This window comes from Centropristis striata, chromosome 3, assembly GCF_030273125.1.
Source record: "Centropristis striata isolate RG_2023a ecotype Rhode Island chromosome 3, C.striata_1.0, whole genome shotgun sequence".
Classification (NCBI taxonomy): domain Eukaryota; kingdom Metazoa; phylum Chordata; class Actinopteri; order Perciformes; family Serranidae; genus Centropristis; species Centropristis striata.
In genome coordinates, this window is record NC_081519.1 from 39,905,320 (window position 1) to 40,049,498 (window position 144,179).

A 144,179-nucleotide genomic window follows, 5' to 3' on the forward strand; every position below is an offset into this window, starting at 1 on the left:
GTTAATTTTTTTTTTCTGACGCTTGCTTTGGCAATATGTACAGTGTTACGTCATGCCAATAAAGCCAATTTAATTGAATTGAAGAGAGAGAGAGAGAGAGAGAGAGAGAGAGAGAGAGAGAGAGAGAGAGAGAGAGAGAGAGAGAGAGAGGTAACCATAACTGTACAAAACATACAAAAAGAAGAAATGAAAATGATTCAGGAGCACTCAGCTAGCATGTGTTTCTATCTGAGGGTGTAAAGACAGATGGTATCATATATTGTACAGATTGTAAATCTAATCTGGGAAAAATGTGTCCTTCTGGGCCATAAAAATTAAGCTGTTTTAGTCTTGCTTTGTATGTAATTTGCACTCAAGTTTCACCTTCTATTCTGAAAATGAAATAACCAAAGTTGGGGCGAAACAGAAAATATATACTTTATTGAACACTACAGAAGGAGTGGCGGGTTCTTATCAAAATAAAAGTAATGTACATATATATTCTCAAAGTAGCATTAAAGACAATTATTCTTGGACAAGAAGCACAAATGGAACAAGAATAAATCTCTGCTGGTATGTCTTCCACAAAGAACACGAATGGCTATAATACACACACGAATAAAACACTCCAACTAAAGTCATCTTGAAGAAACAACACTGACCAGAGGACTGAAATGAAAAGGCAGAGCACATTCATAAAGCCAGACAGTAGACAGAAAGGCAGGCTTACAACAGAGGAAGCACACAGCTCACAAATCAGCTGGTCGATGTAAAAAAGCACATGCACATTCCCCACAAATTAACTGCTTTGCAAATTACAAAGATATTTGAGGACATTCAGCAGCTTTCATTAGCTGAAATAAGCCACTGCATAGATTTGACTGAAGGTCTTTCTAGAACCGCTGAAATGGAATAGATTATGTACTAGGGCTGTCATAATATCTGTCTATCTATCTATCTATCTATCTATCTATCTATGATATCAGAATTTCACAACATGTTTATTGTGGCCAACAGAACAATAATATCACAATATGGCGTGTCTTTTCCCGGTTTAAAAGGCTGCAATACAGTATATTAATGTATTTTTATATACCAGACGGCTGCAATATTAACCTTTACCTGCTTAGTCATTACATTCACATGACTGGTTATTTATCAGAAACCTGTGTTAATGATTTGTAAAAACACCTGTAGTTACCCTAAAATCATTGCAATATTGATATTGAGGTATTTGGTCAAAAAATATTGTGACATTTGATTTTCTCCATATCGCCCAGTCCTATCCATAGGAGAAGTTGAAGGGGAAAAAATCTATCAGTCAAATTCCTCTTTATATTTAGCATTTGGGCAAATTAATTACACTCAAAGTCTGAAAGTAGGGAGGTGGAGAGTGTCTGTTAATAATAATTATTGATTTATGGATACTAAAAAAGAAACCAGATGAAAGTATTTAAGTGGATTATTTACACTATACTATGTGTGGACACAATCACGTGTTTTATTAAATTAATACCAGTATTTCCCTATATATGGCAACACCTCCCATCCTGACCACAACCACAGTCCAAGTCCACTTCCTCAATATCAGCTGAATCAGGTCACTTGCTTAACGGTTTTTCAAGTTATTTCAGTCAGCAGAAAGCAGAAGTAACAAGGCAGAATAAGGAAGGCTTATAAGTTTCGTTTTTGGATAAAAGAAACAAGAGACTACCAGTGGTGGAAAATGTACTCAGGTACAAGTACATTTACTGTACTTTTGTACAATTTTGGGGAACTTTTACATTTAGAGGCAAATATTTTTACTCCACTACATTTATCTGCCAGCTTTAGTTACTTTTTAGGTCAATATTTAACATAAAAAACAAGATCAATTTAAAGTGATTTTTTGAATGAAACCTCATGGCAGACCAATACAAATAATCTGATTATGTATTTGGAATACATAAAACAATCTGAGTGGGACCATTCTGCATAATCAGTATGTTTACTTTTTATACACAGTACATTTTGATGCTTTTACTTTTGTAGTTTTACTTCAGTAAGGTTTTGAATTCAGGACTTACTTGTAGTGGAGTATTTTCAGTTTGGTATTATTACGTGCGTTCTTTGTTACGCAAGGGATCTGAATACTTCTTCCACAACTGCAGACTACTTATTTAAATTCAACAGCAATGCTGGTTCTGTCTAATAACCTCATAAAAGGCAACGGTGACAACAATCTCCAGGGGAAAAAAAGGATTTGACAAGGCAAACATCACAGGAAGGAATAAAAAAACAATGACCTTTAAAGATTCATAACATGCACAGTTTGAGTTGTAACTAAAGGAGCTAAAGTTGAAAGGCAGTATATTACAGAATAAAGAGGCCAGTTAAGGTAATTTTAAGTGTGAAACAGACAAAAGGTGTATAAATAAGTAGAAAAGGGAATTTTAAACAGCTGTGAATGACATGTACACTTGAGTTTGATAAAAGTAACGTGGCTAAGAAGGCACAATTGTTTCTTGCATTTTGTAAGTATAACATTTGTTGATGTTTGGTTGATATTTTTTTTTTTTAAATCTCCTTTGGTTATTTCATTCAAAGCTGCTGATGCGTTTCAGCTTAGTTACACGTGTTGTAAGATTAAAACAAAGAATGACAACAACCTGAGCAACAAAAAGGAGACAAAAAAATGCACGTAAAATCTCCCTTGTAGTTGTCCTCGAACACTTAAAAATTTCCCTGTGAGCGAGGCTTATTTTGTTGACTTGATATGATGAATTTTCCCTTTCTCGAGGGTTAAAAACCCTTTCTCCTAAACATCTTTTGACATAAACTGACAATCACATGTATCCTTTTCATAAAACATCCTGCACTGAGATTACACATTTTTGAGTTGACTTGTTCCCAAGTAAAACAAATAAAAGTAAAATAAACTGGCAGAGAGCAATGTAATTACGGCCGTGAGTACTAAAACTCCTCCACAATCGGACCGCTGAGTCTGACTGCAATTGCTGTAGATGATGAATGAGATCAGGCAGATTCGGCCGGTGCACAGTATCGACGGGAACCAGGAGAGGTTTTGAGGCAAGGCTGGAAATTTTCAAAGCACTTCATCTACTCTTTTAAATCAGACTCAGTGGTTTTATGTGTAATTTACCAAGATGACTAAGATGGAGCCTCTAAAAAATATTTAAAAACAAAAAACAAACAAACAATCTCACCACTTGTATATTGTACGTCCATGCAATACGAGCTGAGAGGCATCAACATTTTCACTTGGCTACTCTTCAACAGAACAGATTCACTACAACAGCTACAAGTGTGTCAAAATATTTCCATATTTAACCACCAAAACGCATGAATCGAGACGCTCAAGAGTCTTTGATCCATTCGTACACATTTCCAGTTCTGTCAAGTTCCAAAATGTTGCAGCACGTTTAAAGTGGCTGAGAGTGTGGCACTGTGGTCCCTTATCCTGTCTTGGGAGGTGGAGCAACAAAAGCCGGGTTGTACGCTGGCTGAGCGAGGAAGTCTGTGTTCGGGTATGGAGCGTTAGGCTGCGGCTGGAAAGGAGGCTGAGGCTGGAAAGGAGCCTGCGGCTGGGCAGGAGCCTGTGGATGGGCAGCAGGCTGTGGATGGGCCGGAGGCTGCAGAGGATACGCTGGCTGGCCGGGGCTGAACGCAGCCTGGCTGTAAGGCATTGGGTTGGGAGGGTAGACAGGACCGGCTGCACACACAAAGAAAACATGTCATGAGGTTGAAAGCGCTGAAAACGCTACAATTCTAGCCACAACTTCAGTTCTGTCAAACAAACCATAAATGTCACATATCCCATTTTAAAAACACCCAGACATGACCCAACTCTATTTACAGCAGCGGATATTCCACCTCCACTTCCGACTGCAGCAATTCTAAAGCCCTGTAATTGCACAATGTGTTTTCTTAAGGCTACAGTGTCATTACCCCATGTTCAAAGATGCTTTTCTATAGTATGCTGGATGTTTCTAAATAAAAAAAAAAAACACATTGATCATCTACTTCATTTCCGAGAAACACACTCTTAAAGGTGACGTAATATGCTAATTTTCTTACTTGTATTTGTGTTTCTGACGAGGACATGTTTACATGCTTCAGTTCAAAAAAGAATATTTTTCTCATGCTGCACCCCTATTTACCCTCTGTCTGAGACGGTCTGTTGTGGCCATAGACCATATAAAATATGGATGTGGTATCCGTGACGTCGTCCGTAGATTTCTGAAGAGCTCAAATTAACCCATTGAAGCCTGGAAAGCGTTTACGTTGTTTTGTAGTATTTGTATAAGCTCTCAAATACTTTTTGAATTTAATTTCTATCTGCTACAGAGGCTGAAAAATCTATTATTTAGTAGAAGAGTTCACACTTTTTTTTCCAGAATTTTTCCAGAATTTCCAGAAAATTAGAGGTTTATTTTAAAATCGCCCAGCGGTTTTTCAGGCCTCAATGGGTTAAGCTTAAAGTGGGTGGCTCTGGCCAGCACCATCTTGACAGGGCCTGACTCCTCCCAACTCCCGACTAATGCAGAAAAGGGGCAAAGAGGTTGAGAGGGGGTGTGCTTAGGCAGGCAGAATGCAGCAGCTGGCCACCTGTGAGGTCACCCAGCTGTCACTCAATGCAGCAATGCCCCTAAGTATGTACAACTTTAAGCATTAACATAATGAGTTATAAAAAAAAAAAGTCACCCCACCATTCATTGTCATGAAGTTGGAAATTAGCTTTAGAGACTGAAACCATTTTTTGTACCAGGCTGTAAACATGTTTATTTCTGCTGTAAAGTTAGGCAGTTTTTGGCACTTTCACATTGGCTACACTTCTCATTTCCAAAGGTTGGCGCTTGGTTGTAGCACCTGTCCACTCCTTTGGGGAAAACAAATGCAAACTCTGCTCTGTCAACCGTTATCAGGAAGTTGTTCTTTTAGGTGTGGTTACAATTAAAGATGAGCTGGTGTTCAAAAAGGTTCAGTAGTAAAGTTTTAGAAATTAAAACTTTGCCAGTCCCAATGTATGTATGTTTGAAACAGAAAAATCTACTGCATTTTCTTATAGCTCTCATTTTCAAAGGAAATTAAAAATGATAAAAGGGAAGTTTGAGAACAGGCTTTCATCAGGAATCAAACTTGTAACTTTGTCTAGGGTTGAAAAAAATCCCCACTCACTGGCTTCCTGATATGTTGGTGGGGGTCCTGCTGTGAATGGTTGTCCATAGCCAGATGTTGGCATGGGCTGAGCTCCATAACCCGGCTGCACCGGGACAGGCTGGTAGGCTGGATACTGGCCCCCCTGGTAATGCTGCGGCATCCCTGGTGTGGCGGTCGGCTGCTGGGGGTACTGCTGCGGGGTGCTGGTGACAACTGTGGTGTGGGTGGTGGTAGCTATCACAGCTGTAATTAAGCAGGACACAGAAACAGATGAGAAATACAAATAATATAAAGGCTTGGTAGGCTTGGTAGGGGTTCAATCACAGTTAACCCATTGAAGCCTGGAAAGCGTTTACGTCGTTTTGTAGTATTTTGTATAAGCTCTCAAATACTTTTTGAATTTCATTTCTATTTGCTACAGAGGCTGAAAAATCTATTATTTAGTAGAAGAGTTCACCCTTTTTTTTCTCCAGAATTTTTCCAGAATTTCCAGAAAATTAGAGGCTTATTTTAAAATCTCCCAGCGGTTTTTCAGGCCTCAATGGGTTAACAGTTGAAGTAAGAACTAGCTTTGACCAAGAAAAGCTAATCTGATCTGAGCTGAATCTTTGGTCAACTGGGGGAAACATGATAATGTGCTGGTTAACAAGGTAAATGAGATCATTGTGGCTGAACGAAAAGCAACAAAAAACTATGCAGAAGTCACAAGGTTAACTAGCGTTCTTTTCCAGAGAACAACCACCTCCACCAACACAGTGACCAAGAATAGCACAAAGTTAAGAACAAAGCATTACAACATTACAACAAAAAGAGAAGTTAAGATTTCATTCAGATGAGCTTCTGCAAAATGTCCTGTCCGATGAATGTTGTTTAATTTGGCACCACAAAACAAATGCATATTTAATATCTAATTCAAACCAATGTTTATAAACCAGTGTTTAAGTATAGTTTCACTTGCGCACTAAACAGTTTCCTCTGACTGTCCAGCAACCAGAATCCAAAAAAAGAGTAAATACAAATGTTTATCTGAGTCAACATCAGCCATTTCCTTGTTATACAAATTAAGCTTCATGAGCAGCAGTGTGTGCATTTTTGCTCTCACTTTGCATGTCTGTGGCAATGAGATAAGACAGATTGTTGTGGCCTATGCGGCTGGAAAGCAGACTTGCAGACAGTACCAAGGACTGAAAAAGCACACATCCTGTGCACGTTTTTCAGGTTGCACAGATGTAATCTATGATTTTATTAATAAGAAGAGACTAGAATTAAACATAAGGCGCTGAAGGACTGTGACCGACATTGTTCATGGTTTGGTTGTTGCAGTGAGTGCACAGTTTTTGAAAAATGATTTGTTACTTGCTAGATTGATATAAACATATACAAATACAGAAGCAATCTTCAACCCTTGCAGGGACTCTAAATGTCAAGTGTGTTAAGTGTATGCCCATTAACCCATTGACGCCTGAAATGCCTGTAAAACCTCTGGGCAATTTTAAAATCAGCCCCTAAAACCTGAAGTTTTTCTTGAAATTCAACAGAAGTGTCAACGCTTCTACTAAATCATAGATTTTTCAGCCTCTGTAGCAGATAGAAATGAAATTCAAAAAGTATTTCAGAGCTTATACAAATACTACAAAACGACATATCCGCTTTCCAGGCTTCAGTGGGTTAAGTGAAATTGAAAGACAGCATTGTTTTTAAATAAATCCCCGAGGGGGGAAAGATGTGTGTGTCGGTCGCTACCCCGCTGTGTTTTTCCCCCAAACAGGGTGGGAGTCATCATGACCACTTCCTGTAAATGACGTGGGATGGTCTTGAGTTTTCCTGACTGTGGTCGTCGTGGAAACAATGAGTCACAAGAGGTGGAGCTCTGACATTCCTGGATGTGATCCCGACATGCAAAAGCCCTAGTTGGGGAATCCACATTCCTGCTTGTGTTTTAGCCTACTGCTCTCTTTCTTTCTCTCTCTCTCTCTCTGACAGAACCTCATCGCTGCCTGGCAGGAACTGGTACAGCTGGCTGAAAAGACCACACTGACATTAAAGTGCAAGAGTGTGTTGTATTTACAGTCGTGCTCAAGGGCCAGCACAAATGCACACACTACTCAGGTGCTTTTTTTTTTCCACTGTGAGGACTTTTTAAGGAATTCAGTTAGAGAATCAGGTTAAAGGTCAGACAAGAATAGATAAGTGATATCAAGTCCAGGCTTGGGAGGAGAACAGCAGAAGAAATTTAGCAGAAGAATAATGAGAGAAAGAGAAACTGGAGCCAAATCCACCCTTCAGTAATGAAAAAAAACAGCGTGCAAGCGGTCCGTCTCTGATGGCACAAAGCTCATAAAAAGTAAGGCGTGGAAATTTTCATGCCAATGTTTTTTCCTGTAAGCAGTTTGTAAAGGTGTCTGAGTTTTTACTTTCAATATGGCCTACTGGGGCTCAAGAACCACTCATACAGATTACTAAGCGGCACATATGAGTGATCTAAAAGAATTTGTGGTATTAACTATCAACTATCCCATTATCCCATATGTTTTCCAACAGGGGGAAAACACACACTTTTTTTTTTTACATGAAATCATGAATATGATACCGAAATTCACTGACGTAAAATATATGAAATAAACATAATGCAAAATTAATCTTCTGTTTACCATATCATCATCATGGCTTGCCAATTGGATTTTGGTCTATATTTTTCTGATTTTTGTTGGCAAATTTTGGCACTACAATAATAATCTTCTTGGTACAGGTCACTGTCCAGTGGCTTAGCCTGTTGCACACGTCACTTATTATAGACATCATATTCTCTCATTACATCTCCATGACAGTCACATCCCCCTCTCATATTGATCATGGAGCAATTTGCTTAAAAAGGCAATTCTTTTAGCACTTAACTGCACATTGAACCACTCTTTTTTCTGCCCTAGTACTTCACTGCTCCAATGACATGGTATGTTAAACAGCTGCACCAATAATATTTTCTAATTGTTTTGTGTCATCCAACAAATGCCGATTAATGTATCTTTTTGTCTGCCAACTTTAAAAAAGCGGGACATAAATTCCACTCTTGTCATGCCATACTCTTTGGTAATATTTTTGTAACTTCCCTAACAAGTTTGTCCAGTCAAGAACTCTTACTAACGAATGACATTTAGATAACAGAGGTGAAGAATTCATTATATTTTGGCATGACCTGAATCTGGGATGTAGATAAAACTATGAAAGACAAAAGCTTGGCTTCATACACAATTGGAAGTTTTTCCAAGGTCATACAAATACTGTGAGTTCTCCCCCTGAAGACTTTTGAGTAGACACACTAAATGAGGCAATGTTCTGCATTTATTTTATCGTCAACTAATCCCATCTGATCTGTCTGTGGTGCTCAGCCGGAAGCCCATTGGTTCCTACTAAAATATAAACCTTCAAAAACAAGTAGCAATCAAATGTTTGTTCGTAATGATTTTCCTTAAACAGCATGAGACTGTAGTTTTGAGCAAAGTCAAACAGAAACAACTAGTGTATTTACTGAAGAGTATTTTTAGTCACTGGTCTGTTGCACTACTGAGTATTTATGGCAGCAGACTGTAGGTGTATGTGGGTTTGACTCAAAAATAAACTTCAATCCCAATGGTTTTGGTAAATAAGGAAAATGCCACTGTGCTGCATATTTATCACACAGGAATAGGCTCTATCAGGCTCTGAATGCACAAACAATATTTGTTAACATAAGCTATTCATTGTTGGTGTTAGTCTTTTCATGGGCTTTGTTAAAAAATAAGTAAAATAAAGAACATCACCAGACAGATCCTTAAATAAAGACTCCAATAAAGCTGTTTTTAAGCATCTTAAAACTGGTGTTAATCACATCTCTGACCTAATTCAAAGCAATTGAAATTAACAGCGCCTGAAGAAGATAAAAGTAATTATACAGACGTATTTGAGTTAGGGCGTGATCTTTCCGGTGATTAAACTACAGTGGTGCTCACGTTAGACACAAACCCTAAACAGCAATTATCACTGATGACTACACTGGGTCATCAGCCTGCGGGACACACTGCTCACCACAGAAGATTACCACCTGCACAGCATGCAGAACCACGGCTAACACAAATATCAGGAACTTCACAGCTCTGTACAGAGTGTATTTCACTGAGGGGAAAGTACCTCTGTGTTGACAGTGTCAGATATTTTAGTGATCTGGGGAATGTTCTGTTTTTCAGTGTCTGTAAGAAGTCACTCCAGTAATGAAAGTCATGTGGTGGGTGGGCCGAAAAACCTAAAACCAGCCCCCTGACGGTTAGATTTAGAAACTAGACAGACAAATACTCCAACACACTGGAAACCAAGAGTCTGACTTCTCCATTAAAACAACCTAAAAACCCTAAAAAAAAAAATCTGATGCTGCATTTTACATAGCTTGACTGATTAATTATTTATTGGTGTGTTGGATTTAGGTGTACAATTGTTTTCAGGGTTTAGGTTCACCTGAGTCTGCAGAAAAGAATACAGCAAATGGTGTTATGACATTGTCATACACACTGATATTTCTTTTTACGTAAATTGTGGTACAAGTTACTGGTAGTGGCTTCAATTAAAAGACAATGAGGCACTGTAGATTATACTGATACTTCCACAATAAAGAGAACAACTAAAGTCAAGCATCAGAAATATACACTAAAAATGTATGAAATCTGGAATGCTACAGTTTTATTTCCTATAGTACTTTCTATCAGTCTAGATTGTTTTGCTGGGAGGATGTGAAAAAACACATATGATAAACTCAACAACAATGTCTCTTTCCGGAAAGCATGACCCAGATACTCAAAATAATCCACTGACCTTGTTGTGATGACTAGTAATGAGGACTTTTTCAATTATAGTTCCCACATAAAAACCGCTCACAACAAGCTCGTTCTCAACATTCTGCAACTCACACCAAAACAATCTAGATAAACAGCACCAGAGGTGAGACATCAACTGAGAAATTGTTTATGGTTAAAATAACCACATGAATATTGGCTAATTGGGTGATCAAGGTACTTCACAGCTTTGAAGCAGTGACTTTCACTTTCCTTTTGCACCTATTTAAATTTCTGTTTCTCCAAAACACCGGTTCAACTCCTTTTGTGTTAACCCAATACCTGTTCAGGTATTTTGGGGATTTTAACTTATCAGGATGTGGCTGGTGAACTATCAAACACACTGGGGGCTCAACTCACTTTAAAAATAAAACACATCACTGCTAGTTTTATGAGTTCATAATATATTGGTCTAGGCTTATGACAATAAAAAAAACGAAATAATAAGTTAGTTAATCAATTAATTAATGGGCACAAAACTTTCTTTTCTTTTGTCAATTTTTTAAGCAAAAATGTCAAACATTCTCTACTTTTCTGTGAGGATTTGAGTTTGTTTCCATGTCATAGTGATTGAACTTAACTTCCTTTTGGTTTGGGCCTGCTGGTCAAAATCACAAAAAAAGGAACTTAAATATGACACAATGGGCCCTGGAAAATTGCAATGGGTGTTTTTATTATTACTATATTTCTAACATTCTATAGGAAACAATCCAAACGTATATCATCATATCAGTTACTCCTGCAGTGGGTAGCTCATGCCACCTTGCCATTAAAAAAACTGAACTACCCTTTTGAAAAAATATTTTTTGTAACCTGGCAGTTACTTTAGTAGCAACACTGGACTGTCCACATACTGTAAAGTGGGAGAAAAATTATATCTTGTTTCCATCCTTCTACAGAAGAGGGAGATGAAGTTTGCAGATTGAAGAAAAAACCACTACAAATATTCCCTCCCAAGTGGTCATTTTATGAGGTTTTCTGTAGCTTAACATGTAAAAAATTCAGGAAAAAATTAGGTATCAAGCCTGATTTCCACCGGGCGCGTTACTGCAGCGTCACGTCAGCGCCGCGTATGACGTTGCAAATAGGTAACACTCTAATCAATGAGAGCATTTCCACCGGGCGCGTAGCGTAACGTTACTGCAGCGTCGCGTCAGTGTCTCTACGCGAGCATTAGGTAGGACTTCTATTTCTCCGCGAGACGCTGCCAAATCGCGTGAATCTCAACAGAGCAGATCGCACCAGACAGGAAGTCCGACTCAGAATCAGCGTAAAACACTTCCGCCCCTTTCAAAATAAAACACAATACGCAGTTCATGCAGCCTAAAACTACTTCACATCAACATTATGTTATCATATCAGTTATCAGATCGGGGCATCAGATCAGCAATCAATCAATCAATCAATCAATCAATCAATCAATCAATCAATCAAAGGGTCTCAGAGGATCGGCGACACGGACGACAAGAGACTGATTGTTGAAGTGGAACATCATACAATCATTTATGACATAACATATTGTTTTTATAAGGATAGATGGTCAGATCAACATATCTTTCAACTCAGAGAAGCAAAGTAAGTTGTTTTTTGTTGTTATTGTTTACTTTATACACACAGTTTATCCATAGACTGTATAAATAGAGTTTATCACGGGATATTGCGGTCTCCCGTATGGTCAGGATTATCACGTGATCTCGTTATCTCGCGTGTATGCGGCCGGCTCGCTAAGCTGACGTGCTGCTGCTGTAACGCGTCCGGTGGAAATCCCCAGTCAGTGCCAAACAGATACATAAACATCTGCATCCATGTCATGGTCCCTACTCTTCAGTATACCAAATCAATAAAATCACACCACAACCAAGTTTCAAGCCCCTGAAATATTGATCGTTGTAAATATCAAGGTAGCCACACTATCGTCAATGCAACTAGCCACCAGTTGTGCATAGAGAAAGCATCGCCAGCAACAACAGACAGATTGAACTGCTATCAAAGGGTTACTTACGTTGTGGCTTGCGGCACACCTTGTACAGGCAGCAGCATGGACAGACACAGCAGCAGATGAAGATTATCAAAATGGTGACGAAGCTTCCAACACCGAAGACCATGGGCAATGGGGAGTGATTCAAATAAGGGCTAAAGGAGTCATTGAAGAAAAGAAACAAAGAAAAAAATACTGTAAAACAATACTTATGCTGCTATTAACTTACTGGTACTGAGTAATAGACAAAAAGATGAATGATGTCGATCCTTTAGTACTTTTAGTGCAAAAACAGTGAATGCTATTCATACATTCTACATTCTTACATAATAAAACACAAATATTCCTGTTTGTCAAATCTCCTCCCTATTTCCTTGCTGATGAAATTAAAGCTAATTTCTGCTGCTGCAAGATGCAATGGATTCATCCATTGGCTGCACACTGGTGGTCGTGCACAGGAAGTGTGCAAAATTGTTGCATAACAGGCTGCAAGAACACAACTGTACTGAGGATACAGAAAGAGAAACTATAGTTAGAGTCAATTTATAATTTATAACAGGATAAAATTGAATACCAATCATCTTGTTTATCCTCAGGAAAGCGCCAGAAACTATCCTGACAGCAGTATCTGTGGAGGCAGGAACCACAACAAAATCCTCTGTTGCATTTTATATATTCGTCATCTCCGTAGGCCTGACAGTCCCGGTCCCCCGCTAGAACAAAGAAGAGACAGAAAGAAGAGTGGGGCAGGAAAGGTTAGCTTTGCTACAAGGTGATGAAGTGATGATAAACTACCAGAGATGGGTAAAATAGGAGTAAAGTATTAAATGAGATTTATCAAACAAACTAGGGGCTCAACTCACTTTAAAAATAAAACACATCACTGCTAGTTTTATGAGTTCATAATATATTGGTCTAGGCTTATGACAATTAAAAAAAAGAAATAATAAGTTAGTTAGTTGATCAATTAATTAATGGGCACAAAACTTTCTTTTCTTTTGTCAATTTTTTAAGCAAAAATGTCAAACATTCTCTACTTTTCTGTGAGGATTTGAGTTTGTTTCCATGTGACATAGTGATTGAACTTAACTTCCTTTTGGTTTGGGCCTGCTGGTCAAAATCACAAAAAAAAGGAACTTAAATATGACACATTGGGGCCTGGAAAATTGCAATGGGTGTTTTTATTATTACTATATTTCTAACATTCTATAGACCAAATTATGAAATGGTTGGGAGAAACATTTTAAGTCGCTGCTTAATAGATTTGTAAAAGAAAAAAAAAAGTGAAAGTGATAGCAGTGTGATATACCAGCAATATAATACTAATCCCACATTCGTGAAAGTTATAATGTTCAGTTTTAGTTTAAACTCTATAGAGAAGTTTTGATTTGACTTTATAGTATTTTTTAATATTCCACCTTTAATTATGTTAATGAGGGTAATCTAGATAGATCATCATCACAAACTCTGCAATTGATTAGGTATTAGAAATTTAAAAAAAAACGTATTTCTTTTTAAAAAATTATCAAAGCACAAGTCGAGTCAGTTGAGCTTTAAAGTTATTGATATATCGGTTGGTGTGTTGATCTTCAAATCATTAAATAAAACACTATGTTCCATTGAGTAAGTTTACCAAATAATTGAGATTTAAGTTACTTCTGGGCTAATTTTCGGTTGATAATCACTAAATTTGTTGTTTTCTTTGTATTTTTCATAAAGCAAATTTAACATAGTTCAAGCCCAGTTACTGTGGGAAACTGTTGAAATGTCCTGATGTAATGTACCGAAACAGAGTTAACTGAAACTGAGTCAACTCCAGTCTTGGGCCATTTCGTCCATTTCGTAATCCTTTTCATCCTGCCTGTACACCACTTAAAAAAATGTTTAAATGCAATGTTTGTATTTTTTTTTCCAGCACAACCTCACCTATATGACCTTATAATAATTTAGTCTTTATTCTGACTTACTGGATCAACATTTTGAACCAAAAAGAAACAAAGAAAAACCAACATAAATGTGATCTTGTGATTGTGTGTGATCCTGTCATCCAACTCTGGTTTTTATTCAAGTGTGACTGTATTTTATTTGTCTTGTGTGTTTAGCCTAACACATTTTTTGTTATTTTGAGTACTTTTTGGTTATTTTGTGTCTTTTTTAGTTATTTTGTGTCTTTCTTTAAGTTATTTTGTGTCTTTTTTTTTTAGTTATTTTGTGTCTTTTTTGGTCATTTTGTGTCTTTTTTTTGGTCATTTTGTGTCTTTTTTTGTCTTTTTTGGTCATTTTGTGTCTTTTTTTGGTCATTTTGTGTCTTTTCTTTGGTCATTTTGTGTCTTTTTTGGTCATTTTGCATCTTCTTTAGTCCTTTAGTCCAACATAAAATGTTATTTTGAATCTTTTTTTTACTTTCAAAACACTATCATGCTCAGTAAAGAATTTTAAATGTTGCAAATGTGAACAGAGGTGGCAAATATAATATATAAGAGGGTTACATCCTGTTATATAATTGTATACAAAATATATTTGACCTTGTCTCCAGTTTTACTTGGTCTATCATCATCAAACTGAAACTGGCCTCATGGAGTTTACAGCTAGAGCTTTAGAGGTACATTTTTAGTAGGGCTCCACGCTGCTTTGTTTTCTAGTCTGGATGTCATGAAGAAGTCATGCTTTGGTGCTTTTGGTGACTCCAGAGGGTTAACTTAACGTGCACTAACCGAAATAACCCTGGAATATTTGTTTAACGTGAAGTCACTGTAAGGAAGACGCCCTGGATCCGGATGACTCTCCATTAACAAGTTGACAAAAGCTAGTCACAATATTAAAAACAATGTAAGAAAACTAAAACTAAAATAAAAAAAAGGTCAGTTTAAAAGGAAACCCAGAGCTCTCGACTGGGAGGCGAGCTGACGTCACTGGCATCGCCCAGGTCCTACAGCTAACAGAGCTAACGTTAAATTACCGTTAAAATACGCAGCTGAATGAAACGACACTAAGGAGACAAAGAGGACAAACAATAAGTAAGAATGAAATACGTCAAACTCACCAGATACATAAGGGGCCAGGACCGCACATAGAACCAGCACAGCAACAACACTGGACAGGCCTGACGCCATGGCTACTTCACGACTCCCAGAATCAGACAGGAAACTAGGACCTTTCTCCGCCTGATAAACAGCTCTGACTGACTCTAACCCAGCGAGCTGCCGCCGCAGAGATCGTCTATACCGCTCGGCTGCATCACTCCGCTGAAGTCCCGCCCACGTTCCAGGCGGTTTTTTTATTCTTTACCCCTTTGATGCACAACATGGGTCTAAAGTGACCCGACATAGTTGTTATGTTCTATATCTTAACAATAAATTGTTTTTATCATTTGGTATTCCAGGTTTTCCTCAATTACATACCGTCGTATACCGCACTTTATGTGTTTTTTATGCACACTGTTCATTGCACCTTATTTGTTTCATAGCACCAACGTTTTTATACTGCATATTCATATTTATTCTGCACTGGAATTCTACTCCTTAATACATACTCCTTCTTTAGACACTTTATTTGTATTTTTACATTACATTTTATTGTATTTTATTGTATTTTTATATTTTATTGCTTGAAGTATGCCTAGGTTGTTCTTTTTATTTAATTATTTAATTGTGTTGTTATTGTCTCTGTGTGTAATGCTGCTGCTACACTGTAATTTCCCAGCTTGGGATAAATAAAGTATATCTATCTATCTATCTATCTATCTATCTATCTATCTATCTATCTATCTAATTAGTTTGTTTTTGATCATCATAGATAGATAGATAGATAGATAGATAGATAGATAGATAGATAGATAGATAGATAGATTGTATTATTATTTATTCATCTCCGAAGGGAAATTCGGTTGTCACAGCAGTCCGGTATTCAAGAACAATAAAATACAAAAGAATAAAATACTGAGGTAGCATAAATAAAAACAACAATAGAAAAAAACACAGAATAGAACAAGAACACTTAAGAAGTTAAAAAAAGAAGATCAGTTGGTAGGATGGTTGACATCCTATTTTTTTTATGTTTTCCTTTATCAATTTTTGAATAAAATCCCTTTTTGTGTCACTACCCTTCTAATGCACAACATGGGTGAAAAATGACCCATATACATTTTTTTAGCAAAGTAGCTTGTTAAGCTAACTACTTAGCTAACTTCTTTAGCTAAGTAGCTTGCTAAGTTAAATACTTAGCTAACTTCTTGGCTAAGTAGTTATCTTAGCAAGCTACTTAGCCAAGTAGTTAGCTATGTAATAATACAAAAAAATTTCTTCTTCATAAAGTATGAGAAGCAAAATGGAAAGAATAATCTGTTGTTATCAAAAACAAGATATTTAAAGAATTCTTGGAATATTCAATCATAAGATAAGTTGATCAAAAGATAAAGCACAGAAACACACAGCTAACATTAAATAACATGGGAAATGAATGCGGGTCATTTTTGACCCATGTTGTGCATCAAAGGGTTAAGTATTTTTAGCTTTTAATAGGCTGTACTATTAAATTACATATTCTATAAGTAATTAAGTCATATAAGTCTAGCATGCTTTTTTAAATCTTTTTTTATTTACAGACTTACTTTTTTTTTTACTCCGATATACTGCAATATTATTATTATTATTTTTAATTTTGAAGTAACCCAAAAGGAATCAGATCATTGTTTTGTAAGAAAACGGGCTAAGTTACTGTATATGGAAATAATTCAATACATTTCATATGAAATGTATCTGGTCCAACCCTGCTGACATACAATGGCTTTTTTGCACAAAATTACATTCCAATGATGCATTAAATACCTGCAGACATTTTAGCAATACATTTTTCACCTTTAAGCAACTGGGATAGTGGGGAAAATATTTTTGAGTGGAAAAAAGAGGTACTTGTACTTTACCTGAGTATTTCCATTTTATAGGCTTTATACTTTCAACTGTATATGACTACTTCACTATATCTCAGAGATAATGTTAGACATTTTACTCCACTACATTTATCTGGCAGCTTTTCACATCAGATTTTTGTATATACCATCTCCAAATTTGGTGTTTTAATATGATCTGTGTTTCTGACACCATGAAAAGTTGTCTTTTTAGAGATAGTTGATCTCACAGAACATCAACAGCACAAACATATGATGATCTATAGAATTATGATGCATTGCTGTAGATTAAACTTCCCAACAGTGTATAAAGGAGCAAAAATCAGTTCACTTTTGTACATCTACAGCAGTAAAATAGTATAGTATAGTATAGTATGGTAAAATAGAAATAGTAAATAGTCAAACACAGATCACTTTTCTGTAATATGAGTACCTGTTATACCCCAGGTCCTCCCATTCTTTAGAGAAACCTGAAGTAAAAGCATAATTTTAAGTACTTATAAGTCTTATTTGGTCTGTACTTTTACTTATTTAGTAAATGTACTCTTTTTTTATCAGGACTTTTACTTGTAATGGAGTATTCTTAGGGTATGGTATTTCTTTTTTCACTTAAGTAAAGGATCTGATTACTTCTTCCACCTTTGATCATTGCTCGGACAATTAGTATGATTAGAGGGTGAAAGAAGTCTTTGGGCCTCTATCAACCTTGTTTTTCTCATTTTCTGTGCGCTTTGTCTTTCATGTGCTATTAGTTTGTGATTTGGTGATTAAGAATGTATTTATTTAGGATTATGCAGCAATCAAAATAACAAACAGAAATAATAAAAACATTATTTTGACTCAGTACTGAGATGAGGCTTTAAGGTTACATGATAATCTATCAGTTGCTGGTTGTTAATCCAGCCTTCGCCCAAGGTGGTGTCACTTTAAACTCAAAGATATCATATTCAATCAATTGTAACCAGTTATGTTCGACTCAAACAATAAATTGATTATGAAAAATATTTCTCTGTTGACCAGCTCATCAGTTTAATACAATAAAGTGAGAACAATATTGTGATTTAGTTCTATTTATGCTACCCAGGAAAGCGTACACTACACTGCACAATGACAGCAGCATAAAGAGGAAATAGTGAGAGTAAGATGTCTTAGTTTTTCACTGTCTCAATCAGGACTCGCCTCTTTTTGCCTTAAGTGGCTGCTGAGAGCAGTCCCTACTGATCAGTGTGCTTTTCAAGAGGCTGCAAACCATAGATAGAGCGGATGCATCTGGCTGCTGGAAGCAAACACAGTGGGGCGGTCTGCTGTATCTGTGGTTGAGAGATCAAAAGCACCTCCCTTATTTGAATACAGCCAAACATTTCATCTTCAAACATAGAAGAAGTCTAACTGGAATTTATGAGAATGATGATCACTATGGTTGATCTCTCATGCCCAACTTTCCATTTCAGCTACTCATTTAACTTTATAAAAGCAGTTTAGAAGAAACTTGTGGGTACTGTACTCTAATGGTCTCAAGAGGAAATGAGAAACCCCAGTGTGGGTTTTAAATGCTTTATAGTGCATATGAAACTCACAGTGATGCACAAAGTCTCATTCTCTACGATCATTAGTCTATACTCTTGGGGCAGTGGTGAAAGAAGTATTCAGATAGGAAAAATCCTGCATCCAATGTGTTACTTCAGTAAAAGCATTAACAATAGAGAATCAAAAGTATCCATTGTGGAACCAAATAGCCCCTACCATTGTTATGGTCATATTTATTATATAATTTGATTGTTATTACTGATGCTTTGAGGTTTTTATTTTTTTTAGTGTAGCTGGTTGAGTTGAGATCATGTTTTACTATTTTATATACTGTTGATAGTTTAACCTACAACAGTGCATCGTATTCTATAAGATAATCAGCACTTTTGGATGTAAAATATGTAAAGTATAGAGCAGCACAAAATTTTAAAAACTCAAGGGAAGCACACGTAACACAAAATTATAATAATTAACAATAGTACAAGTAAAAACTCATATAGATTGTCCTTGTCGGCCAATTAAAACACATACTGACACTGAATTAAAATATTTTCTGTTAATTTTTGTTGTCTGTTGGCCTTGTTTGTTGCCTTTTGCCAGCCTCAGTTATATAACAAATACATTCAGTATCAGTACATTTAAATGGCATATACTGTATGAATAGACATATATTGTATATATATTGTGCCCTGCATTTCATCCAGTGTGATTTAAAACATTTTTTAATGAGGGTCTTGGCTAAAAGGCTAAAATAATACAATAATTAATCCTGGATGCCTAGGTTTTCTCAATTTATGTTCACTAAAATATACACGGAATGCTTAATGTATCTGTATCTACATTATATATTTTTTTAATCTACAATTGCAACCTATTAGCAAGCCTTGAGACTCCATCTGGATGTCACACATGAAACTTCAGCAGACAAAACTTTATAGCAATTAGTGCAAGAGCCTAAAGAGGCCTAAAGGTGGCAGCAAAACACCTTTTCTATCTATGCTTAGGAGGTAACATCATGACTGAATATCTAATGTAGTAATAGTATTCAGATAGTAAGTAATAAGATAGAAAGAGTATTTATTTAAACTTTAAAATATAAAAAAATAACAATCTTACAGTTGCTAAGCAAATATATATAAAAAATGAATCCACTATTTATTTATGTTTTGCATGCTTTTTTTTTTCAAGCACTGGTAAACATCACAATAACGACACTATACCAAAAACACTGGCGATTAGATTTATCAAACAAATGTGCGTTTTTAACATTTACAATCAAAGACGATTGTTTTATGTGGTTCCCATCATTCACCGAGGGGAGGATCATGGCTGGTGTAAAAAAATGAATAAATAAATAAATAAAACTGAGCATTATTCATAAAGCTAGGACTTATTGCAGGGTTGTTGACTGATACCTACTAAACCTCCAACTGCGTGCATATGCTTTATGTATAGTACATTGAGTTTAAATACAGTGTTTTATCCCATTGTTGAATTTTCTGAGATGCACTTTAAGTGTAAAATTAATTACATCTAGTTCCTCCATTGTCGGCCAAACCACACAGGCAAACACAAGTGCACAGATTAAGTTCTCTCATCAACCCAACCTCAATAACATACACTTTATGAACAGTTAATGTTCATCAATCAGCTCAGGTTCAATGTCACTTTCTCACCACCAGAGGTCACATGTGCACAGAAAATCTCTACTCCACCAAATCAAAAATCTACTGAGTCTTCAACTGGACTTAACACTTCTGTAACGTTTGTTAATTAAAAAACAGTTAAAACTGAGGCATACAACACTCGGGAGTGATATATTTAGATATCACTTGTACACACATTTCTTCAGTGTCTGGTTCATTCGAGACACTTACCTCTTCAGTGTCTCTCATATTATTGTTTTATGTAATACAATACCACATGACACAACATTTAATATTATTAGCTTTGTAATGTTGCATATTACCTTATACTTACACCATGTAGTATTGCTAAATATTAACCTATGTTACTACTACTACTAATATTGCTGCGCTGGAACACCTCATACTGTCTCTTCAGTTTTACTCTTGAAAAATGTTCTGAAGTAGCTGAAAAATGCTTTTGTCTATGTCATCAAGACCAATGGAGAGTCTGTGTCCGTTGGGATAAATAGGTTAATTTGTGTTCATTTATAACCTCAGAGACCTAGGCACCATTTGACACAGAGCACACTTACGGTTAACTAGCCTACTTTCTGTTTTGTTTTTTTGTAACTCCATTTTCATTACTAGTGTTTGTTATGTCATTTTACATAAATTATGGCATTCTATTCCATTCTTAATGTCATTTTTACGACATTACATTTGCATGTAATCTGTGCATTTCTTATTTCTATTCGTATGAAAATTGGTATACAAATAAAGTTTGTTATTATTGTTATTGTTATAATACCCCATACTTAATCATAATGTGCCATATTATACTACAGGGTCGCCCATACAGTTTTCTTTCTATGAAATAATTGTGACAATGTGATTTATTCTTGACAGATAAGGTGTATATCTTCTCAAAACTTTATTAATCAATCTCTTCCAAACATGTCACAAGGAAAATGAAACCACAATTAACAGAGGATTTTGTCTGACCGTGTATATTATGTGAATGTTACATTGAGTCTTGCACTACATTCTATCATATTAATGCAGACAAACACTGAGTACCATTACCATATCACTGCCTGGTGTTCACCTGTGTACACATAACTGTTGACTCAGGTATAATAAATCACATCAATTTTTCGTTATCAGCACCACTTGCTTCATCATGCCATCTGTCTCGAAATTATCTTGTATAGTTTCTTCTTCTTGATGTAACTATTTTTTATATATTTCTGCTATGCTCTATACTTCTATATATTTCTTTATGTCCTTGTACTGCTGCAACAACCAAATTTCCTGCAAATAATTATAAGTCAAGGCCTTTCTTATCTTAACATAAAGTTGATGATGTCCTTGTAAATTATCAGTCCTTGGATAATGTCAATAAGTAATGTCAATAAAGTCACGTTGGTATCATGTATATGCAATACAAACAACAAAAAAAGTAGAAAGACATCAAGTGTATTTAACCCTATAAAGCCAAGTGTATCATATTAGATACAGTAATTTTTGAGCAAAAATGATATGCAGGTTCCACGAGTGGATCAGTCATTGCTGCATTAAAAAACTTCATATCTGCAGATGTATGATGCTGTGTTATATGGAAAAAATATGTATTTTGCATGTTTGAGGAAAAAGGAAAAGTTAAAAATGTTGTTGTTTGATGTTTTTGTTAGTTCAAGAAAAACAAACTGTGAGCAACAAATTGCACAAAAAGACCTGATGTATCAAATATGACACAAATTAGAATTCATATATGCAATTTATTTATTTTTTTAAATTCGTCAGCAGGTTAATAAGCACTCGGTTTTAAAAAAAATTGAATTTTCTGGCAATTATTTCATGGTTCAGGCTTTATAGGGTTAAGCGATACGTGCCAGTTGTTTTTGGTCACATGCATGACTCTCAAGTGGCCGGCTAACTGGAATGACCGCTGACGTAGTTGAATAAAATCTCGCGAGATTTCCATCCGTTACTGTAAGCTCTTATAACCACTCGCACGTCCTCGTCCTCTTCGTTCGTCCTCAGTGCAGGATAACGAAGCAGTCTCCTCTACATCTTCTGAAACGAGTCATTTTAGCAAGAGTTTAACATCGGACTCACCCCTCTGCTATTATCCTGTCCACTCCACGACTGTTGAAGAGGATTTACACCGCCACGCGCAGTTTTTGAGCGGTAAGTTTTTTCTTATTTTGCTTAAAATTGCTCTCCACTTCTGGTTTTAGCTTCTTAGCTAATGCTAGCAGCCTAGCTAACATCCAGCTCGGTCAACCGGCAAGGACTTCCACCGCTTGGTTTAACATCTTGACTTTGACTGCTTCACATCAGCTAGGGTTTCTAGAAAAAATGGTGTAACCGTGACGGATTATTTTAATATTGACGTTAGGTGACGTTAGAAGCAGACAAGTCGTGACTTGCTCTGTAAATGTGTTATAGCCTTGAAATGCATGCGAGTCGACACGGAGCGCCTCTTTAAATGGCTTATGAACACTTACAATGTGTCTAAAATGGCCAAATGTAAAGGCAAAAGGCTAGCAAGAGGTTTGTGTCAATGCTAATGTTTTTATCCTGCCGGTAAATTTAAATCGGTGCAAGTAAGGACACCGGAATCATGTTGCAATAACGTCCGGTAAAGTTGATCGACTGGAGAAACAAAACACCAAATCTGATCAAAATGATCGGAATTCATAGATGAAATAAATGTATGTAGACAGTGGTGGAATGTAACTAAGTACATTTACTCAAGTACTGTACTTAAGTACAATTTTGAGGTATTTGTACTTTACTTGAGTATTTTTATTTTATGTAACTTTATACTTCTACTCCACTACATTTTGAGGTAAATATTGTACTTTTTACTCCACTACATTTAGTTGACAGCTTTAGTTACTTTACAGGTTGAGATATAACATAAAATATAAGATCAATTTAAAGTGATTAGACATATTTTTAATTAAACCTCATAACAGTATTTTAAGTAGATACAATGAGTCCTGTCTTTACTAAATTAAAACACTGGTTACATAAAAGGCACATTACAAATAATGTAATAATATATTTAGAATATATAAAACAATCTGATTGGGTCCATTCTGCATAACGAGTACTTTTACTTTTGATACTTTAAGTACATTTTGATGCTGATACTTTTGTACTTTTACTTGAGTAAGTTTTGAATGCAGGACTTTTACTTGTAGTGGAGTCATTTCACAGTGTGGTATTAGTACTTTTACTTAAGTAAGGGATCTGAATACTTCCCCCAACACTGTATGTAGCTCATTGACGCTTATTTTCTTAGTTAAAGGGGTTGCATTTCAGTGTATACATTATTACTGGCTCGTATCCAGTTTCCTAGAACTTCCGAGGGGAAAAAACTATGGGAGTGATTACACTGTCGAGGAATGTGTAAACCTAAGTGGGGGAAGGTTATGACACATGGATATACGTAAGAAACGTAGTAGAAATTTCCCTTTTTACGCAATGAGGCATTTAGCATGTTTATTTAAGTGTCTTGAAGAGAAAAACCTGTTGCAATGACGCCAACAGTCCATCCAGTCACACAAATAAGCTTGTAAAGTGATGGTTTCATTTGTACAGGTCATGTGACAGAAACTTAAAAGCATGCATTTATTTAAGATGATTTTTTTGACATCAGTCGAAGAAACATTTTTAGTGCCAATGGTAGGGAGAATTGTGATAAAACAGAAACTTTTAAGCTTCAAGGTCCATTATTCACCTTGAACATTTCAGTAACAAAACTCTTAACATAAGATCCATTTACATAAACTCTTGTGACCTTCATCAGTAAATTGAAGTGAGAAAGCTTTATCCACCTATGAAAATCGCCATTAAATTGAGTTTATTGGCTCTAATGTGTTTGGATCAAAACTATTTAAGAGGGACAGATTATAGGAAAGGGGGAAAAATAACTTTGGTTTGTGGTGAAATTCTTAGGACAGACATTTTCTCTACGATCCAAAAAATGTTTCAAAACTCGAGGGAAACAACCCTCTCTCTCTCTCTCTGAAATGACCTTGTTGTGAATACTTTCAATAGAGAACAGCTTTGGACCAAAGTACTTCTAACTGCTTTCTTACCTGTACAGCAAGAAAATGCTGTTTCCTTAAGTGTGTGCCTTATTAGTCAGTTAATCTAAAATATTTAAGGAAGAATTCTATTATGTTTTCTGATGTCCTGTGCCTTTAAGCACTGTAACGACCCTGCAGAACAGGTTTTCGCAGCAGACAAAAGTATCTGAACTGTCCAGAGCATACGTTTCATTTAAATGTCAACTGTCTCCTTTAGACTTCTTGACAATCATCGTCACCACTGCCAACTATGGATGTGATCGTGCGTCGCTGTCCGTTCCTGGCTCGAGTGCCTCAGGCTTTCTTCCAGCAGCCCAAAAAGTCTATGGTGTCGTATGCCCAGCGATGCCCCATCATGATGGAGCTGGCTGCTAAACCTATGGCTCCATCAATGGCAAGGGCCCTCTGCTCTTCCTCCTCCTCTTCCTCCTCCCACCAGAGGACCGAGGACATCATGTCTGCCACTGAAGGTGAGAGAGTTGCAAAGAAGGAGTAGACACAATTTTTTAAAAGTTTTTAGTTATGATATATCTAAAGTAGAACTTCAGCTAACAATCATTTCCACTCATGACTGATCTGCTGATTATTTTTCTAGATTACTCCATTACTCATTTAGTCTGTAAAATGATGAAAATGTCCATCCCAAGTTATCAAAGTCCAAAACAAAATGATATTCAGTATATATATATATATATATATATATATATATATATATATATATATATATATATATATATATATTTAGATGGAAAAGAAGGAAAGCATTTTGTGCCATTTTTGCATGAAAAGTGACTTCAACGATTTTTAAATTAGTTTTAGATTATTTTTCTCTTGATTGACTAATTGTTTAGTTGAGTAATCCCTGCAGCTCTAATCTAAAGTTTTCAATTTCCTTTGTCCACCTGCAGCTCCTAAAGTGGAAGAGAAGCCCAAGCTGCCAACTGGCCACCCTATGCCACCCGCAGGTCAGGCAGTGGCCTCCAAATGCCCGTTCCTGGCTGCTGAGATGGGCCAGAAGAACAGCAGTGTGGTCCGCCAGGTCGGCATAGAGTTCCAAGAGGATGTACAGGAAGTCCGCACTGTACAGAAAGGTAAGACCTGTTCAGAAATTGATTAGACTTTACTGTTTAGACCCATTTTTGTACATAATATGACTTTCTCCTCGTCTTCTCTTGACCTTTTTGCAGAAGTGTCTCCTGCCCAGTTGAAGAAGCCGTCCCTGGTCAGTACCATTAAGGGAAGTGGAGGGGAGCAAACTAACCTGATGACGACCCTCCTGAAACAGCGACCTAAAAGTGTCACCCACTTGCTGCAGGACAACCTGACAGGCAGTAGTAAGTATTATGCTCAGACAACTTGTGCACATGGAAAAGTATTGAGACAAAACTGGCTTTAAGGCCAATAGGTTGTTTTAAAGTCGGTCTGTTTTGAGTAAGGAGAGACTTTCATCATGTCGGGCATTGCTTCATGCTTCACAATGCAAGCCACGTTAAGCAAGCATTACCTTCCCCTTCTGTTACAGTGTCCCGCTACCAATACGATGACTTTTTTGAGAAGAAGATAGAAGAGAAGAAGAGTGACCACACGTACCGTGTGTTTAAGACTGTGAATCGTCTGGCCAGTGAGTTCCCGATGGCCGAGGACTTCACTGGCTCTTTGGAGGACAAGAGGGAGGTGTCTGTTTGGTGCAGCAACGACTACCTGGGCATGAGTCGACACCCACGGGTTGTGCAATCCATTACGTGAGTACTGGAGGAGTTTCTTGTGTGGAGTGTAGGGAAAAGCACACTTGATTTGGTCCCTTCAGTTCAGATGGCTGTCCACGTCTCCTATTGATGTTTTAGTGAGCTTGAAGAAAGAAAAAAACAACTTGAGAAAAGACACAGCACATAATAGAGTACACCCCGATACCCAAGGGTGACGCGGTGCATTGTTTGTGTGGATGTATGGTGTCGTATGGCCCTTATTAACACCTGAGCCTCTGAGGTTGGGTGTTTTTCAGTTTTACTTTACAGCTTGTTTGAGCTTGTCCAGCTCTGTTATCCCTTGAGCTAAAGTAACACCTTTTCAGAAAGGTGTCTATTACAACTAAGCAACTATCCTGATTAATTATTCACATTTTTCCATCAGCTTGAAAAACAGACAAGATAAAACAATTTTCTTTGTTTGTCCTTCTTTGTTTCCAGGGATACTTTACGAAAGCATGGTTCAGGGGCAGGAGGCACCAGGAACATCTCTGGAACCAGTAAATTCCACGTGGAACTGGAACATGAACTGGCTGACCTTCACAAGAAGGACGCTGCTCTGCTCTTCACCTCTTGTTTTGTTGCCAACGACTCCACTCTCTTCACCCTCGCCAAAATGCTACCTGGTATACAAAAAATCTTTATGTTAACAAGAAATCTGTATCATTGTCATTAATTAATGTGTTATATTCACACAATAAATGGAGTCACTTTAATGCGAAGGTTGTCAAAAGTATCAATACTTTGATGCCTTTTTTTAATTCCATGTGTTTAGATTGATACAAATTCCACAATTGATCGAAACGAAAGTCCTGCAGCTATATTTATTTTTAAAAAACACAGCTGCAATCAGATGAGACAGCGAGGCAAAAAATAAACTGTATGTGTTAGCTGACTGTCTATTAAAAAATGTATTAACCCATAACAAGGCAGGATTATCCTATTTTGTCTGGATAATCATTTTTTTTGCCCTGGTTAGAAAGAGGTATCAAGGAGTTTTTTATACTAGTATTTTATCATAATTTAACATTCTGGTATTGTGACAACTCCCATTCTCACTTCTCTCTTTCTTCTGAACTATTTTAGGTTGTGAGATCTACTCTGATGCAGGCAACCACGCCTCAATGATCCAGGGTATCAGAAACAGCGGTGCTAAAAAATTCATTTTCCGCCACAATGATGTCGCTCATCTCCGAGAGCTTCTACAGAAGGGAGACCCCTCTAAACCGAAGATTGTGGCTTTTGAGACCGTCCATTCCATGGATGGTTAGTTTGGTTTTATATAAAAGCATTTTTTTATTGCCTAGTTGCTCAGAATCTTTCATTAACTTGTCAGGAAACGCTGACCTAGCAGGGATGTAAATTACAGCTAGATGTTTGCTTGCATAAGAACCATCTTTTAATAGCTGTGTAACAAAGGAAATTAGTTCATAAACATCAGGCTCAATTGACCTGTTTTGAGCCTGGACTTTGGCTAATAGCTAAACTTAACATCTACCCATCTTTCTGTAACACAGGTGCTGTGTGTCCACTGGAGGAGATGTGTGACTTGTCCCACGAGTTTGGTGCCATCACCTTCGTAGACGAGGTGCACGCTGTGGGCCTGTACGGCGCCAGAGGAGGAGGAATCGGAGACAGAGACGGCGTCATGGACAAGATGGATATCATCTCAGGGACACTGGGTCAGCACATAATCCATACTAAAACGAACACTGATAACATCTACTAAGCATTTTGTTTTAAATCCACTGTTACAGCATAAGGCAACTTAGCTAATGGTTACGACTACAAATGTCCCACTGAGATAGTTTACATAATTCACTTGATGTCAGTTGTAGAGTTAAAAAAATCAACAACATTCCTCATGTGTCACAAGCAGAAATCCACAGAATCCTCTTGCTCGATATTATAAACCAAACAGGACTGCCTTCTAAGTTCTGAAGTTTTTTACAATGCTTGGTGCACGGTGTGCTCTCTTAAAGTGACAGTACACAATTTGTAAACAAAAAGCAAAACCACCTGTTCCAAACATAAAAAAATATTCTTAACATTCTTAAAGTTAAATCTAATCAGTAAATCTAAATATGTACTTATTCAGTGTAATTTGTTTACTTAATAATTAATATAGTATATAATAATATATTTTTTCATTTTTTATACGTTTGAATCAAAACAACTACTCCCAGCTAGTAGGAATCTCTTGTTTTTGTACTGAGGATCAGATCTCATCTGTGTCAAACAATATGCTAGAGGGCTTAAAGAAGCTGGAGCAGCTCTGTTGTTGCTAGGAGACGGTGGGCTCTTGTTGCGCTCTTATTGAATTACTCTCTGTGTGTCTGTGTCGCTGTCGAGCTGAGGGGACAATTATTTCTGACTGAGAGCTCCTCAGCTCCTGCAGCTGCCATTTCAGGATGATCTAGTTTATGAGATTACAGTGGGAGGATTTCACGTCGACCGCTGAGCATAATATAGTGACTTTTCAAAAGCAACAGCTCAGATTAAAGAATAACCATTTATGTGTCATGTTCTCCTCCAGGCAAGGCCTTCGGCTGCGTGGGCGGCTACATCGCGAGCACTTCTGCTCTGGTGGACACGGTGCGTTCCTACGCCGCAGGATTCATCTTCACCACCTCTCTGCCGCCGATGCTGTTAAACGGAGCCAGGAACTCCATCCAGGTTCTTAAAGGCGAAGAGGGCCGCGCCCTGAGACGCAAACACCAGCGCAACGTCAAGCTGCTCAGACAGATGTTGATGGACTCGGGGCTGCCAGTGGTGCACTGCCCTAGCCACATCATCCCAATCAGGGTAATTTGTTATTTACTATGGCCCCCTATTCACATGAAAACACAAGAAGTAGTCAATTCAATTCAATTGGCTTTATTGGCATGACGTAACAATGTATATATTGCCAAAGCAACCATCAGAAAAAAAGATAACAAGATAAGGAAAGCAATATTTACAATAAATTATTATAATTCTGTTATTCATTTTAACAGAAAAGAAAAACTAATAACAATTAAAGAAAGCAATATTTACAATCGTTGAATTACAATCAACATGTAATTTATACAATCTAACTGTCCTTCAGTGTGTCTCCCCCATGGCTCCATTCTAATAAACGTGTGTGCCCCTTTATTATTTTCAGGTATCAAACGCAGAGAAGAACACAGAGGTATGTGACCTCATGATGAGTCGCCACAATATCTACGTGCAGGCAATCAACTACCCCACTGTTGCCAGGGGAGAGGAGCTTCTGCGTATCGCGCCAACGCCTCACCACACCCCCGAGATGATGAAATACTTTGTTGGTAAGGACATGTCGTGCTTTTGTTAATGTGTACAGTCAAGCAGTGTTCTTGCAAAGCTTGGAAAATTATTTATTTCTACCATTATTATGTTTTTGAGGGAAGGAATGGGCTTGAATTCAGATACACTACTTGACAAATTCTTGATTTTCAGCAAGTACTACACAGCAGTGGTTCTCAACCTGGGGGTCAGGAGAAAACATTTAATTATCACTATCAAAAACGTACAATCAAAGCCGATATGGGATTTTTTTGAGACGGATGGGGGTACGTTAGTCGATAGATTAAATAAAATTAACCTTTTTTTTAATGGGAATTGTTCACTGATTTTTCACCACTCTGCAAAGGTACCCAGTGGGCTACTTTCTCAAACATAAAACTTTATTGAATTATATTTAACATTCTAAATGATTACTGTGAAAATAGAGAATAAATAGGAATAAAATAAATAGCTAAATACACCTAACTACTGCTCAGTTTCAGTCAATTGCTAAATATTTAAAAAAGAGAAATGCTTTTTTTGTTTTGCAACAAACAAACTGCATTACATATTGTGTCAAAAAAAGTTTTCATAACGACACAAAATGTTTTGGTTTCAGTATCTTGAAAGTGCTTGAGTTTTAATCTTTAACTGTATGTAAAATGTAAATTCCCCCTGTTTGACATGAATCCCCCATTTGCATTGGAGATTTGAGTTTTCCCAGGTCATCTTAAATATATAATTTATTTTAGTTTAATAGCTTAACTTGACTAGCACTTATTGATGCACTAATAGCTCTTATTACACTAGACCTTGATTGTTGTCTTTACTCTTCCTGTAAGTCGCTTTGGATAAAAGCGTCTGCTAAATTACTGAATGTAAACTTGGTTTTTGTATCATATCACTGTGTGTGTGGTAACTAATAAAGGTTTTCCTGTCTTCTCTCCACAGAGCGGCTGGTGCACACCTGGAAGGAGGCGGGGCTGGAGCTGAAGCCCCACACCTCGGCAGAGTGCACGTTCTGCCAGCAGCCGCTGCACTTTGAAGTGATGAGCGATCGTGAAAAGTCTTACTTCAGCGGCCTGAGCCACCCTATCTCAGCCTGCGCATAACACTACTCACTACTGCTGGCTCGAGACGGCACATATACACTCGACACCCATTCCTCTATCACTGTCATAGAATGTATTCTCTTTGATAAGTCCCCTTACACATATTATTTAAAATATTCTATGTCCAGATGTTCTATATGCTCAGAAATAAAGTATGAGAAAGAAAGAAAATCTGTTCATGTGGCATTTCTTTATTATATTAATTCAGCTGCTGAATCATGAAGAGGATTCACTTTCATACTTATTCAATACTTGTGATTCTTTGTGTGAGCAACAGTTGTTCTTTAGTTATCCATCCGATTAAACATAAATAGAACTATTTGTAATATGTGTTCATATTGTACTGCTGACAATAACATGTTCAGAAGTGGGTTATTGGTCTTATAATGGAGCAGTTGTATTCAGTGAATGAACTGGGTGAACTGACACCTCAAATGACATTTAATCACATGCTTCTGACGCGAGGAGGAACGACACTTTAGGAATCACTCGTAAGGCTAAGAATAACTGGGTCACAACGATTTGTCTGGCTCCACAGATGAAAAGTCCAAGTCTTTGTGTTGTGGCCTATTCATGGTCGTGTTTGTAGCCTAATTATTTTGATCCACTGGCCTACTTGTGCTTGTCAAAAAAAAAAAAGTAGGACATAGATTGTTTTCCCGCTCTGAGCTGATAAACATATTTACTTATGGATGACAGGCTGTGACATAACAAGGTTACCTAACCTGTGCAAAAAAACAACACTAAAATGACAACACTTTATCATTTACCTGTAAATAAAATTTAATTATTAAACAGAATCAAACCAACTATCTAGCAGAAATGGAAACAAATAAGGTGTCTCTAAGGCAAAAATAAACAAAAACCCTGCAAAAACTGAATTTTTATACAGAATCAAACACATCTGTATCAAGGTTTGATTAAAAATACAGAGGGCTCTTCTCTTTTCTTACTTCTGTACCTACTCCATCTCCTGCCTCTGACCCATTAATCGATCTCAGCGCACCATCATAAATTAGTTTATGAACAAAGCATCACAAAGTGTTTCACAATGGAATTAAAAGAAAACAAGTAGTAAAATGATGCATACACAGCAATGCAACAGAAAAAGACAAAAACAAATGGGTCTTTAGCTGTTTCTTAAAGGTGTCCACCTCAAAAGCACAATCTACCTTTGAATTAAACTGAGAATAAGGAAGCTAGGTCTTGAGGAAGTAAATCAATAATGCATGGATAACCATCTCTTACTCAGGTCGTTGTACAATAGGTCTGACTTTGGCAGATAAAAGATATCTCAACTGGGAAACAATGCATCTCAAAGAGAGAGGAGGCTTGCAGGAAGAGCTTTAAGCGAGGATGGACAGGTGTATCCTTATGTAATGCTTGTGTAATCATACATGCATTACATGCTTTACTTTCAGAAAGACATGTTTGGAATATAACTAATTTATCGAGGATGGAGGAGGATATTTACAGTAAATAAAATGCAACAGATTGTATTAATTATAACATTTTATGAGGTGAAAACGTAATACATCATTTCAAGGTTTTTTTCAAATGTGCCCTATTTTATTCCCCTTAAAATAACAACAAGGTTCCTTGTTTGCTGTATGTGAATGACATCAGCTGACAGAAGTAACCATGCAGCCAACCTGTTGCCTAGCAGTGCAGCTTCACTGAAATGTTTTATTGTGTGTGCTAACCCACTGTCCCTGCAAATTACAGCTGGAGATGACATGCTATGTGTCGCTGTAAAACTCAAGGTGACCCAGATGCACGAAACAAAAGAGGTCACAGGGGGTTCACAACCAAACATGCACACATCCTCAAGAGCCACATAAGCCTCAGAGCCAGTGGATGTCCGCTGTGTTTGGAGAGCTGAGATGAAAACAAGCCTCGCTGTTATGCACGTAGACATGTCTTATCACTATCTAATTATTGAAGCTAAACCGGATGGATAAACATCAGCGCACAAGGCTCCAATCACAGTCTTCCTCCGACATTTTATTCATTTAACTGTTTCCCGAATGTTCAGATTGCAAAAGCAACTGTTGCTTCACAAGAGACAGAACTACAGAGAAAATGGAAGTGTGAAATATATTTAGCTGTTGCAAAGTAGTGATGTTGCCACTTCTCTGTGTAAGAGCACAGACACTTCCACTTTTATATGAGACATTACATCAATACATGCCTAAAATGCTTAAAATAATTATCTCATGATGTCAAAATGTTGTGTATATATAAACTATATATTTATTGCTTAGTATATAGGGTATAAAAAGCTTTACAAGGGGTTAAAGAGGATAGGAGTTAAAGATGCCTTAACACATATTTTTAGTATTTTAGTGAAGTAGTAGGTTTTGTACATGTTGTGCAGTTTAGTTAATGGTTAACATTGGTGCATTATGTTGTGTTGAAGTCTATTTTTTACCATTGTCTTTGATTACTTCTACCTAAATCGTCAGAATGGATAATAAATGGATGCAGAAATGGGGCATAAGAGCTCTTTCTGCTGTCTAAATCTACATTTTAATCAGAATCAGAATCAGAATCAGAATCACTTTATTCGTCCCTTGAAGGGAGATTTGTTTTGCAGCAGGACACACAAGACAAGGTACACAACGATAACATAATAAGACCCAATAAATATCTAATAAAACACAGTTCAAAGAAACGCCATATGCATATATAAAATCACTGACACATGTTTGTTGCAGAGCTAATACCCCTGAATGGAGATATAAATACTGTGGTGCAAGAACTAGTTTTGGTCAAATGTGGAGGAGAAACAATCTGGGGTCAGAAGAAGGTTAACTGTATTAAAAATGGGAAAATCTAACTTTCCACACAAGAGCATGATTTTAATTTAGAGGCAGTTAGGATATTTTGGAATAGTATGTGGGAGTTTGCTTAACTTTATATTGTACAATTATATAATGTGAATATTTTGGAATAAAAGTATTTGTACCAACAAAACCTCGAATAGCACACTGGGCAGAGAAAATGCAGAACTGCAAACTTCCCCAAACATCTCTAAGATAGTGTAAGAGTGTGTTAAAACAACATGCACCATATTATTCTTATGCTTCTCAAAGACCAGTTTTTGTTATATAACCTTGGATGGAAATGAACACTACTGTGGAAAGTGGGTGTGGGCTGTCATGTTGGAAGTGACTTACAGTCCAATAGTCTTTCAAGTCAAGGCTAAAAACTCACTTTTATTCATTAGCGCCCCCTGTTAGGACTTGATATGTGCCTGTTGACACTGTGTTGTTTTAATAATGTTTGTTGACTTATATCACTACTGTCACTATGGATTTCTTGTGTTTTTACTGTCTTTACGGCTATTTTATACACTTTCGTACAGCACTTTGGTCAACGTGAGTTGTTTTTAAATGTGCTTTAGAAAAATAAATTTGGTAACGCTTTATAATAAGGTCCTTAATAACCATTAATTAACAAGTAATAAGGCATTGTTCTCGCTTTAGATCCGGTAGTTGCAAAAAGCATAGTTAACTTATAGTTAACTTATAATCGATGAGCAATAAAGTATATTTTAATATCAATAAGCAAACAAAATAAGATTAATAAAGGCATGGCAAAGACATAATGGGTGGGTCATGGGTGTTTGTAATGCCATTATTAACACTTATATAAGCTTATAAACACACAATAATGTTAATAAGCATCTTGTAAGGTCTCACAAGGGCCTTATTACTTGTTAATTAATGGTTATTACAAGGACCTTAATATAAAGCGTTACCTGGAATTATGTAAAAACTGCAGAGGCATGTAACAACCAGGCCATCAAAACTGAACAAATCCTCCTTAAAAACACTACAATGCCTCCACATAAAAAAGTGATTTACGTTTTTTGATCATTTTGAAGCTTCAAGCTTTTCTTAAGATTGACAAAGAGGACCTCACAACCGGTCTGCACTGAAATCTAAGACAGACTATCGCCATAAACACAAGGTCAAAGCAAACCTCTGTGCAATCAGTGGCTAAATAGACCACTCAACTATTAGTAGTGTGTAGTTCAGTCACATCTAACACAGTATCTTCTAACTAATTGACTCTTCAGCTATTTTTATACTCTCGAGTATGTGACTCACTCCCCCTGCACTCGCACATATACACGTACACATTCATTTACAAAAATAAACTCACGTGTGCAAATGGCAGTAGTTCAAGATTTGTGCTTGTGCATAACTTTATTTATACTGCACATTTTATTCCAAGTGGAAGTGCAGGTTGTCGTCTTTTTTGTAATTTTAATTTTGCACTATTCAGAATATATTGTAGGATTGACAAATGTCAGTATTTAAGTGTATACAGTACATTCAGAAAGTATTCAGACCCCTTCACTTTTTTCACATTTTGTTATGTCGCAGCCTTATGCTAAAATCATTAAAATTATTTTTCCCTCTCATTAATCTACACTCACCATAATGACAAAGTGGAAACAAATTTTAGACACGATTTATAAAAAAAAAAGAAAAACTGATATATCACACTATAAAAAGTGTAACATTTACAAATGCCATAATATAAAAATTAAAAATGTGCATATGCTAATTTATAAAAAAAAGTCTAAATGTACATATGTCAGTATATAAAAACAGAAATATTCACAAATGTCACAATATAACAATTGAAAATTCATTGATGTGATTATGAAAATGTTAGATGCACATTTTTCTGTATATTAACTGTATCATGTACAAATGTCAGTGTATAAAAAAATAAAGACAGTTGTATTCAATGTACGTGTCACTTTGACACGTACATTTCCCAAATGGGTGATTAATGACAGAAAACAACAACAAAGTCTAATGTCACCGTGACCCACTGGATCAGCTTCAGCGCTCTTTGGAGTCTAAACTCTCCTGCCGGGATGAAAACCATTCGTCCAAAAGAGAATAATGTTGATGGTGGCGGAGGGCGTGTTGGTCTCAAATCTCCTGTAAATGGTGATTTGGGTGAGAAGTGTATAATAAGCAACAATCAAGCCATTCAGTGACCTCTCCTGACCTGTATGAAGCACCTGGTCAAGTTTGTCCAGCTTCTCTTTTACCTTTAATTCTTCACTCTTCTCTTACTGTGGGGCGGCTGTGGCTCAGTTGGTAGAGCGATCGCCCCCTGATCGGAAGGTTGGTGGTTTGATCCCTAAGCACGACAGCTGTAAGAGTAATTTCTATCTCAGCCACTTTGAGATGCCAGACTCCCTCCCCCTTTCCTGCCACTTTCTTCATTTTGGCCGCTCGCGTGTTAATTGACCTTTCTTTGCAAAGAAATAAACCTTGTCGCAGAAGAAATAGAGACTGGCAGAAGTCTCTATTTGGTAAATGGAATGGATGGTAAATGGACCTGCACTTATATAGCGCTTTTCTAGTCGCTTTCCACATTCATACTGGTGGCAGAGGCTACCCTAGACGGTCCCACCTGCCACCATTGGGAATTCATTCACACACAACACAATTTGGAGCAATTTGGGGGTTCAGTATCTTGCTTCGATACTTCTAGGCTGCGACGGTCAGGGATCGAACCACCAACCCTTCGGTTGGGGGCCACTTGTATTTGAGCATAGTGTTTCCAAGATCCCTTTCTGTTATAAGGGACTGCTTCTTTATCTGAGGCACTGCTGGGAGTTGAACCCAGGATCTCCTGTTTACGAGACAGGCGCTTTGACCACTAAGCTACAGCGCCTCTTTTCATTGCTCTTACCACCTCCTCTACAGCAACACCTTACTGTTGGAGCTCCTGTTTACAAGACAGGTGCTTTGACCAACTAAGCTACAGAGTGGCCAACAGTTACAGTCCCCTGATACAAGAAGATGTTTTTCTAACTTCTTCTCTCCGGCACCTTTGTCTTTATGTGCCTTTTGTTAACTTTTTTTGCAGTGATATAAATGTATGCATTCACGCAGTTAAGCAATAAGGCACTGCTGGGATTTGAACCCAGGATCTCCTGTTTACTAGACAGGCACTTTGACCAACTAAGCCACAGCGCCTCCTCATCCTGTTCTATCCTTGTTCTCTAGCAAAACATCAGAGTCAACATATTACTATGATTCCTCCCTAAAATAACACCAACTCTTACTTACTTGCTGTGGTTAATAGTTTTGGCAGGGATAACCCACCACCTAAGCAATATCTTTGACGTCAAATGGTTAAAGTTAAAACTTGTTTTTGAGCTCTCCTCTTGTCATGGGATCACAAAGGACACATGTTAACTGGGCCTAAACCACAAATTAAGTCAAGGATTTCCAGATCCTTTTCTGCTCTAAGAGACTACTTCTTTATCTGAGGCACTGCTGGGAGTTGAACCCAGGATCTCCTGTTTACAAGACAGGCGCTTTGACCACTAAGCTACAGCGCCTCTATTTCATTCTTCACCAGCAGCAGAGAAAATTTCCACTACACAGCCTACATGTCGAAGTATTCTTGGGTAGGATACTGAACCCCAAATGGCTCCCGATGCTGCGTTCATCAGTGTATGAATTAATTCACCACCAGTGTGCCCTGGTAGCCTCGGCCAGCAGCATGAATGTGTGTGTGAGCGGTTGAATGAGCGCAGTCTGTAGTGTAAAGCGCTTTGAATAAAAGCTCTATATAAGTGCAGTCCATTTACCATCTTACTATGAGTTGGCGCTCAGTTTTTCTCAGTCAAAGTGCACAACAGACGTTTGCATGCACTTTGTACAGCCTTACTGAACTGGTTTGTATTTGTTTAATTGATCATTCAACAGTAGCTTTGTCACTGTTATGTGAGTGTTTTGATGGAATACTTTATTATCAACATGCTTCTGTGACACAGTGTGTGAGAAAGAGAGGTGGTTGCTTCGTGTGTGATCTCCGTGACCCCACTGGCTGCAGGTGCTTCACCCTTATCCACGCATTTCCATGACAACTGGTTCCTTCAAGGCAGCCAAACTCTCATGGTGCTGACAAAAGACGGACCAGTGAAACCAGTGAAACCTGCAGCAGGCTCACAGCTGAGGTTGAAAGAGCAAATACTTCTCACATTGAATGATTCAGCTTATTTGCTTGGTAACAAACGCTTATTCGCACTCTGGAAACCCCACAATGGGAAACCACACACACACACACACACACACACACACACACACACACACACACACACACTCACGTAAAAGACACTCAACATGGTTATGGGTGATATAAAAGGTCTGTTAGTGAGAAAAATCTATTTAGTGAACATTTTTTGGGAAAGGATAAGAGTTACCAGAGGTTTCAGGGAGTGCTGCTTTATTGTTCAACCTCAGGTTCCAAAAAGATTGGGACATTGTGTAAAATGTAGATTTATTAATGTAGATCTATTAAACATAAAAAGAAAAGACCTTCTGATATCACAAGAAAGACAAAAATAATGTAAATTTAGTTTAAATTAGTTTCCTTAATAAAGCTTAAGGACGTTAGTATTTGGATAACCAACTTCATGTATAATTGGCTTCCCAATCCCTAAATAATACACACTGAAAACAGTAAAACAGTAAAATACATCATTAAAATGCAGCTCAAACAGGACAAAGATCACTCAAAGAGCCACAGTATTCTTACATCAAGTCCCAATATGTGGCTTGAGTAAGTCATCTGAAGTTTCCTTTGTATGTTAAAAGGCATGAGTTTAAACCATGAGGAAAAAAATGATCAAATTAAAGGGTCGTCCATGAGGTCGTCTAAAAAAAAAAAGTTAAAAAAAAAAATTCAGCCTAGATATCTTGTCTGAACTGTAATAAATTGGGTGTAGGTTGCAAAGGATTTGCAAATAATCCTATTCTGTTTTTCACAGCATCCCATTTTTTTTGGAATCAGGGTTATATCATTGGCAGAAAAGGCTTCAGCTTAGCTTCAAAAAGTCTAGTTATAATCTAAATATTTACCAAATTGAGATTAAGGCATCATTAAATTACACTATTCAAACTGGATATTATACAGAGATTAATCATTACTAAGTATTCAGGCATACATCTGGTCTCTCTGCCATAGGGTGCTGCAGGAATGAGTCCTAAAACCCAGAAGTGAGTAAACTCATATAGCCAAAATAAGCTCTGTGGTTAACAAAACTTTAAGAGTTTTTCACGTTTTGTGCTACGACATAAAAACTCAGCTATTTGATCTGGGTAACAAAGGTGCCTGAACCAGCCATTGTCAGACTAATCAATCTGGAACTTCTCAGTTCATTTTTGATTTCCAAGGAATGTTAACCATCAGTTTCCACTAAATAGACCTTGAACCAATCAGAACTAAATATTGTGACCCCCAACCAATGGGAGCAACAGAGCATGTGACTTAGCACTGAATGTCATGATGTAACTTGAGACGGTGTGACAAACAGCCAGGTCATGAACGTTTGAACTTTCACATTTCTCACTAAAATGTGTTTCCGAAAACATTTCGAGAGAGAAATAAGCATCGCAGAAACAGAATCTTAATTCATGTCTGATCAGCACTGCATAATTTAACCCATAAGAACTTTATCCTTAAAGGATGTGTTCTATAAGTGGACCACATAGAACACAATTCTGATGTTTTTTAAAAAAAAATACTACCCCTAAATGTCAAAGATCTGTGATGTGACATAAATGTTACATTGAGCGTTTATGGTATTTATGTTTATGATAGTTCTTATTTTAAAATAGAAAAAAACTAGACACATTTTCTGCTTACAGAGACACAAATGTACCTTTTTCTTTTGCATCTCCACAACATATATCACATTTGTGACTTTAATTTGTTCAGGAAATATGGTCAGAACAACTTAAATGCAATACAGGACATTAACGGATTAGAATTGTTAAATGGATCGAAACATAGCCTAGTAAGAAAAAATACGCTTTTTAAAATTTTTCATATTTCTGTTTCCAGTCACAGCCACATTTTGGAAAAGTCACTTCTTGTCAAAGTCACATGACCACCACACCAGGGTGTTGAGTATTCATCGCTTAGGGATTTAATGAGTTAAGGTGAAGCATAAAGCTGAATATGGGAGATTATAGAAGATTTAAAGTGTTTGTTACAATATGGTCTCACAGAAATCCGTGAAATTGCCACGGATTTCGCTTAACTCAAAATCCGTGGAATAGCCACGGAATCACTCAAATTTCCGTGAAACTGACACGGATTTCGCTACAATGCAAGTTAATGACAGTCATATTTTTCTGGCGAGATCTTCACCACAAAGTGATTATGAACATTCACTGGGTGAATATTTAGAAAATAAAACATATATTTCTCGCTAGAAATGTGATCAAAATCCATTTTTATGCAGAAACAAAGTCAAAATATTAATTTTTTCACTAAAAATGAGAGAACTGTCCGCCATGTTTTTTGTTCTGACCGCCGGAACCTTGAAAGTCACGTGACTTGGAACAAACCAATAGCCACGGGATATGACTGTCTTTAACTTGCATTGTAGCGAAATCCGTGTCAGTTTCGCGGAAATTTGAGCGATTCCGTGGCTATTCCACGGATTTTGAGTTAAGCGAAATCCGTGGCTATTTCACGTATTTCTGTGAGACCAGGTTGGTTTGTTACACGGGTGTCACCATGGGTTCTTATGGGTTAACAATGATCTTGAGTTTCATGAGTTGCACTGGACGTTTATCAAACTACAGCAGCAGAAATCAGTCTGAATGGGAGAGTGACCAGAATCACCTGCCAGAGCAAATAAAACAGCAGATTAGTGTGGAAGCCAGGCTCCATCAGCCCCCTGGCGACTGAGAAATCAACCAGACAGCCCAACTGATTGAAGGCATACGTGGTTAGGGCTTTAACTCTCTTTCCAAAAGGTCACTTCCTCATTACATGGAGAGCGCAGAGGTGTATGGACGACAAACAGACAACAGATAACTGGTTCAGCAGCCGGAGACTACATGCACGTACACACAATACACTGCTTATGAAACCTCTGTAACCTTGCCATCATGTGTCTCTGTGGCGTTCTGGTATGAAGCTGATTAAAACAGCATTACATTTCAAAGTTTTAAACATTCCTTAGTGTTTTCAGGGAGCGCCCCTTGTTGCAGCTGGGTTTTGAAAACAATACACCCCTTATTAGGATTGCAGTGTCATCATTCAACATTTATTTAATTTGAGGTGTGACAGGATCAGTTCATCCCTCTGTGTTCTGCTGGCTTTCGAAGAATTAGGATAGAAAGAGTAGCTTCTTTATTAGGGTCTGTGTCCTATGATCTGCAGGTACATCTGAAAAAAATGTAATATTGTGAAAAAGTTCAGTATTTTTTGTCTCAATTATTTCAGAAAGTGAAAGTCGTTTATTATATAGATTCATTAAATATAGAGTGAAATATTTCAAGTCTTTATTTCTTGTGATATTGATGATTTTGGCTTAGAGATAACGAAAACCCAAACTCAGTGTCTCAGATAATTACAATGTATGAGTTTCACTTTCTGAAATGACTGACAAACAATATTATACTTTTTCATGATATTCTAATTTTTTGAGGTGTACCTGTGCGTAGTTTAAAGATTTTTATTTTGTTCAAAAAGTGAAAGTCCCATTAAAATAGATCAAAAAAGACAAACTTATGCACAAGCTGGTTTCATTTCTGCTTTCGGTGATTTACAGAAAAACCTCTGTGATATTATAAAAATGGCTGTGGCTGCTGTCTTAATTTAACACTAGGTAAATGCTTAATGTAAATAGTTATTTAAATGGGAATGGCCTTATTAAAAATGTTTTATCCAGGCTTGTGCTTTGGCTGTCTTTGACAATGACCTCATTATCTTGCAGCTTCCATCAGGGCAGAGAACTGCAGGTCCTTGGGGCCTCCAGGAATGTAATCATGTGACTGTTTTACTGTTTCAGCTCATCTCAAAGGTGGAGGCCATGTGCCTGCATGCATCGCGTGCAATCATTTGCATGTAGAAAGGGCTCCAAGGATTCATGACCTGAGTCATTCCTGGAAGAAACTGTAGAATTGCTGTTACAGCCGTTACTATACTGTGTATTGCATTAAAGTCTATGGAGACCCAGTCTGTCACACAAACAATACAGACTCCATTTATACTTCAATATACACACTCATAGTTTGTACGTTTTGATGACACACACTCTATTAGTGATAACATAATAAGCATTAAAAGATATGGAGGTCCAGTCAGCCTATTGTATTCATAATTCACCACCTGTATACTGTACAGTTATCATTAAAAACTCAAAATGCTCACTGCTGCACATGGATCAACTGTGAATATGCTCATTAAACTCACCGGTCCTGTTTATGAGTTATAAAATACATTAAAGTCTAGGGCTGCAACTAACGATTATTTTCATTATCGATTAATCTGTCGATTATTTAAACGCTTAATCGAGTAGTTGTTTGGTCAATAAAATGTTGAAAAATATCAATCAGTGTTTCCCAAACCACAAGAAAATCCAAAACTCCAAATCTCTTGTTTTGTCCACAAACCAAAGAGATCAGTTTATTGCCATAAAGGAACAAAGAAACCTGAAATATTCACATTAAAGAAGCTGAAATTGGGGAATTTGGACTTATTGTCTTTAAAAAAACGGCTCAAACCAATTATTCGATTATCAAAATAGTTGATAATTAATTTAAAAATCGATTATTGTTCGATTAATCGAATAATTGTTGCAGCTCTATTAAAGTCTATGGAGGCCCATTCAGTCTCATTGTATTTATAACACAGTTTCTGTATACAGATTTACACTTTGGTTTTCTTCACACTGTTTGAGTGTATAGAAGCTCATAATGATGATCATAATCCTACTTTTGACTGTTGACTTTTTTAATTTGCATTGGATCCTTTGAAGTATGTCATGTGATGCCTTGCTCATGTGTTAAACTGTACTTTAAAGAGGTTTTAGGGTGTTTTGTATATGGTTGTATATTGTTATTTTTCCCAGACATTGTGTGAGATTTTTGGTGTGAGGTTTCCTCAGCTGAACAAGGTCTGTCATGTGATGTCACCTGTTTACACTGATCATATATAACAACAACCCAAAGCAAACCATTTTGCCCTGAAGACTGCCTTAAAGGTTGAAATGCGAAGTCATGTTTTTAATTTTTCAATTAAATAACCATGAATTATTAAAGGCAGTTCAACCATTCATTTCTTGAATGCCCCAAATTTTTGTCCACTGTTTTTACTGATTAGATCCTCAAACTGAAGAGCACTACAGGTTACCTTTTTTCCCAGTAGCACTGCATGCACACTACTTATGTGACACTTCTGCACACTGATCAATTATGAATCAGCTTATTGTGATGGTCTGTACAGCAAATGAGTCATATACCCTGATGCAATAAAGGATAAGGCTTTAAAGCTCCATTCACTCCTACTGCAGCTGTAACACAGCCAATACATTAACTACGAGTTGTTACAAAATCACAAAATGGATCTCTCATTTTGATGTGTTATTCTTGTTTTGTTGCATGTGAAATTAAAACCACTAAGGTTTCCAAACTATTTAATACAATAAATATATCTGTAACTTTATCAGATTAATACAATGGGTCCTTTAAGTTATGAAGTTTAACAGGAAACTCTCTGTATTGACACTCACCGTCAAGGACAGGCGGTTATTGCACTGACTATTGCACAACTACTTGTGTTGTGTTAGTAAAGATCATAAGAGTCTGTTCTTACACCATAGCGGAAAAACAAAAAATCCCAGGGAACCACGATAAAGACTTCCTGTCTACATTAAAGTAAGCAAATAGACACGTGTAGTGAGTTTCCAAGAAAGTCCCGTCAGTGTTTGGCTCAGTGTGTCGGGTTGGGCGCACTGCAGTGTGAATTCCTTTTGACTTACATGTCTACATAATGGTTTTACGACAGTGTGGCAGCAACATGTCTTCAAAAGATTCTGTACTTGCTATGGAGTGAGCAAAATATGCTTTTTGTGGTTGTATGGTTAATTGCTTGAAAGCAAAGTTTTCAGGTTTTGAAAACTAATTCAGCAATGCTCAACTTATGTTCTTTGTTTAATTGTTGTTTGCAGAGTCCCCTTTATAAGGAAATACTAACCTGCAGTCTTCATTGCAACATGCAGGGAACTACATTCACACTGTTTTTCTTTGTTTCTTTACTGTGAGGCCTTTTATGACTGTAGAAGTTTCCCCTTTGGCTTTTTGGAGCATGAAATCAGACAGGAATGACTCTGGGTGCTGATAGGCTGCAAAACTTTTCCACCCTGACCGGATTGTTGCAGGAATGAGGAACAATGAGGAACAAATATCTGTCACGCACACACGCACACACACACACACACACCCTCTTCCAAGTTTGCTGCGCTATGTTATAGCTGCCATGCAGCTTTTAAAGAGCGCTGCAGGCAACACAGAAGTTTTGCTCAGTTTTGAGAACTGCAGATTAAAGCAGAAATAATGAAATACTGTTGTCTTTTGGGTCATTAATGGAGATTTTGTAATATGTTGCTAATTGCAGGAAGATTACAATTTTATTTATTTTGTTCTACAGGAAATGTTTAATTTAAACCAAAGTATATTTTCACTCATTGTGCATGTATTGTTTTAACACTTAAATATTTGTATGTTGAATTATATGTTTTCATGTTGACAAATTCCACAACTCGTCATGTTCAGTTGATCTAGTGCTGAGCAATTACAGTTATTTATAATTTAATGAGAGTTGATATCATCTTGGACCTTGGATATCGGAAGAGTTATCTTTGCCAGAAAAAGCTGCGTCATATTTATTATATCATATCATATTTTCTCAACCTTCCAGACTGTTCTGTTGTCTTTCCACACTACTGATGATTATTTATCAAAAATCCCATAGTGTAAATATCATTGCAAAAATATCATTGCAATATAAATATAGATTTATTTGGTCAAAAATAATCTGACATTTGATTTTCTTGATATAGTCCAGCCCTAATCTATATATATATATATATATATATATATATATATATATATATATATATATATATATATATATAGTATATGTATACATAGTTTTTAAACAAATCGTTAAAAAACTGCCAGCAATGGTTGATGAGCACTTAATGTCATATTAAAGTTAAAAAAAAAAGTTTTTTAAAAAACAGAGATATTTACTGTCTATTATAGTATTTTTAAATAAATTATTTGTAAAATAACTTACAGCCGTTTAGTGTTATTTGACGGTAAGTGTGACTTTTTACCAATTTTTTATTGATTTAATTTCTTTTACAGTGTAATTAACTAACTGAAAGCAAACCAGCTAAACCATGTATATATCTTCTCTACAATTAGTAATACATTTTTGGGGAAATTATTAAGAAATCCCAGAATAATGAAATAAATAAATCCTTACAAATGATTTTTGACAGTTCCATGTTTGTAACAAAGTGGATCTGAATATTTCCTGGAGTGAATGGAGAGTTTTGGGTCACATTGGCATTGCTGCACGTTGCCGGACTGGCCGATCTCCAGGCTCCCCAGCTGGACATTCCTCTCTCTTTATGGCCTTTCATGTCCCCCTGTCTCTGGCTAGAGACACCTGCAAGGTCATGTTACAGATCAGGGCCGAACAGTGACCCACTGAAAGGGAAAGCTAATTTAAAGTTCAGGACTGTTTCTCAATATAACCTACTATCTCATTATTATTATTAAAAGTATAATAGTGATCATCATGCACTGTAAAAAATGTTTGTTGAAATTACAGTAAAAAACTGTCAAATTGCATCAGAAATAGGTCGTAAAATTAAATATTGTAAATCACCGTAGTAGATACTTTTAATTACTGTAAATCAAAGAATAGTATAAAACTTTAAATTCTACCACCATAAACTGTAGAACACAGTTTTGCTGTAAAAATATAAAATTTTCATGTAAAGTTAATGGAGAAATACCACGATGAAACAATTATCCTAAAAGTAATGGGATTATTCTGTATAAATTACAGTTTTTGCTGATATTTACATTTACATACGCTCACTGTATTTTTTACGGTGATGTTCTGGCAACCACAGCTGCCGGTATTTTACCGTAAATTAAACAGATTTTTTTTTTACAGTGTGGGCTGAGGAATACCTGTTGAGTTTCTGTAAAAATGGCCATGGATATTTATGAAGGCTAAGTCCTTGAGTTGTAAAATTCTCACTATCTTCTATATTTGTTTAAACGTGCTGTAAGTTGCAACCTTTCCTCCGGTAAAGCCAGAGTCAGACTTTGACCACGCCCGTCTGAAGCCACACCAGGAACAAGGATGTGTAAAGGTAACATGACATCAGTAAATGCTAATCTCTGGTTCTCAAGGGTTCTTGTAACTGGTAACTCTACAATCTTTAGTCTTTGTCAAACATCCCTGTCCATTTCTCTTTTATTTTTCATAACCTAAAAACCGTAAAAGGTCAATGGAATTTCGAGTTCAAGGAAACACACTCAACTTTTCAGTGCAATCTTAAACCTTACTTTTCAAAAAGTAGGACATTTTAATCCAACAATTCAAAACACCAGCAAACCACAAGCATAAATAATAAAGTAAAAACATATTGTGTGTTTGATTACATGTTATCAGTGAGGGAGAGAGAGAGTATTGTTGTATCTGCAGGGACAGACATGTCACCTCTCCTACACAACACCAAGATACAGACTTTTCACTTTTTTAACTTGTTTTTGATGCTGTTTTGTGTCTCTTTGTAGTTGTTCTGTGTGCGTTTGTGGTCGTATTGTGTCTCTTTGTAGTTGTGTGTGTCTTTTGGGTGGTTTTGTATCTTTTTGTGTTTGTGGTTGTTTCATGTTGTGTGTTTGTGGTCATTTTTGTGTCTCTTTGTAGTTGTTCTGTGTGTATGTTTGGTCGTTTTGTGTCTCTTTGTAGTTGTTTTGTGTGTATTTGTGTCACTTTGAAATAGTTTTCGTCTCTTTGTCATGTTTTATTAAAGTTTATGGTTCTTTGGCAGTTTGTCGTTGCTCTGTGTGTCTTTGAGGTAATTTTGTGTCTGTTTGTATTTGCTTTTATGTCCTTTGTGGTCCTTTTATGCCTCTTTGTGGTTGTTTTGCCCTCTTTCATTGTCATTGTGAGTGTCCTTGTGGTCTCTTTGTAGCTGTTTTGCATCTCTTTGCAGTCTTTTTGTGTGTCTTTGTAGTCGTTTTATATTTCTTCCTGGTCAATATGTGTCTCCTCAAGTGACATTTTGCCTGTGTAGGCCACTCCTTGTGGGCCTGAGCCCAGTAGGCCCATTCAGTAATCCATGCATGTGCGTGAGACCAAAATCTGATAAAAGGATAATATCCACAGGGTCTGGGATGAGGTCAGCGCCTCCCTTTCCTCTCTGCAGGCCAAGCAACACATCATTCTTCTTTTTTTTTGTGAGCCAGATGATAAAAAAAAGTTTCAATAAACAAATCAGTCACGCAACACTAACACCATAATAAGCCGGGAGTCATGCATGCATTAAATCAATAAAAATGAAACCTCTTTTCTTGTTATAGTGCACTGTGTAGTAAACCTGTGTGGTATGATAACACTCTGTGATAATTTTCTGGGTGAGAAGTAATTGCAAGTTGCAGCCATGACTTTGTCCTTTTAGCTCTTCTCAATGCTGCCAACTTGTTTCCACACCATGCAGGTAAAAGGGTATCAGGGATCAAAGACACTGACTGAACCTTTACCCACATAAACCAATGGCATTAAAACAGTTGGATGCATGTTTTTCGTTTCATGACTCACTTCACAATTGTGACTTTGCATTTATCTAAATGTTAATCACTTAGCTGAGTTTCCTATCAGTTTCCTTGGTAACACTTTACAATGACCATCATTTATAAATGGTAAACAGATAGTTTATTAATGTTTAATCATAATTTATAAACAGTATATAGACCATTTAGAATGGTAAATAGATAATTTATTAATGTTCAACTATCTAAATCATTTAAAAAATGGCAAATATAAGATGGTATATTAATGTAAGTTTATAGTGACTTTACCATTAACAAACAATTCAATTATAATTAATAGTTTATTAATAGTTTTAGTTGCACTCATTATAACATTTTAACACCATATTAAGTATGTTAATGATTTTTGAAATGATTCATATACCTTTAAGAAATTGGTTGAAAACATTTAACGATTAAATATGTATAGCACTTTGTAAATGGTCAATCACTGGTTTACAAACCATCTATAAACATTACTTAGTTGGTTATTGTAAAGTGTTACCGTTTTCTTGATTATTGTTGTTTATTTCAGAGCACGCACACACATTTGTTGAGGTGCAGAAACAGTTTGCTGTCAATATTTAATGAATTAATCAGCGCCAGTTGTGGGAATTGGGTACAGCTGGAGCCATAACTCCTATTTTGCAAATTTGATTTTGTAAAGATTTAATTATTCACTAAATTAAGCATTTGAATTATTTGCTGTTGACCTCAAAAAACTTTAATACACAGACCAACAACAACCATGAAAGCTTAAAAAGGACTTCTACATTTAAATACAGTTTACAGAATTACAGCTGCAGTACATTATTATACTTGAAGCTGAAGACAGATTAGTCCTGATTTGATTTAATGACATAAATCTTTGCAGCCAATATGTTTAGAAGAAAAATAATATTGATTAAATGGTTTGAATACAACAGACACAGCTGCTGTTTAAAGTCCTAAATCATGATGAGTCATATACATATATGTATAGAACATACAGTATAAACAGCTTACTGCTTACTTCACCTCTTCATCAGATAAAATAAGATGTGATTCCACTACAAACAACCACATTTTACAGAACGGTGATAAATTAAAACACAATATGTGTCACCTTTTTAAAACTAATCTTGGAATCATACAAAACCAGTGAAACTTTGAAAACAACACATTTAAATTCAGGTGTTTTCAAGGATTATGAATCAAACAAGCATTTGACCGACCATCCAGACGCGTTTTTTTTTTTTTTTTTTTACATTTGGCATATTATAAAAGAGTGACACTCATAATTTTGTTGTATAGTAGTATAGTAGTATAATGACAATAAAGGCTATTTGATTATTTTGATATTTAGACACCAAACAGTAGAAGTCAAGGCAGGTATCAATTAGGGGTGTGCCATATCGTATCGTTCACGATAATATCGGTATATTTTTTTTATGGTTAAAAAAAAATGCATATCATGATATTGGCAACGTTCCTACTTCTTGATGTAGTGGTTAAAGTTGTTTTAATCACAAAAAGCTACTTACTCCCTGTTGCTAAACACATGCAACTTTCAAAATAAGAGCACAGTGTGTTGACAGAATCCACCACAGAACTTACAAGAAGACTGTCAAAATAAGATGCCTTAAATAAAACATACAAGAACCTTTATTCTTCTTTACAAAATGTCATTAAAATATGCCCCCGAAACCCCTAAATGGTTGTTTTTATTATTTGCTCATACTCTAGAGTCAAGAGTACATTTTTTTAATTTGGCAACTGTTGAGATTTGCACTTCACACTACATTTCAGATTTTTATTTATTTATACAGACTAAAAAAATGATATTTTCTGTATCTTTTTAAGTATTTGGTAATATCGTCAAGAATATCATTATCGCAAAAATAGCCTGAAATATCGTGATATTCTTTTAGGGCCATATCGCCCAGCCCTAGTATCAATCAGCTGACTGAATGCACATGACACAGGGTGATTTCCACAATTTACCTTTGACACTTTTGGTTGTAACTACAAAGCAACATGAGGGTTAAATCATGTCAACCTTATTGACTTTCTTGCCTTTAGGAATGCTCTTCAATACATTTTAAATACAACATACGCCTTAATTTAATTATTCTGTAAACATGCCCTTCAAACAGAATGCGCCGTCTTAACTGCAGCGGCATTAAGCAACACTAAACTTTGTGTGTTTTTGACCTTACAAAGATAAGAGATCAACAAATGCCATCCACTGAGCAAACCTTACATAATTCTTTGTCTCTTCTGTTTGCGAACTGGAAAAAAAGTTGGTGTAGGTTTTCAAAAAGTTCCTTGTCTTTTGTGTTTGACAACTCTGAGGAAACCCATTTATGTGCAATGATGCAGATGCATGCACGCGATCACAAACAGTTCAGTGGATCAACAGGTCTTCACATTTCCTCATTCACGAGCTTAATGGCTGTTTTTGTTTTGTCTCTAAAAATAAATCACAACTTGATAGCATTGTGCTTAGAGCAGCAGTGGAACAATGGAGTGAAATTCCCGCTTTGAGGCTCCAAATGAGTTGACAGAGTGAAAGGTGTGTCCTTAAATATTGCAGACAGAGACACATGCTGTTGAATGTTGTGAAGCTACTTCATTATGTGAAAATCTATTGCATAATACATAGTTTACATAGTACATAGTATTGTATAATAAGAGTTTGCAAACACGATGGGTCTGTTTCTTTAGAGAAAAATTAGCTGTTAACAATAAAAACCACTCAGCTCTTGTGACTCAGATTTTGTTAGACATTTGGTCACATACTTCATCACTAATACGCTGTCATCAGTAGACATTCTCATGACTAACATGGTTTCACACAAATTACCGGTACCTCAAAGTGAGACAAGTTGTTGTTGTGACGTAAGTTTCTATTACCAGTCAGAAACATTACCTCAGCCCCGCAGATCTATAATAATGGCTGGTTTTGGGTTTCGTGTTACTCTTTTTTAAAGTCTGAAGCACAAAACACCAACAACAAACAGGACAGAAAAGAAGTATGGCTCATAATAGCAAGTTCCTTGAAAGACACAAGGATTTGCCTAAAAAAAACAAACAATGTATTGCCTCATACAAAAGTAATCCCTCTCAATCATCACTCATGACACGCTAGAAGAGTGTGATGGTGTTTGTATCTGCAGTGACTCTTCCCTTCTTCATGTATTTCTTCTAACTGGATGACCAAGTGCCACATCATGAGCATCAAGAGGAAACTACGATCGTGGCAGACACAGTGCAAAAACAATGAAAATATAGCTTTAATTAATGCAGAGTGAACAAGGTTTGTTTCAAAATAAGAGTCAATCTGGGGTTCACTTTCAGTGTGTTTACTGCTGTTTTCAACTTGGTCTCACAGAAATCCGTGAAATAGCCACGGATTTCGCTTAACTCAAAATCCGTGGAATAGCCACGGAATCGCTCAAATTTCCGTGAAACTGACACGGATTTTGCTACAATGCAAGTTAAAGACAGTCATATCCCGTGGCCATCCCATTGATATTTTTTCCTATTGGTTTGTTCCAAGTCACGTGACTTTCAAGGTCCCAGCGGTCAGAACAAAAAACATGGCGGACAGTTCTCTCATTTTTAGTGAAAAATGAATATTTTGACTTAGTTTCTGCATAAAAATGGATTTTGATCACATTTCTAGCGAGAAATATATGTTTTATTTTCTAAATCTTCACTCAGTGAATGTACATAATCACTTTGTATGTTGGAATAGCCACGGGATATTAACGGGTCATTAACTTGCATTGTAGCGAAATCCGTGTCAGTTTCACGGAAATTTGAGCGATTCCGTGGCTATTCCACGGATTTTGAGTTAAGCGAAATCCGTGGCTATTTCACGGATTTCTGTGAGACCATGTTGGCTGTTTTTCAGTGCTGTGTGTCCATTTTCATTGAGACTGCTCCCTCCCCCCCAAAAATGACCCCATAGCCCCCTTTCCATTTCAAGCATTACGTGTTTAAAACAGAAACCACTTACAATTCGGTGTACAGCACGTTGATCTCCTGCCATCGTGTGCTAATGTTAGAAATGCTTCTGTGGTTTTGAGCTGTGAGTTGACACCTGTTTTCATCAGGGTGAGAGCACTTCAGGTGTCATTGAGTCAGGGAGGACATTTAAGGTTATTATATGTAGGCTAGTAAGTTTTAAACTACATACCCACTGTGCTATTTTAAAATGATAACAGCATACTGTAACTGTATCTGAGATCATTTTAAAACGTGGTTCCCCTTGCAGGTCAGGTAGACACTATTGTCACCATTACATACAGTCATGGAAAAAATGATTGATCTATTGTTCATGTTAATGCCTGGTACAACTTAATGATTTTGGTTATTATCAAGAAAACAATGGAAAAATGGCTAGATAGCAGATCTTAATTTAAACTCTAAACACTATTTTTGTTGGTATTATTATATTTGTCCAAACAAATGTACCTTTAGTTGTACCAGATGAACAAGAAATTGAAGAAAAAGGGTGGTCTAATATTTTTTCCATGACTGTATAGTTCACTAAATATATCTACATTTATTTTTCTTTGATTTGGAACAGTTTTATAGTTAGGTACGTCATCAATCTGGAGTTTTCTTTATGAACTTTGACAAACAAAGGACTACACAGTACACACTGACATAAAACCACATTACTCCTGGTGAAAGTTGACCGTCAGGAAGATAAGATAAGAGCTCCCTGCAGGTTTAAATAGCAGTTATAAATGACTCGAAAACTCAGATAAAAGCAATAACTTAAAAAACTTCCGCTGTTACTGAAAAGGAAACTATGTCTGTGGACCTAGCCCACATTTATTTGCAGATTAAGTATATCCTACTTCCCTTCTACAATAAGCACAGCTGCTCTGAGCAGAGAAACTCTGAAAACAATGACACAGTTTCAGATAAATAGGAAGGCGTGAGTGTTTGGTTTAAAGCCTGGTAACTTTGGATAAAGTGCTGCGGAAGTGCTTTAACTTCTACCAAGAATAGAGGCGATTCCCGTATGCGCGTAAAACACAGAGGTCTGTTAATTAATCACAAACCGATTATGCCACTGAATATGAATCAGAAGGATTCCGGTTCATTCATGTGTTTCTCTTCCTCATTCCTTCTTCTCCCTTTTACAGGAAGCACTTATCAACAAGTGTTCCTGTTAAAAGGTCAGTCTTGATTGGTTGCATTGCATTGTCTTGTTTATTTATACTGCAGTGCATACTAAATAACCACAGAGTTAAGGAGGCTCCTTAACTGTAATTAGAATCAAGGTGAGGCTGGCAGAAGACTCAAAACTACGCCCTGTTGTGATTATATTACAATAAGTTGGTGGAATTCTCGACACTACTATTGGGTTTAACAGGAAATACCACCTTTTTGCAACAAACCGGGAACGTGACCTTTAATTCACACGCAATGTTGTGTGTTAAGGAAATAAATGTGTTTAGAAAGGCGAGGTTTTTACTACAGCTTCACAGAAATCCTTATCTAAGTTCAGCAGGGTTTGTTATTCCCTTTGAATAACAAAGAATATTTGTCCAATGCTATAAAACTTCTGTGAGTATTTTATTAACTTTATAGATAAGTGGCTCTGGGGTCAACAGGTGAAGTAAAGCCTGTTTCTGTTCATATATTTTTAACTCCATGGTGTGTAAATAATATGAAAACAGCATAATTATTGCCTGTCATGTGCTGATAAGGAAGAGAACCAGTAATATGATTTTTAATATAACATGTTGATTCTGTAAAAAAAAGTAACCAATCACTGAAGCGGCCCACAGGGGATTTGTTTTAAGTCGACATGTATTAAATCAACATAGTGGTTTTGATTGAGTGATTTACTCTTGAAAGACTGCACGTGAATGCTTCATATTTGTCTATTGTGTTTACTCTTTCCAGCTGTATCACGTTTTCAAAGTCCTGTGTCCCATGTGCTTATTGTATTCTGAGTTATGAGATATTTAGTTTTCTCTTGTTGCCAGATTTACCACTTCAGGTAACAATGGTGTGATTTACTCTTTGTTCAGTGAGGTTAACTGTGACAACATGTTAAATTTTTACATTGGCGATACACAAGGCTTTATAAGCACACAGGGGAAAGGGACACGTGCCTTGAATCTCAAGAACTTCAGCTCATTTTAAAGAAAGGGAATATGCACCACTTAAACACAATAAGAACTGATCCAATAAGAGGTTGGTCAAGCTTTACAACCATGACCTTAAGAACAGAGAACTGTTTTAGAGTATAAACTGTAATGTGCAGTGGTGGAAGGAATCAGATTATGAACTTCATTGTTAAAATAGTCCATTACAAGAAAAAGTCCTTCATTCACAATTATAACTAATAGCCTTAGTCACAAGACACACAGATCCACTAACAAAGTAACTGAAAATGGTAAAAACTGTAGTCATTGTTGTGAGGAGTGGATGAGAGAAAGAGTGCTGCATGGATGTGGTGCTGCAAAAACAAAACTGCTTCATAGGCACATATAAAAGCGTAAAAGAACAATATTTCTTTAAAGACATTATGTGATGTAGAATATAAGTTGGAATAAAATGTAAATACTCAAGCAAAGTGCTTCCAATGTGTTGACCTACTTAACAGTCCTTGGCTTTTTTTGACCATGAAAAGAAAAACAAAAACCCCTCAATATATTTGCTTTTTGCAAATGTACGCACACTACTACCACATATATATCGTCACACTGTCTTTTTGTCAATTATTATTATTATTTTTTGCCTAAATCATTTCCTCATGACGCCAGCCACCTATGGTAAAATCGCCTCCATCCTCAGTTTATCAGATCATGTGATTTTACCCTTTTAAGATAATGGCCTATGTCAAGTGTGTGGCTTAAGCGGATTTATTATGCCTAAGTCAAAATAAAATGTGACTTTGGCCATTTTTTGAACATGCCTTTGTGACTTAAACAAGATATGGTAACACTTTATTTTAAAGGTGTCTACATAAGAGTGACATGAGCATGCATGTTCAAAAAATTGCCTAAATCATTTATTTCTCTTAAGTTACATAATTTACACACAGTGTTATTAATATGCCAATAGCCATCCTTTGTTACATCCTTTTTGAGTGAAATGATCAATAAATGTCATATGTTACACTTTTGGTGAAGTTTTTTTGTGTTTCCTGCAAAACTTGAAAAAAAAAATGAGTGAGGCGAATATTTTAACAGGGTGACGATACACTACTACCTTTTTTTTTTTTTTTAATTATAACTTTGTTTCACAAACATCAAAAGCATACAATTCATTACAAATTCATTTCACATGTATATTCTACGCCGGGGGGGAGGGCTTACAATAATATATTTAATAGTTCACAAATATCAACTGTTTTGATAGCTTTTTGGTTGTTGGACAATTTAATAAATACATCTACACACATCTATATTGGGGAAGATTTCTGACGACACGCTGCTGACACCTGGTGGTAACACTGCGTCACTACACTTTAAAATAAAAGTTTCCCCGTAGATATTTACATGGATTAAGCTCATATCAAGAATTTCCTCCTGATATCTTGAACTTTAAACTATTCTAATTCATCATACTTGTGCAATATTATCACTCTGACGTCGAAGTTTTAACCGTAAAGGTCATTTTCGGTGCCACTTTCCCTTTAAGAAATCAGCGCCCAATCGCGGCGCGTAAACTGAACTTTGTTGTTGTCAGCAACTACCAGCTAACAAGTTGCCAAGCTAACATTAGCCGACCGGTGAGCGAACAGTACAACTAACCGGTTTGTCTCATTCAGCGAATTAAAGAAGCGGAGTTCACTTATATTAGGGTTGAAGCGGGCAGAAGAGTCGCGGTCTAACCGGCTGTTTGTCTCCGCTGAGAGGAAAGATGACTTATGCGCCGGTGAGTGTACGTTAACGTTAGCTCTGTCACACTGAAGTTAGTTTCAGGTTTGTTGCTTCACTGTAGCTGCTTACTAGTAAAAGTGGATAGTCGCAATATAGTCACCCTGTTTAAATAATCACCTAACTCATTTTTTCAAGTTTTGCAGGAAACACAAAAAACTTCACCAAAAGTGTAACATATGACATTTATTGATAATTTCTCTCAAAAAGGATGTAACAAAGGATGTCTATTGGCATAGTAATAACACTGTGTGTAAATTATGTATCTTAAGAGAAATAAATGACTTAGGCAATTTTTTGAACATGCACGCTCATGTCCCTCTTATGTAGACACCTTTAAAATAAAGTGTTACCATATCTTTCTTAAGTCACAAAGGCATGTTCAAAAAATTGCCTAAGTCACATTTTATTTTGACTTGAGGCATAATAAATCCGCCTAAGTCACACACTTTACATAGGCCATTATCCTAAAGGGGTAAAATCACATGATCTGATCAACTGAGGATGGAGGCGATTTTACCATAGGTGGCTGGCGTCATGAGGAGATGATTTAGGCAAAAAAAAAAAAATTGACAAAAAGACTTAGATTATTTTAACAGTGTGACGATATAGATGTGGTAGTAGTGTGCGTACATTTGCAAAAAGCAAATTTTCATTTCACTCAAAAAGGTTGTAACAAAGGATGGCTATTGGCATAGTAATAACACTGTGTGTAAATTATGTATCTTAAGAGAAATAAATGACTTAGGCAATTTTTTGAACATGCCTTTGTGACTTAAGCAAGATATGGTAACACTTTATTTTGAAGGGGTCTACATAAGAGTGACACAAGCCTGTCAGAAACATGACATGACAAGTATCATGGGCATTAATGTTACTTCAAAGTGTCATTAATGTTGATGACACATCCCATGTCATGTTTATGACACGCATTTTACCCATGGTTTTTGTAGCCTGGGTAAAATGTCTCGTAAAGTTATTTCAGACAATGTTATGAGTTTGAGGAGGCCCCTGTTATTGATGTGTCTATTGTCGAAATAATAAATCACAAACTAATTAAAGTAAATAATGTCTGCAGTGTATCTCAGGAAATATATTTTACAGTATGTTTTACATGGTCAGATCAGGTCTAAGATATGATAAGACAGATCAACGATATATTTGTTGTACTTGCTTTATGTTATGTACAGACAGCGCAAGGTAAAAATACTATATAACAACACTATATAAAACTATTAGGAAAATAGTATAATACACACAAGAATGGAATATAAATAGCACAGAAAGTGACAGTGCTGCCATATATTCCCGAATAAGAAGTATCAAAGTAAGCAGTGACTGACAGTATGTAATGTGAGTATCATTGTGATATTAGATAATGATGGCAGTAGGTAAAAGATAATTAAAATGTATTATTACACATTATTAAACATTATTTTTCATGTGCAAAACACAACAGTCTGCAACACAACTCTAGCAACTAAAACATTAGGTATAGGAAGCAAACCAAAATGACATTAAAAAAATGTCAGTGTTGTTTTACACTTTGTTGTTGTGTGACACAATGTAAAAGTGAATTGCTTTTATGACTGCCAAGCTTTCACTGCAACTATACCTTTCTCATGTGTAATAAACATATAATTATAAAAATCCACACAGGATGTATGTTAAAGAATGTTTTTATTACTTATCATTAACATTAGCAGCCATTATATAGCCTGCTTTTGCAACAGAAATACAGCCATATTAAGGGTGTTTGTGAATGTCAGTCTAATTTGGGACGAAGGTTGGGGTGAAATTCATGAAAGCACATGGTGCTGAGAAGAGTGGTGAAGTGGGAGATATTATACGTTTAAAACGTGGGTTTATAAAATATATGTCTGTTTTTTTTTTTATATACAGTGTTTCCAATTGCCGGATGCACATGCAACTATTCTGCTGAGCTAACAGCACAAACGTTGAAGAAATAATTTAGAAAAACAGCTGACTTCTAGTGGGAAATCAACTTTAAGTTCCAGCAAAAAAAATTCATTAAGAACCATTACTATAGCTTAAAATTATGATGCCCATGTAGATGATCTTTGTAGAACGTATTAAATACATTTAGCAAGTGTTTTGATCAATTAAACAACTATAGTTAACAGCACTCTGATTCATCTCTGGCTTGTATTGAAGCTGGCGACAACTTAACACAACTATTCATGTGTTCAGGGGAGTCAATTAAATAAATAAAATGAGTTCTCGATGTAAATCAAGCACCAGTTTTATTTAAGCAAACACACATTGAGAAAAAACCAAGTGTAATATTGGTTACAGGCAGTGTATGGTGTTGTGGATCAAAGTCTTGTTTTTTAAAGTTTAAAACAATATGAAAAGTATATTTTAGACATTACTCGTACAGGAGAATGAAGATAAGGGAGAACGGTCTTGTTACTCTCCATCCATAATTAATCCGTCCCTCTAATCCGTCACACTGTTAAAATAATTGCCCAAGTCATTTCTTTGTCAAAATTGTTTTTTTTTTGCCTAAATCATATCCTCATGACACCTACGGTAAAATCACCTCCATTCTCAGTTGATCAGATCATGTGATTTTACCCCTTTAGGATAATGGCGGATTTATTATGCCTTAGTCAAAATAAAATGTGACTTAGGCAATTTTTTGAACATGCCTTTGTGATTTTGAAGGTGTCTACATAAGGGAGATTGTTTAGTTATCAGTTTTATTGTTGACAATAATATTGGTAACACTTAACTCCAAGTTGTCTACATAAGAGTGACATGAGTGTGTCATAAACATGACATGGGATGTGTCATCAACATTAATGACACTTTGAAGTCACATTAATGCTCATGATACTTGTCATGTCATGTTTCTGACAGGCTTATGTCACTCTTATGTAGATACCTTCAAAATAAAGTGTTACCATATCTTGCTTAAGTCACAAAGGCTTGTTCAAAAAATTGCCCAAGTCGTTTATTTCTCTTAAGTTACATAATTTACACACAGTGTTATTACTATGTCAATAGCCATCCTTTGTTACATCCTTTTTGAGCGAAATGATCAATAAATGTCATATGTTACACTTTTGGTGAAGTTTTTTGTGTTTCCTGCAAAACTTCAAAAAATTACTTAGGTGATTATTTTAACAGGGTGACGAATCTCAGCTTGACATTGGGCGAGAGTTCTCTGATAGGATATACCAACAAGAAACCAACTTCGTTACCACGACCGTTTCTTTATTTACATACTGTATAAAACACAAACGAAACTTTTTTTTTAAAAAAAAGTACAAAACTTTACTAAAATGTGTCTGGCATCCGACTGCAGTGTATAAAATCCATCACAAGTTCATATCGCCCTTTTTCTCCACCGTGTTGACGTTAACTCTCGACGCCATATTTGTCAAAGTGTCTCATGATGACGCCCAGCTCCAGCTCCACGGTCCCCATGGCTTCGGTGTGCAGCCTGTACCTGTCCGCCCCGCTGTATATGAGCTCCGGGCTGCGGAGCTGCGGTCCTCCGCCGACAAACATCTCCGCCAGCTGCTCCTGCCACGAGCCGAGCGGCCTCCAGGTCGCACAGCTGATCCGGTGGTGTCCGGGGCTGGATGGGACATGGCAGTAACCGTAACCGTACAACTGGCAGCGGCCGAAGGAGTCCTGGTGCCAGACTTGGAGGTGGAGCTTCGGCCAGCCTTGGAGCCCCTTGGTCGCGTAGTGCAGATCGACCGGGTGGCTCCAGTACGCCATGTCTCCTGTCTGGGGCACGTCCACCTGGGTCTGACCCTCCTTCAGCCCAGACAGGAGACGCCATGCCCCTCCCGTGTGCACTCCCCATTTGCAAAATAGGCTGTTTTCTGGGAAACCACTGGCCCCGACGATCTGGCCGATAATGTGCAGCTCCGCCATGCTAAAGATGTCCCCCTAAACAAAAACATGCGGCACCGAGAGTCTTGTCTGGTCTCCCTCTGGGTGTAACGGCTAACGGCTAGTCCGTCTAACGGTTAGCAGAGAGGCTATCCCAGAAGCTTCCGTCTCCTTGGTAACTCAGCCTTCCTGTATGTGGGGAGATTAAGCCCTGAGTGTGGTTTTTCAGGATGCACTTCATGTCATGAGGCAATCAGACAGAGACCGAAAACCCAATATTGTTCAAATCAGAGTTAGTTTTTCCAACATGATACCAGAAAAAAAATGCTGATTTTCCTTCTCCTTTTTTGGCTGGTGGAGATTTTTTTTGTGGCGGTACACGTTTGGTAACTGCTGCCTGACAGGCAAAGGAAAGGGCACAATGTATTTCCACTTCATGACGTGTTTCCTTGTTTGGAATAGTTTATAAAAAAATAACATTGTGTACTTAATATTTCTCTGGAAAATGTTGGATTTGGAAAAAGTTTGGATTCACAGAAATCTTTCTTCACAATTCTATTTCATATACGTATTATTTTGACTAAATTCTATTTCCATGAATCCAAATGTTTAAGCCAACTGTCCATATCAAACAGTACAAAATCTGTTTGTGAATGTTATAACATAAGACCTGTTAAAACGTATAACCTCTGTTTTTTGTATTTTCCTTGTTTCACACCCTTTAGTCCCCATTGTAATTATAGACTTATTTTATATACACAAGGTTTGTTGTATAATTGTTGATACAATTTAAAAAACGAATAAAATAGCTTGCATTGTTAATAAAAAAGTAACATGTTTTAATTGAAAACAAAAAAGAAGTCATTGCATGTTCATTTATGGTCGTCAAACAGTGATGCCAACTGAATACAGATTCACTACTCATTTTATTTTTTTGGAATTGAACACATTGCTTACATTGCCACGCCAATGGCTATCATATCATACACCCACACAGTCTTAATGAAGCAGCATAGCCATTTCTAAAAGTGAAAATAAATAATACTCAATATTTAAAAAAATGTTCAACTTTAATTGTTGCTTATTTATTCATGATTGCTATTTAATGTTATTGAGAAATACTTTTAAACAACAAGCTTTAATCTGGGCTGCTGCAATCTGTCTCTCTGTTCTTTACATAGCCTGATCCAACTCTGGAGAGACATTTCAAGGGTCACAGGGACAATGTTACGAGTGTGGACTTCAGCTGCAACATGAAACAGATCGGTAACTGCTACTTAAATTTACTCTATGGCTTTGTGTTTGCGTGTCTGTAGCCAGATAATTTGCTGTTCCTGTTGCTGTTCTTCTTATATTTCCTGTGGTGTATGTTTTCTGCAGTCATACACAATGTGCTCAGTTCCCACACCTGTGCTCCCTTCTCTTCTAGCTACAGGCTCCAAGGACTCCTCTGTGATGATCTGGAACATGAAACCTCAGATGCGGGCGTATCGTTTTGATGGACACAAAGATGCTGTCACTTCTGTTCAATTTTCGCCTTCTGGCCACCTGGTGGCTTCTGCCTCCAGAGACAAGACCGTGCGTCTCTGGGTGCCCAGCATGTGAGTTCTGAAGCATTCCACCTTTTGTTTAGAAGTACATATCTATCATCTCTCATTGTTATTGTGTTGCACTACAAAGCAATCACAAAGGACAATGATGCTGACTCATAAAAGCAACAAAACCAGACAGCTGTACAGAATTTTCTGCTTCTGCCAACACTGAAGAAGGCACACATTTTTGGACACCCACTAGGTTTTTGATAGTTTGTTTTAAACTTAATATTGGTGTTTCTTTGTGTGTGTTTACAGGAAGGCTGAGTCAACCGCTTTCCGTGCTCACACTGCCACCGTGCGCAGTGTTTCCTTTTCTGGGGACGGACAGAATCTGGTCACAGCTTCTGACGACAAGACCATCAAAGTGTGGACGGTCCACAGGCAGAAGTTTCTCTTCTCTCTCAACCAGCACATCAACTGGGTCCGCTGTGCCAAGTACGATACACACACACACACAGTTTGCACCATTAAATACTACTGGCTGTTGCAGTAGGGGTGGGCGATATGGCCCTAAAAGAATATCACGATATTGCAGGCTATTTTTGCGATAACGATATTCTTGACGATATTAGGAAATACTTAAAAAGATAGAAAATATGATTTTTTTTTGAATCTGTATAAATAAATAAATATCTAAAATGTAGTTTGAAGTGCAAATCTCAACAGTTGCCAAATACAAAAAAATTTACTCTCGACTCTTGAGTATGAGCAAATAATAAAAAATAACCAGTTAGGGGTTCCGGGGGCATATTTTAAGGACATTTTGTAAAGGAGAATAAAGGTTATTGTATGTTTTATTTAAGGGATCTTATTTTGACAGTCTTCTTGTAAATTCTGTGGTGGATTCTCTTAACACACTGTGCTCTTATTTTGAAAGCTGCATGTGTTTAGCGACAGGGAGTAAGTAGCTTTTTGTGTAAAACAACTTTAACCACTACATCAAGAAGTAGGAACGTTGCCAATATCATGATATGCATTTTTTTTAACCATAAAAAAAATATACCGATATTATCGTGAACGATACGATATGGCACACTCCTATGTTGCAGATATTTCCACTTATTCTATTGTTTTTCTACTATTAGATACTATACATATTCTAGATATTTCTGAACTGTTTTACCACTTTATTGATTACATGTAATTAGTAAAAATTTAAGCTGAATACATAAACAGTCAAGAGTTTTCGATCATGAATTTCAATACATTTTTTGCAGGTTTTCTCCTGACGATCGTTTGATTGTGTCATCGAGTGATGATAAGACCATAAAGCTGTGGGACAAGAATAGCAGAGAGTGTATTCATTCTTTCCATGAACATGCTGGGTGAGCATCTGAAATGACAAAAGTGATGCAGGGGAAAATGTGGATTAAAAAAAAGGGGTGTCACAATTCTCCAAATCCTTCTTTCGAATACACAAGGTGACAATGAAATGATATTTGTGGTAATACAATACATGATATGATTTAGATTTAAATTTAGGGGCCTGTAACTGATGTGAAAAGCAACTAAAATGTGACTTCATGATTTTATCACTGAGCTTTTCCACACATTTAAGTAAAAACAATCCCTTCTGTTATTTAAAAATAAAATTCAGGAATTTCAAAATAAATGTGTGTCTTAAAGATGATGATATATTTTGATATTTTCACTTTGGTCCAGATTGAAATATTGTTACACCCCTTATAATCGTGTTTTATGTCAAAATCACTGTAACAAAAGAACTAAACACCTAGTCATTGGATTAACATCAGCTAAAAGCCTCAAATTAGTGTTTTTGAATTGTTTAAAAATACATTTCAAGAGCAGAAAATATTCTCTAGTGGGAGTTTAGTTAAAATTAGAGACCAAAGCTTTTGTGTTAGTTTAATTAACCTGCTGGAATATTGAATTTTAAGTACTGTAAAAGCTTGGAAAAATACCTAATTTGAATAAATGTCATGTTTCTTTCTCCAAAGTTATGCAAACCATGTGGACTTCCATCCCAGTGGAACATGCATCGCTGCAGCCAGTACTGACAACTCTGTGAAGGTGTGGGACATTAGATCCCACAAGATGCTGCAGCACTACCAAGGTAAACACCTAAAAACATATTTAGTTTGTAATTATGTCTATGGTCAATTCAGAATCAGCTTTATTGGCCAAGTATGTGTACAACATACTGTTCAAGGAATGTGACTCTGGTTGTACAGAGGTACATAAATAGAAAAAGACACAGTTAACAGTTAAACACCGAATAAACTGAATGAATGAAAAAATGAATAAACAAAAATGTACGTTTATAATAATTACTACAGCCAAACCAGAATTTCTATTAAATCACTGCATATTCGTAGCTTTAATGAAAAGCCATTCTTTGCATTAATAAATGACACATCAACCCTAAAGACAAACATTTATGAAAGCTTTTACTACTTTTATTTTTGCTTTTAAGACACTAATGTCTGCCACTCTTGATGGCTTATTGTCAGGAGGATGAGGTTTGGGACACATTTGCAGACTTGGGGTATCTCCCGGCAAGCGATTGGACGGGAGAAGGGGAAATGTCTCAATAAGAAAGGAAATAACAAGCTCTTTCAAATAAAAAGACTTGGGGAACGAGAACTAAATCACCACTGCCGAGCAGCTGACTTAAAAAACTAACTCGGGGAGCATAAGATAGCCCCAATAAACAAAAACTGAAGAAGCTAAGTTTAATAATGACCCAGGGCAAGAAACCAACACACTAGAAGACACAAGAAGTCAGTAGTAATAATACTATGTTCAGGAAATGGGAGAGGAGATGCTCTCACTGCCTCTGAAGGTGAGTCAGCATAGAGCACAAGAACACACACACACACACACACACACACCTGACACTACACTGAGCTGATCACTGATCCACACTCAATGAGTGGCAGCTGTGAGTACCCCTCACACTTAAAGCTATATAGTAAAATGTAAATTGCTCATGCAAAACCAGAGCCCAGTGTTTGTGAGAAAGATGTCTTGAACTTAAATGGTGAACTATCAGTGTTATCATCCACTCCCATCCTCACTGTGCAGCACAGCTAAACGTCTTAAAGTCTCACCTTTAAACACAGTGGAAAACACAGCAAATTACTGAAATAACCCCAAGATAAAATTAAGCTTTAAAGCTCACAGTTAAAGTGGTAATGAGGATTCCTTGCATATTCAATAAGCCAAATGTTGATGCCTTTTGTCAGTCTGCCTCTCAGTCTGATTGTTCTAATCAGCTCTCTTAAATGGATTTGAGTTGTGAGATCTAATAATGGATAATCACATCTGTCTGAGGAGATGGGGCATGAAGATAAAAGCTTTTCCTCTCCTCTCCTTTAGTCTCCTTTCCACACTGCTTCACTTTGCAGTCTAGTTAATCGCCAATTGTGCCGGCCTTAAAGTGTAAAATTGTGGTTAAAATGAGGTGTGGTTACTGTTAAATACCCATGAGAATTATTTGTAAATGGTGTTTAGTTGTCTTTTCTCTTTTAGTAATTTGTGCTTGTTGCTATGTGGTTTAATCAACTGGCTTTGTGTTTATTAGGGTGTTAACATTGCTCAGTATCCTCATGTGAACCTGAGCTATATCCAACAATACATTTCTCTTGTTCCCAGTATGTTAGCATGTAGCTTTTCATCATGTTTTTGCAGCCGAGCACATCTTATATGTGTCATAGCATGTTGCAGCCAGCAGAGGGACCATGTCGCTTGTCTAATATCTTGCTGTCCTTCTTCATTTGTCTCAGTCAAGTTTTCCAGATGCTAGATTGATTTCAGCTGTGGGGAAGTTTTGATTAGTTATGGGCTACTATACTTGACGTAACGACACAAGCTAATGTAAACCTGATGTTAAGCCATTCTCAAGTTACACAGCAACTGAGGTGTTGTGATGTAGAGCAGCAGACCACTTCAGGGGCATCCAGGCAACCATGTTAGCAAGCAGCTGGCCTGCTGAAGTGTCCTTGAGCAAGACTCTGAACTCTAAAATGCCCCTCAGCTGCTGGTAGACAATTAAAATTGTCCTCTGACATCAACTTTTATAGAGAAAGGGAAAATAATTCTGAGTCAATAATGTATGGATTGTTTTTAAGATTAACTTTGACTACGAAAATGTAATATCTTTATATTGTGTCAAATTCATTCTTATTATCATCATCATAATAATGTTTAATAATTCAATGTTATATGACGGGCATATTGGCTGATATTACTGTCTATAAGATACTGTAGCGGACTCAGTTTTTTGCAATTTTTCTCACACAGTATAAGTTTATTGTGTTCACCTGTTCTAAAATGGTGTATTTGAATATTTTTGCATACTGGGGCCAAACATTTTAGAATTCCATAAATTGAGTAAAGCTGGAATTCTAAGACTCTTTTTGATTTAATGAGGCATTGTATTTGTGTCTGATTATGTTAATCCCTATAGTAGCATTTCATTTAAGTGGTGCCTCTTTTTGTAACTGGATTTCACTGTATAAAATTACCTGTTCATGTAATGTATGTAATCACAGCCTCATGAAACTTTACAGCCATAAACTAGAGACCTGTATCATATAATGATGAGAGGGTTACTCAGCAGTTTCCAAAACAGAAGTGCTTGCTGTCCAATTGCCAAAAATATAATTATTCAAGAAATCTCCAAATGTCAAAAGTCTCAGAAATAATTAATTTTCAATAGTGTTGTTCAAGGTCTTGGTCTTGGTGTCTTGCCTTTTTTAAATACATTTTTGAGTGGTCAAAATGGTTGCTTAGCGCCAAATCTTTGTAATAATTGGTATCAACCCAGAAATTGCTGCAACAACTTATGATACATAACTGAGCATAGGAATAGCCATCATATACTTCCATGATAAAGCAATAACACAGTATTTATTACTGATCCGTGACTAGAAAAACTGGATACACAGTGATGAGCCTCACCTGAAATGATGTTCCCAGCTTTCAGGTGGTCTATACCAGCTATTCTCAACCTTGGGTTGCGAGATGATTTCTGGGGGTCGCCAAATCATTTTGGAAGTCAGCTCTGTCACCACTGTGTTAACGTGTTAATGTGTTAATGCGTTAATGTGTTTTAGTCTTTTTGGTCATCTAATGTGTTTTTTTTGTCATTTTGTGTCTTTTTTGATTATTTTGTGGTCAATTTGTGTCTTTTTTGGTCATTTTGTTTCCTGTTTTTTGTAATTTTGTGTCTTTTTTTAGTCATTTTGTGTCTTTTTTGGTCATTTTGTGTCTTTTTTGGTCATTTTGGGTCTTTTCTGGTCATTTTGGGTCTCTTTTGGTCATTTTGTAGCTTTTTTGATAATTTTGTGGTCAATGTGTGTCTTTTTTGGTCATTTTGTTTCCTTTTTTTGGTCATTTTGTTTCTTTTTTGGGTGATCTGAACTGTGCGTGTGAGATTGTGTTCAGTGAGCGGGGGTCACGGACAACATGCATGTTAAATTGGGGATCGCGACTCAAAAAGGTTGAGAACTACTGGTCTATACCACCTCTACCAGCCTTCTACTGTCGACCTGCTATTTCTCCCTAAAGACCCCTGTCCCCCCTAGAAAAACACAATTAAAATGAGTCTATGTTGGACTCTAAGGGTTAACAGGCAGAAAAGTTAAACGTGTAATGCTACAAATCACAATACATATATCGCCCAATGAACAACAATGTGAGTAGAAAAAATGTGTCTTAAATTTCACAGGAATACATGTGTCTGTGTAAATACAGTATAGTTGTGTGTGTTTTCCAGTGCACAGTGGTGTGGTGAACAGCTTGTCTTTCCACCCGACTGGTAATTTCTTCATCACTGCGTCCAACGATTCCACAATGAAGATCCTGGACCTTGTTGAGGGCAAGCTACTGTATACACTGCACGGACACCAGGTACACACACACACACACACACACACACAAACAAATGGATACCATTTATATGCTACCGGCCTTACTGTGTAGTGAACCCAGTCATGATCATGATAGGTCGTGTGTGTGTGTGTGTGTGTGTGTGTGTGTAAGGTTTGGTGTGAACAGTTATGTATGAGTGTGTTTGACATCTCCTTTGTGCATGTTTGATTCTGTGAAGTGTGTGCGTATGATGCTTTTTTTTTTGTATATGGTGTATTTTAGTACTTGCCAGGCGAGCGGGCGGCCCACTCATCATGACTCATCTCAGGGTTGTTGGAAGGAAACAGAACTGTGTTTCTGCCTCCGTTTCTCTGGATCCTCTCCTCCTCTCCTCCTCTTCTCCTCTTCCTCCTCCTCTCTGTTTCCGTCCCGTCCTTTTTCTCAGACTTGAACACTCCTCTCTGTGTGTTCTCGGGATGTTTTAGCATAGCCTCCATCATTATCATCCTCATTTTCCTTCTTGTGCTTTTCTCTCTTAGCTCCCACCTCTCATGCACACACACATTTTGGCTGGCTGGACGAGTCGGCCGGACGGCTCACTGACTGTATCTGTTTGTTTGAACAGCTGATGGACTGGCTTGCTGGCTAGTTGTGGAAATCAGTGGCTTGCCAGTACCACATGTGGTCCATCTGTTTATCTTTCCCTGTGTACACGTTGCCTGTCTCTCATTTCTGTCTCTTTTTGTCTGTGTCACCTGTGCTTCTCTTCAACCACTTGCCAAGACTCTTCTCTTTGTCGAGATAAAAAAAGCACTTTCCCCCCTCCTCGCTTCACACCTCCAAATTTGTCATCTTCTGCACTCTGTCTCCGTTTTCTGTTGTTGTTCTTTTTGGCTCGGTGGTGACTTCGCCAATCTGTTGGTGCTGAGAGCGCTCGGGGTGTTAATTGTCTCTCCAGTCGCATAGCTTGAAAATGGGAGAGACCCCCATCTGTTCTGTGTAGGCGTGTAGGTTTATGTGTGTTTATGTGTCTGCTTGTGTAGACCTATGTGCATGTACTGTATATGAGAACACATGAGGGCTCTGAGGGAGTGTTTTTTCTGTTGGATCTGACAAATGTGTTGTTTACCTCGCTTCAGGGGCTCCTTACCTGCCTGGGTTGAATCAGACTAATTTAGGTTAATTTGTCTCTCTGCTCCGCTGTTCGACATCTGACTTTCACAGTTTGATCCAAAACTTTTCAACAATGAAAGTCTTCGGCTCTGTACGTGAGTGCACTTTAGCTTTTAAAGGCCGCACAAAAGAGACAACATTTATGTATTTTTACATAGTTAAATATATATGGGATATGATTTTAGAAGATAAAAGTAAGTTGGCAAAGAAAAGATGCACTTATTTTCCAACCTTTGATATTTTCCCCCCTCAATGGCTCTCCTCTTCCCGGACTCTGTACCAATCAGATACTAATGCTTTTTGTACTTTTTCCAACTAATTTCCTGTTTATCTCCTTTGCTTAATGTAACTGGAGACAGTCATCCTCAAGACATTAGTTGTGTTTCCATCAAATCATTTTTATGTGCATTTTGAAGATTCGCATGAGAGATGATGGAAACACCAAAACTCAATAAAACTTTTGAAAATGCACAGAGCGACATAGCGAACATTTAACTCACATGACTGATCAGCTGTTTCTGCTCTGCCGCTCTAGATGATCTGACATGAAAGAACAATTATAAGTTGCCCATTTAAATCCAATTCCTGAAGATTTATCTGCATTTTCTCTCGTGGGTGGCCAAAGTTGTCCATTAGCAAACTTCTTTTTTATTGTAGTTTTTTCTCTCTTGCCCATCTCTACTTTTTCTACTACTTACTGACGGCTTAGCCTACAGCAACACATTACACTGCTATCTTCTGACCAAAGTACATTTATGCAGCTTTGTTTATTTGCACAAAAGCAGTTGATGGAAATGTCTCTAATTCCCATTTTCTTCAATGCGACATTTCAAAATTTGCTTCATATTTCGCTAAGACTTTAATAGAAACACAGCTATTGTTCTTTTTTACACTAGCTGAATTTTTTATCAATATTTTGGAAGCATTGCAAGACATTACAGTTTTATAGCAACATGAACTATGAAGCACATCTGCTCTTAAAATGTACATTTTAAAGAATTAACGGTGTACGGAGCATAATCAGTGCAAGCATGTAATCGTTTTTTGTTAGTCATAACTTTATGGAGAGCACCATGTGGGGCCTGTCTGGTTTCTGCTACTCCTGTTCATTTATCATTACATAAAATGTGCCAGTGAGGTTCATTGCCCTGTCAGACTCTGTGTGTGTGTGTGTGTGTGTGTCTGTCCGTGGCAAGTGCCAGCCTGGCAGCAGGCATTAGTCAGAGGAGAGACAGAACATGCTGTCTGTCAGGCCGTCGCGTTACCATAGTGACACTGTCTGCTTCTCTCAGGTGCTTCTGGGAAACCATTCCTCACCCAAACCAGCCTGTCTGGGTGCCAGCCGCAGGACACACAGCTCCTTTTCTTCCTCCCAGCAGCCTCCCGGTCCGTTTTCTTTTCCCTCCTTTTGTTTGTTCCCTCCTTCATCCTGTCTTTGAACACAGTCAGAGGGCTCAGGATGTAATCGTTGACCCCATTCTGCATTGTGAGGTAGAGAAAAGCACAAAAAAAACCCTCCCTGCCCCCAAAAACGAGCGCATGATTTCTGAGTTTTTCACGCTGGATTGTGTCTGCGCTCCAGGTTCGTACACGCACACACAAACACACACGCAGGGCATGCCAAAGTCCTGACATCCGCAGGTGATCCTTTTTGGCTCTCACCATGTGTGACCTCACCTCACCTGAGTCTCCGCTTTCTGTTATTGATTGCTCTGCCACGGCCCCACACGCCCACCCCCTCCTCCACACATAGAAACACACACAGACATGCAGCAGCTTCTGTTCTTAATGTACTATTGTTTCCTCAGAGAAGAAGAGATTCTTAAATGTGGATTTATAGACACAAGAAGCACTTAATGCTCTCTAGCACTCATATTCATTGTATATAAGTTATATATAACTTAAGAAAAAAGTGTGTGAAAACACTTTTTATTTTTGTATTTTGCTAGATAGTTTGTTTACTCACATTAAATATTAACACCTACACATTTTGCAGCTATATGTCTTGTAAGAAAACAAACATTGTATTTACCAGTATACACATGATTTAAAAGTACTATGTTGGGTTTTAAAAATGAATGAATGAATGAATGAATGAATGAATGAATGAATGAATAGGCTGAATGCAACATATAGACTGCTCAATTTCATTTTCACAGGGATCGCTTATTTTTTAATGCTGCGACTAACAATTATTTTTGTTATTGATTTGTTTGACAATTTCTGCTTTGTATGTCTCAATTCCTTTTCATTTCAATCATTTTGTCTCTGGATCGTTAGAAAATATATTTAGAAAAACAGCCTAAAAACACAATTATCTAAGCTCAAGGTTACATCTTTAAATTGCTTGTTTTTTTTTTCAGACATTCAGTTTATTTATTTATTAAATTAGTGTCACAAAGAAAATATATATATAACAAGACAGGGAGTAGGTATACAAAGTTGAATGATAGTCTTAGATCAACAATGGTGGAGATTATTTTACAGCACAATTTATCACAAACTTCATAAGGTTTTAATGTCGTAATGTTTATTGTCTGGGCTTGAAAAATTACTTTAAAGATTGAGCAGTTATCAAATTACCTTCTGATTAATTCGTTTGTTTATAAACTAAGTGACTAATCAGTTTAGCTGTGTAATTACTGTTTAATTATCACTTATGTCCTTCATCTCTCTCTGTTTCTCTTACAATTCACTCCAGGGTCCAGTGACCTGTGTGGCCTTCTCCAGGACAGGAGACTACTTTGCCTCTGGAGGTTCTGATGAACAGGTGAAGATTTATTCTTCTAACCCATCCTTAAACATTGACCTAGATATAATCTATTTTCTGAACGGGAGGGAGGGTATAAGCTAAGGGGACAGCTAAACTTCAAGGTCCACCACACACGCACAACCAAAAAGAGCTTTTGTATCAGCATCTACGGAGTTAAATTGTGGAATATGTTAAGTGTGGAAGTACAGAAAAGCCAAAACATAAGACAGTTTAAAAACAATTATAAAGACATCATCTTTACAAAGTACAGAAATTTAGAAAAGCCTCTGTAACATGGACATATGTAGAATGTAATTTTGTAATATACATGGTAATTGTATTCATGTTCATAATGTTTATATATATATATATATAGTAATTTACAATATACATGTATAGGTATTCACAATGTAATTATAAATTGTTTATAGTATATGTATATATATAATTATTTATAATTATTGTATGTGACTATATTGATTATTCATATATGTATTTATATACTGACCCGTTAAGGGGTAGGACTAGATACGTTTTTTTACTTCCTCCTACCCCCTTTCGAGCTTGCAGAAAGTGTCTGTTTTTTTCAATTTTTTTGCTTTTTTGTTTTGTTTTTTATTTATTCATCTATTAATATTTAAACTTGTTTTTTTTTTTTATTGCTTGCATGTTCGAAATAAAGACAATCAATCAATCAATCAATCAATCAATCAATCAATCAATCAATCAATCAATCAATCAATCAATCAATATTGACTGATGTTATATGCCCCCCTCATACCACTGATAGTGACTCCAAAATATTTATATCTACACAATTTATAAAACAACACTAGAAAAGCTGTGTCTCCCTCTCTCCTTCCGATCTAAGGATGAGTTGAATCTCACTCAGAATGCCCCTGGTGGCTCCCTCACAGTCAAGGTGGCTACGAAGAAAACAAAACTTTAATCTCTTTTCATGTATAGTAGATTAGTGGATTATAACGTACCAGGTATGAAATCAATCTGCTGACACTCTGGTTTTGAAAATGAGACCAAACTTTCCTGTCAGTAAATGATGATGTAAATCACTGCAACCATCCTTCAACATGCAGTCATAGATGTGTACAAAAAGATAGATAGATAGATAGATAGATAGATAATAATAGTACAGTATATAATATATATAATATAATATGTAATATTAGATAACAATATAAAAATAAAATGAAAAATATAAATAAAGTAATAATAAGTAAAATAATATGATATATAATAATAGTAATAATAATAATAATAAATAAATAAATAAGGCCGGTATAATAATAATAGTAGTATATTACAGTATATAGTAATAATAGCAATGGCAGCAACAGTATATATAATAATAATAACAGTAATAATATCAATAGCATAGCAAAGTGTCGTGCGTAGATTTAGTGCATAGATTTAGTGCATTTCAGTAATGTCTAGTAGTATGTGACACTAGCTGCAGACAAATTGCACATTTAATCTTTTGTATGCAAGATTATTGGTAATTATTGGTAAAAATGATGGAATAAGCAATGGTTTATATTCACCTCACAGGTAATGGTGTGGAAGAGTAATTTTGACTGTGCTGAAGGAGTTGATGGTGTCAGGCTGCAACACAAAACCACTTCCAGCTCGCAGGCACGACCAGCCAGCTCCACGGCTCACTCCTGCTTTAACTCACATCATCCATCTGTGCTCCGCAGCGAGGTGAGTTCACACAGCTGGAGAAAAACACTGCAAACTGACAACAAATTTACTTTGGTGTCCTATTTTAAATTCATGCAGTTACTTTTTATACTAGACAGCACACAGCACACATCCTTTCCTTTCCCTCACATACCCAAACCCACACATGCACACATTGCTGTGGTCCTTAGTTAATACATCTCATCCATCTGATTTTTAACTGATGAAAACATGTAGTTTTGTCTCTCACTTTGTGCTTCACTGTATGATTTGACAAGGATAATACTCAAGATGTTGTTGCAGATAGTATTTGCTTTGCCTCTTAAACCACTAAGCCAATAGGATGCCCCATATTTCAGTTGATTTTGCTGTTTGAAAAGGTTTGAGGGTTTTTTTTAGCACTATGTGATTATCTGGAACTTTCTGATTTCAAGCCCAAGGATTTCCATAATCATTGCGATTCCAAAACCTTGTGGCAGTAGAGGCTAAAGAACACGTGTAAAATGAAATAAAAACTTGGTGGCAATCAACAGCATATTGATTATTTCAATACTCTCAGAGTTTTACCAGCCTTGCAGCTAAAATATAAAATTTTCTTGAGGGCTGCTCAAGCAAAACTTTCGTGGAGACTTTACAATGATGTAAAAGTGAGGCCATATTGTGTGTTTGTATGCAAGTGCTCACTTTAGCACAACAAAGACTAATTGAAACAAGTATGCAAAAACATTTGCATGCATGCATGGGGACTGGCTCAAAAATAAACATAAAGAAATACATGCACGTGCACAGATGCCCCTCAGTATTTCATGCTGCCAGTGCGTCTGGCTTATTTCCTCCCTGCACACCCTTCCTTTGAAGTCTGCAGTGTGGCCCAAAGCTACATTCATATCTCACATGCATGGCAAGAAATATCGACTTATTCCGGCATCAACACTTTGATATGGAGGACTTTTTTTCATCTTTCTGACCACATGAAAATAATGAAAGATTCATCTATGCTCAGCTTATGACCTTGTCCTTAAATATAGATGGATATGGATTTTATAGACAGATATTTGACCTTACTATGGGTGAATTTTTTTTGTAAAATATGTTTATGTCAGAACCACAGGTACATTCGGAAGCAGTACACATTAAAGATACATCCTTTGGTTACTTTTTCCCCCCCATAACACCCCCCACCCTCCATAGTCCTACAGATATTAGATTATAAAAACAAAATGAACACACATTTTAGAGTGAGAGTGAAAATGAGAGGTATACATAAAGACCGGAAAATTAGATTAGATTAGATTAGATTAGATTCAACTTTATTGTCATTGAACAGAGTACAAGTACTAGGACAATGAAATGTAGTTTAGCATCTAACCAGAAGTGCAGAGTAGTAAAGTGCATGGTATTTACATATGAACACAGAGTATAAATATAGTGCAGGTATGAATTGAATATGCTATAGGATATATACAGTGAGTGAATATGTTATAGAAATATATACAGTAAAGAATGTACAGTAAAGCAGCAGTGCAGGTAGATGAATGGATGGTAATAAATAGTCATAAATAGTAAAAAACAGTCATTAATGTGGGCAGTAAAAATAAATAACTAAAAACAACATGAACAAAAACAGAAACACAGTCCAGTCCTTAATTATTAAGTTTGAAGAGCATGCAAGATGACAGTTCTACCCATAGTAACATGAGCCAGCAAGTAGTAACATCAAGAGTAATGTATCAGAAGCCAGTGCTTCATATGTTCTGTAGTGTCTTCAGTCTAGCTATGTACAGTACTTTATCATAGGTCCCCAAACAGATTCAGATTTACCACTAGACCACCTCAGGTTGTGCTTAATTTTCTTCGGGATCAAGAATAGCATGAAGCTAATAATGAGGCAAAGGCTCTGTAGGTGAAATATAATTAACTATGACATGAATTAGTGCTGAAAGTTATTAGTTAGGGCTGAAATGAGACATTGAAGTAAAGGAAAGACGTCAATGAAAACATTGTTCCTTCAAAAGCAGGTACATGCAGTTACATTTATTTTTCCTTCTCCTTTGAGTTTCTTTTTTTATTACACTTTTGTAACTTACAAACACATTATTGCTATCAGTCTTAATGTCAGTGCAGTACACGTGACACGGACACAGACTCCGGATTCATGCTGTTTTTATTTAATTTGACAACTACTACGAGGTTTGGACAATATTATGAGTCAATAAATGCCAATGTCAGTTATACTTAAAAAAAAAAAAATATTCGAGTGGAAGCCTTCCAGACTTTAAAGCTCATTTTGTGGCTGCATCGCCTCCATTTTCATGACAGTAATTTGATAGAACATCAGTAGTAGTCTCTTGTTGCACTGATTCCACCACACCCTGTATGACTGCTGTGTAAATCTGTCTGAGAGGAAAGTGTAGTTAATCGCACAGTTTCAAGCACAAACACAACTTGAACACTTGATGGAACCTAGCATTCAGTTTAAAGTGTGGGTTCACTTCAGTTATAATCAGACTGACTGCAAAGCTGCTGTTATGAGAATCAATGTCATTTTATTATCAATAAACACAAACAATTGGAGCAGAAATACACCGTAAAAAAAAAAATGTTTAATTCACGGTAAAATACCGGCAGCTGTGGTTGCCAGAACATCACCGTAAAAAATACAGTGAGCTTATGTAAATGTAAATATCAGCAAAAACTGTAATTCATACTGAATAATCCCATAACTTTTAGGATAATTGTGTCTTCATGGTATTTCTCCATTAACTTTATATGAAAATGTTATATTTTTTACAGCAAAACTGTGTGTTTTCTACAGTTTATTGCGGTAGAATTTAAAGTTTTATACTATTCTTTGATTTACAGTAATTAAAAGTATCTACTACAGTGATGTACAATGTTTAATTTTACAACCTATTTCTGATCCAATTTGATTGTTTTTACTGTAACTTCTACAAACATTTTTTTACAGTGTATAAGTGATTTGAATCTATTGAAACGACAGCCCCCTGAGATATATAGCAGCTCATTTTCAAGCTCTCTCACACGCTTTCACCTACAACCCAAGCCCTGAGTTGTTGTACAAGAAAAATTGAAACGTGTATACAGTTTTTGCCGTTTTTGGTAAAAACATGATAATTTAGGCGCTCTACTTTGTTGAAATGTCTAAAGCGTTCCACTCAGTCAATTTCTCGACTGATCGATTGTTTTGGTCATTGCTGACTAACTTTTTTTTTGTTGATTACTAATTCTTTCATGCTTTTTTCATTCTGAATGACTTAAAAAACCCATATTTGGTAGACACAAGGTTAAAAATGGTGCCTTTGCGTTTTGTTTTTGCTTGTTCATGTAGAAACTAGGGAAATTTTCTTTAGTCAAGGATGAGGATGTCACAGTTTCACTTCAGTATACGGTACAAATTATTGCTGCAACAAACAACTTTTTTCATTATTACGGAAAAAAAGTCAGAAAATAGTGAAAAGGGTCCATCGCAGTTTCCATGAGCCAAAGGAACCATCGCCAAATGATTTCCTACTGATATTGATATATTCCCACATTACACAGACTGGAAACAAAACATATACAAATATTTTAATATTTCTTCAATAACAATCATTGGTCAATATTTAAAATAGTTCAATAAAGTTATAATAAGCTGAGGTTACAGAAAGGATCAAACCAAAAGATTCTGACCAAAAGATAAACGATTAGACACAAATAGAAAGTGAGAGAGTGCTGCAGCTTTTAGGAATGTTTAAATATTAAAAGACCTTGTCAGATGTCTCACACACACACACACACACACACACACAAAGGGGACAGAGTGTCACCGGCTGGCAGGGGAACCTCAGGGAATGGTTTGGATTTCAACTCCATTGACTGCTACAGTTTTACTTACATCAACAAGGGCACAGCCAAGGTCCTCTCTCTCTCTCTCTCTCTCTCTCTCTCTCTCTCTCTCTCTCTCTCTCTGTCTCTCTGTCTCTCGCTCTCTCTCTCTTCCTCTCACACACACAAACACACACACACACTTACATACACATACACACTCCATGTCTTTGCTTTCTCTCATTGATCTTTCAGCTACAAGTAAAGATCCATCCACAGTGAAACTGCGTCGCTTTTACACTTTATTGGAAGTCCAGAATAGCATCAGTCTCATAAGGCCAAAGCCAATATTTAATTTTAAATCATTTGGATTTAGAGAATAGAATACTGATGGAAAAATTACAATGGTAAGGTTGTAAATTGTAAATGTAAATTTCTTATAATAATAATAATAATAATAATAATAATAATAATAACTTTCTTTCTATAGCACCTTTAAAAAAGTTCCAAAGTGCTTCACAATAAACATAATGAAAGTAATTAAGATCCAGGATATAAGATATTTAAATTACATAATTAAAATAATTAGTTACAACGAATGCCACCGTTGAAGATCCTGGACAGCAAAAACACGGCCACCTCTGCTGACAAGCCGAGATTTAGAAAGCATGAGCACGGCGCTGCAGCATTCAGGCTAAAGTGCGTCACAATAATTGAGTCGTGATGAAATAAAAGCATGGATGACATTTTCTAAGTCTGCAAAGGAAATTAATGGCCTCACGGTAGTTAGCTGTTTCAGCTGGGCAAAGCAGGGCTGCACCTCTTTAGTCACATAAGCATTAAAAGGACAATTTAGAATCAAAGACAGCACCTACTTGTAGGTTGGGTGCCTTTTCAAATATTATAAGTGAGATTATGAATGCTGTTGGTGCTGGGCGGCTACAGAGGGTGATTATAACTGAGGCCGCACAATATATAGTTTCAGCAGCGACATTGTTATGCATGCACAAATGTCACATTACATGTGCAAGGTCAAGTAAGGGGAATTAACTCAAACATATCAGCTTTTTTGCTGCTTAATGCAAAAGCTAATGCTGGCCTACAAAGTTGTCTCCGGTACTGCTCCTACCTACCTGAACGCCCTGATTCAGACATATGCTACCTCACGACCGTTGCGCTCTTCCAATGAACGGCGCCTGGCTCCCCGCTGGTGGAACACACTACCAGTTCCTACCAGAGCAGGGGTGTCCCTCTCTACCTTTAAAAAACTCCTGAAGACCTTCAGAGAGCATCTTCTCTCCTAGCACCACACGATAATTCTACTGCTCAAAGAATTGTCACTAGCACTTATTGATGCACTAATAGCTCTTATTGCACTATACCTTGATTGTTTGTTTTTACTCTTCCTGTAAGTCGCTTTGGATAAAAGCGTCTGCTAAATGACTAAATGTAAATGTAAATGTAAAAGGAAAACTTGCATGGGGATCATTTTCCAATCCAGTGATTCCCGTTACCTAGAGTCGAGGTAGGCCCATCACATACTATTTTCCACTTCTCAACAGGTGGGGTCCCAGAGGGATCTAATTTGACGGTTTAGGGACGTCCACTTGGTGTGGGTTGATTTGCTCTTAAAGTGCACCAGATGGATACTTTTAACTTTAAAATATACGGGGGGAGCAGAACCTTGGATTTTTTTTTTCCATATGGCCGTATATATTTGAGAAAAAATATATTGCAATGTATTTTTTTCAATATTTTGCTGCCCTAATTATAACTTTAAGTGTTTGATTACCATTGTTTTACCAATATTCTCATGTTAATATTTTCTTACATTGATATATTGGCCCAGTATTTGAAGAAAGTGTTTAAGCAGCATCACTTAAGTGAGTGTGCTTATTCCTTACATCGCCTTCACGATGATTCGAGCAGCGTAAGTGCACTGCTTTTAATGTCCTTTAAACACCTCTTTTCTTTCTGCTGTCCATGGAACCTTCTGGGGGCTTGTTTCTTCTTCTCTGTCTGACTCTGCCTTTCTCTCTCGCTGCTGTGATACCGGACTGTAAATTGAATTTAATAGCTCTTCCACTCGACAGCCGTTATTACAGACGTGCCTCAAAGGGTGATTAGAAAATGGGCAGTTGGACCATGGGGAGAGTGATGATTAGTGCAATGGATGAAGCATGTTCTCTTCTTCTGAGAACCGCTGTTCTTGTAAAACCCCACTGAGCCCTTTCTCTTGGAAATATGCTTTTTTTTTTCAAATATAGCTGTGTGAAGCTTCATCACTTTACTTGACATAAAACAAGGTTTTTGTGGACAGGACTCCAACTAGCAACCTCCCCGTCACCTTTAAGCTCCATTACCCAGAATACAACAGTGCATACAGCTCAGGACAGGGTTCTCTCTGCAGAATAATAGTTGAGAATAATGTGTAAAGGTCGACTTGTACAGGAGAAGCTGTGAGAAGTGTTTTCCAAAAGTAGGAAGCAGGGTTTTCTTAATTCAGTAATTTATTTTTCAACTACTGCACGCTATAATTCTGCTTATGGAAATGCACCAGTGTAGTGAAACCGAAATATGGTCTTAAACTGATTACTCTGTATTTCTGTGCATGCATTTAAACATAGTCAGTGTGTAGCTGGAAATATTTCTTTCTTTTTTCTTTATAATTTCACTTGAAACTGTTCTTAGGTAAATAAGAAAATACTCTAATTTGTCAAGAAGTTAATACAAGAATAGGCTTCACATGTGGTTATGTCATAGTCTCTTTATTTATTGGATTACCAGATAACTTGCTATATCCTGATATACATTGTTATCAAGATATGAAATGACTAATCCAACAATAATAATACACATTCTTTTGGCTTTGCACATGTTAACTGCTTCTGTTACCAAATAAATATTTTGACTGCTACTAGCATTATTCAAATAAGGCTCTAATTATATACAGCAAATACAGCAATACTTTATGTACACACACACACACACACACACACACACACACACACACATTGACCTCATTAACCTGAGGGAGTTCCCGGCAGTGACATTTCTTTCATCCTCCTTTTTATAAGTTGTCATCTGCCGGTTGTTGTTACAGTTAAAGTAACGGCATTAGCTGCACCTGGAAGTGCCAGCTTCCTAGATTTTCCTATTCATGTATTATTTATCCTTTCATAATTTATTATTAATTCAGGCTCTTTCATCTCTCATAAACTGCTGCAGGTCTCAGACACGTGTTGCCTGAGAGGAAGCACAGAGGAGAATAATGTCACCAGCTCGCCTAAACGTGTTCGCCTCTTCCTTCTCTCTTGGAAAGAGTATTCAAAGGCTATATGAGTTTAAAAGGACAGCATAAAACAGAAGAATCTTAACTTAATTAATTAGGACGATTAATTACGAGCTTTGATGCTCGCAGTACTAAAGTGTAGAGATAAGGGGAATTAATCGATAAAGCAAAGTATTGTGATAATGTGCTTTGCAATATTGTATTAATGCTGATATTTTATATTTATTCATTCCAATATTATATGAATTAGTAATATTGCTTTTGATTTTTCAGTTCACTAGATGGTGCTGAGTAAAGATGTTCTGTTTCATTTTGATTGATTTATTAATTAGCAATAATTACTGCATGTGATGGGATTTTTGTACTTTAGTTTGTATGATTTGTTACTGACTAGAAATCAGTGAGATTCTCATTTATTTTTCATAAATTAATGTTGTTGCAGGTAAAAAAACAATAACAAAGCACTGTCGTGATGATTATAATACATGTTTCCCAAAAAGTTAATAACATTCTACTGTGATTTAAGGTTTATTCCTCTCATTTCAACATGTAGACCTGGTCTGTATGTAAGAGCAGCTCATATGTTGCCTGTGTCTCATGTTGTGTTGTTCATATGATATGATTAATAATTAGGAAGATAAGAAGCTAAAAAATATTACCGTACATACTGAATGGCAACTGCAATATTGGTACAAAAATAAATAAATGAGATTATTTTCCCCTATTGTTCAGCCCTAACTCTAATGTAGACGAAGTGGATCTAATGTGCTGTTACTGACTTATTTTCAGAGAAGCAGAATATAGTAAACAGGATGTTCTTTCTGAAAGCAGCCATGAAAGGAGTTGTGTAACACGACTGCTGCTCATATGTCCAAAAGCCAGAAAAAAACTAATTAAAGACAAGCCTCTGTCAGCCTTTGTTCATTCAAAATTACACTTAATGTGCAAAATTGGAATCTTTATATCAGAAATTGGCAGTTGTAGGCTAAATCCAAAAAAAACCCATATACCATGGAAAACACCGTCAAATGCAATATATAAAATATTAAGGAGCCTCATGAAAAGGTTAATACGGTAAGCCTAAGACTAACCACTCTAAACAAGGCAAATAAAGTGGAGGCTTTTTTTTAAGCAACTGAATAAGCTTTGAATCCAAACGTTAACTGTCGTCCAAGTGGCATAAATATTGCTGTAACGCAGTTTGCCTGCCAGTTTTTCGACATCATGGTAAAATTGATACAGAAAAAATACATACAATACACATTATAATTAAAACTCTCTCTCAAAAAAAAGAAGAAAAATACAGTACTGTGCAAAAGTTTTAGGCAGGTCCAAAAAAATGCTGTAAAATAAACATCCTTTTAAAAATAGAAATGTTTATAGTTTATTTCTTATCAATTAACAAATGAACAGAAGAAAAATCTATATCAAATTAAATATTTGGGGTGATCACCCTTTGCCTTCAAACCAGCATCAATTCTTCTAGGCATTTTTTCACACCTGCCTAAGACTTTTGCACAGTACCGTATAACATCATTAAATGTGTGATTTATCAGAGCGCAGTTGCATCAGACTGCATTAGTTTTAACTTAATTATTTGGCAAATGAGTGTATTTTCTACACATTTTGTCCAGAACAGCATTTAACAACTACACTGCAAAAAAAGCCAACTTGTAGTTTTTGGCCTAAACAGTGATTTAAGTTGGTAAAACTTGGAAATATAAATGATTGACATTTAGGGCAATAATGTAAGTTAGCACAACAAAGGAAGCCAGTTGTCTGCTCAAAAACAAGTTGGTGAGTTGTTGTTACTTATATCTTTAAGTTGGGGTTCACAACAAGGGACAATAGTTCTGCTAACTCTTATTTCTTTGTTGTGAAATTCGGTCATTAGCAAAAGCTAGCGGCTAACTGATGCTAGCGGCTAACTGATGCTAGCGGCGCTGCTTATTACAGCTACAAGAGTAGACATTAGCGTATCAATGCTAACTCAAAATTGTGGTCGTAACATTAGCTGACATTTCATAGCGGTGTTACAATCCTGCCAATTCAGCACATTGCAGAACTTAGCAGAAGTAAGGATTAAAAGTTATTATAACGTATAATTTAAAAAAATTTTTTAAAAAAGTTAGTACAACTTACAGTTGAGTTGACAAAAATCTGAATTCAGAGTTGAGCAAACTCAATAACAAAACTTAAAATATTTAGTTTAATTGTCCAAATTAAAATGTTATGGAAGTTTGTTGCCTTGAAATTTTGAGTTCACCCAACTTTTCTTTTTTTGCAGTGCACAGCTGAGACTCATGGGATATTTGGTATGTGAATGCTCGCAAAACAATCAGTGTTTTATTATTAAAATAAATAAAAATCCAGCCAGTGCAGCAGTAGATACCCATTAAGCTGATGATATTTATATTCGTAAAAAAACCACAGGCCTCGGTCAAGATAATTGTGGGCTGAGGGTTGTGGTACAGAGGCTGGCGGGCAGGACTATAGCCCCCCTAGTCTGTTTAAATCGTCTAATGTGACCAAGGTGTTAAAAACCATCACTCCTTTCTGTGCCGAACATCGAGTGCTACTCACAGCCGCCTTTGGCTGTAATTCATTTTACCAGTTAGAAATTGCATAATGAGACAGTAATGCTGTGTTTATTCATACGGAGGCAAAGGCCACCCATGGCTGCTGCCCTCTCAGGATCAAATCCACAGGGATTTCATAAGTAGCTAATTTGATATGCTGATCCTTTAATGTACTTGGATGTGAAGCTCCGTGATAATTTGGCAGTGATGGGCACTATACCAGGAACACGTTGGCCTATTTGTTAAACACAATGAGCCAGCTTTAAAATGAGGTCTCTTACACCTAAACATCGAGAGTGTGTGTGTGTGTGTCTGTGTGTGTGTGTGTGTGTGTGTGTGTGTGTGTGTGTGTGTGTGTGTGTGTGGTTAAGTCAGGCTGTCTCTGTGCTCAACACAGTAAATCTTTATGTGCTGCTGTTTTGGGGTGTGTGAGAATAGATGCATCAATGTGTGTGTGTGTGCGTGCCAACCAACCATTGCTGACAGGCAGATCAGCTCTCTCTGATCACATCCGCCCTAATCCCTCCATCCATCCCCTTCTCAACCCCCTCCCCCCCTTCCTGTCTCTAGCTCCACATCTGGGTCTTTCTCCCACTCACGTGTGCAGACAGACGAGCTGCACACTCACAGCAGGCTTCCCTTTACAGCTCAACACACACACACACACACACACACACACATCACTGCACAGCTCGGCTCAGCTTTAGGTTGTGGATTGGAGAGCGGGGAGGCAGTTCTGCAGTAGCTGTATGAACCTCTCTCTCCTTCACCATTATTTTATCCATTCACACGAGCTAAAAGGCTGCTATAACTGCACTATAGCAGACCGAACTTTACCGCCACTCTGCTTAATTAAAGAATCAACAAGCAGTGAAACAATCCACGAGGATGTATTGCACTGACGACTGCAGTTTTTGATACAGTTTGTGATTGCGTGCGTTGTATCTTTACGGTGCTGGTATGGAAAGGCAGGTGGTACTGCTCTGACAGCAGGAGCTGAATGCATTTGACAGCAGGGGATAGAGAGAAAGGCAGGGGGTGTGACAAGGGAGTGCTGAAGACAAGATAGCAATGGAGTTAAAGAGAGCCTAATGGTCTAGTGGAGCGAGAGAGCATCAGTGAGAGGGAGAGGGAAAGGTAGAAAGTGGGAAGACAGGGTGAGCACGTGAGCCAGCCAGACAACATGAGCACACTGCAGACAAAAAAAGCAGATTGAGACGGGCAGCAGAAGCATGGGAGAATAATGAAAATCTGAGAGCCATTAACGGACACCTGTTCATCCTTGTTACATGAAAGACAAAGAGGGACATTAAAGGAGAGATGGGGTTCAGGGAAGAGGCAGACAAAAGAGTAGCAATGGAGGTCGTTCAACAAAAAAAGAGGGGAAGCAGTCGGTGAGGAATGGAAAATGAGAGTGAGAAGTTGACTAAGTAGCCTTAATAAAAGGGTTTAGTGAGGAACTCCCTCCCCTGTCTGTCCTGCAAGCTATAGCCGTGGCCAGAAGCATATGTCAGAGCTGAGTCACATCACAGGCTTCATTCATCAAAAAGTCACAAGTAATTTGGTATAAAATGTTTGCTCTACTGTAATTAACTGAGATGTCAGCAGTTGGTGAAAAGATTTGTCTACATGTTATGGTTATATTGTAGCACGAACGCACCCTCACTCCAGCTGAACCTGAACAGAGAGAGAGATTGTTTGTTATATATTTGAATCGGTAGTTTAACCCATAAGAACCCACAGTGACACGCGTGTAACAAACACTTTAAATCTTCTAGAATCTTAACTCATTAAATCCCTTAGCAAGACTGTCACTGTGTGACTGTAGTAGCTCATTTCAAAAAGCTTTTTTTTGTTACTAGGCTAAGTTTAAACCCATTTAACAATTCTAATTCTAATCTAAGTACATTTGACCAAATATAAACAAAAAATAATCCTATCCTATCCTGTCACAACTTCGATATATGTTGTGGAGATGCTAAGAAAAAGGCAAATTTGTGTTTCTGTGAGCAGAAAAGGTGTCTCCTTTATTTATTTTAAAATAAGAAATATCATAAACATAGCTTCCATAAACGCCCAATCTAACATATATGCCATATCACAGATCTTTGACATTTAGGGGTAGATTTAAAAAATAAAATAAAATAAAACATCATTAATGTGTTCTATGTGGTTCACTTGGTCTGTGTTATATCCCCCATAATTTTACTTTTAGGATTAATGGGTCTGGGTTCTTATGGGTTAAGCTCCAGCTTGATGGATCGTCTTAGCTTTCAGAATGTTTAGATCAGTTGAGTTTTTCTTCACACTGTATAATAATGTATGGCAGAATGCGGCTTCCTCTGTAGAAGAACAAGATCTATTATCACCAGCTGTGCTATGAGTAATATAAAGGGAAGGGCGGGCCTGAGTGATTGGTATGAGTTTACAGTTAAACACAGACCTTATCCTTAAACAGTCAATTTAAACCTCAAGGCATGTTAAATAGGGACAGCTGGTGTCAACACACATTTTACTCCTGAATCCGTGTTGTGCAAATTATCGCATTCTGGTTTAAAACATCACTGTTCGCCGTTTGGTGTAACTTAAATTCCTCCTATCCTAATCATTTTGTAATAATGTTGATGAAATCCTATAAAAGTGTGCCAGTGTCTCAGGTAACACTATCCTCAAGAGGCCTTTCTATTTGCAGAGTTTTCAAAGCACAGGTGTAACTAATAACTTTAATTATGGCTGTTAGATGTGCCAGTGTACATAATACCAGAGCTCTGGCACTAGTGCAAGTACATGAAATGAAGCCATCATTAATGTTATTAGTTACACCTGTGTCTGACATGGTGCATAATGAGTAAACGACCTGACTCGTAGTGTTTCTCAACTGGAAACTCTTACTGTTACTATTGTAGCCGTCGCTACATTAAACCCAGCTGAATGCAACAAGTTGTTAAAAAAAAAGTCAGATATCCAACAGCGTTCCCGGAGCCGCACAGTGTTTCAAAATTAATTCAGTGAGTTTCGGTAGACGCTTGTTGTACAAGAGGTTACACCTGAACTCTCACTACATCACCCTGCTGCCTGCTAGCAGTGTCAGTGATAATCAGCTTGATTATCTATTGCAGGGGTGGGCAATTAATTTTCCCAAGGGGACACATAAGATACTGCGAAGGTTGCAGAGGGCCAGACCAAAACTCGGAACTAAATTTTGCTCAATATTAAATTAATCGCTTTATGAAAAGCAGTAAATTATCTGGTTTTGAGCTGCTGCTGGTAAGAATACACGTAATGATAAGACTATGTTAATGTGGAGCAAGTCAAATATAGTAGTAAAAATAGTAAAAACTCCAACCATTATCTCACTTTCCATTTATTTTAAACACATCATACATTTAAACCACAAAAACAATAAAGGGCTTGTATGTTATGCAGTAAACCAGCAATTTATTAACTTTATGCAAAAAGCAATAAGTGTTTTTCACACTCTGTTTTTTGTGGAACACATTTCTGTGCAGGTGCGTATGCATGTACGCATATACAGTACAGGCCAAAAGTTTGGACACACCTTCTCATTCAATGCGTTTCCTTTATTTTCATGACTATTTACATTGTAAATTCATCGAAACTATTAATGAACACATGTGGAATTATGTACTTAACAAAAAAGTGTGAAATAACTGAAAACATGTCTTATATTCTAGTAAGCAAAGGGTGGTTACTTTGAGGAATCTAAAATACAAGACATGTTTTCAGTTATTTCACACTTTTTTGTTAAGTACATAATTCCATATGTGTTCATTCATAGTTTCGATGCCTTCAGTGAGAATCTACAATGTAAATAGTCATGAAAATAAAGAAAAACTCCACTGTCCAAACTTTTGGCCTGTACTGTACGTAAATCGCCTTCAAAGTACTGCAGTTGTATTGATTTCTAATCTCTGGGTCACCTCATGTGGGCTGGACAGGGAGAGCCAACGGGCTGGATGTGGCCCTCGACAGGTCTGGTCTACTGTTAACTGGTCTTTAAGGTGTATTTCTTCTGTTGGTTTGCCACTTTTACCCACAAATCCCTCTGTTAAGACTGAAATTGATTGAGGAACCACTGGAGTTTAACACATCTCTCCGTCTCTTCATATGCTTTTATCATCTCTCTTTACTCTTCTACTGTATTCTCAGAAATGCTCAGGTGGGGAACCTACTCTCTGTGTGCAGAGTGATGAATGGTTTTCTATGCAGCTTGCAGGGTGTATTGATGGCTCGCTGTGTCAGACGAAGAGTTTAATTTGGGCCTCAGGAAATTTTCCACTGTTGGTTTTTCCACTCCAGGTGATTCATCAGGAGGGTGGTTACCGTGTGTGCTGTGTTTGCATGCGCGCGTGTGTGTACACTTGTGCCTATCAGGGTTTTCCCTGGCTCCCCGTAAGACTACGACGGTACAGAACGTGTTGATTTTGCACAACAATATATTGTTTTAGCATCAATGTCGTTATGTACACATGTCACATTTCAAAGGACGGTATGTAGTCGGAAACATTTTACTGCTTTATTGCAAGTGACACCTAGAAAAGTTTACTTTTTCATGACTAAACTGAAAGACAAACAGTTTAGTCATAGTATCATCATTCAGTTTAATTTGGCAACATTTTGATTGTTAATCATGCAGCGAAAAAACACTTGCTAACAAGTGATTTGTGTGAATGTTTTTAATGAGTGTAGAAGATTAAAAAAAACTGTCAAAACCAGAAATTGTTATGATAGGAAAATGCTACATTTATTTTTTGAAAATGTTCCGGTTAAATAATTTTATGTTTTTTTTTGGTTTGCTTTAAAAGGGCCCCATGCAAGAACCACTCGTACAAATATATTTGTTCTTAATTGGCCGGTGCATATAATTTAGGGAGACTTGCCGATGCACCAATTTCCTTGTGTTTTGAGTTTTCTCTGAGGCACAAACACAATAAATGAGTGGTCCAGACGTGTTGTAGGAGTCGTGTGCAGTTTTTCACTAATGTACTGTATATTTCATTACTTGGAAACAATTTCGAGTTTGAGAATCCTGTCAAAAAGTGGGAGAAAGTTGAGATAAAAATACGAAAATGTTCTTGCATTGTTTCAGCTCAATGTTTATTTCACTCAGCTTTTCAGGACATCAACAGAAATACTAGCAGGCAGGCAGGGTGTGTGTGTGTGGGGGACCAGTGCTTGCTGTGTGTTTAAGCAGCTGTTTTAATGCAAAGCTATAAGTCGTACTCTCAACAAGAGTTAATCCAGTCTTGGTGGAGCTTGTAGGCTCAGCAGAACTGCTCTATTGTATCCTCTCTCTGTCTCTGTCTCTGTCTCTCTGTCTGTCTGTCTTTGTGCTGCCTCCATCACAAGATCAAAGCAGGCAACCAGAAGAGCAGAGGAATAAAGCTATAGTAGAAAGCAGAAATAAGAACCTGCTGATACGGTTTTTTATTTATCTTTTAGTTTATAAGGTTTACAGGAGAGCTACTGGTGATGCTATAATTCACATTAAAACAATTGAGAGGAACATTCATTTTTTTATGTTTTTGGCAACCCTTGTGGGCAAAAGTGTTAGTGCTTCCATGAGCAAAATCGCCTTTAACCCATTGACGCCTAAAACGCCTGTAAAACCTCTGGGTGATTTTAAAATAACCCCCTAAAACCTGAAGTTTTTCTGGAAATTCAACAGAAGTGTCAACGCTTCTACTAAATAATAGTTTTTCCAGCCTCTGTAGCAGATAGAAATTAAATTCAAAAAGTATTTGAGAGCTTATACAAATACTACAAAACGAGGTATCCGCTTTTCAGGCTTCAATGGGTTAAACACAGCTGTGTGCTGAAATGGCTTAGAAATGAGCTCTGTGGGAAAATATTTGTTTGAATTGAGTAACAGATGATTCAGCAAGTGGAAAAATCCTGAACAAAGCAGTAGAGTTGCTGGATATTGACACCTAATTACAATTTTAGTAATAGTCTTATCATTACGTGTATTCTTACCAGTAGCAGCTCAAAACCAGATAATTTACTGCTTTTCATAAAGCGATTAATTTAATATTGAGCAAAATTTAGTTCAGAGTTTTGGTCTGGCCCTCCGCAACCTTCACAGTATCTTATGTGTCCCCTTGGGAAAATTAATTGCCCACCCCTGCAATAGATAATCAAGCTAATTATCAGTGACACTGCTAGCAGGCAGCAGGGTGATGTACTCAGAGTTCAGGTGTAACCTCTTGTACAACAAGCGTCTACAAAAACTCACTGAATTCATTTTGAAACACTGTGCGGCTCCGGGAACGCTGTTGGATATCTGAGTTTTTTTTAACAACTTGTTGCATTCAGCTGGGTTTTATGTAGCGACGGCTACAATAGTAACAGTAAGAGTTTCCAGTTGAGAAAGACTACGAGTCAGGTCGTTTACTCATTATGCACCATGTCAGACACAGGTGTAACTAATAACATTAATGATGGCTTCATTTCATGTACTTGCACTAGTGCCAAAACTCTGGTATTATGTACACTGGCACATCTAACAGCCATCTATTTTCCCTGAATCTTTGTGTGAGGAAAGCATGGCACATACTTTTTTACTTTTACATTTTTACTGTGATATCCTTAAAAAAAAGACGACGCTCATCAAAATAGAGGTGATAAAATTGTAATTAGGTGTCAATATCCAGCAACTCTACTGCTTTGTTCAGGATTTTTCCACTTGCTGAATCATCTGTTACTTAATTCAAACAAATATTTTTTCCACAGAGCTCATTTCTAAGCCATTTTAGTATGAAAAGTATTTGAAAGGAAGGCAGAAGGTGAAAAGTTGATCCCGTTATACTAATTATATTCTAACAATTTAAGGTTAGAAAATACCTGCATCAGTGATAAGCTCTGCATGATTTCACAAGCTTATTTATAAGCAAATAGCATGCAGAGTGACTGGACAGCTTCTTTTCTCCATATGAGAAATTGCCCATCTTTTGCTCAGTCTGGGCATGCACCATGTAATGTATTGAGATCACACTGAGTACTGAACAGACTGCAAGTTGGTGGCAAAATGCTGAAGGGCATCGAGTTCCTCTTCTGACATTTTCTTTCTCAGAAATTGCAATTGATTCTCGCCGGGTGATCTCATTTTCACATCTTACACTTTCTAGCAGAGCTGACTTTCCTACATCCAACCTCCTGTTTTATTCTTTGTCACTTTTATGCTCTAAAGGTTTTGTATCAAGTGTTAATCATGTACATACAATTTCAGTCAAGAAATGTGACATTTAGTTAAATATCCTGGTGTGAAATTTCTATGTTTATTGTTTTATTTTGTCAGAAGTGATGTCATAGCCCGTCGTACATAACAATAATCATAATAATAATAATAATAACTTTATTTTTATAGCACCTTTTAAAAACAGCAGTTTACAAAGTGCTTCAACAGAGAGCAGTTAATTACACAGAGAATGATGCCATAAGGCTAAAAATAATTCTTACAGTACAAGAAAAATAATAAGAGAACAAGGAACAATCACAAGACATTCTCAGATACACAGGAAATAAAAGGTAAAAAAGGAGTAAAAAGGGAAGAAGTAAAAATGAGAGGTAAGATAGAGAGCATTACATAAAAGCAAGTCTATAAAAGTTGGTCTTAAGAAGTGATTTAAAAGAAGTTAGTGACTGCGCGCCTTCTCTCCTTGGGCAGCCTGTTCCAAAGTCGGGGCGCTCTGATGGAGAAAGCCCGCTCACCTTTGGTTTTAGTTTTGACTTAGGAACCAACATAGTCTCACAGAAATCCGTGAAATAGCCACAGATTTCGCTTAACTCAAAATCCGTGGAATAGCCACAGAATCGCTCAAATTTCCGTGAAACTGACACGGATTTCGCTACAATGCAAGTTAATGACAGTCATATCCCGTGGCTATTGGTTTGTTCCAAGTCACGTGACTTTTAAGGTCCCAGCAGTCAGAACAAAAAACATGGCGGACAGTTCTCTCATTTTTAGTGAAAAATCAATATTTTGACTTAGTTTCTGCATAAAAATGGATTTTGATCACATTTCTAGCGAGAAATATATGTTTTATTTTCTAAATCTTCACTCAGTGAATGTACATAATCACTTTGTGGTGAAGATCTCGCCAGAAAAATATGACTGTCATTAACTTGCATTGTAGCGAAATCCGTGTCAGTTTCACGGAAATTTGAGCGATTCCGTGGCTATTCCACGGATTTTGAGTTAAGCGAAATCCGTGGCTATTTCACGGATTTCTGTGAGACCATGTTGTAGGAACGGTCAGAAGGGCGCCACCCGAGGATCTAAGGACGCGGGTCGGCTTGTATGGAGTTAATAATTATTTTAAATAGCTAGGAGCCAGACCTTAACCCATTGAGGCCTAAAACTTCCTGTAAAACCTCTGGGCGATTTTAAAATAAGCCCCTAAAACCTTAAGTTTTTCTGGAAATTCAACAGAAGTGTCAACGCTTCTACTAAATAATAGCTTTTTCAGCCTCTGTAGCAGATAGAAATGAAATTTAAAAAGTATTTGAGAGCTTATACGTATCCGCTTTCCAGGCTTCAATGGGTTTAAGACTGAAATCTGAAATCGGGGTGATGCGATGTCGTCTGTTTAAAAAAATACTGCAAGGAAACCCTGGCTGCTGTACTGTATCAGTATGTATCAGCCCTGTGTGTGGCGGATGTGTAGAACCAGGTGACAGCTGACATCTCCGCTCATCTGGCTTCATTTAGGAACAGCACAGTTTGACACTCCAGTCTTGAACATGCTTAGCCAAGTGTGAATAAGTTTCCCGTTGCGTGGCGATGAGTAAAACAGTTGTCTGAGACGAGATGTGGTTGTCTCAGAACAGATGCACACCCTTCTTCACAACCAGACAGAAATATAAAGAAATCCTATAGATGTGTGTGCACACAGCTTTTTAGTCACATAGACATGGTGATGGAGAAATGTGGTCACTGACCCTCTTATGTTTCTGTCTGAATTAATCACAACGCAGACAGACTGACTGGGAACTTGTGTGTGTATGAGAGTGAGAGAAAGAGAGAGTCGAGACTAGTTTCCCTCTTTTAACTCCAGAGCCCTTCTCTGCCCTACAAAGCAAAAAGGCAGTAACTGCATTTTTGGTCAAAAATTAGTTTTTATCATTTTCATGACTTTCAAGGCATCCTTTGTTATGTGACAAAACATCTTATCTCAAATGTGTCGTTTTGGAGAAAAATGGTAGTCGTTTGTACAGTAACTAAACGGCTGGATTACCGGATAACTTTAAAGTCATTTTTCTCAGTTCTGCACTCTGCGTAGTTACTGCCTTTTTGCTTTGTAGGGCAGTTCTGAGGTCCCTGTTAAAAGCTCCTTAACGGAAACAAGTTTCATTCAACAATTGAAATTGAGGTCTCATTTTGATGTTTTTTTTTATTTAGAGTTGAAATCGTGGCACCCCTAATCTCTACCGTTTTTTTCATTCATAAGGCCCAGTGTCACGAGTCAGAAATTTTTCTCAGAAAGCTTTACAGTCTGTACAGTATTCGACACCATCTATCCTTGAGACAGTTCAGTTCAGATAAGGTATGTGTGACTGTGAGTGTGTTAAAAATCAATATCAGTTTAAGTGTATCCTATATTTAGAATACTTTTTGCTACTTTACCTTTCTGTCAGACAGGGAAACTGAAGCCGTTATATTCATCTACGCTTTCATCAAAACCACCAGACTCCATTGACAAAAACAGTCAAATTTTACATGGGAGTTACTTCAGTAAAAGTACAACAGTATCAGCATCAAAATGTACTCAAAGTATCAAAAGTAAAAGTATTCTTAATGCAGAATGGCCCCAATCACATTGTTATATTTATTCTAAGTATATCATTATATGAACATGCGTAATCATTTCAATCATTAAATCTTGACCTGAAAAATTGATTTATTTAAGCAGTGTTTTAAGTTTGTAGAGATAGAGCTCATTTTTATTGCTTAATATACTGTAATAAGGTTTAATTAAAAAAGAAAAAAGGTCTTATCACTTTTCATTCATCATTTTCTTTTAATGTTTAATCTCGACCTCAAAAGTAACTAAAGCTGGCAGCTAAATGTAGTGGATTAAAAGTACAATATTTTCTCGAAAGTATATTAGAGTAGAAGTGTAAAGTCATATGTGTATAAATACTCAAGTAAAGTACAATAACCTCAAAACTCTGTGTTAGTACAGTACTTGAGTAAATGTACTTAGTTACAATCCACCACTGGAGATACTATTCTTCTGTTACCTCGATCAATTAATTTGTTGGTGTTATTGTGTTACTTTGATGTTTTGAAGGGTAAGTCACACAATAACTCAATATCTCTTTTTTTTTTTTTTTTAAAACATGTGTTTATTAGATTTTTGTTTGCAGATTACAGCTAGTCAAACAAGACATTATTACATGCAACAAAGCAAACTTTTTCTCCCTATTCTCCCTCCCATCCCCTCTTCCCCTCGCCAAATAAGTACAAGAAAAACACAGTAAACCTATAAAAAAAATTAAAAAAAAGATGTAAATAAAGCAAAAATTAAATACAAATAAATAAATAAATAAAAACAATAAATAAAAGTAAATAAAAAATAAAAAACATACATACATAACAATAAAGAAAAAACAACAACAAAACATATTTCTATATATACACATTTAAATTTAGTTATATAGACAAATACTGAAAATAGTTATAACTCAATATCTCTTTAATGAAAAAGAAAGATTTGCACACAGTATGTACAGTAGTGCGGAGCAACAGTTGGTGGTAACTGCGAGATGAATATCATTGTAGTCATAAAACATTTTGAGTCACAAGTCTGTGGTATCGACACCATAAAAATAGATTTCAACAAAATTCATTGCTCACAAAGATTCAAGTATGTGTGGAGACCAATTTTTAAAAGAGTTGTGGTCTCGGAGTTAACTGAGTTACAACCCTTTTTCATAGTTTCAGCCTTTTTCTTTCTGATGTAACACTCAAGTTGCACGAAATACAGAGATGAGTTATTTGAAGCGCATCAGAGTCCATCTGAGTTTCTCACAACTCTTCCTCCTTTCTCTCTGTTTTTAGGCCTCTGAACCATCAGAACACTTTAACGGACAGGACTCCCACGCAGCTGCCCACTCTCAGAGCGGCAGCCACAGCAGAGCGACACATTCCCACACCCACAGACACCTCAGCACCAGCTCCGCCTCCACCCACCACACACAGACCCGGGGTTTAGCCCAGGTTCAAGCCCAGTCCCAGGCCTCAGATGGAGGGGTCCCCCACGGTCTAGCCAGCACCCTGGAACACATCATAGGTCAACTGGATATTCTCACTCAGGTAAGCAGAAGATGTGTTAATCTCTCGTGACAAAGAGCATGCATGGCGCTTTGGCTGTGCCGCCCACTCACACTGTTTAGAACAAAAGCTTCCTTTACTGTGCAACCTGCAGGCCAGAGATGGTTTCAGCAACACAGACACAAAATATTTTAAAAAGGAACAACCTCTTCCCTTCTGTTTGGTGCATTAGTCTGACACACTGAGTCTACACAGGTGTATGCAGCTGAGCTGGATTATACTCACATTCATAGTTACATGTCACTATTTCAGTGTTAACCATCATCTACAGAAGGTGGAAAACACTGATGCTGTCCACAGTGAGTTAAGGGGGACTGAAACTACCTACAGTAGTGTTCAATATAATAGCAGTCCATTGTGACTAACCAGATTAATCCAGGTTTTTAGTATATTTTTTATTGCTACATGGCAAACAAGGTACCAGTAGGTGCAGTAGATTCTCAGAAAACTAACAAGACCCAGTATTCGTGATATGCAGCTCTTAAGGCTGTGCAACTGGGCAATTAGTTGAAAGGGGTGCGTTCAAAAAAATAGCAGTGTCTGCCGTTGACTTGACCATAAAACTATTTTGTACAAACTTTTTTGTTTCTAGGATTTAGCAATCCTGTGAATCACTTAACTAATATTTAGTTGTATATGACATTTCTTGGTTTTGCTTCAGAAACAGCATTTTTGATGTCACCCCATAAGTTCTCAACTGGATTAAGGTCCACTCCATAACATCAATGTTGTTGGTTTGGAACCAAGATTTTGCTGGTTTCCTAGTGTGTTTGGGGTCATTGTCTTGTTAAAAAAAACATTTCAAGGGCATGTCCTCTTCAGCATAAGGCAACATGACCTCTTCAAGTATTTTGACATATGCAAACTGATCCATGATCCCTGGTATGTGATAAATAGGCCCAACACCATAGTAGAGAAACATGCCCATATCATGATGCTTCACTGTCTTCACTGTGTACTGTGGCTTGAATTCAGAGTTTGGGGCTCGTCTCACAAACTGTTTGCGGCCCCAAAAAGAATAATTTTACTCTCATCAGGCCACAAAATGTTCCTCCATTTCTCTTTAGGCCAGTTGATGTGTTCTTTGGCAAATTCTAGCCTCTTCTGCACATGCCTCTTTTTTTAACAGAGGGACTTTGCGGGGGATTCTTGTAAATAGATTAGCTTCACACAGACGTCTTCTAACTGTCACAGCACTAACAGGTAACTCCAGACTGTCTCTGATCATCCTGGAGCTGATCATTGGCTGAGCCTTTACCATTCTGATTATTCTTCCATCCATTTTGATGGTTGTCTCCCGTTTTCTGCCACATATCTCTGGTTTTGCTCTCCATTTTAAAGCATTGGAGATCATTTTAGCTGAACAGCCTATAATTGTTTGCACCTCGTTATAAGTTTTCCCCTCTCCAGTCAACTTTTTAATCAAAGTACGCTGTTCGTCTGAACAATGTCTTGAACGACCCATTTTCCTTTCAAAGAGAAATGCATGTTCAACAAGTGCTTCATCCTTAAATAGAGGCCACTTGATTCACACCTGTTTTTTCACAAAATTAATGACCTCACTGATTGAATGCCACACTGCTATATTTTTGAACACCCCTCTTTCAACTAATTGCCAAATTGCACAGCCTTAACCCATTGACGCCTAAAACTTCCTGTAAAACCTCTGGGTGATTTTAAAATAAGCCCCTAAAACCTGAAGTTTTTCTGGAAATTCAACAGAAGTGTCAACGTTTCTACTAAATAATAGATTTTTCAGCCTCTGTATAGCCTCTTATACAAATACTACAAAACGACGTAAACGCTTTCCAGGCCTCAATGGGTTAAGAGTGTGCATATCACGAATGCTGGGTCTTGTTGGTTTTCTGAGAATCTACTGCACCTACTGGTACCTTGTTTGCCATGTAGCAATAAAACATGTACTAAAAACCTGGATTAATCTGGTTAGTCACATTGGACTGATATTATATTGAACACTACTGTATATTGGCATTGATTTTGAAATCCACTTATATGCACTTTAATACTGTATGCAACACAAATAAAACCCATACACACCAACAAAGCTGCTAGAAGTCATTACAACAGGTTGCTTTGGTTATTTCCACATTAGGCAGCATTTACACCAAATTGCAGCAACCACAGGGCATGCTGGGGAAAATGCAGTGGGCCTGTGGCAAAAACTAAAACGTAATCAACTTAAAGGTAATGAAACAAACAAATGAAAGGTAATCCGAAGTCTTGCTTAAATTTCCACAATTTATTCTTATCTTAAACGCCTGATTTGGTGTTTCCAGATGATTTAAATGTGTCCAACCTGTTAATTAATTCACACATTTGTACTAAGATGCTAGCAGAAATATGTAATTTAACTGATTAACTTGGTCTAATCATAAATGCACACAGTGAGGACATAAAAACTGTCCTGACGAAGCCAGACCACACCACAGCCTGCAGACCTAAAAATAGATCCTGGAACAAAAAACAGAAAAGAACAGCAACCAGTTAAGATCTGAAGGTCTGCTTCATATCAATTCATGTCATTTTTTATGTTGTGTGTATTTGTTTACCTTCGCAGTTATTATACTGAGAGATCTGTAGAATAACGTTTGTACAAGACAGCATAGCATTTAAGGCTCTGCTCTTGAGGGGACAGTGCAACTTGCAGCAATGTATAATTATTCTTGCCATAAAGAAAATCTCTGGCAAAGCAGCTCTGCAGCAGACCACATCTCAATGCAAGGGTTAGGGTTTTCCTAGCATCTATCTAATATTTATGTATCTACTTTGCTCTTTTTAATCTTTCAGTGTTATCTTACAGTACAAGATCACTTTCTGCAGACAATTTGAAGCAATAATTGCTGTGAATTGTGAAACATGTGCAGCTGTGGATGTCCGGTGCTGGAAAGAATCACTCATTTGTTTAAAGCTGGGGACATTCCTGGTATAATTACACTCTACAGACTTTGGACTGTTTGATTGAAATTGTTTATTTACATTATTAATCATTATCCGGTAATTGCTGCACATGTTCCTACCTAAGTATTTAGTTTGGGCTTGTTGAAAGAATCACCAGATAAGGGATGGTGGGCCAAACACAAACTGAAACTGTATTGTGTGGTTACAAAACTAACTAAAATTATAGTGAAATTGTCCTTCATTTTCATCTTTGTCAACTTTTTTCATACATAATGAAGATGGATAAGACAAAGGAAATAATGGCAAAATTTACTGTGACCTCTTTTAATCTCCCACCCAACAAATACCCCATTACAAAAAATACTAAAACTAATAAAAACTCAACTAAAACTAGCAAACTCACTCTAAAAACCAATTAAAACTAACTCAATTTGAAAACAAAAATTCACAAGAAAATTAAAACTAAAACTAGTGAAAAATCCAAAACTATTATAACCTTGCATGGGAATTCACTGTTCCAATGAGGGTCCTCACAAAGATAGAAGTACAAGAATGTGTGTGTGTGTGTGTGTGTGAGTGTGAGTGTGAGTGAGTGTGTGTGTGTGTGTGAGGGAATACAAGGATACATGCATGTACATGGTTTTGCAGCTTTTGCAGATTCCTTTTTTATCGAATACCAACAGCTCATGTATTCATTTGTGGAGGCAAATAAAAATGAAACATGATGTGGTATGCAGGCCTAGTTACAGCAAATCTTTTATTTATGGTGACAATTAAAGGAAAGAAAGTGTTGAAGATGAAGAGGAAGAGGAGAAATGGGCAACAAGAGGATGGACATATGGGAGGAGGTGAATGAGGAGGAGAAAAAGCAGGGAGGTGGTGTGTGTGTTCAGTGTTTTAGCTGGAGGTTGTGAACGTGCCCTGAGGGAAATTGCATCATTCATATATGAGTGCTGGCAGCACTCTGCCTCACTCACTGATAGTAAGTGTAAATGCTTAATGGCCATGCTGAGACGCAGAAACACTTCTTGTATATGTGTGTTTCTGGATTTTTTTTTTCTTCTTTCTTTCTTGCTTCTTTCAAGCTGCAGTTCAGCATATGGGAGCGTTTAATATTGGCCCATGGCAGCCAGGCAGCTAGCTAACTCCTCCCAGGAGGGCTGATGCCAACCTCTTCCACTGTACCCCAACACTGATACCAGATGGATCATCTGCATCTGATTTTATCCTTCTGCTCTTTTATTGTTTGGCTTCATTGTTCTTTTTGACATTAGATGGATATGACAGGTAGGAAACCATGTAACATAGAGATTTCTTTATATATTACATATATAAAAACACCTAGTAGTGACTTCCAGTAGTGTCAGGCCTGTACGGGACATTGCTGTTACACCTAAAGGGCTTATATTTTTTCTTTGTCTTTTTTTTTGCAGAGCTGGTGCATCAAAGAGCCTTGTTTTAAAGAAAAAAAAAGAGGTTTTCAAAGGTAGTAAAACTACAAAGACTGAAATGCATTCAGAGCACACAGGCCTCCATCAAGGGCAGTGGTGCATTCAGGTGCTCCAAAATTTACAGGCTCTTTCATGGGATTTAAATCGGCCAGTAGGTTTTTCCGTAATCTTTCCAACAAACAAACAAACAAACAAAACAAACCGACTTCATAAATATATATTGAGTAAAATGACTTCCATTACATGGAAGGATACTTTTTGGAACCTTTAACTTCCTACTTTGGTGTTGAACGGGATGTGAAACTGAAGCATCTGCATGAAATTCAGTAAAAATGTAGCAAAAAATAGCACAGCTGGCACAGGCTTGTACAAACTTTTTCACCCATACAGATGTTAGCTCCGGCAAATCTCTGACCTGCACCTCACCTGCTGTTTTACACACAGCTTGTTGATGAGAATGTCTACAAAACACTGTGTAGTTCAGACTCTGATCTGCATTTTTTAGTACCAAAAAAAAAGCAGCTCACAGTTTGATCACTGGAACTTTAAACTCTTAAAAAATAATTTGTATCTCAGTTATTCAGCCTGTGATACCTTAAATTCTTTAAGAAGACTGTTTTTTTCATGTACCTTCATGGTGAACAGAGAATCCTTAACTGTAGTAAATCCCTAATGAATTGAAATAAACAGGTTTAACAACAGCAGAACTATCAAACTCTAACACAACTAGTGCAGTATGATCCAAGTCTCATCCATCCAGTCATATGCTTTCCAAACACATACATTTCTGTCAAAATCGTACTACGTGAGACACTTTCTGCATTACAGTCGTGCTGAGCGTGTTCTCACAAGCCTGAGATTGTCGGCCTGTGGAGGTTGAAGTATTCCTGTAATGTATAATATACACGTAACAGGTTTGTGAACAGTGGCGGTTCTAGTCCAATTTTAGTGTGGGGGCCAAGGAGGGGCCAGTGTTTAATCAGAGGGGCACATTAGCACATGAACAAATGGCAAAGATGATATTTAAGCATTCAAAATCTTTGAATGTCTTGAAAAAGACACAAAATGACCAAAAAAGACACAAAATGAGAAGACAGAATAACCAAAAAAAAAACCCACAGAAGACATAAAAATGACCAAAAAAGACACAAAATGACCAAAAAAAGACACACAATAACTAAAACAGACACAAAAAAGACACATAAATGACACCAATGACAAAAAAAAGACACAAAATGACAAAAAAAAAGACACAAAATGCCTTACAAAGACATGTAAAGGATTAAAAAATGGACAAAATAGCCCTATAAGACTCCATAGAGTTAAACTATTATACAATGTGCACATTCTGGGTTTCCTTTTGTGTACAATGAGATATTGTTTGAACAAAAAAAGGTCAGAATTGTTCCATTGTTCATCATTATAAATTGATCATTTTATTATTAATTTGACACAGGGGCCACAGCAGGGGCCAAAGGCTTCTTCACAGGGGCAGTGGCCCCTGTTGGCCCCTGTGTAGAACCGCCACTGTTTGTGAAGAACAACCATGGCTCCTCTTAAAACCAAAAGTCAGATGTGCTTGATTAAAGTAAATGGATTTAGTTTACAAAGCAAAGTGAGACACACAACGAGGTTACACTAAAACACAGACTATGCACACAAGGCATGTTAAATGCAGCCCATTATAAGTACTTCTGAGACAGGCTCGACCCACTTCTGTTACCCCCAAAATGCACTCAAAGTGTTTTACAATGCACAACAAGGTACGAGTGGAAATAAGCTAAGCTATAACACTCTTGTTCCAATTTCTGCTCAACTTTGGCTAACATGGAGGTTTAAATCACTGCCCTCAATCCTCTGAAGATTAGGCTGACAAAGCGACATTATTATTTATTTCGCCACTATATTCCTGCTCTTTTTTATAAGTCTTTCCCCCAGAATTATTTTTCACTATTACAGCTCTTTGTAACTCTAATAGTCGGGGAGACTGAGAGTGAAGACGATGAATTATTCAACGTTAGACTGGAGCTTCCAAAGCTACAGTTTGCTGTGTTAGCTGCTTTTCACTCGTCTGCCCCCCTCCCTCCCCAATCCTCGCTCCCCCCCCCCCCCCCCCCCCCCCCACCCATACCCCTTTTCTTTTTCCTCTCCTTCTGTTTGATAATTCATCGCTCTTACATGTCCTCTCACACTAAGCCTGCAGTACCCACATTTATCCCCTTCTTTTCTCTTTTCCTCTGCCTCTTAATTATGAAGAATCGTGAATGAAGAGTCGCTCTGTCTCTCTCAATTTACAAATTCAAATGCAGTGGAGCCCTCTCTTCCTCAATAGACCATTGTTAGACAATAGGTGAGAAGATTTTGTGAACTTTCTCTTCGATGTGGCTAAAAGGGACTTTAACGAACATTTTTCCTGCTCTGTAATTCCCCCAAAACTACCAGCCACTATTTATTTTTTCTGCTGAACTGAAGTGTGCGTCACAATAATCAATATAAATAGTATTCCTGTTTAAGCAGCTATAATTGTAGCTGCGAGGAACACAGGGAGAAAGTGAAAGAAACATGTTGGTGTTCCTCAGAAGAGATTACAAACTGTCTCTGTGATTACAGTGTAGGTTCCGAAACCACTAAACCGCTCGCTAACCGAGAGCTCTTTGAAGAATTGAAAAGTTTTCACCACAGTGTTTAAGATTGTGAGGAACTGGAGGCAGTCTCTCTGATTTGTATGTTTATAGTGATGCTCTGGAAGAATGAAACACTGCAGTAAAATTGCACCCAGGACAGTTAATTTACTTTGTCTCTGAGCTGGAGAGAAAGAAAGAGAGAAAGAGAAAGACAGAAATATCCCCGAGTTAAGTGTCCATAATTCTGAGAAACACGGTGACTTTAAAAACCAACAAGACACTTTGGTAACGCTTTATAATAGGGTCCTTAATAACCATTAATTAACAAGTAATAAGGCATTGTTCTCGCTTTAGATCCGGTAGTTGCAAAAAGCATAGTTAACTTATAATAGATGAGCAATAAAGTATATTTTAATATCAATAAGCAAACAAAATAAGATTAATAAAGGCATGGCAAAGACATAATGGGTGGGTCATGGGTGTTTGTAATGCCATTATTAACACTTATATAAGCTTATAAACACACAATAATATTAATAAGCATCTTGTAAGGACTTACAAGGGCCTTATTACTTGTTAATTAATGGTTATTACAAGGACCTTAATATAAAGCGTTACCGGCACTTTTATTCTACATAATATTTATAAATGATTATGACTTCTGAGAGTCTTAAAGGGTAGTAAATGTTCTTTTTGTTGATTCTTTTATTTGGTAACAATACAAGTTGAATACATGTTTACAATACAGCAATACATGTTAAATATACAACAGTATGATTAGTGAAAAACAGACTCACTGAATCACAACCACTCAGATTCACTTCCACACAGTCAGGGACACCAACTGTGGTGCGATACTGAGAAGGAAGAGAGAAAAAAGGCAGTTTTGGTAACCCTTTATTATAAAAATCATTAATAAATGGTTAATTGACAGTTATGTAACCTTAAGTTAAGTTATTTTACTGTTAACGAACAATGGAATGTGAATAATGATGGCAAATTATAAGTGATGCTCTAATTTTGGTTATTTAACAGTTTATTGCACACATTACATTTTATTTACTATAGATTATTTTTTAAACCTTCAAGAAATCATAAAAAATCTTCTCTCTTCTTTTCCTCTTTAAAACTAATATGGATTGCTTTTATAAGATTGCAACTTATTCTTATAATACTTATCAGTTAATTAATAGTTTATTTATTTCCTCCCTTAAATCTTTCATTGGTGTGAGTGTGCTCCATTTATGTCTACCTTAATAATGTTTCTGGATACTTTACAACCTACTTATTCACTTTTTAGAAAGGTATAATCATAAGTTGTACCTTTTTATAATAGCAATGTTTAATATAATATTAAACAAAATCTTTTGCCTTTTTTTAACTAAAGTTTTACCATTTGGTACCATTTTTTATTAATACGTTACCAAGTTTTTGTTTTCTCTGTATTTTATGGAATTTAAAAAAAATTTTAAAACATAAAATAAAAGATGATTTTCAAATGTTTGTTTCCAGGAGAGGTGACAAGTAAATTCAAGATGATCACAGCATGTTAGCATGTTAGCATGTTAACACAGAGCTGAGGCTTGTGACTGATGACTGTCTGTCTTTTTATTGGGTTACGGCCAATGCAGTGTGTTTTAATCTGCTCATGGATGCTAACAGCAGTGTCAGTTCTTCACGCCTTCAGTTAATTGATCATTGTCAGTGAATGTGTTCACACCTTCAGTTTATCTGCTGTTTTTTAATATCAGATTGCTCACACCTCATCTGTTTTATTCCTTCTACTTTAACTTTAGAAATAGCATATTTATGAAAGCACACCAGTTGGCTGCATTTATAGAAAAGAAGTGACTTTTTTCCACCTTTCACCAGCACCAGTTTGCCTTTCTTTGACTTTGAGACTATTGTAGCGTAGGTCATACCAAAGCGATGAGACTTTGTAGCAGAGGCCAGTAATGCTCAGGGCGATGGAGAGTATAATGTGTTCTGGAGAGAAAAGAAAAACAGCTCGCTCTATTTTTAGGAGCATAAAGATTTGGTTTCTACTCCAGATGAAAACTATATGCCCGTATAATGTTGCAGCTGCCTGGGGACACATGAAGAAACACACACACACACACACACACACCCATAGCTGGCCAGGCTGAGGACTGGGTAGCCATATCAGGTTGGTAAGATAAACAGGGTGGTATTGATCTAGAAACGGAGACAGGCAGAGAGAGGGAGAGAAAGAGGAAATACAAGCCCTTTCTCTCCCATGATGCATGAAATAGCAGGAGATGTTATCTAGTCTGATGACCCAAAAGAAAACACCACTCGCCCACACATTGTTGAACTCATTGGCGTTTGCTGACTATGAGATTATCTAAGAGATTTAACAGTCTTTATCAATTCCTTTATCATTACATGTTGGATTGTTTATGCCCGTGTGTGTGTGTGTGTGTGTGTTCTTGGATTTTCTACATAGTGAGGACCGGAACACGTTTTTAACCAACAGTGAGGACATTTCGGCCGGTCCTCACTTCTTTAAATCCTTTTTTTTAGATTTCAGACTTTGTTTTAAGGGTTAAAGGTTACATGATAATGATAATTAACTGCAACTGTATTGTGTGGTTACAAAACTAACTAAAATTATAGTGAAAATGTCATTCATTCAAGGCAAAATTTACTGTGACCTCTTTTAATCTCCCACCCAACAAATACCCCATTACAAAAAACTACAACTAATAAAAACTAAACTAAAACTAAAGCATTTAAAATAAATAAATTCTAAACTAAAACTAGCAAACTCACTCCAAAAACTCATTAAAACTAACTGAATTTGAAAACAAAAATTCAAAACAAAATTAAAACTAAAACTGATGAGAAATCCAAAACTATTATAACCTTGCAAGGGAATTCACTGTTCCAATGAGGGCCCTCACAAAGATAGAAGTACAAGAATGTGTGTGTGTGTGTGTGTGTGTGTGTGTGTGTGTGTGTGTGTGTGTGTGTGTTTGTTTGCGTGGCACCGTGAGGTCAATGCAAGACAACGTTAGCCAATTAGCGGACGCAGCTGGATTGCTGGAACACGCCGCACATGGTGTCTTGGGTTTGAAAATGACTGCATTTACATGTGCACTAGCAATTGGAGTGCACATTGAGATGAAAATAGAAGTTATTTAGTGTTTAAGTGGTTTGCTGTAAACCAGAGCTTCCAGGTTCTGTTTGGAGAAAAAAATCCCATTAAAATCTCATTCAGCTGACATTTGTAATAACTTACATGATTAAAAAATCCGGCCATAGAACAGAGCGTTTATTCATCAGTATGTCATGTGGTTCGTTTTATTTTTTATTCATTCGAGCCACTAAACTGTTATTGTTTATTTAATATCTCAGTTTTTTAGCTGTCTCTGACGAACACCACTTCCCATAAGCCTATAAGACCTTTGCTTGTTTTACATAACAACTCAACTAAGAGTAGGAGTTTAAGAAAGTTTCAATACATTTGAGAATTGCAATATTATGTTCTATGATTGTCTCAATTTTTAACAAACACTTTGTATGCAAAGTTTTGGAGCAGACAGATTGCACACAAAGTAGCACTGTGATGTTACAGCGACTGTAATAAATGCAAATACAGATCCCACTATTGTGATTGCATAAAGACGTAAACTTTTTTTCATTTTATGTTATGTTAAAAAATCACAATTTATTTATTTATGATTATTACCATTACACAGCTCAATTTAAGAGGCAAAATACTGCAAATCCAGGAGTCATCACATAAAAAGAGAAAAGAAACTGGCTTCCACAGGTGCTGGAAATCCTTGAAAGCAGTTCTTGAATTTTTTATAAAATCCTATCGAGTCATAATTGTTTCTTTTTCCAGTTCTTTTCAAACTGGAATTAAGGGATTAAGGTTATAGGGCTGCCATCCTGTATTCAGCATGTATGCAAGGACAAAACATTACATATTTATTTATTTTGCATGATAATTTCTTTGGTTTTCTGCATGAGCTTCTGCAGGATAGGGTTAATTTATGGAGGGATAATAATACTGCAGAAACAATCAAGTAGTCTTTACAAATCCAGTGACAATTTTTCAGCCAAGAACTTCTTAATTCAGCGACAGTGTTACAAGAATCGCTCTGATTCTGTGAAGTGACTATTAAATGATTGTGAAAGAGAAACATTCGCCGAATGCACTTGAAATAAAACATGAGGAGAAATGAAACCATAAAGATCTAATTCTATAGAACCTGCAGTTGAGATACATATTATAGAATAGTTTTGAGTTACAGACTGTATAGTTTTACTGAATGAACCCAGCGTGAGGTTATCTCTCTCTCTCTGTGAATGATTCTCGCCGGAAAAGTTTGTGAAAGCCAACTGCTTTTGAAGTAAACTAAATAGCTTTGTTTTTTCACGTCAGTGTCTGTCTAATGTCTCACACACAGCTGGTTATGTTTTGATAAATGACTCATCTCTGCGCTGCTTTCTAGCAATTTCAAAATTGCACTCACTGGCACAAGGAGGGACATAAAATTACAGGTCGAGACATGTTGACATATCTTTCACTCGCTGGCCCAAATCTAGGGAGCCTCGTCTGTCGCGGGGGGAAGACATGTTTACTGTTTGATTGTTCCTGGCCTGGACAGAATTTGTGTTGCCAAGCACAACGATCCAAAACTGCTCACTAGCTGGGCTTGTGTTTGTCACCAGGCAACATTAGCTCAGAAAACAAGAGATTTTTCGAGGGAACTGTGGACACTTTAGCGTTTCCAGAAGAAGATTCATTCAAATTACTGTCATATTTGTTCTTAGAATACTGTTTCACTTTTCTTTCATCACTTTTTCTCTTGCAGATGTCCTTGTTTTGGATCATCACAACTCTCATTCATGTCTTGCTTCTCACACATTTATTTAATGACGAGATTAAAATAAGGGCTAAAAGCCAAGGAGGCATCAATCAGCACTGTAGACCCTTGTCCTTGTGCCGCAGGTTTGCTTTATAGTTATAATTGAAAGGCAAGGAGAGTTTGTCTATAGAGAAGCTTTCAAACACAGAGGGCATTAAAAGTGCTTTACATAACGTAAAGAGAGAAAAAAATCCAATTAAAGTAGAATAAATAAAACCAGAGGTTGCTAACAACTCTTGACAATATAAACTGAACAGAATTGCATAACTTAAACAAAAAATCAATGAAAATAATCAGTAATTTGTAGTTTGCTTAACCTACATAAGAGTTTAATGTAACAAACAGCATACTATCACTTCTTAACACAACTAACTCATCCTGAAGTTAAGTCAAAGCTTGTAGATATTTATAGTGTATAGAACTTACTGGGCTGATTTTCTTTAAACACATATATATAGAAATATACAGTATTTTCACCCAAGCCTGTTTAGCAGTCAAGCTACTGACCCCACACCAGAGGAAAACTGTGCCAATTTTGGCACTGATTTGCTCTGATTTGTTACAGATTCAAGGCTGGTCTGAACCATAGAATGTATAAACCTTTTCTCTGCCTAAATGAGCCTGTAGTGTTTCAATTTGAATACCGTAATGGTGAGTGTAAGCTGACTGTGAAGAAGCCCTTGGCCCCTGCTGTGGCCCCTGTTTAAAATTAATAATAAAATTATACATTTATAACGATGAACGACGGAACAATTCTTACTTATTTTTTGTTCAAACAATATCTCATTGTACACAAAAGGAACCCAGAATGTGCACATTGTATAATAGCTTAAGTTTGCAATAAAAGCTAAATATAAAGATCATTCTCACTGTACTGCACTTTCAAAATAAAAAAAGTGATTGTGCAAAAAAAAAGAGAAATGTCATTGTCGTACAAAATAACTGTTAATGTTGGTAAGTCTCATTGCTTCAATCAATGTAGTTCTTCCAAATATGAGACTTTTAGATAAAATAAAGGTTTTGAATGCTTAAATATAATTTTTGATGATTTTTAATGTGCCCCTCTGATTAAACACTGGCCCCTCCTTGGCCCCCACAGTAAAATTGGTCTAGAACCGCCACTGCTGGGAAGCATCATCCACACGTTAACTTGTGGCTTTAGCTCGCAGAAGCCCCATTTGAGACTAACAATAAAACTTTATTTTCAGCATGCACAGCAAAACTTATAAACTTTGGGATGTATGTTGCTGGAAAGTATAGATGACTTCACCTATACTTCATCTATACATGTTGGGGTTTTTTCTGAATTCACCATTAGTAGTATAGATAGTGGCAGAGATGCAGAGTGAAAGGGGGAGACGTGCAGGAAAGGGCTCCGAGCCGGATTCAAACCCGGGCCAGCTGCATTGCAAGGACTAAGGCCCCGTTTACACGAGGACGCTCGCGGGTAAAAACGACAAAATATTTTATCGGAAGTGCCTTTCGTTTAGACGGTGACAGCGTTTTGGGGGCTTGAAGACGCAAAAATCTGAAACCACCCTCCAAAGTGGAAAAGTTAAATCCGCTCCGCCGTAGCGTGTCGTCTACACGCCAAGACACAAAACTCTGATCTGATCTGCTCACGTCACGTATGTGTTTACGTCACATACATGCTCCAGTACAGGAAAATAAACAAATGTGGGATTATTTCCATGTGTCGGACCTTCAAGCTGCTCTGGCAGCTCTAATAAACTTACAGGAGCCTTTCCACCAAATGTACAGGATATCTAGAGACAGTATTAGTGAACAGAGAAGGATCTGGAATTACCTCTATCACATTTTGGATGCAGCAATTCGTCGGAGGCGAGCCAGACGGCTGTGAACGAGACCTGGGAGATCTAGTGATGGTGGAGAACTTTGTGGAAGGAGTAGCTGATGAAAATGTGTGGCGTGAAAACTTCTGCATGCCCAAAGATGCTCTTATCGCTTTAAGTGATGCCGCCTGGCATGCATACAATCGAATTTCACACACTTTTGCGTCACCGTATGCAGCAGATTTCCTCCCAAAAATGCTCGTCTAAACGAGGAATAAAAAGTGAAGACGCGACGCCACTTTTGCGTCTTCTGTTCAGACCGTCATCGTGTAAACGTAGCCTAAGACTTAAAGCCACCAGTGCGCCCCTGAATTCACACTTGATCATGCAGGTTTCTGTGAGACCACAACTCCCTAGAATTGCAGCTCTGAAAGAGTTTGGATAAATGTCTAGCGTGTCGTCCTCTGTCTTATCAAACACCAGTTAAATCTGCCAGTTAAAAACCCACATTGTTTAAAATCAGTTAAGATTTAAAGGTTTAACAGTTGTAGGGTGTTTTGCTCAGTTCTCCTGGTTCTTGTTAGAAGGAATACGTTTCTTGTCCGGACATGAATCCACTAATTCTTTCTGTTTGTTTTAAGTGATACAAGGCTGATTAAGTTATTGCCTTTATGTGGCTGCTGAAGCTCAGATACAATGAAAGATATGAAACCCAGCTCCATCCGCAGTAATCCCTTCATTCAGATGGTGAAATTACACCTGGAGGCTTCTCTGATAAACAGGCTCAGATGTCACAAATGCACAACAAATACTGTCACTGTTGGAGGATGCCGAGAGGAAAAGTATGTCGCGCTGTGATCTCACTACCCACACATGCCCGTCCTGTTTCGGATAGCGACCTTCTTGTATTCTCTGTATGCGTAAGTGTGTTTATGCAACTGTGTGAGAAGGGAGAACAAGAGAGAGTGCGTGCCAGACACAGAAACTCTGGTGTTTGCGGCTCAGGCAGCAGATCTCTCTACGATAATCAGCTGGATTGTCTTGCACGCACAACATCTGTCTCAAACACACACAGAACTGCCTCTTTCACACACACAAACACAGCCATTATATAGTCATTACTGTCAGGCTGATGCTATGCAGCCCTCTCTAACATGCTCTTTCTCTCTTATCCATCTCCTTCCTTCCCCCCTTTTTCTTTTCTTTGTCTTGTCTCTCTCCTCTCTCTGCCTCCCTCCATCCATCCAGACGGTTTCGATCTTGGAGCAGCGGCTGACGCTGACAGAGGACAAGCTCAAGGAGTGTTTGGAGAACCAGATGGAGATCGGTCTACATCTCCAGAGACGAGAGGAGGCCTAAAGATGGCGGCACTGGAGAGAGGTTGAGCTGCGGTGGGAGGGAAATGGGGTCACACAAACACCATTAACACAAACACGATCCAGTACTCTCTCGTTGTTCGATCACACTTAAAACGTGCACTCTCACACGCCCACGTCCCGAACCGTTTTCCCGACTGAACTTTAAATGCACGCCGAGCCTCGCTGCTGATGCACTCTGTCTGGTTATTGTACAAAGAGATATCCGAAGTGAAGGAGTTGAATATTGGAGAAGTTGTTCTTCTGCAAGAGTGCTGAGAGAGCAGTCCCTTTTCTGCTGACAAAGGACCTGCTGCTACTAGTCACTGTGTGTGTAAGTGTAAGTGTGTGTGTGTGAGTGTGTGTGGGGGCACGATGGAGTGTAGACACACAATAAAGACACATGCAATAGACTTTCGCACTTGTCTTTGCACTACATGTGTGGGCATTTTTAACTCTATTTGTGCTTGGCTCATGCCAAATGGCATCTGTATAAATGCTCTGTGTCATCAAAAAGCACATATACTGTAAATAGACCGTATACACACACACAGCATGTCATAAGACACAGTTAGTACAGGGATTTAATCATTTTTAAAGGAATAGAAAGAGGCTCTTTAGGGACCTGAATTTGACCTTGTTCACTAAGTTTTTTTTCCCCAGATACTTCATGTTTGTTAACCTGTCATCATTGGTAAATCTGCTGATTTAAAGGCATATTATGCAGGAATTGTTGGTTATTGTTTGCAAATACATACAGTTAAACATTTTGAATTTGGCCCCTACTCTGCAGCACAACAGACATGAAATCAAACTCCAGATTCACTCTGGAACAAGCTTTTTTTACTTGCCGTTTTTCCACACTGTAATCCTAAACACAGTAAAATTAAAAGAAAAGAGGACATTAGGGCAGAAGGTAGAGTCTCTGCATATACAGACACACTTCTACTGGGTCATAAGTGATGATTAAAAGGAGTTATTGTATGGATTGATACATTGTTTCTAGGAAAATCCTGCATAGTATACCTTTAATTCAATTAACTACACGGTGCCTTTATTTTGTTTCACATAAAGAATATGTCTGTGATATTCTGTATTTTCTACTTTCAACAAATCTTGTAAAAAGACCAAAAACTAACAATGAATTGATTTTAATGGCAATACTGTCCATTTGTTACATAGTTCAAATACATTTCAGTGAGCCATATCAATACATTATGACCAACATGGGCATTTTAGTTTATTTTAGTCAATCCCACATATATTATATTCCTGACATAAATAGTCGGATGCACTGATTTTATATCCTAGACTGGTTTCTGCACCAATACTGACCTTATTAAAAAATGTGGATATTGGCGATAACTGATCCACAAAAAATACTGCTGTTGGATCTGAGTTAAGGTATTGGCCTCAGCAGTAGAAGACAAGTAGAACTGGTAAATACTCACTAGTGCAGTGTTTTAAAATACATTTTATATTGTTTCCTGTTTTTAGAGATGTACAATGGGGGATGAACTGGTTCATGGCACGGAAAGGCCTGAAAAGTTTTGAGACATAAACACATATTGTTGGTTTTGGTCTTCTTGCTGGATTGTTGACAGTAAAAAAAAAAGTAAAATAACAGCAGTCTTGTACTTTAAGTTCAAATGACGGTGCTATTTCCTACTCTGAGTGCAGAACGGCTGATTGTAATTACATGAGTTTGAAAGATAAGCGTCTTGTTCTGTCCCTTTGTATCCTGTGTCTGAAACTTTTTATACACTGAAAGTAACTTATTTTGTACCTTGTTAATAAATGTGTTTTACTCTTATTCTGACTTGAAATGAGTTGATAAAACGATTCCGGCTGCTCTTTCATAACACTGAGCTCTGTGTGTGTGTAACAAGTGGAAGAGGGTTTGTTTTCATAATCGTTGCCAAATCGATGATGTCACCGGGTTATTTTTTAAGAGACTGTTTCCTGCTCTGATTGGTCCACAGAGCCCGAGCAGTTACCCGAGAAATGATGACTTTTCTGCCTTTATTGTCCTCAGCAGAGACGTTAAGATCATGAGCTGTGAGCTGTGTCATCCATCGCTCATTTCCAGCCTTTTCTTTGCCAGATTTTGAGTGGTGATTTATTACAAAAACACGGGGGTGGCAGCTAAATTCGCCTGCCCTGCTTGTGTCCAAAATCCTTATATTTCAGCCCCCGAGTAATTTACGTAACCTGACCGCTGATGCTGGATCAGTACTTTTATTTTTAGAAGCTTCAATGAAAATGAGCCCGAGGCCACGCTTAGACGCACGCTGAGCTTTCTCGAGGAACAGATCCATCTGAGCCATAAAAGACCTTTTCATTCGTTTGACTTTTTTATTTAACAAACTGGTAATATGTTTACATACTGATGCAATGAATCATACGGAGTCCTATTGTGGACGGCTGGGAGAACGGTGTGGCATCATTAAGAGGGGGGAAAATATTAATGACTGTTTCTTTAAGACCTGGCTTAGGCTCCGCACTGATGGAAAAAGAAGAAAAACAAAACCGGAATTCTGGAGCTGTGCTGCCGGGCCCACTCTCTTCCTTCCTGTCTGGGGCCCGAGGACACACACACACACAGACACACACACACACAGACACACACACACAGACACACAAGCTCATGCCAGAGAAAACGGCTCCCTTTACTATGGGCCTCAAACAGACGGCCTGCCAGGAGCTCTAGTGGAGAAGAGGAGGGGCTGAGAGAGCGGGTTCAATAACTACAAGTCTTGACTCTGTGTGTGTGTGTGTGTGTGTGTGTGTGTGTCTTTGTTGGGACCACGTTCAGTTGTTAATCCAGGGAGTGAGGACATTTATTTCTACAAAGTGAGGACATTTAAGCCATTTAACGGGACCTGTTATGCTTTTCCTTATTTTCTCTCATATATTTAATGTTTTAATGTCTAACTTTAAAATCAAACAACACCAATATTTCAAATACTGCAAAACATTCTTAAAAAGTAATCCTTATGAGTAGGAACCTCAGGTTTCAGACTGTTCTGAACACTCCGTTTCCAACCGTTTCTCCACTCTCTGCTCAACGTTTGTTTAAATGGTCATGTTAGAGAGGCTGTTGCTGTTACTGCCCTGTTCCAAACATTGCATACACTGCTACGTGTAGCTACATGCTAACATCAGGGAAATCTGTAGTCATAGTTTGCCCATGTTGATGATTTCTCCCCAATTCCGAATCTCATTCCTGCTGGAGCAAGTTCGATTGTAAAGTTTTTGGTTTAAAAGTTTTATTGGTGATATTTTTTTCACTATAGACAGTGCTGCTATACTCAGTCCAGATCACATCTCTGGCTGCAATGACAGACAGTACGGAGGGCGACAGGGCACAGATGAGGAAGACCCAGAAACACTGTAAAACAGAGCAGACTGGGCTTTTTTGAGAGGGGGGCTTGAAGATGACAGACACTCAAACAGAGCATCTCAGACAGAGGGTGAATATAAGAGGCAGCAGCCATAGACAGAAGAGTTAGAAAAATATATTGTTGTTTGAAGGTGTAAACATGGTGTTGTAAAAACCCAAAATACAAGTATAAACCCGAACAATTAGCATAGTATGTCCCCTTCAGAGGCAGACCATCACAGGATGTTTTGAGCATTAAGATTTGTTCTGAGGCTGAATTTGGTTAATGCTGAAACAATCAGCCTGTCTTCCGTTCAAGCTTCTCTTCTGTGAAGATTTATTACTTTCTTCCTGTTTTATATTCCTGTAAACTGAATACATTTGAGTTTTGGACTTTTGTTCAAACAAAACAAGATATTTGAAGACTTCACTTTGGAGTGTGACCGTATTTTTTTTTTACCATTTTCTGGCATTTTATAGGCCAAACTATGAATCGAGGAAATAACTGGAGGATTAATTGTTAATAGCTTTTAGTTGCACTCATTGTTCAGCTTTCAGTGAGGCCTCTGTGCAGTGTTTAGTCATCTGATAAGCCTCAAATTAAAGGATGTTACTCAAACTGGACTTCCTGGATTGTATTTCTTGTCTCGCTGGTACCTGAAGCAACATCCCCCCACCAAAGCAGCCTACATACGGGTTAGGGTTATATAATGAAGGTTAGGGCCATAGGGAAAGCATTATGTCAAAGAGAGTCCTCACAAGTATAGCTGTACAAATGTGTGCACATGAAAAAGAAAGAGAAGAAAAGAAAAGTTGGAGAGCAAGCCTCTGTAATATGTAGCCCATGTGTGGCCCACAAGTGTGTGTGTGTGTGTCTGTGTCTGTGTGTGTGTGTGTGTGTGTGTGTGTGTGTGTGTGGGAGGGGGTTGGTGATCCTATGAGGAGAACATCTGGATATGTTTTTCCTGGTGCGCTGTGGTTGCTGCCACTGCTTGCCTGAGTGTGTGTTTTAGTGTTTTACTAGTTCAGTGTGTCAGGTTTTTGTACTCTCCTGCTCCTCTTGGCTTATTGTTTCCTCAAACATTGTGTCACATTCTGACTTTATGAGTTTTCTGAGATAGAGATGATCACTGGCCGATCTCTGGGTCAGACCGCTGCGGTGCCCTGATGCAGCAGGTGGAAGCTGCACTGCCAAACAAACTTTAAATGTGGCTACGGGGTGAAAAAACCTCACGGAGCATCTACTGCCAGTGTGTATCCTTAGAACACATTGTACTAGTCTGTGCTACAGTCGGTCCTTAGTGATCGTCGCCGAAATGATCATCATAACAGTGCTGTGGTCGCTGAGCTGAAGGGGAACTGGCCTTTTTCTAGTTCTAGGAAAGAAATGAGAGGTGGCTACAAAATACACCGAACCGTTTTGAGGAACCACAGTAGAGAAACAGAGAACACTCTACAAAAGTTTCCAGTGAGTCACAGCAAAGCAGGTGCACTATAGGTTTTTTACAAGCCCGTAGAGACAGAGCTATATGCACTAAATAATGTAAACACCCAACAGCTACGAAAGTGACTCATATTACTCTGAATGTCAGGTTGTTGGCTATGTTGGCGATATGTGATCATCAGCAAACAAATAACAGGCCAAACAGCAACTGCGTGGTTTTAAAAATATGTTTTTTTGTCGTTTAAATCAATCATTGATAATATGTTTTAATACAGGGGACAAATAATCTACATGCAGTCTAATAGCATGACACCATATTCAGTATTAGCATGCTTAAAAAAATAAAATAAAAACTCTCAAAGAAGAGGTGGCAGATGCAGATCACAAACCTCAGTCGAAAGGAGATGAGTCAACTGACGTAAAGTAAAATTGTTGCATTAAATGTGTCCTAAGTTCGTATTGTCATGCAAGTTTTAATTGCATCCACGTATTTATTGAGTTAAAATAGCAACGTAACATTTCCGAGGTCAGTTGCTCACCTGGACTGGAAGAAATAGACGGTAATCATTGAAAACTACTCTTGTTTCTGATGTTGTGGACCCAGCTGCACTCAAAAATAGTTATAATCGTCTTGTACACTTTTTATCTGACTGTTGTCATAGCGATTGCATCCACTCCGGGCAAATCTGTCAAGTTGTGAGAAAATGTAAAAAATTTTTATTTTTCAAAGATCCACATCCAATATGGCTTCCAAATTTCTTACGCTACCTTTGCTTGCACTTTCATCCAACTGTTTTGTTTTCTAACTTTTCTCTATTTATACACACGCATTAAATGAGTTCATCACTTCCTGCCCTCCATCTATTCTTGCCTCTCATAATAGCCATGTGATTGCACGCCAGTTATTATGGCCGAGTATCTGAAGCTCTGTTTTTTCACACGACTCAAAGTCCTTTTTCATAAAGTCAGGATTTTCAAGCTAGGACGCCTATAAAAAAAATAAATAAAGACCACCAATAAACCATTCATTTTAAGGGGGACAAGGCAGAGATGCCATTTCAGACACTAAATGCAATATAGATTTAATAAGTGTGGCTATTATTTTGACAAAGGACTCCCCTAGTCTGTATCTCATTGTGGTTACTTTCTAATCAAAAGCATAATATCTCAGCAACAAAGCCACTTTAACGTCACATCAGCAGTTTATAAAACAGGAGTATAAAAGAGGAGGAACTTGTTCCAGCTTCAGTCCCGCCATGTCTTCTCTTACCACTGCTGGATTTGGCAAAACTCCCCAGTGCCTCATTTCCGGCTTCACCCCTCCTCCCCCCTTGTCCCCCCTTTCTCTCCCCTCATCTCCTCCCACTCCTTCCCCCTCTGAGACTGAGCCGTGCTTGTCGGCAGTGGCTGAGGTTTGGCGCTCTGCTCCTCCAACCCACGCCTCAGCTTCTGCTCCAAAACTATCTTTTCCATTTGATCCCGATGGGAGCGTATGGATGGATGGAGGGAGCGAGGGTTTTTCTCTCTTCTGTTGTTAGACGATACTAGTGCAGTGCCTGTAGGAAGTATGTATTCGTATAGTGGGAGATGCAACATAAGAAGTGAATAAAGCTAAATCTCTGCTTAGCATGCTAATCGCGAATAACAAAATTTGCACATTACATGCTGACCACTACAACGTCTGCAACTCCATAAAACACTTACTTTTCATAAGGTACCACACCATCCAGCACATACACATTGAACATTGATATTCGCTGGAAACTATTCGTATATTATGCTAAATATATATATAAATCGAACCGTGTAGCGCACTTTAAAACTCCTAAAGATAGGTAGGATAAATAGACTTACAGATAAGATGAGTCAGGGTGGAAATTGTGAAGGAAATTTGGTGTTTCCTGCATGGTGGGACATGAAGTAGGCGGCGACCTACTTGATATTCAAGACGCAAGGCATTGTGGGAACTCACTCTGTGAACTTAACTCTGATAACACCATGAGAGAGGGGAACATGTAGACCAGTGGGCTCTGTCCTGATGTGTTGTATAGGGCGGGGAGATAGGACCACATTGAGGCTTGCTGAAGAATCAATGCTGGGAACTACAACAGTCATAAGTCGAGCGGTGTACGGGACTTTGTTGTACTGTAAAAGAGCCATTCGGGGTTGTGCGGTGTATGGAATACGAATGTGCTAATAAAACTTGCTGAACAGAGTACTGAGTGCTTTGTGTTTGGCCAGCTCACCCATTAACTTAGTGCAGTTGTCAAAATGGCCACAAAAAAAACCAGAGGGAAGTGGGTTACTGACCAGGTGTAGGCCTATCACACAAAGGGGCGGAGCTCCCCTAAAAGGTGTCCGATCGGAAACAGTGCAATGCCGCAACACGTCCTACGTAAATTATGATATTTTGAAAAATGAATTCAAAAATCTTCAAAATCGAGGATGCACACCTTCGTGCCATGCACAAGCCTCATACGAAACCTTAGGTCAGTCTGACTAACGGTCAGAGAGATATGCTCTAGACACACACACACACACACACACACACACACACAGTTTCTTGCTTTTATAGATTGGTAACAAAAAACGAACAAAAAAAAACTTTTTAATCTTATTGACCAACAAGCCTGAAATCGGAATCCGAAAGAGGAGCAGCAGTTTTTCTAAAAATCAATTTATTTCACTGAACAAAAGCTTAACTTTCACATCTGCTGCTCAGAAAAGAGATTTTCTTTCTACAGACATCTATAATTTATATTTACTCAATATATGGTTAATAAAAAGTCCTTTTAGTAGAATGTGGTCCAACACGGCTGCAGTGTAACCTCGGTGCTCCAAGTTCAGCTCTAAATCACACATGAGCTGCAGCGCCACTGCTCAGGTAACGTAAATAAAACCAGCTCACACACGCTTCAAGGTGTGTACATGTGTGCTGAGAGTTTGAAATTGATGACCTACTTTACAGCGAGCCAGCCCATAAAACAAACCTGGTGATAACTGGGAGAACACCCGCCCCCTCACCTTAAACTCACCTGCCTCTCTAAAGGTCGACTGCTCCGACACACAGCCGCCATTTAAGGCAGAAATGAATGTTAGAAATGTGTCTGAAGGCGAGAATATCTGGTTTGTTACAGCTTATGTTACTTACTTGATTAACACTTGAAATGGTGTGTATCAGGCTTCATAACACGCATCATTTTATTAGATCTGCAACTGATTATTATAGTCACTGTCAATCTTTTTTGTCATAAAAAAGTCAGTGGTTAGTGATTTAGTGTCTCTTGCTCACAAGTTTTCATTTCAGAAATATTTAGAGCAGCAGCATAAAACATGAAACATAGAGTTGAAACAACAAGCTGTTAAATCAATGATTTAGTTTTTCAAGCAAAAGGTGAAATATTCACCAGTTCCAGCTTTTCAATTGTGAAGATTTGCTTTTTCTTATGTGATGGTTGATTAAATATTTTGGTGACTTTGGGTTGTTGCTGGACAAAACAAGCACACAATGAACTCTGGGAAACTGTTTGAGGTATTTCTTTCCTTTTTTTTAAATTACTATTTTCCATCATGTTATGAACTAAAAACTGTTTTTGAAAAATCTAGTAAATGGTCTCTGGATGATTGTAAAAAGTATATTTTTTATATTTTTTATTTTATTATTTCCATTATTTATTAACACTTTATTTATTTTATTTTCCTTTTACAATTTTACACATAAATCATGAAAATATACTTGAGAAAATTGCCATAGATGTTTTTATATTGTGATCATTTGCCAATATTTTCAGATCAAACCATTAAAGATAGATCATGAAAAATGACTAGGAAATTGTAAGACTAATTTTATTATTTATTTATTGTATTTTTATGTTCCGACATGTTATGGACCAAGCCATTATTAACAAATCAAGAAAATAATCAGCAGACTAATTGGTAATGCAAATAATCTTAAGTTGCAAACCTAATGGTGATTAATAGTGATCATATTAACCAAATTATCCTCAACTGTATCAGTCATAAACATGTCATCAACATTCACATTACTTTCCACATCATACAACTTTTTACAATATATATATATATATATATATTTATATATACACTACCGGTCAAAAGTTTTAGAACACCCCAATTTTTCCAGTTTTCAAGCAGTTCAAGTCAAATCAACAGCTTGTAAGGGTACAAAGGTAAGTGGTGAACTGCCAGAGGTAAATAAAAAAAGGTAAAATATAACGTACATTTCAGAATTATACAAGTAGGCCTTTTTCAGGGAACAAGAAGTGGGTTAACAACTTAACTCTATGGAGTCTTGGGCTATTTTGTACATTTTTGAATTCTTTTCATGTCTTTGTAAGTCATTTTGTGTCTTTTTTTGGTCATTTTGTGTCTTTTTTAGTGATTTTGTGTCTTTTGGTGTCTTTTTTGTCATTTTGTGTCTTTTTTTAGTCCTTTAGTCCAACATAAAATGTGATTTTGAATCTTTTTTTTACTTTCAAAACACTATCATGCTCAATAAAGAATTTTAAATGTTGCAAATGTGCATTAATTTCAGAGTACACTGAGATATTAAACTGCATCATTTTCAATTAAATTCTGGAAAAGTTGGTGTGTTCTAAAACTTTTGACCAGTAGTGTGTATGTGTATGTATATATATATATATATATATATATATATATATATACCAGCATTTGTGACCATAAAGTAATCACTTATTATGTTATTATGAACAGCTCACATACAAACTATTTTTTCACATCAACATTATGGCAGATGCATACTGAAATTAAGAGCTTTAATTATATTTATGGAACAGCAGTAGTAATGAGGTCACTTATATGCTAGAATTGCTGGATTCATGATGTGTTGACCAGAAAACAGAGAGGAGGAAAGTGAAACTCTTGATGAGACTGAACAGATCGTTACAGTGTTATTTGGCCACCTTCGACCATCTGTCTTTATAGTGCTGCCTCTCAGCTGTCATACTGATATAATGGGGTGAGGCTGAAGGTGTGTGTGTGTGTTTGAAAGAGAGAGGTGAGGATTGAGTTAACACACGATGACTCACCTCTGTGCTTTTACAATCTTGCCTACGTAGGTACAGTGTGTTTGCTCTGCAGGTTGATTAGATACAGTAAGCAGGGTGAAGATTACAGGTCCTTTTAAAAAAAGATTTCAATGTTCAAATACAAAGAGACAAACAGATTTAATGTTGCCTTTGTCCTGTTGGTTCAGTGATTTATTAAATACTCTCTCAAACTGGGAACAAAACCAGTCAAATGTGTTTTCTGGATCCGCTCCAGACTTGGAGAGCGGCAGAGTGATTTTGAGGACAGGTTGGGTGACTCAGTTTCCGGGTGGATTTCTACCGTTAACTCCTTAGAGGACAGCGTGTCTACGTGCTCTGTGAAGGTTAGAAGGCAGGAAACACTTCTTCTGCCCAACTGAAGCATTAATTTAATCTAAGAGATCCAAAACCTGTTCTCTAACCTTTCTGTGACCTTAAAAAGTATGTTCATATACAACAACCAGTTTGCATTTGCAAAAACATGAGGCAACTCAAAGTACTTGGTTAAAGTTTGGGAAAGTTTAAAGATTGTTTGGTTAGCGTTCCCGGCAGCACACCCGGTAGAGCGCGTACCATAGATCGCTTCCGTCACTTACTTCTGAGCTCCTCCGCTATAATCGTCTCCCGCCATGATTTCAAAGTTCTGGAAAAGTCCAACGTTGCATTGCGACACTCCCGCATGTATTCTGATCAGGATTCTGATGCATTTCATTGGCCAAGAGACCGAAAATAGGTGGAAAAAAATACAAATACTACAAAATGACATATCCGCTATCCCGCTGTGGCGTAGAAATGCAGAGGGAAGTGGGTTACTGACCAGGTGTAGGCCTATCACCCAAAGGGGCGGAGCTCCCCTAAAAGGCGTCCGATCGGAAACAGTGCAATGCTGCAACACGTCCTACGTAAATAATGATATTTCGAAAAATGAATTGAAAAATCTTCAAAATCAAGGATGCACATCTTCGGGCCATGCGCAAGACACATAGGAATTCTGAGGTCAGTCTGACCAATGGTCAGAGAGATATGAACCAGACACACACACACACACACACAGGGACGCTTCTTGCTTTTATAGATAGTAGAGTTGGTAGTGAAGGATGCAACAACATTCACAATCATTAATCTTTTATTCAGTTGTTTTCTTTCATGATTGCTGCAAGACTGAGAACATTTACTTCGGATGTACATTTGTTTGAACTGATTTCCTTCATTGTCACTCAGCCTCAAGTCTATTCCCCCTCAAGATTGTCTCCATCTCTCTCTCTCTCTCTCTCTCTCTCTCTCTCTCTCCTTTTTCTGTGTGTTACCTCTGTCTCTCTCTGTCTTTCTAGTCTGGTCTTTAATAATGAATTCAGCTGAGAGACTTCTCTTTGTGAGCACGTGTTTAATAGACACACACATACAGAATGTACACTTTAATGCACACACAGCCACACTTCTCGATCTCTCGGATTCCTGAAAAATTCATAGCAGCCAGTGCTCAAACACTTCCACTGAAGACATCAGCCGGCTGCTCTTTATTTCTGTCGACACTGAGCGCTCCAACAGTTCACTGGATAATGTGATCCCAGATCTTTGAGCTAGCTGCCTTTTGAGAAATAGTCAGTTGCTTTGTAACATTTGACCGAGGTGAAGCTTCTCTCTGGCCCCGGAGCTGTCTCTGGTTGTTGGAGGAAGGTAGCTACATAGTTACATTTCCTCTCACAGGCATCGCCTTTGATAACAAGCTATGTTTTGATCATCATGATACTTGTATACAATTGTATATTCCGGTCAGGATTCCTGCATCTCTGTATCCTTTCAGGATTTGAGGGCAATGATTATTATTTTCAAGTTGGGTTTTTGTTTTGTTTTGTGCAGACATTGATGTTGCCAGATTGCTTTTTTGTCAAACCAACACTCCAAAACTAAATAATATTCAACAAAAAAAAGATAATCAGCACATCCTCACCTTTTAAAAGCTTAAACCGGTAAATACTTGGAATGAATAACTATTATTTGATTATCAAAATTGTCAAAAGTTGATTTCTCCGTCAGTCAATTGATTGTAAAACATTTTTTCCTCCTGTGTTACACTGAACACACTGTGTGATAAGTGCACTGTGTGACAATTATAATGACAAACTTGTTCTCTTCCAAAGAGCTTTAAATGAAACAAGACCACATACATTTTTTCATGAGCAGCAAAGCATTGTTGAATTGTGTAATCCACTTCAGTTTTAGAGCCATGCACAAAAAGTACTTCTGTCAAGCTTGTCATTTTTAATCAAAGTAGTATAAACAACTTGGGAAAAGTACAACTAAACCAGTCACTAAAAGAAAAACTGAGCATTTCACCAGTAATCATGAACTCTAACAGTCTCCGTACCTGCATATGTTTGTGATTAATGAACAGATACAAATCACAGAGCGACTGAGCAGAGACGGACAAAGTGCCTTGATACATTTTCCAGGCCTGTTTTTTATGTGTTGGCGACCTGCGTGTTTGGGGGCAAAGGAAACAGCAGAGGAAATGCCAGCGTTAGCGTGGGAGAGGGGTGGCCACCTCACTCCATCAGTGAGGTGAGTGGGTTTAAACCACAGTCTGCCTTAAAGAGACCTCAGACAAAAACAAGAAGCAGAGCTCAGTGCCAAGTTGGTATTTTCCTAGTTTTCTGTATGAAGAATCATAATGTATATACAGGATATTTGAATAATAATGACAGGCAGGGCAAGAGATACATTTTTTGTACTTATTAACCTAGATTTTATTAGGATTTGAGCTACAAATGTTAACTTAATAAACGGCGACAGTTCAGTTGTGTGAACATGAAGTTTTAAATATTTCGGCAGAAGCTTGAATCATGAACATTTTAATCTGTAAAAAAAAAAAAAAGGATTCTGGAGCCGTTCCACTGACAATGAATGGGAGACTTTTTCTGAATACTGGATACAACCCAGGGTGATTTTCCAGGGATATGGGCAGATTTTCTGGTTCAGAAATTATCAGTAAAAAGCTGTTCATGGGTAAGAAGGCCCAGACGAGTCCACAGAGATGGAGATTATTCTCCCATTCACAGACGGAAGTGAACTTTGTTTTATGGAGATGGAACTGAAATATGAATACACCTGTATTTTTGGAATGAAATATAAACTGTGACATGGCAGTTCTTGTGCATATTTTTTAGCAAGAGTATCTAAACTTTACGCCTGTAGATGATGCTTTTGGATCTGACTTGTGTGAGTATCCAAGTAACCCAGAATGCATTGCGAACCAACCATTGACAATAGCAGAGATTTCAAGTCAGACTCCAAGTTCTTATCATTTAGTGCAGGACTTTTATTAAGCTGCATTCAGGTTTTGTTAGAATAATCTGAAGAATGTGTTTCTGATTGGGAAAATTCATATGAATGCTTTAAATGACCAACATTAGCCATTTCCATTAAAGTCAAACTGAATTTTAAGCGAAATTTTGAAATGTTGCATTAAAGAACATGCAAATTAGGGACGTTTCCATTAACTGCTTTAGCGCAAATAAACAAAGCTGTATAAACGTACTTTCATCAGAAGATGGCAGTGTAATGTGTTGCTGTAATCTAATCTATCAGTAAACAGTAGAAAGAACAACAAAAAGAGGTTCAGACATCTTTGGCCACCCACAAGAGAAAATGGAGAGAAGTCTATAGGAATTTGATTCAATTGGGAAACTTTTAATCGTTCTTTCACGTCAGCTCGGAAAACAGCTGATCATTCATGTGAGTTAAATGTTTGCTACGTCAGAACTTATTCAGAAAAATCATTTCCATCTCTTGTTTAGTACATTAACTATTTTTCGAAAAAGACAAAAAACACCTCAAGCATAAAAATGTTTATGCATGTTTTCAAAAATCTTTTTTTGAATTTTGCTGTTTCCATCTAGCTTTTCTCATGCAAATCTTCAAAATGCGCATAGAAATTAGTTGATGGAAACACGACACTGGAGAATACTTAGCTATTGGGAGAAAAGAGAACAAAACTTTCAATTTCTCTTTGCTTTCAACAATTTTTGTCCAAATAAGTCAAAGCAAACATTGAGGAGTTGTATTGTGATTTTTAGTTTGAAGTCTATTCTGTTAAGTCTGTTAAATCTTGAAGAGCTCCATTTTGTTCTTTTTGGCAGCACCTATGGCTTTAAGTGGTATTTGCAGGTGTGTTTTTGGATTTGACTTTTAAGTTACATTGTCTGTAGTTATTGCTTTTTCTTTGTTTGTGCTGCCATGGTAACTGTTTACTTGCAACGTTATCAGAGGCCGGAATTGTTCACCCCGTTCATAATCCCGTAAATACAACTGCTCATCAGTGAGCCATAGGCTTAATCACCCCTGTCATTCACTGATAGACAGTGACTTAACAGACATTTATGAAATGATTGTTGCGTTGAGTTAAGCCAGAGTGAGACACTTTGAGTAAGATTTTTCAGGGACAGTGTACGAGGATGTACGGTGGTGCAGCCACTTCTGCTCAAAAACTGCTCCTCATCTGTTTTGTCTCTCTCTGTATCCCAGCTAAAACAACACTTCCCCTCCCAAAAAAATCTTCACATAATAAGATTTATCTTCATCCATGTCTTTCGGGTTCTGCGTGGATTTGTGTAATATTTTCAACATGGTCTCACAGGAAACCGTGAAATAGCCACAGATTTGCTTAACTCAAAATCCGTGGAATAGCCACGGAATCACTCAAATTTCCGTGAAACTGACACGGATTTCGCTACAATGCAAGTTAATGACAGTCATATCCCGTGGCTATTCCAACATACAAAGTGATTATGTACATTCACTGAGTGAATATTTAGAAAATAAAACATATATTTCTCGCTAGAAATGTGATCAAAATCCATTTTTATGCAGTAACTAAGTCAAAATATTGATTTTTTTCCACTAACAAAGAGAGAACTGTCCGCCATGTTTTTTGTTCTGACCGCCGGGACCTTAAAAGTCACGTGACTTGGAACAAACCAATAGGAAAAAAAATTAACTTGCATTGTAGCGAAATCCGTGTCAGTTTCACGGAAATTTCAGTTATTCCGTGGCTATTCCACGGATTTTGAGTTAAGCGAATCCGTGGCTATTTCACAGATTCCTGTGAGATCATGTTGAAATCTTCACATAATAAGATTTATCTTCATCCATGTCTTTCGGGTTCTGCATGGATTTGTGTAATATTTTTGGTATGTGGCTTTTCATTCAGAGAAACAACACTTCATACTGTTGGGGGAGCTCAGTTCCGGTTTCGGATTGACAAACGGGACTAAGGGACCGTGCTCTCATCTCAACACCATGCTTCAGAAAATTACATTACCATTCTGGAGTACAGATTTAAGGGTTCCTCCGCCTGGCAGAAGGAGTTTTTCCATCAGTGAAGGACGAGTTGCTGTGTCAACAGTGAATAGGTTCATATTGCATATATTGCTTTTCCTGTTTGAATAGGTTACACTGTATGGACGGTTCTACGTATTCCATTTCAAAATGAGAAGCATGAAGCTGATTAAGCCAAGAGTAGTGGTGAGTGTTGACACAGACTGGAGGTATTGTGAAACAGGAAATGTGTGCACAACGACAACCTGAAAGCTTCTGTGCTTTCCAAAGCTGCTGGTGCATGTATGAGCAAGTAGACTCACAATGGTTGGTAAAGCTGCTGATGAGTTCATGTCTTTTGTTGTTCAGGTAGCTGTGAATAAATCCTAATCTTCAAATAAGCTGTTTGTCTTATCCTGCTTTTATTACGTAACTTATCCTGCTCATTACCTCCAACACTTGTGAAGAAATACCAGTTAAAGACACTGAAAACCTCATTCAACTTATTTTTTTTATTTTTTATTTTTTTGTATTAATTTAAACAAAACACAACATAAATCACCAATGGACAAACACAGTAAAACAAAAAAAGCAGCAACAACAAAATCACAAAACCAACCTAAATAAATAAATAAATAAAACTACCATAATAAATAAGAACTTTAACACATTAAAACTAAACAAGACACAAACAAACATCAAACAAAATTACCACATAAAACATACAGTATATCAGTAAACTTGATAACCTAAGAGAAAATAATAAAGGGTTAAGTTAAATGCCAACCTTCCACTTCAATAAACCTTTCCCACTTTTCCAAATACCGTCCAACATCACCATTCCTATTAGCAATATAAGCATCCAAAACAAAATAACGTTTAATAAGCCTCCTAAATTGATTAATATTCAAAGAATCTGCATTCTCAATCAACGTATTACTATGAGCAAAGAAGCCCAACATTAATTCAAAATGGTTTGCATAAAGAAATGATGTGAGGTACTTCTGAGCGCTAATCAGCAATTACCGGCAACAACATTTGAATCAAAATCTGCAAACAGTTGATAGGTTTTTGTTTATGTTGCCAGGCTTCTGTCATCCACACGGTCCTCATAGAGCAGATAAACGTACAGTGTCAAATGGAAGTAAGAATGTCTTTCGGTTCTGTGCTGTGACGTATTATAGAGTTTAGGTTTAAATCACATCCTTCACAATCACATTACTTCTCATTTAAAATGTCGCCAAAAACAAACCGTTTGGAATAACTAGACACTGTTAAAAACATTAAATGATGTGCTCCTTAGCGACACTGTCAAGCCGCTATGTATTCTGCTGAGATGAACTGTCATGTCAACCCTAATATTCACTGAAAATCAGACAGAACTGAAGACTGTTTACACAGAGCAGAGAGGAGAGGACAGGATAAGTTGCAAGAGATTGTAAAAATCCAAATTGTTCAATGTGTTTAGCATGTGGAGATAATTTTCAATAATTATAATTATTATTTATGAAACTTGAGGGCACTTGGAAAAGTTTCTTATGTATAAATTCCATTTCATCCAATTTAAAAAAAAATAATTTATCAGAGAAATTCAACTTTTTTGTTTTTTTATGTTTTTTATGTCATTATAACTGTGTTATTCTGCACAAAGGACATTTTCAGTTGTTCACACTTCTAGCCATGATTGTGCTGATTCTATAGAGCTGCAGGATTTATATATTGCAGTGAAATACAAGGCCACAATGAATACAATGTAAAAAAAGCAAAAAGCGCTCTGACGCAACCATTTAACACGTTTCCACAAAAGAGTTCTTATCAACCAGTCTCAGGGTGTTATCAACCTGTGGTCCATTATAATCCTTCAATCAAACTCTGACAAAGCTCCATCGTAAGTTGAAGTCATGTGACGATAGTTTTGTTTACTACTAGAGAGCAGTTTGTAGACAAACACACACACACACACACACACACACACAGAGTGGCTGCACATCTCTAAGAGAGCCTGTTGTTGTCCATGAAGGGAGTGGAAACACAAGAGCCCTAAAGTTTGTGTGTGTGTCTGTTTGTGTACTTGTGTGTGTGCATGTATGTCTGTGTTTTGTGTGTGTGTGTGTGTGTGTGTGTGTGTGTGTGTGTGTGTAAGTCACTGGGGGGGATAAAGAGCCATTGTCTGCAGCTGGTGCATCCCCCACTCCTCCTCTCTGCAGCTGTGAGGAAATCAAACGCTCCTCTTTTCCCCCTCTCTGCCTCTGTCACAACCTGCTGATGCCTTATTAGGTCATTCATGGTGAAACGTAGTGATGACCCAGTGCAGCAGGTACACCAGCACCATTGAGCTGTTACAGAGTGTAAAAATATCCTGTACAACATGACACCCAATATGAGAAACTTTATTTATACATACAGCACCTTTTAAAACAGTTAGAATGTGCTTTACACAAGAAAAATCTAGATTAAAACAACTACTGAATACAGAGAAGTGGAATAAAAGTGTGGGGAAGAAACACGTTTTTCTCCCTGAAACAAAAAAAACATAACACTCTCATACTTGAGATTGAGTCTAGTCTACAAACTACTATTATATCACTCCAATAGGGCTGTCCAGTGAGTGTCCAAAAGCCAATTTTCAGTTGAGAATGTGTCCAGTAATTGATTGGTGAGTGTGTGGAGGTGTGGATGGACATGTGAAGTGTCAGAGATGGAGAGAAGGTTGTGTGGAGATCAGTAGAAAATGAACCAGATCAGTAGAAAAATGAACCAGAGCCACTTCTTGTGCACAAGGCCCGTAATTCAGAGTAACATACTTAGTCCTCTTAGTCCTTGGGTAATTCATTAAAACACTGAGTGCATGATGCAGGAATAATAATCAATAAATGAACGGGAAGCTTAGGACCTTCTTGCAGAGATAAGTGTGGTTTACAGCTCCTGAATTAATTGGATGTCCCCATATTTTAGCAGCAAGCTAGCTATGACCTATGGAGGTATGACATCAGTTTAAAACAAAGCATTTCATTGCTCAAATACATATTTCCGCAGGCAGAAATCTTCTGAAATCAAGGTTCAACCTTCATGAATATCCTGCAGGGGTGCACAGGAATTGATAAGAGCACACAAAGTCAGTTTTTCTCAACTTCGGTGCAAATTTTTCAGAGAAAAATCCATGCTTGGGGTGAAATGGCTTTAAATCAGAAAGACTAAAACCTGCATCAGAAATTCAAAGGGCACTCAGAGAACAAAGACAATGCCATCTTGTAATGTCAATGACAGTAAAAAAAAACAATAATTTGTGTATCTGCACCGTGATTTGAATCAGCCCTAAAATTTACGGCGCTCCTCCTCAGCCCATGCTACACCCATCTACGAAGTCTCATTCGTCTCAATTTTAAAACTGACAGTAGGCTAGTAGCATAAACATAACAATTGTGACGTTATTTACACTGTAAAAAAAAAAGGTTTTGATATATATTCTCAGTCTATTAATATATATTCTCAGGTTTCAATATATATATATATATTTATATATATATATATATATATATTCTCAGGTTTTGAATCCATATATATAATAATTTCCTGAACGGCATACCATAATATCTTTACTTTTTTTTATTACTTTAGTATGACGGTAAATGTTTTAGAGAATTTTTTCAGTGTCTTTTTCTAATTTTTCTTACAAAAAACTGAACTAGTTACTGTATGAAAACAGGAAGTTGCCTTAATCTAGATATGATGTATTTTTTGTATTTTTACAAAGAATCCACTGTAATTTAACATTGAATTACATTAAGCAATTGAAAAACACTGTAAAACAAAACATATAATGTCCCATTATATTAATTTACAAATTTTATCTTCCATTTGTCATAAAAGTAATTGACCTTTTTATGGTATTTGCACCTAATGTAGAAAAAAAACCCTGTAAAATAATAACTTTTTACAGTGCAGGACAGTCTTGAGTTTCTGTGTTCACTAAAATTGAGGATACTGCTTAAAGACATTTTTGAAATATTAATACGGAATGAGGAAAAACACTACAGAAGACACTAAGAACAAGCAACTCCTCCTTTGCAACAGTCTCAGCAAAGAAGCACCAGTTGTACCCCTTTCACACCGACGGATCAACCAGGGTTCAACCTGCGTTGATCCGTCCCACGTTCAGTGTTTCTGTCAGATAACCCTGGTCCAGCCTAGCCTGGCTAACGCCAGACTAATCACAAATGAGATCTAGTCTGGAAACCAGCCATTCATTTCTCCGTAGAGGAGGCTTGGTTTACGATCCTCCGGAGCCGTTTATTGGGCGCTAAGAATGTCTATCTAAAGCGTTTGTACGTAGCTCTTAGCCAATCAGATCAGTTATACCAGATGACGTATGTAGAGTGACAGAAATTGATGTTTACATAGCCGGACTAGCCCATCTCTACTTTGAGACTAAAATGCTCAATTGTGCTTCTGTAACGTTTTTCTGCAGCATGTTTGGCTCTGGCTGCTCACAGTCTACCGGCAGTGTTGGTGTGTGTGTGTGTGTGTGTGTGTGTGTCAGTGAGAGAGTGTTGCGTGCTGCTTTGCCTCTCCAGTTCTCGCTTTCTGCAAGATTATTTATTTTCACGCCTTATTTCCCCCTCATGTCATTCAGCCACACATCCACTGATTTTATGCTGCGGGTCTCTGGGGGCTCCGCTGTCCCCCGGCTCGTAGCGAGATCTCCGGCGTTACGGCAGTGAGCGGTAGCGGGGCTAGTAGCGGCGCTAGTAGCGGGGCTAGTAGCGAGGCTAGTTGGTAGATTAGGCTTTTGCCAAATCCTGTCGGAAGCAAGGCTAAAACATCCTTTTTCGCGGTGAAACAAGAGTGTAAAGTCAATTGTTGTTCTTCTTTTAAAATCAACTGTCGCAGCTAGATTGAAAGAGAGTTTCGCGTCTGCTGCAGCCATGTTGGATCCGTAAGAAAACTACAAAACTACAAGCTTCCATCTGTCCAATAGTACGCGTCATTGTCTTGCCGTCCCTCCCAGTTCTGTGATTGGATCCTAAAACAGGGCTAAGAAACCTCTCTGGTTGCCAGACTGCCTGCAGGTTCGAAATGAAATCGAGCATGCAAGGCATTATGGGTATACCCAGGCTAGGTCCAACCCTGGTCACTGGTGTGAAAGAGGTATTAGCAGCTACTCTGGAGCTTTTAGAGATTCATCAGCAGATGGGTTTAACCGTCTGTCACCAAAATGTCCAGTAAATCTTCGAATTTTCTATTTTTTGAGAAAGTCTTATTGGCTCAAGTGTTGAGATTGATAGTTAAATATTCACCTTGGAGACCATGTCACCACAAGGCCCAGTTAGTACAACAGGATATGACATGATTGGTTTTCTAATGCTCATCAATCTTTAACAAGCATTGGTAAATCACCTGCATACCTGTGCAATAATAGTTGTTAAACCTGTATTTTATTTCATTTTTGGAGTCTGTATGTTTTCTTAAATCTGTATATTTTGCTATTCTCTACTATTTTCTAAACTGTATATAAATTCTTTCTACTTGTTCTGATTCTGAGAGTGATATTATATATATTTTTAAATTACAAATTTTAAAAACACTGTATCTACTGATAGTGTAAACGAAACTATAAGGCAAAGAGTGTAAGACTTTTCTTTTATTTTGAAGAGTATTTTTCAAGGTCACAATGAACATGTATTAAATGTAGAAATGCTCCTTTAACTATAAATAAAAGGTGCCTGATGTCCAGTATCATGAAGACCTCACAGACTGAATTGGACTTTTCTCTGCAGTCTAACCATGCTAAGTCAGACGTGTCATTCAAAGTTGGACCCCACTGTATGGACTATCAATGAATGGGTATGAATGTGGTGAGAGCAGCGTGAGCTCGTGTGAATCTCTCGCAGCTCTGCACCTTTAAATCTCTCCGCTCCTCCCTCAGTCTCAGTGACAAGCCCGCAGAGCCTCTTTAACGCATCCAGTGGAAATGACAAACCAGAGGCGCTCCGCGGGGCCAGCATGTCAAATAATAACAATAATCATCATGGGCTTTAGCGACGGCGACTCATCCCAAACTCACACCCTCGGACACTAACGAGGCATCTCTGGTCCCGTGTTTGCGGGTCTGCGGACGCCTCAAAGTTGGAGCGGGCTCGCCAAATGGACGTCGATGGACTGGAATGAAACCTCCACTTCTGTCGGACTGAAGGAAGGAGGGAAAGAAACCTCTGCATGTTCAAGTTTCCTGCTTCAACCAGAGGGGCATCGCTGCGTGCTTGTTGGATGTGTGTGTTGGGTGCGTGTGTGTGCGCGCCCGCAGGACCAGCAGCAGCAGCAGCAGCAGGAGGAGCAGGAGGAGCAGCGGCGGCGGCGGCGGTGGTGGAGGTGGTGGTGGCCGCGGGAAGGGAAGTTTAGCGCCGTGATTTGTCGTCTCGTTCCCCTCTATCCTGTTGTGTTGTTTCTCATGTCACACCGGGGGACAGGCGGATTAACGTTTCCCTGATGAAAATTAATCATCTGTGGAGAGACTCTGTGATCGTGACTATGATGATGATGTCGAGTAAGAGCGTGGAGTGGCTGCAGGAGGAGCTGGAGTCCGGGGCCAGCTCTCTGCTGCTGCTGGACTGCAGACCCCATGAGCTGTACGAGTCCTCGCACATCGAGTCGGCCATCAACCTGGCCATCCCGGGCCTCATGCTCCGGAGGCTGAAGAAGGGCAACCTCCCCATCCGCTCCATCATCCCCAACAACGAGGACAAGGAGAAATTTGTGAAGCGGTGCAAGACGGACGTGGTGGTGCTGTACGACGAGGCGACCTCGGAGCGGCAGGAGTCCGGGCTGGGGAGCTCCGTGCTGGGGCTGCTGCTGCAGAAACTGCGGGACGACGGGTGCAAGGCTTTCTACCTGGAGGGTAAGATCCGCTGGCTTCAAACTCTGCTTTGGTGTTGTAAATCATATAAAAGCTCATTGTGACGGAAAAGACAAATTGTCTAATTTCGCTCTGATCTAATTAACAGAGATTGTCCTAATTACAGCACTGCTCTGAATGTGTTATTCTCACAAAACTATAAACAATTAACACTAAACTATATAGATCTTGTGATTTATATGACCTGGGATAGTTTAATTAATATTTTTTTCTCAATGTTTCTGCCTCTGTGTGATATCTAAAGCAAAATGCCTCACCACTTATGTATATATATATATATTGGGTTTGCACATTTACATTTAACAAGCCACCCATTCATATAAACCATACAACAGACTTAAATAGCTTGTAGGGACATTTAAGTGTCACAGTGTGGCGACACTTAAATAAATCCAGCTGTTATCATCTGTACACACTTAAAGTTATGTTTTATTAATTAACTATAATGAGACAGCTGTCTTATCTATTATATTATACCAAAGCATGTTCTTGTATTTATTAAAATAAACACATCACTGCGGAGTCATAATGAACTTTGACAGCGCTTCCTTCACTCGCTGCCCATATAAATTATTTTTAATTATTGGCTAATTAAAAGAAGCGTTTATCGGCGTCCAGTGTGTCAATAAATAGAGCTGGGTCTAATATGTTTTCAATTAAATGCTGCAAAAATGGCCCCGCCATGTTGTGTTCCTTCAGGAAAAGACTGGCGTTTTTTTTTTTTTTTCATGAATGAACAGCGAAACGATGAGACGACGACACACTCTGGATAATCCCCCAGCACCAAAATAACATGTTAAATAGTCAGGCACGGGTAGGAGCGGTATGAACATGTTGTAGGATTAGGAGATGTGTTTGATTTATTGGTAATTAAAGATCTGTTTCACTGGAGTCAGGAGCCGAGCTGCCATTCACAAAAAGTCCACTGAGCTGAGTGTTGTAGCAGCAGCCTGTCCTGCTCTTCTCCCCAGGGCTCAGCTTTTCTCAATGGACCACATCTGTCCGGCTTGTTAGCTTTGTCATGACGACGTAAATATCACGTTATTCTCAAGTTGTGTGTCTCATTAATGTGTGATGGAGTGGTGCATGGAAATATTCCAATAACTGCATTTTTTTTACAAATATCTTTCTTGTTGTTTGTAGTAATTTGGTGATCCTTACTGTGATAGAAATGTCAGATTTATTGGTTTTTGATCTTTTCATGTTTATGTGATTAGATGGAATAGGTATGTGAAGTTATTTCATTTCGCCTCCACTACACCACTGTCTGGCTGCTGGTTAGGCCACAATGGGGGGAATTCACTTGCTATAGCAGCTCAAGAGTTAAAAATAAATAAATAAAAAAAAGCAAAACTGCAACACTGTATAAAATAGACAAATTATGAATACAAATTAAATAGCTATTAATAAGATAAAAACAAGAAAGATAGCTATATACAACATAAAATAAGACAAAAATACAAATACAATAAAAAAATATTTATAGAATATATACAAGATGATATTAAGGAAAAAATACAAAATAATATTTACACCATGTACAAAAAAAATTATATGTTATATACACCTTTCACCGATACAGATATGTCTATGATCCGCAGAATAAACCAAACACACATGTTGTGTAGCATTATAATTTGGAATAAAAAACTAATATACAGTCTAAATAGAATTGCAGAAGATACACACATGTAATCAGCAAATGTATTTACTGAAATGAAATGTGTGTTGAGTTATGATGTTAAGATTTATTATTCTAATTGTCTTGCTTATAATTTACCACCATTATTATTGGGGTTTTCCTAAATGTTTTTTTTAATATGCTTAGGCTAAATTGTGTTTAGTGATTTGTGTCTATTTTTTCTTTCTGATTAAAGGTTAATTTCTTGAAATTGCATCAGCAGACTTGACATTCAGCTGCCATTTTGCAGATGTTTTGTTACAAAACCCTGCATGTGGTCATTTTTTATGCCACCCAGTGAATGTTTTTCTTGGCCTTAAGCTAATATTGAGCCTTCTCCTCGTCCTCCAGGGGGCTTCAACAAGTTCCAGTCGGAGTACCCCGAGCACTGCGAGACCAACTTGGACTGCTCGTGTCCCAGCAGCTCCCCGCCGGCCTCCGTCCTGGGCCTGGGGGGACTCCGCATCAGCTCTGACTGTTCAGACGGGGAATCTGACCGCGAGCCGGGCAGCGCCACGGAGTCGGAGGGCAGCCCGCTCCCCAACAACCAGCCAGCGTTTCCCGTCCAGATTCTGCCGTACCTTTACCTGGGCTGTGCCAAAGACTCCACCAACCTGGATGTGCTCAGCAAGTACAACATCAAGTACATCCTCAACGTGACGCCCAACCTGCCCAACATGTTCGAACACGAAGGCGACTTCAAGTACAAACAGATCCCCATCTCTGATCACTGGAGCCAGAACCTCTCGCAGTTTTTCCCTGAGGCCATTTCATTCATTGGTAAGTGAAGGTGGAGAGAGATCTTTATGTAACGTTGTCTTACAACAGATGGTTATGGAGACGATTCATCAAAGGTGACGTCTTCAAATGTATTGGACCAACAATCCAAAACCCAAACTATTGTACATGGCAAAGAAAAGAAGCAAATCTGCACATTTGGGAGGCTGGAACCAGCAAACATCTGGTCAAACATCAGCTTGAGATATGAAAAATAATAATTGGCATTTACTTTACAGTCAATCAATCAATTAATTAATAAAAGCCTGAAAATAGTGAAAAATGCTGGTAACGCTTTATAATTAGGTCCTTAATAACCATTAATTAACTAGTAATAAGGCATTGTTCTCGCTTAAGATCAGGTAGTTGCAAAAAGCATAGTTAACTTATAATAGATGAGCAATAAAGTATATTTAAATATCAATAAGCAAACAAAATAAGATTAATAAAGGCATGGCAAAGATATAATGGGTGGGTCATGGGTGTTTGTAATGCCATTATTAACACTTATATAAGCTTATAAACACACAATAATGTTAATAAGCATCTTGTAAGGACTTACAAGGGCCTTATTACTTGTTAATTAATGGTTATTACAAGGATCTTAATATAAAGCGTTACCAAAATGCTCTTTAAAATCTCGAAAAGACCAAGTTGACATCTTTGAATACGGCTAGGTGATTGATCCAATTTTATTTTCAATTACAATTTCAGTTTCCAGCAATTATAAAATTAAGATAATCATGATTAAACAATCACTGCATTTCATTATCAGAAATTTTATTAATATTATTATAACTTCTGCTACTTTTACTTAATTTAATTGTTTACTTGTTTTAATTATTCTTTTTTTAAATATTAGATATATAAAATATATAAATATATTATATATAAAGACACGTTTATGAAATTTTAATATACATTTTTTTAATTTGTCCTGTTACATAATCATGATCTCAATATTTTACAATATAATCATAACTTTTGATAACTTTTTTGCCATAATCAAGCAGCTCTATCTTCGAATTGCTTGTTTTGTCCAACTAACAGCTTCATCACCTATTGGTCACACTGGGGCAAACTCTATGTTTATATACATTATATACTGGCATTTTTATTTCTGTTTTGACAAATTTGTTGCTGCATTTCAAAGATTTACACTAAATTCTGTTAATTTTAAGATTTTTTTAACCATGTTTCTGATGCACAATTAATTATTTTAATAATGTTTAAAAATTCAGTAAATATATCTATTTGTGACTTATTTTTTTTACAAAGTTAGAAACAAAAAGTCCAGCCTGATGTTCCCTTCCATTTAAAAGAAGATCCCAGTTACTTCTTCACAGTGAGGCTAACAGAATATTAATAATCCACTGGTATCGGATTAATCGTTTTGTTACTTTAAGTGTCCTCCATTACTCTCTTCATTAACATTGATCCTAGATTTGAATCATATATCACGTAAAAAACATTTTTTTCACATATAATAGCTTTTGTGGAAGTAGTTACAAACAGAATTAATTGAAAAAAATGCTTTGTTGAGCTGCGTTCAGACATCCAGCTGGTTGTATTTTACTTTTTTTTTTATTAAATATGGATTTGATATTACACCATGTTAGGCAAAGTTGAATAAAATGGAATTCTTTGAGGATTGGTCATACAGAAACCACAAGAATTTAAGCCCCTCATGTCGTCCAATTCTCGGCATTTCCCGTCATTCCCATCATTCCCTCTGACTTAATTCTCAGAGAATGAGTAAATTCCCTCTGTGATGAGTCAATGAGAACCACAGTCTTTGTGTTTGTCTCAGAGTGTCCAGACCCCTTGACATTTCTCTTTCCTTTTTTTTTCTTTCAAGGCTAATGTTTCAGCTTAGGTGGGAGGAAGTGTGACATATGCCAGAGCCAGAGGTCGTGGCAGATTTGGGTCATGCTGATGTTAAATGTTGCTGTCTGGCTAGCTGTAATGTGCAGGGATTACATCAGGTCTTTTTAGTAACAGCAGGGTAATTATGGGTGAAGGAGAGAAGCTCTCGCTGAAAAGGAGACCCACATGTGACCTTACAATGTTCTTCTGCACACTGTGGATTCCTTAAATACCTAACATTATCTTGTAAACGTGGCGGGACAGAATGTAATGTCTCCTTGCAGACAAATTGTCAATTCTTCACACATAAAGTGATGTAATGCTGCTGCTGCACACATCTGCAGAATGAGAAGATCAGAACAGATTAGCCACTGGTAACTTGCTTGACTTCTGAGTCTTGTATAGTTGTGGAAAAAAGTGAGCACACATCACATATAAATTTAATTTGGCATCCACTTGGCAGCCTGAGCTCGTGAGCCAACTGACCCCAATCCTACAACAAGAGATGCAGGCAGAGAGAGTGAGGCGCGGCAGAGAGAGATAAAGGATGAGAGAGAGAGAGAGAGAGAGAGAGAGAGGAGGAAGAAAGGAAAAGAAGCACTTAACTCTCTTGCTCTAATGGCCTCTAGTGATGCAAGTGCAAGAGCTCGAAACTGATAGAAGGTGGATGGATGTAGCCTGTTAATAATGCACAATGTTTTGTTTTTTATTCACATTTTTCTACAGACAGAGAGCTAGAAAGCAGAATGAAGCATGGCTTTCTGCCGTCATTGAGAAAGGTCATTCTGGATTAAAAATCTGATGATAAAATATTTTAAATTTAGTTTTCAGCTCTCGTTTTGCGGCTGTGTCCGGAATCCCATACTTATCTGCTTTTTCGTGTGCTAAAACAGTATTTGAGATGTCCTAAAGCATAATATGAAACCAATCATACTATTTCTGGTGAGATTTTACAGTATGCAAACACTGCACACTTCGCTGGCCTAAATCTACCACAATGCAATCCAGTGGTGGCGGTTACGTTCATAAAAGACAATAGTGGACAATGACCGAAGCAACATTTCTTTATTTTACGCTGGTTACATTTCATGTCACTGGGTGGGGGACATTCAGTGGCAATGTATCATGATGATATCGTTATATAATTTCTGTTGCAGAAATGATTTTTGTGGAATTTTAACAAAAGGTTTTGTCTTATGTAATAAAAAAAACATGGGAACATAGTCCATTGCTTTAGAGCAGTGGTTCTCAAAGTGGGATCCTTGAAACATTCCATTTCATTCATGAATTTAAATTATCATGAAATAATCTTTTTAAATGATTATTGTTTTATTTTTACAAAAGGCTTTTTGGTTCAACATATAATATTTAATTGTTTGTTCATAAAAAATTTATAGATTTCGTAAGGGCTGGGCTAGTACAGTGTACATTGTCAAAATAATTAAATAATATCCATCATATGTATTTTTCTATATTGTTTCTATCACAATGTCAAAAACCACTGAATTTGGTACGGGTAATATTTACATAATTTTGTACAACGATTTATGTTCTGATCCAACTCGAGCGAACAATAGCGGTTCTGTTTACTATATATATAAAATTATCTGGTAACGCTTTATAATAAGGTCCTTAATAACCATTAATTAACAAGTAATAAGGCATTGTTCTCGCTTTAGATCCGGTAGTTGCAAAAAGCATAGTTAACTTATAGTTAACTTATAATAGATGAGCAATAAAGTATATTTTAATATCAATAAGCAAACAAAATAAGATTAATAAAGGCATGGCAAAGACATAATGGGTGGGTCATGGGTGTTTGTAATGCCATTATTAACACTTATATAAGCTTATAAACACACAATAATGTTAATAAGCCTCTTGTAAGGACTTACAAGGGCCTCATTACTTGTTAATTAATGGTTATTACAAGGACCTTAATATACAGCGTTACCAATTATCTCAAAATAGATTTTACCCTGTGGTTATTGCATATAGACTATTTATTGAATTACCAGAAAACATGCTTTATCAAGATATATATTGTTACTGAGATATGAAATAACCTGTATTGACATTGAGATTTTGACCATGTAGCCCAGCCATAGACAGTGTTCGAATCTCGTGAATAGATTAATTTCTCTGATGTGTTTTATTTAGGCTGTGTGCAGTCAGAGTCCTTCAGATGAGCTCTTCTTCTTGACTTGCCTTTGATATTTTGTTTAGGTACTGTGTTCAAATTTAAAGCTAGAAAAAAAATAGTTGTGATGATTTATTTATGAAGTTTCACACTTAAAAACCCTCAAGTCTGATCAAAAAGTGATCTGGCATCATGTTTTTCCAACTGAGCCTTGCCAACTTCAAACCAGTGGGAAGAGCACATAGAAAAATGCAGAAATGTATCGTGTGAAACCGAAACTGTTCCAGCTTTGGAGGAAAATTTTGTTGAGAAAATAGCTGATAATGATTGATGTTCTGTTCATATTGTTTATTAGGATTACCATTTCTAAATACTTTTGGAAAACGACTCTTCCTGGAATTCATAATAAAAATAAACAATATTATCAATAAATCCTTGCTCTATATTGTAAACTAGAGACTGCCATTTCCGAAGAAATTGCGGTGGGAATGCTGGATGCTGAATAGCTTAAAAATTGAAATAAATTGCAGAAAGTATGCATAAGTGATTATTGCATGAAAAAGTGTCAAAAGAGTTCAATTTTTGTCACGTTCCCCTTTCATTTGAATGGAGAAAAAGTCTGAAATATGTAGAATATTTCTAAAATTATGAAAGATATGAATGGGAAAAATACATGCACACATGTCTTAATAGAGCTGAATATTTTAATGTTAGAACGAAGTTGCTACCATGAAAAATGTGGAAGGAGATAGTAATCAAAAAATGATGCAATAATAATAATAATAATATTAAAGAACCATGAATAACAATAAAACAGCTGCAGTGGCACCATTAAAACCCAATAAATTACATCGAACCAAACATGACATACAAACAATTAGGAGATAACAAAAAATAATGAATCTCAATCTGTAAAATGTTTGTTTGGTTGAGGGTGTTTGTTTCTATGTTTTGTTATCTTTTTATTATCATTATTTTATTTTCTCCTTTCTTTTTTATGTATAGCACTTTGTGTTGCATCTCGCTTGTATGAAAAGTGCTATACAAATAAAGTCTGATTGATTGATTCTTTAACCCATTGAAGCCTGGAAAGCGGATATGTCGTTTTGTAGTATTTGTATAAGCTCTCAAATACTTTTTGAATTTCATTTCTATATGCTACAGAGGCTGAAAAATCTATTATTTAGTAGAAGCGTTGACACTTCTGTTGAATTTCCAGAAAACTTCAGGTTTTAGGGGCTTATTTTAAAATCGCCCAGAGGTTTTACAGGCAGTTTTAGGCGTCAATGGGTTAAAGTATGATTTTAAGTACTATTTTAATGGTAATCTATTCATTTCTCATGTTTTCTTGTCTGTTTTTCTCGCTCTCCTCCGCAGACGAGGCACGCTCAAAAAAGTGCGGCATCCTGGTGCACTGTCTGGCTGGGATCAGCCGCTCCGTGACGGTGACGGTGGCCTACCTGATGCAGAAGCTCAACCTGTCTCTCAACGACGCGTACGACTTCGTCAAGCGGAAAAAGTCGAACATTTCCCCAAACTTCAACTTCATGGGCCAGCTGCTGGACTTTGAGCGGACGCTGGGCCTCAACAGCCCCTGCGACAACCACTCCACCTCCCCGACGCACGACCAGCTCTTCTTCACCACCCCGACCAATCACAATGTGTTTCAACTGGACACGCTGGAGTCCACATGAAAATTACAGGGGGGACTGTCCCTTTTTTTTGGCAGGGTTAAAGGTGATGTTGTTACACTGGTAACAAGAGGCTGCGCTGGAGGAAAGCAGCCGGTTTTAATGAATGTTTTAGCCTCCAGAGGCTCGTTGTCTGAGAGCCTGGCCACGGAGCAGCGTCGTAGGGACAGGGGAGGTCACACATGCCAAGTTAAACAGGGGACGGGGTGCTTTTTAACCCAGAGGGGTGACTAACAAGTGGGTTTACGATGGCGTAACCTCCTCGGGAGCTGATTGAAATGGAGGGGAGGAAGAGCCCCGATCGACTCGTCTTGTCGCGGGAGATTTAACTTACTGAGAAACTGAGCGAAGGACACAGCAGGACCGACAGCTTCATACAAAGATAGGAAAAACCTACAGCGCTCGACTTACGAGACAATGACATCCTCTCTGTCTTTCTGTCTCGGCCCTCCAGCCGGGCTGACTGGTGCCAAGTGGAGAATCTGGGATTTACTTGTAGGAAATCTCGCTCTACAGAATGTAGAGTTTTACAAACCAAGGAATTAACACACACACACACGCACACACGCATAAACAAAGTATGTATGTTTGTACTGTATGTACTGTATGTATGTTAACATACATAGCAGAAAATGTATGGGCAGTCCTTAACAAATTCAGTATGTCTATATGCATTTTTGTATATTTTTGTGTACATTTACGCACAAATCTATACCTTATATAAATATATACGCATAGAAATCTTATCTATCCAATCCAACAATGGCTTAAGAGATTGTAAAACTAAAGAAGGGGAATGGGTGTGGCGACGCCAACAAAGAGGAACGTTGTTGTGATATTCCTAGTTGTCTTTTTTTTTCTTTTCTTTTCTTTTTTTGTAGTTTCGTTTTTCTTTTAGGTTCGTAATGACCTAATGCAGTTTGCACAGTGGTGTAGCCATTGACTTGTTGGCACTTGAAGCCGGTGCTGGAAGCAGGCAGATAAAGAGACATTCAGAGACGAGGAGCGGTGAGGAGAGGCCAGTCCCAGGCTGCGACGAGTCCCGACAGCTGCACAGTAGAGTGGGGAGGGAGCAGGAACTGGCCCCCGAGCCCAGGATGAGGTTCAGGGGTTAGACGGGGGTGAGATAGGGGCAGAGACGGGCAGCGGGTAAGAGTCGGGCATGGGGGGGTTGGGTAAGGGTGAAGATACTAGATTTGACATTTGGCCAACTGTTTCAATCCAGTTCCTACTTCCTCCCCCGTATGACTGTTCATCCAGTTGCCTTACAAGAAGCACCAGTTGTTTCCACCAGCTGTTTTGATTAGTTTAATTTCAGTTCCAAACTAAACTACTGAACTTCCTTAGTTATTTCATCACAGCATATTGTCCAACCAGTATGTGTTGCCAAACTGGTTTCTCACAGCTCTGACGTTTGTACTCTGAGACTGAAAAGCTAGGTTGTTTGGGGATGCTAAGGCAGCGTAAACATTTCTGAGCAACTTTTTGGGCAGCTTATCTTTGCAACCTTGGGCAGGGAAGGGCCTCAACACTCTTGTATTACCTTACTTCTTTCTGCCTAAGAGGAAGTTGCTCAATTTGTTGTCATGTCTTAGATCCCTCTTAGGATCCAGGTAGAAATTTGCCAAAAAAAAAAGAACTCTAGGACAATTTGGGACTGTGATTGTACTCTTGTCTCTGTGTTGGGACTATGGTGCACTGGGACTGGCCTCAGCTACAGACTGCGTTTAGCTACTTTAATAGCTTCACATCCCTTAATTGCATTGGAGAAAACAGAAGGATGGTCTTTCTGCAAAGGGATCACCCATTTGTCAAAGAAAAGTTTGTCTGAGTTGATTCACCCTTAAGCCTTGGGTACATGAAAGATATATTAAACACAAATTGATATAAATATATATATTATAGAGATAATAGTAAACAGATCTATATTATTTTGTATACCTGAGCATGCTGTGGTACTGTATGCTCTCAAAACAGTAGACGTAACCACGGGTTGGATGTTGCTTTACAAGGAGGGAAGACGAATGATGAGGACCGTTTTTTTAACTGCTGTTGCTGCTGAACACAGCAGTACTCAGCATGTGGCTAAAGAGTTTTCTGAGATTCTGTCCACATCAGAAAGCACCTTAAAAAGAAAGACTCCAAAAATATGTGCAAAGTAGTTGTCCATTAGCTTTCCCCCGTTAAAAGTGGAACAACACTGCAGCACATTGGGCATCATGCAAGAACATGTTTCTGTATTATTATCCTACATCTCTCTGATGCAGCATTTCCACTGCAAGGCATGGTTTTACTCAGCTCAACTCCCTTTTGTTCTGTTTTCCATTTGCAAAAGTTGTGGATAGCACCAGGTAGCCGATGCTTCTTTACTTCTATACTGCTTGCCAAGCAAGCTTAGCCCATACTAAAAAGTGGAGTCAGACCACTAAATTGGCACAAGTGGGACATGGGGCAGACTGCACAAGCCCGCCAAATTTAAGTAGCTAAGCTAATTGTAATTGTTTTTTATTGATTTGACCCATTTTTTTTAATGGCAGCCCCAAAAATTTGCCGTATAATTGACAAAGTAAAGACGTTCCTGTGTTGGTTTCTGTGAAAAAGATACAGCAAGTGCGGTGCTGAAGATGATGTCACACTTGTGCAGTGGCGATCAGCTAACATTGCTGCTGATACTGTCCACAGTGGAAAACTGAAAAGAGAAAAAGACCAGAAGTGAGTCGAGTTGAGCAAAACCATACCTGTCTAACTTTTCTGATTGTTGCTCATACAATGTAGCCAATTGAAGCAGTAGACGTCTATGTGTGAACTACATTGACTGAGAGAGACTGAGCCTGCTGGTGGTGCCTACATGTACCAGGATGCATTGCGCACGAGCTGTTGTCCAATGTGACGTTCATTGCAGCAGAATGATTCGGTTTCTGTTGGCACCAAACGACAGTTTTAGCAAAGGCGCCACACTGCAAATAATTTGTTTCTTACCAAGATTAAAAAAAACCTAGATTTAGAAGTGTTAGATAATTTATCTTGTTTTAAGAGTTAATTTCTTAATTTCTTAATTCAAGAAATCTTGCCAAGTGAAATGATCTGTCCATGCAGCAAGATCATTTCCCTCAGATTTAGTTTTTATCTGGTTTTTAGACACCTCTTTTTTGCAGTGCACCAGTCAGTGTTGGCTCCTGGCAGCTCAGGTCCTAGAGGGTCTCTGCCGGCCTTAGCTTCAGTCGATTACTCTGGCTCAATTAACACGGCTGAATATGTGAGTCAGTCAAAGCACTGTATATGTGTCTTCAGCCATTACATCGTTCATGGTTTGCAGTTGAAGTGAAGACAACAAGGATGTTTTTGAGCAGCCTCTAGAGCACGCCCGGCTGCTAACAAAGCTGAAATAGCTCTCTGTAGTTCCTCCTTGCCTCCAGCTACGTCATGTCGGATGACGGCACTGGATGCAAGGAGACTAAAGGAGGAGAAGTCACGGGGTCATATTGCGCCATCATTGGGGTTCAACACTGTACCTGGAGCTGCGTAGGTGAAGGTTATTGCACACAAGCTTTTCCGCAAATGCAGGCTAGCTTGTGTTGTGTCCCAATGATTCCCAATGAATGATGAAAATGATTAGACCACCCTTGTTTTCTTCTTTTTCCTATTTATTTTAATGCCTGGTACAACTAAAGGTACATTTGTTAGGACAAATATAATGATAACAACAAATATAGCTCTTAAGAGTTTAATTTAAGAGCTGATATCTGGCCATTTTCCATGGTTTTCTTGATAATTATTTTAATTATTATCAGGAAAACCATGGAAAATGGCGAGATAGCTTTAGTTGTACCAGGCATAAAAATATACAAGAAATTGAAGAAAAAGGGTGGTCTAATAATTGTTTCCATGACTGTATGACACCACTGGATCCTGTGACTTTTCCTCTTTTTAGCTTCTTTCACTGGAGGCAGGAAGAACAACAGCTTTTGTTGGATCTCTCTCAATAAAGCAAGGAAACTACTGCTTCAAACGGCCACATTTACCACCAACACTGATTGGGGAAAAAAACTGTATAATTTCTCTTTTCTGTTTGTATGAGTGGTTCTTGCAAGAGGCCCATTGTTGAAAGCAAACTACAGAGGTTTGGTTTCCGAGCGGTGATGTGGACGGGGTCTACACAGAAACAAAGAACTGGGCTTCATAGGGGACAGCAGTTGAATCTGAACAGGGTTGGTTTTAGCTGGCCTTATATAATCTTTCTAACTTGTTTCTAATGCTGACTGTTCAATACTTTGTATCTCACTTTAGAAAAAAACATTGTGTAAAAAGAAAAACTGAAACATTTGTTTATCTGTTATTTGAATCAGAACACGGTAATAAAAGGCAGCGAGCTGTCTTTTTTTACCAGAACGGGTCACACAAGGTCCACTTTGTTACTCTGCAATATATCAAAACACCTTTTTTGCAGTATTTTGTAGATCCAAGACCTCAAAATTTTTAAAATCTTCTTCTTTTGTACTATATCTATTCTATTATAATTATACAAGATCCAGCTCGATTACGGCTTGTGGACTGAAGTAACATTTCACCTGGGGTGTCCAAAATATAGGGCCGGCGTGCCCGCTACCAACCTGAAAGAGGCCCTCACTAACACACACACATAGACACACACATACACACACACACAGCCAGAGCTGTGGTTCAGCATGCCAGTTATATTTCACAATAGATTTCACTACCCAACTTAGATAATTACAAGGTCTTTTCCGTCTCGTTTTGATATAATGTGCTCTATGCTATTCCTGTGGCCTTTCAATATGAATATATATCTAAGTATATATATGTTATGAATATATATGCAAAAGTTCCTCTCCTATTATAGCATCAGAGATGAAGATAATACCACCATGCTTGAATGGCCTTCCCTCGTCTGTAGTCATATCCCACTTACAATAAGAAAAACGACTTGATCACTTGCACCCTAGGATTGAAATATATTTCAGTACGGAGCTTTTCTATTTTAAAAGAAAATGGTTGATTTCAAGCTGCTTTCTTGTGTGTTTTTTGTGTCTTTGTAACAATGAAAGAGAAATCGAGTGTTTTTCTCTGTTTGTAAATTTGCCAGATCACGGGAACAGCCGTTTCTGTGTCCTTAAACTTGTAGCTACATCTCGGTAAGAATGTGCTCTGGAGGGAAAGACATGAGCGAACGAGAGCAGAGAGAGAGAGAGAGAGAGAGAGAGAGGCGACGCTAAATACAAAGTGAAAGAAAAAGTGAATGATTTTAAAAATGTTACCTCAGTGAGGAATTTTTCAGGGATTTTTTTGACAATGCATCTTGCATCGTGTTACAGCTTCAAACACACGTTGAATAGCTGTTTTGTATTGTGCTGTAAACAGTTTTTAAAAAAAGATGCAATCTGTCTGTGTATAAAAACAAGGGGCATGTTAACCGGGGCAGTTTCACCTTTCTGTCTACTGAAGGAAACGAGATTGACCCTATGTATTGTACAGTATATGGAAACAACACAAGACATGTTTATACCGCAAATAAATATTGAAATATTTTTTTCTTTAACATGTGTCCTTTTATTCTTTAAACCACAAAAAAATTGCAAAAAAATGACTTTAGAGGGACGTCTGGAATGCCCTGCTTAGCCTGCTGCCCCCGCGACCCGGCCCCGGATAAGCGGAAGAAAATGGATGGAAGACTTTAGATTTTAATTACAATGTATGCAGAGGGATTGTCATATTTATATGGATCAACAAACTAAACTCTTACACTGCAATGGATTTTTATGATTGGTTGTCAATATAGTAAAAGCAGAAAAAAAACAAATAAGAAACCCAACGTACGCTGATTGTAGATATCCCTCTAATAAAAGTGTTTTTAAAGTTTTTTTCAACTCTTATAACTTCTCCTATGAGGACATTGCTATTTTTCTTACAAATGTGTTTTACTATATGTCCATTACCTGTTGGTAATAACAATAATAATACATTTGATTTATATAGCGCTTTCAAATGTACTCAAAGTTGCT

At 37.5% G+C, this 144,179-nt stretch overlaps 5 protein-coding genes and 3 non-coding genes across 8 annotated transcripts; 3 read left to right on the forward strand and 5 right to left on the reverse strand.

The window, feature by feature from the left end:
* Positions 1-403: 403 nt before the first annotated feature.
* LOC131968336 (protein shisa-5-like) lies at positions 404-15,245 on the reverse strand. Its single transcript, XM_059329166.1, has 5 exons — positions 15,020-15,245; positions 12,551-12,689; positions 12,001-12,131; positions 5,158-5,382; positions 404-3,691 (listed from the first exon to the last, which is right to left on the reverse strand). Exons 1-5 carry the CDS (start codon positions 15,087-15,089, stop codon positions 3,435-3,437), a joined length of 822 nt encoding a protein of 273 aa, XP_059185149.1. The 5' UTR covers positions 15,090-15,245; the 3' UTR covers positions 404-3,434.
* A 6,804-nt stretch (positions 15,246-22,049) lies between these two features.
* Positions 22,050-30,456, forward strand: alas1 (aminolevulinate, delta-, synthase 1). The gene is made up of 11 exons (XM_059329162.1): positions 22,050-22,227; positions 24,358-24,610; positions 25,049-25,231; positions 25,328-25,474; positions 25,663-25,882; positions 26,327-26,511; positions 26,972-27,151; positions 27,403-27,567; positions 28,422-28,690; positions 29,031-29,193; positions 30,122-30,456. The coding sequence occupies exons 2-11, from the start codon at positions 24,391-24,393 to the stop codon at positions 30,280-30,282; spliced, it is 1,893 nt and encodes a 630-aa protein (XP_059185145.1). The 5' UTR covers positions 22,050-22,227; positions 24,358-24,390; the 3' UTR covers positions 30,283-30,456.
* Positions 30,457-35,918: 5,462 nt separating this feature from the next.
* trnat-cgu (transfer RNA threonine (anticodon CGU)) lies at positions 35,919-35,991 on the reverse strand. The gene has a single exon. It is a non-coding gene; the product is annotated as a tRNA-Thr (tRNA).
* A 231-nt stretch (positions 35,992-36,222) lies between these two features.
* Positions 36,223-36,296, reverse strand: trnat-agu (transfer RNA threonine (anticodon AGU)). The gene has a single exon. It is a non-coding gene; the product is annotated as a tRNA-Thr (tRNA).
* A 295-nt stretch (positions 36,297-36,591) lies between these two features.
* On the reverse strand, positions 36,592-36,664 carry trnat-ugu (transfer RNA threonine (anticodon UGU)). The gene has a single exon. It is a non-coding gene; the product is annotated as a tRNA-Thr (tRNA).
* A 21,158-nt stretch (positions 36,665-57,822) lies between these two features.
* Positions 57,823-59,203, reverse strand: b9d2 (B9 domain containing 2). The gene has a single exon (XM_059329168.1). The coding sequence runs from the start codon at positions 58,772-58,774 to the stop codon at positions 58,247-58,249; it is 528 nt and encodes a 175-aa protein (XP_059185151.1). The 5' UTR covers positions 58,775-59,203; the 3' UTR covers positions 57,823-58,246.
* Positions 59,204-59,291: 88 nt separating this feature from the next.
* Positions 59,292-109,970, forward strand: poc1a (POC1 centriolar protein A). The gene is made up of 10 exons (XM_059329163.1): positions 59,292-59,998; positions 60,162-60,333; positions 60,583-60,762; positions 61,545-61,652; positions 62,286-62,401; positions 66,068-66,201; positions 70,037-70,105; positions 71,654-71,806; positions 92,565-92,819; positions 107,774-109,970. The coding sequence occupies exons 1-10, from the start codon at positions 59,986-59,988 to the stop codon at positions 107,882-107,884; spliced, it is 1,311 nt and encodes a 436-aa protein (XP_059185146.1). The 5' UTR covers positions 59,292-59,985; the 3' UTR covers positions 107,885-109,970.
* Positions 109,971-128,993: 19,023 nt separating this feature from the next.
* On the forward strand, positions 128,994-139,627 carry dusp7 (dual specificity phosphatase 7). The gene is made up of 3 exons (XM_059329164.1): positions 128,994-129,986; positions 132,037-132,465; positions 137,846-139,627. The coding sequence occupies exons 1-3, from the start codon at positions 129,578-129,580 to the stop codon at positions 138,160-138,162; spliced, it is 1,155 nt and encodes a 384-aa protein (XP_059185147.1). The 5' UTR covers positions 128,994-129,577; the 3' UTR covers positions 138,163-139,627.
* Positions 139,628-144,179: the final 4,552 nt, after the last annotated feature.

Coding starts and splice junctions, on each gene's coding strand:
- LOC131968336 (XM_059329166.1), bottom strand. CDS start 15,089: ATGGCGTCAGGCCTGTCCAGTGTTGTTGCTGTGCTGGTTCTATGTGCG. Junction 12,132..12,550: donor GAGGATAAACAAGATGATTG/GTATTCAATTTT, acceptor TGACTCCTTTAG/CCCTTATTTGAATCACTCCC. Junction 5,383..12,000: donor GGTGTGCCGCAAGCCACAAC/GTAAGTAACCCT, acceptor GCTTAATTACAG/CTGTGATAGCTACCACCACC.
- alas1 (XM_059329162.1), top strand. CDS start 24,391: ATGGATGTGATCGTGCGTCGCTGTCCGTTCCTGGCTCGAGTGCCTCAG. Junction 25,232..25,327: donor AGTCCGCACTGTACAGAAAG/GTAAGACCTGTT, acceptor ACCTTTTTGCAG/AAGTGTCTCCTGCCCAGTTG. Junction 26,512..26,971: donor CCTCGCCAAAATGCTACCTG/GTATACAAAAAA, acceptor GAACTATTTTAG/GTTGTGAGATCTACTCTGAT.
- b9d2 (XM_059329168.1), bottom strand. CDS start 58,774: ATGGCGGAGCTGCACATTATCGGCCAGATCGTCGGGGCCAGTGGTTTC.
- poc1a (XM_059329163.1), top strand. Junction 70,106..71,653: donor CTGGAGGTTCTGATGAACAG/GTGAAGATTTAT, acceptor TTCACCTCACAG/GTAATGGTGTGGAAGAGTAA. Junction 92,820..107,773: donor AACTGGATATTCTCACTCAG/GTAAGCAGAAGA, acceptor CCATCCATCCAG/ACGGTTTCGATCTTGGAGCA.
- dusp7 (XM_059329164.1), top strand. CDS start 129,578: ATGAAAATTAATCATCTGTGGAGAGACTCTGTGATCGTGACTATGATG. Junction 129,987..132,036: donor CAAGGCTTTCTACCTGGAGG/GTAAGATCCGCT, acceptor CTCGTCCTCCAG/GGGGCTTCAACAAGTTCCAG. Junction 132,466..137,845: donor TGAGGCCATTTCATTCATTG/GTAAGTGAAGGT, acceptor TCTCCTCCGCAG/ACGAGGCACGCTCAAAAAAG.